The sequence below is a fragment of the Prinia subflava genome, chromosome 4 (genome assembly GCF_021018805.1).
Source record: "Prinia subflava isolate CZ2003 ecotype Zambia chromosome 4, Cam_Psub_1.2, whole genome shotgun sequence".
Classification (NCBI taxonomy): Eukaryota; Metazoa; Chordata; class Aves; order Passeriformes; family Cisticolidae; genus Prinia; species Prinia subflava.
In genome coordinates, this window is record NC_086250.1 from 55,226,357 (window position 1) to 55,370,535 (window position 144,179).

Below are 144,179 nucleotides of genomic sequence, written 5' to 3' on the forward strand. Positions count from 1 at the left end.
ATTCTTCAGTTTATGTATCCAAAGACATAATCTGACATATTATAGTATTCCTTATGCTAGATCCACCACACTATACCTTATGCTAGCCATATTCATGTATTTAGTATATATGTTGAACATTTCTTTGAGTGAAAACACATTAAATAAATGGTAGTTCAGTGGCTCCTGTGTTTCTGTCATCTCTCCCTTCATTGAGGATGAAGTGTCCTGTTGGAAACACCATATTTGTTTAACCTGGATGAGTGCATAAATATACTTTTTCTACATCTTAGAAAACTACATCTTGTGTGTCTTAGGTTGCAATGCAAGATGTAACCAAAAGTATGTATTCTATTACCATCTGTTAAAACCAGCTGAGGCAATGTTCTTTATCTCTTCTATGACCCAGCCTCCCTCCAGGGGGATGTCTGCTGTTAATGGGCCATGGAGGGTCACTGCATGACTGATAAAATTACATCATCACATTGTGAGATGCTCCACCCTGTGAGAGGAGCAAAGCGTTCCTACCTGGATAAAGCCTGAGATTCAGAACAGCAGGACAGCCTGTTTGCACTGGATTCCCAGAGGAAGACTGGATCCATCTCACCACCACTGAATCTTCAGAGGAAAACCACACCCTTCTACCAGATCATTGCTTCAACAGAACCACATCTGTCCTTCCAGGGGGACTGCAGCCACCATTTTATTGGACTGCTACCAACAGCCTGACCAACAGGGTGTTAGGTTGCGTTCTCACTCTGTCAGAGTTTTCTTTTTGTTTGTTTGGGTTTTTGAACTGCTACATTTTTATTTTAATTTACCTAGTAAAGAACTGTTATTCTTATTCCCATATCTTTGCCTGAGAGTCCCTTAATTTCAAAATTGTAATAATTCAGAGAGAAGCAGTTTACACCTTTAAGGGAGGCTCCTGCCTTCCTTAGCAGACATTTATCTTTCCAAACCAAGACATGGTGGCAGTGAACAATGTCAGAAAATCAAATATTTTTGCTGTAAGCCAGAAGTAGGAGACTTTTGTTTGAATGCCTATGTCACCACTGCTATTTGCAGAACTCAAAAGCTGCTTGTGAGAATGTATAGTTTAGAGAAATGTATAGGAGAAATGTATAGAGAAATGTATAAATGTATTAGAGAAATGTTTAGAGAAATGTATTAATGCCTCGGCATAAGATCTGCCAGTATACACCTTTACTTCACAGGATTTGTCTTTTTCTGAAAGGAATATGCTTTAGAATATTTTGGTACTCATAACTTCAGGAAATTGAATTCTTTCAAAGACCCCTCATTCTCTGGAGAAAGAAATATCATCTTTTGATTCCAAGTTGTCGAGGTTTTTTTTAAAAGTGAAATTCATTACATGCAAGGCTGCTCTTAATAAAAGAAAACATTTAAGAAATCAAATTCTGTTTCAAAATTTATTAATAAAATATTCCAATGTAAACAATGATACTTATAATAGGGAAATCAGAAGAAATTATAGAAATACTTTTCCTTAAGTGGGACAATTTTCTTACTTTGTCCGTTTTATATTCTCTTTCATCCTTTTGAATTTCTTGTACAATGTTGCATTAAATGAAAAGACGATATTTCAAGATCTTTCCCTTTCTAGGCACCTCTTTTTTCTTTCAGGTTAGCACTAGGTGGGGATTTTCATTAATTTTCTTCAAGGAGGTCTGTACTTTAGGTTTGTGGGAAATTCATGTTAAATGGCTACATTTGCTCTTCAGAAGTTTTTTATGTTTAATTTTAAAAAAATCTGTTAATAATTTAACAGGCTTTTTGCTGTGATTGCTCTCAACCCTGGAGATTTCTCTCTGGAAGAACAAGGTTTATTCTTCTAGTAAATATTTACTAGAAATCTTCCATCATAGACTTGTAAAATACACCTCTTTCTTCTTTTTTTAATGAAGAACATTTTTGTGAACTATTAGCTGCAACATTTTCATTCCACTGTAAATAATGAAAATTGTTATGACTGAGATAGTCTCTGTCTTTGAAGATTTTAAAGTGTGTCTATTTTGGCATTTTCTTTTACTTTTTTTATTAGATAATTTTTATAGGCACCTTTTTCAGCTTGGTTTCTATCCAAAATGATCTTGAACTGCTGAGATTATCAAGGATTTTCTACAATGCAAACTTAACATTTCTTTAGAAGTTCCAAGAGTGTCCCGTTCAGCCCAATTTAATATTATCTAACACATTAATTTTTAATATTTTCTGAGATTTGTGATGTGTGGATAGATCTCTTACTATTGCCTTAAACGTGAAATTCTGCTATTATTCTGGTCCTCTCTTCTTTGATTACAACAATAATCAAACATGACAGTATTTCTTATTTTACTTACAGAGTTCTACTCACACTTCACTTTCTATAAGGTTTCATTATTTTTTCTACATTTAAAAAGAATTATGTAATATATTTCTGTTCCAGTGATAGTCTTTATTAAGTCTTTTCCTCTAGCTGTTTTTTGCTTTTCACTTTGTTCTGATATGACTATACAGTCCATTCCTTCAGTGCATCATATAAAATCATAAACTCTAATGGATTATAATTTGATTATAGTGCAATCTCAAATTTCTGGGATACAATTGTATAAAACTAAATTTTTATCACACAGTTTCATTATGATGCATTTATTATTATTATTACCATTTTTTAATTTTTACAGGTTGCTTTTTCCTGTTTAAGTTCTCTTTTCTTTTCCATTCTCGCATTTGTTTTAAGTCTCTTTTTAAACTGATTCACTAGTTTTTTTTCACATTTCAAAATACTCAGTTATATCTAATTCTTTTGCCTATTAAGTATATTGTAAAATGTGAATAACTTTCAACTTCTCTCACTTTCATAGCTGAAATGTACACCTTAAAATAAAAAAGAATATGCTAGGCATTGTAAATGAAACGAATGAATAAATAATATTATCTCCTCAGCAACTCCAATTTCTATTTCCTTCGCCAGCACTGTTTCTTTGAAGAGTGTAAAAAATGAAAATTTGTTTTTCCCCTTCTTTCCATGTAATAATAAATGGGAAACTATCTATGTGCTTATTTTTTCCAATCCAAGAGATTTGGGACTAAAACCTGAAGCTGTTCTGAGGAGAGATTTCTAATTAATTAGAGGAGCTCTGCACATGGTTGACTAATTTTCCACCTGGGAAGCTGTAGGATAAGTAAACATACCCATGTGGTCAAATCCAGGTGTTTCAAAAATGATTATACTTCAGACAACTTTTGCCAAAACATGTGTCTATTTCTGTCAGAATATTATCTAATTCACCCATTTTGACTGACTAGCAGCTGAGGAACTGGAATGTTCAAGACTAGTCCATTTCTGATGCATGCCCCAGGGACTCCACATCAGAAAATTTGAAACTCTAGGCAACTTGGTAGGAGCACAGAACTTTAATATCCCAAAAGTTAACCAATCTACATCTCTCAATGCCTTTGTGCACAGCTAGGAGTCTGACAGCCCTACAAACCATGCCTTGATATCTATTTATCAACATTTATGTTTTCCAATGCATGAAATATCTTAGAATGAAAGCTTTCTTTAAATGTTTGAATTTCCAGAAGAATGAAAAGTATTGAAAACCTTTTAAAAGTTTACCACTGGTATGTTACCAACACCTAGCTCTCTATAGCATTGTGTAGCATTTAGAAAGAACTGGCTAAATCATGGTGCATTCATGGACAGCATTGGGTATATCAGATTTGCTCCACATCTTGGGAGTAACTTTTAACTGTACTTATTCAAATAACTTAATTAATAGAATTTGATACATTTTTCACACAACAGCATTTAACAGCCTAATTCAAAGAACTTTGAAATCAATGATTGTAAGAGGGTAATTAAGAACCTTTAAAGTACTGTCATTTTCAACCACTTAGAATACAAATAACTGTGGCAAGTACATGACATTTTTGGTAGGTGCATACACTTATGCACTTAAAAGACATTAATGTCTTTTCTTTGTTTACTGATATTTCTTAGATCTTCCAGAGGTATTGTAGACCTAGTTGAAAAACATGAATAATAAGATGGAGATAACATAAAATCACAAACTTTGTTTAAAAAATCATTTTTAAAAGAAATATGTAGACTAATGTATGAGAAAAACATACTTTCTCAGGGTTTTTTTCCTTTTTTTTTAAATTTATTATTATTATTATTATTATTATTATTTATTTGATTTTTTTTTTGGTATTGCATTTACTAGTTTTTTACATCTATTTGTTCCTACCAGATTTTATCAATTTTCACATTTGTGATCATTTTGTCTAAATCAATATGTAAAGATGGATCCTAACACAAATGAGGATGTGAAGAGTAAGACAAATTCCAAAATGCACAGAACCACAAAAGAAGAAAACCGAAGCCCCATATTTTTAATATAGATTTTGGCTGCACTGTTCTCTAAATAACTTTTAAACTTTGTGAGGGCCTCACCGATAATTCAACCTGAGCTGAAATTTATGTACCTACCATGACTAAGCTAGGTCCACAATAGAAAGAAGGCTTTTTTTCATATAGAACATGCTGGAAGTTGGATCTGAAGCAGTTGTGTTTCCACCTCTCATAGTGATTTTGTTTTTTGCATTTCACTGGATACCAAGTAATTTATAGATGAGAGGCGTTTGAAGAAACTAGCTAACCTCTCTCCTACAGGAAACAGCTTTCTGACTGAGAAAACAGTAGCTGATCACTTAAGACCTTTTTTTGTACTTTTAAAGAATGATCAGATCAGTAAGAAAAGAAGAGGAATTCTTCACTACAATATGAGCATTGCCCACCTTTTAATGGTCAAAATTATCAATTATCATTAAAGAAAAGAAATAAGCTTGAAGTGATTTTTTTTTTTGGTACTGAACTTCAAGCATATAATACAGCAACCTCAGTTCAGGAGGAGAGATCCTCACAAAGGCTGTCTGTGGTCTCCTAGTCTCTCTGAGCTGGTTAGTAGACCAGAATAGCTCTGGCTGAAAAGTGAGTAATTCATGTCTTAGTCCAATTTTTTCAGTTGAAAATTAGTGAGCCTGAGCTCCATATTCAGGCTATTCAGGTGAACACTAACATATCCTTTTTTTTAGCTTTTTAAGTTCCCCTCTGGCTAAACCTGAGGATCTTAGATTTTTTTTCTATGGCACTCAAATTTTTTCATTCAGAATTATGGGGGCTGTAGAAAACATGTGAGCCTCATATCCTCATTGTAAATCAAATGACAATAGGACACACCAGGTGTTGCAAAATGGTTAGTGAATACCTATTAGTCAGGGAAGACAATAATGCAAGATTGCTTAAGGTGTTGCCCTGTCATGTTAACATGACAAACCAGTTGTAGAATGTTTCTGCTTGAACTGCACAAAGGTATGATGCTACATTTTTCACACAACAGTCAGTATGCAGTACTTTGTGGCCCTTGCACTGTGCCCACACACTTGAATAAATCTTAATCTTTCACATCCTTTCACTTTAAGCGCTTTTGTTCTGATGATTCATATGGAGATACTGGGGTGAAAAATATGTTTCAGAAACTACACATGATGGACAGTCTTTTGTATATTTGGATTTCATAGGTTTTAGAAGCAATATTCAGTTGATTTTGAATGGACAGATGTAGCAATTAATCATGAATCGATTCCTTAATAAAAGAGGTGTGGTTTAGCAGGTTTCTTTTAAAAATCTCAGCAAGATGTTAGACTTCCAACAGTTAGAACTGAAATATGATAATTCTGCAATCTGGTCAAAAAGAGAAACCCTTTGACTTCACCAGAAATAAAATTATAGATTAAATTTTCTGTATGGAATTTTCAGTCTTTTAATCAGAAAATGCATCATATCTCTCTTCTTCTTTTGATATTCCACATTTGTAAACTCATTTGTAACCCTGAAGTGTGTTTTCATGTGATATCATGACAGTGAGTTCTAGAAAAGGAAAACATCTCTGGTACATGAAAGCCATTTAGACCAACTGCATACAGTAGACTATTGAATCAAGAAGTGTGTTTTCAGCTTCTATCTAAATTCCTCCACTTGTGAACATTACCCAGCAATGTGATAGACTTTGAGTTGTTGTCACTGTGTGATGAAGTTGTGACTCCAGAATACCTACATAAAATTATGTAAGTAATTAGCCAAAACCTAACTAGGTCTTTGGCAAGGGACGGTAAACAAGAGTGATCATGTTAAATGAGTAATTTCCGGCAGCAGTAGACAACATGTCTTTACTAATCAAAGATGAGGCAGAAAAGAAAGCCACATCAACCATTATGTAAGGTTGCTATTAATTATAGTTTAAGATTACCAGGGATTTTATATCATGTGTATTGTTGCATTTCTCTACCTAATATCAAGTCAAAATGTAATTTCACACAGCTTGTTGGAATACTAGATTTTTTTTTTCTTCCTTTTTCAGCATTTGGAGAGAAATAGCAAGAGAATCTAATTGTTATGCTGGTGCAACTGGTTTTGAACTGTCTTTCCCTACAAAGTCATAGCCAGAACAGCATTACTTAAAACTTTAGTTAAGAGCCATTCTCAAAGGTTCTCTAGACCTCCAGAGAATATTTTCAAGGAAAACTTACCTAAATTGACACTTTAATTTAAGAGATATGATCTATAAATTAGATATAAGTGAAAGATATGATTTTTAAAGAGGTAGCCTTATTCCAACTCCTGTGAAGTGCGGCAGTGTCTGAAGCAAGTTTCTTAGAATATATTCCTGAAATTGTATGCTTTAATTAGTCAGAAAAACTGCATTAATACACAACTTTGATAATCTTGTCCACATGAGAGATATTTTTTCCTATAAATATGAATGCAATGTGGTTAAAAAAACAGGTATTTCAAGTCACAAAGTAGATATTGAACCACGTGTGGAAGATAAATCATTGGTAGATACCATTTTCCACTGTAATTGTGATAAAATATTCTAAGCTGGCCTAAGAGGAAAAAAACAGAAAAGCTTTGGCAAAAGTACAGTTACAAAGCAGACATCTACACTGATGATTTCCCTGAAAAGGGGCAATGCCAGAAGCTAGAAAAAGGTTATTCCAGTTTGTAGCCAGCTTCCATACGTGATTCCTTTGATCTGGTTCTAATCATAGTAACATATTTAACTTAGTGCTCTGAAAATATACAGAAAGTGCAATCAAAATGGTAGAGGATTTAGAGACATTCAAATTCAGTTCATTTCTGTGCAATGGAAGTCAGATTTGACTTGATTAGGAGAGAATCAAAATATTCTCACAGGAAGAAGAAGAACAAGGTTCAATTCTTCATTGAGAAAGATTTTTATCCTTGAAATAAAAGCATTTATCAGGATTGACCAGCTGATCAGAATGAAAAGGGGAAATTTTTTGCATCACACTTCTTTCTACACTATGAGAAAAGAAGTCTGAGGCAACTGTATCAAACCAACTAAAATGATCTGCACTCTTTAAAAGTAAAGTCTTTCTGGAAGGTAAACTGAAGGCTCTCACATCTCCTAAGAAAACAGCATGTCTAAAAATTAGAATGCACTAAAAAGAATAAAACATATATTTTGATTGTATTCTTAATTTATCTCTCTGGAAACTGTATGGAGCTGTGTTATATGATGCTTTGTGATTTTATCATGTACATAAGTATGTTAAACAAAGGAATTAATACTTTCCTCTTACAAAGTTACTCCTCTTGTAATTTGTTTTCTGATATTTCAGATAATTAAACAACTATTCATAACTATTTCAAATAGTTAAAAATGTTCCTGATTTGGTTTCCAGCTGACACACAACAACATTTTATATCACATTTGTTATATCTTGAATCTACAGCTTCTTAGGCCATAATTTCCTGGTATCTTTCATATTGATCACTTGACTTACAAAGAAACTGAATTAATTCTGCATGGAATTTTCCATCAGTGTGAGATTTTTACAGATCGTTCCCTCCACTATGTGCAATAGTGCCCTTAAGAGGTACTTGGAGCCAAGCTCATGCCCTAAAAATGTGCTAAATAGGGGTGGCACAGAAGAAGAAAGAAATGCTGACAGAACTTTCTCCTTTTCTATTCCTAGCATAAGGGGTGAAATCATGGGTGTAGTGATACTGTGATAGTGTATATTTCTGAAATAGTCCATGTTTCTGACATAATTAAAAAAAAAACCAACCCAGAACACATGTTTGGGTGTTGTTTTTCCTGATTGTTACTATTAAAGGTCATATCCTTCTTGCCAAGATTTCATAATAACAAATTACTACATAACTGATGAAATTGCACAGAACTACTTTCTTAAAATTTGAGGGGACAGTTGAAATAAATTATTTATGTCAAATCATACTCAGTTTGCAGACTCAGAAACTGGTCCAACAGTTATCATTCAAAAATTATCTTCTGCACAGAATCATAGCCATTGCATCAACAGACAAAGAGACAAGACTCTTTTAAAAAGAAATTTTCTCCCTAAGGGAAAACAAATGTAAATATTATGAAAAGGGGAAACTTTAAAGCTTCTGGTTCTACTGTTTCCCATAGTGAACAAAAACTCCTATGAGCTGAGCACAGAATAAACAAAAAAGAATGAGTTACTGAGTCAAAATGGTTTGAGAGAGTGTCTGTTGTGAAAAATTTGGCAAACTCAGCTCCTGTGTAAATGAATGATGCAATGAGGGAAAAAAGTAGGCATGTTCCTACATTTTACAGAATTAAAGAACAGACTACATAGAAATTGGAGTTTGCTGAAATTGTCAGGACATGTTCCAACCACCTTGCAGACTTTAGAAGAGATACAGTAGTGTAGAATTCTTGATAGTATGTCAAAAGATACTCTCAGATTAGTAATAGTAATTGTAATAACAATAATTCTGACACAATTTTTTCCTGAGAAGACAAGAACAATATATGAAAAGGTGTCATGTATTTCCTTGACTGTGGCTGAATCTGACCACAGCAACTAATGGAATAAAATCAGTAAAGATTCAAGGATGTTGGTTGTAAGCATTACCTAAGCCACAAATAGGATTCCTGGAATAGTTGCACTTGGATCCACTCACAGGTCTTCACCTTCCCTTGAGAAGTTCTCATCTTTATAAAAGAGACTTACTGAACACGTGGCAAGAGCTGAATTTTATATTTTGAAGCCTAGAATAGTAATCTGAGCTGGTAGTTGGTTTGATTTTCCTTACTATGCTAGGCTAAATACCTGCTATGTGAGCAGAAGACCAGGAGAGGCAGTGCTGGCACTAGGTGGCAGGAACTTCTGTGGCTCTTCCCAGGTTCACTGGCTCCAATACTCCAAAGCCAACTCGTCTGGCTTCACATCTCAGTGTGGTTAACAACAGTGGTCCTCCCCACACCTGTCCTCTGATTCAAAAGCAGATGAGTTTCACTGGCTAATAAGTTCCTAAAAGCAGATGATCTCAAACCTGTATATCAGAATTCAAATCTTCAGACATGAAAACTGTTTTGAGGTTTTTCTAGTGGTAGAGGAGAGATTAGCCACAAAAATTTTGATGAAGTTCAGCTGTTTAACCAACTTTTCTTCCCTGTGGGGTCAAGCAAATTATTCTTTCATCTTGATATGGTTCACCAATCCTTAAACTGATTTCTTTCTTACTAAGATCTAGAAAATTATTCTTAGTCAATAATTGCCAAATAAACTGAAACCCAGAGAGAAAGCTTATTGGCTTCTCCTTCAAAGCTAAAAATGTTGTACTTGACTTTTAAAATTGGACAAGCTGTTCAGTAACAGACGGGTTTTCCATCCTTCTGTCTATTGACCTACTGATCCAATGAGCAATCAATCAATTGATCTATCTTTAAACATATGGAGTAATACCTTGTCTATCCATGGATCTATAAGTCTGTTTCTGTCTTGTTCCACCAAAATGAAGTAATTTCTTCCTAAATGTGTTTCATATTAACATTGTTCTTTTCTTGATTTTATTGAAAGTAGTTCTGTGCCGTTTCATCAGTTATGCAGTAATTTGTTATGATAGAGTCACAAGGGCAAAAAAATCTGAAAAACATCAAGAATGTGGTACAACTGCAACACAAATTGAAAAGACATTCCTGTTCTGTAATGTATTTCCAAACTGGCACTTTATCAGAAACTTTCTCTAAAAAAAGAACCTTTCAGTTAGCAAGCCTGGAATAAACTCTTACTCAAAACCAAAAAGTCTGACCCAGCTGTTGGCATTATTCATATGAAATATTTCACTGGCATAATTAAAAAATACTTTAATGTTTTGTTTCAAGTATTGTTGAATGCAAATACTGCAGGCCAAGCTCCTTCTTTCAAAATAAATGAGCAGTTGCAGAACAATAAAAACAGTTGAGGCATTTATGTTAAGACATGAAAAGCGGGATGCCAAGGCGGGTTTCTAAACCACATTCCAAGCATTTTAAATGCCTTTTGATTGTTACCACAAATCCACTGATTGTTGTGAAAAGGGTATGTGTCATCAAGCCACAGGCAAGGCCTTGAATACATCTGGCTCAATGTTTGTAGCATTGATGTTAAAACAGCTCAGTCACAGCTATGCAGCAACTATTCCCAGTCCCTGATCACCATCCTTTTGTAGGAGCATGTCTGACTGTCTGCTAATGGCATAAATTCTTTCAAAAGATCAGGGTGAATTCATGCATTCTTCTCTACATAAAACACATTTATGATTTTAAAGCTACACCACATGGTGAAATTGCATTCTTTCGCCAGCCACTATTTGCTGTGATATCTTAAGGTTCCAAATTCCCCTAGAACTTTTCTGTCATGGAGACATGCTGTCTGTCTGCATTGTAAGATGCTTCTTATTGCCACTCTAAGTACCCGATTAAGAGCACAAGAAGTTTAAACTGAAATGCTTCCTAGATAAATTTCTGTCACTCTCTGAACCAATAATAGGGTTTCTGGGGAAGATCTCACAGGTAGGTCTTCTTTAATCAATTTTTCCCCAAATATATTTTCTTCTGTATCTCAAACTTTCTTTTGTGTTGGAAGGAAAAAATTTAGGGTTTTGGTCAGGCAGAAGTCTCGCCAGAAGAAACCCCTCAGTAAATAGATTCTACACATACGCTTTGACTTAGCAACTATCTTGCATTTGATATTCAGTGTATAAAAGCAGAGGACCTGATATTTCCTGTGTTCAACAGCCTCATTTCAGTTGATCTAGAAAGCCTATCAGTGTATGTGTTTAAAAACACATATCACTGGTCCAGTGCATTGTGGGTTCAAGACTAATACATCAAGACTAGTACTAGCATCCAGACAAATTCTGTTCAGAATTTCCTGGATCAAAATAGACAGGAAATCAGAGAAACCACAGTTAATTGTTGTAGATCTGATAAAGAGGAAAAGCCCTTGGACTTGTTGAACTTGGGGAGTTTCTCATGGGCCCACTTCTCAAAATGGTGCAGGCCCCCCTGGATGGCATCCCTCCCTTCTGTTGTGTCAATTGCACTGCTCAGCTCTGTGTCTTCTGCAAACTTTCTGAACGGGTACTTGATCTCATTGTCATTGATAAAGATATTAAAGAGCTCTAGTACCAATAAAAATCTCCGAATGACACCACTCTTCACTGGTCTCCCACTGGACAGACCACCATGGACAAAAATTCTGTGTCCCTTCCAGCCAATTCCTTATCCACTACATCCGTGTCCACCCCTCAAATCCATGTCTCACAGTGTGGAGAGAAGGAAGTTGTGTGGGACCATCAAAGGCCTTATAGAAATCCAGGCAGATGACATTGTGCAAGGTTCCCCTGTCAAATATTTCAGTCACTTCATCACAGAGGGCTACCTGATTGTTCAGAAGAACACTTGCATACAGAGATGGCATTTAATGCTTTATAAATAAAATTAAATATCATAATATTCTTTGTTTTCCAGTGTGGGAACAAAACTGGGGAAATTGAACATCAACTCTAGGAATTCACCTCTAGATAACAATATTTCTGTGATGAAGATATTGCTTTTATCCTGCAGAAAAGCTTTCTCAACATTACTTCAAAGAGATGAAATTAGACCTCAGGCAGTTGATTCCCTGTCCTCTCTACAGACACCGCTTGGCTTTAGGAAATAATAGACTAAAATCTTTAATTTAAAGTGGTGTTGGATGGACTTCAAATGATCTAGTGAGCCTTGATAGTTATCTGTTCCTCTTTGATGAAATGTCTGGAATAATTTCCTGCTTCTGCTCTGATCGAAAGTATTGAGACATTTTCCAGAGTAGTTTCATAACTTTTCACTTTTGATGTTGCTTATGACAAGGAAGAAGAGTCTTTGAAAATCAGGGGAACTCCCTCATAAAATGTTCCAGAAATTTTCTGAGCTTCCTGGAAGTTCAAAATTTGGCTCAGTCAGCATTACCAAGGTCTTGAGTCATATCGTAATTTTTTCTTACATGTCAGATCTTGCTTTTATTTTATTCACAAGTAATGAAAGAGCAAGGGCTAGAAAAAAACCTGGCTGTCCCATTATTGTCTTAGAAGTTCAGCTTTAGTCTTCTTTCAGTATCCTCACCTGACAAAACAGGAGTGTGTTATCCACAGTAGGAAAAAGTAGATGGAAGGTTATAGAGAAGAGATTATTTTTCTATCAATTTAACCCTATGCCCATGTTGTTTGGGGAATTCTTTTGCTTTGAAAATATCTGTTTAATAAAAAGTATAGCTATTCTACAGAATTTGCCAGTGTGCAATCTGAAATGACCATGGAGCTTTCACTGTCTGTATAACACTTGACACCATTCTAAACTCTGTGCATTTCATTGAGGCTGGAAACTATGTTATGAGCATAAATCATGCTTGTGCTTTCAAAATACTGCTTTTAAATTAGTATTATTTCTGTTATAACTTGTTGAATTCTCATATATTTAGGATAATAGCTGCTGTCCAATACATCCATGAGGGTTAGGACAAGATCTAGAATTATATGGACAATATTCATATAATCATTCTCAAATCCTTTGCAGAAAGTTTGCAAACTGCAGCTATTGTTGAATGGTTCAACACATCCATACAAGTAATAAACAAGCCAAGGAAAATGCAATGAGAACTAGAATCTGATTTCTCACCCAGGCAGTGTAAATGCTATCTGTATGACAGCAACAGAATGAAGCAAGTAGAATAATAACTCTAGAGAAAACAGAGTCTAGGGGACATGCAAACTTTTAAAAACTGCAGGTCAGGCGAATAAAGATATCAAGACATATGGCTGGGACTACATAATTCAAAAGAAAATATAAAACAGGGCAATTAATGTTTTTCTGAATTAATATGTTAATTACTTAATTTGAATTTTAGAATTTCTATTTTTTTTTTTAATTGAAGAGTTCACACTCAATGAGTTTGTGTTACTGGAAAGGAGAGTAAGGTTAAAGAAAGAAATGAAAACTGGATCTTAGACTAGAATGGACTGGAAAGAATAGGACAGAGGGGTCAAACACAAAATGTCTGTATCCAGCAATGGAAGCCAAGAGGACAGTTTCTGCTGAAACTTCTGTGTCTATTAAATATACTTATTCATATGGTAGCAGTCAGACTCAAAAATGCAGTTATTTCAGACATACAAAGGATGAAAGTGAACATCAGCATTTGGTCACCAAACAGAAGTTTTGTTGGATTAAAAGTGCTTTAGGATGTCTGTTTCTTTCCTAACCTGCAATATTAGACTGCCATTTCAAAACATAGCCAAGTATAATGATGGTATTTCAAAAGATTGTAAACTAAGATTAAGAAACTAAAATTATATTTTTCTGGGCTATTTGAATTAATTTCTTTTGTGCATTTCCAGGTGTTGACAGTCTTTAATGTTATCATAGTCATCATTATATTTCAACCTCATTCAGTACTCAAGATGGCTGTGGAGGTGAAGATTGCTCCACCAAGGGATCTGCAACCTCGTTCATTGAAGAAGCAGCTTTGTTCATCGTTTACTAAATAAAGAAAAATATGAATTGAGGATCTGGGACTGTCTTGAATTAAATTAGGAAGTTCCTGGGGAACCCAAGTCTCCAATAAATCCAATTCTGTACAAGCCTGTAACAGACTATGGCTAATTTGATACTTTCCATTTTTCAAGTGTCCACTATGATATCCTTGTGACAGATTTTTAGAAATACTGAGCATTAGCACCTCCCTCTTGAGTTACATTGAGTTGTATGTTGACATTTTAGAGTGCTTAACAGTGCTAATTCATCTGAAGAAACAAGGCTTAGACTGTTTAGTGTGGCACTCTACATTAGTAAAATTATTTGACCCTTATTTAATCTTGTGATATGCAAACCAATGAATTTATGCACTAGAAATAAAATCATTCTCCTCCTTTTGTTGAAACATTTCCAAGATAAAACATAGGCATATATAATCATGATAAATTATTGAAAACACAAGAAAATTAATAGTCTGCCTTTGGTACAATGTTTGAATAATGTGCAAGAAGTAGGATATTTGGGCACCCAGTGAACAATAAAACAAATTATGAAATACTTTCCCATTTAGAACAAAAACAATCTATCCTTGCACTTATAGAGACAGAGTCCCTATGAGGAGAAAATTTATACTATCACTTAATTGAAAACTGTTAAAAACAGAACTTTAATGTACCAGAAAATGCATTAAGATTTCAATCTCAGCCCTCCACTTTTCTCAACATGTGAATGCTTCCCTTTTAATAATGTTTTCCCTTTTCAGGCCTTTTTATACATAATTTTGTATTTTGGTCCAAGAAATTTTCCCACTTTAAAAGAACCACTTTTATATGTAAATTTTGTGCTTGTTAAATTTCTTTTTCTGTTCCCAGTGTCAAAATTTTTTTGACGTAAATAGCTACATCAAGATAACTTGCCAATATGTTTTCCTGCTTGCTCACTCCCAGATTATTGTAATCTGATGTTTGAACGTCCAAATGTCTCACATTGCATAAGACTGCAAAATCTTTAAAGGAATTAGGGCTTTTTGGTTTACACAAGATGGGGGTAGTAAAGGAGAAAGAATGAGAGATGTAGGAAAGAAAAGGGGTATTAATTATTTGGCCATTGAAGTCTCTATGCAGACAAAAATGTTTGTATGCACAGCTTCAGTTTTGATGCAACAAGGACATGACAGGCACTTATGAATCCATTGTTTCAGGCTGCTTGGTCAGCATCCATAAGGGTATATTCTCTTCAGTGCTCCTTTGCAACCTGAAGGTAATACTGTTTATTGAAAGAACATAGACTTAGTAATCCAAGAGTCAAAATAGTTCAAAATGCCTGGTGTCTTGCAGAGCCTTCACAGTAAAGAAATTGGTGACCTTGTCTGGAGAGTTCCTTTTGAAAATGTGTAGGTAACAAAGCCATGGACAGCCATTGTGTGAAGCCTTCTCAACAACACGAGTTCCATGTGTGCAAGCATAAAAGGTAAGTGAAAAATTAAAGTCAGCACTTTGACACAATTAGGAAGGTGAAACAGCTGGAATGCAAAGGGCATTCAAACCTTCCTGCAAAAGGTCAGGGCCACACTGAGAACTGGGTCATGAAATATGTAGCTAAGGCAGCTACACACACCTTAGCCAGATCATTCACTCCTTCTAAGCTCTTTAAGAGGCATTTACAAGCTTAGCAGAGGACAGTATCAACTGATAGGGTTCCTACTGGTGAGGCAAATTCAGCTAGTGAGCTGCTTCACTTATTTTTAACAGTGATGAATTTTCATGAAGAAACAGCTGTTTTTGAACCTCAGTAAAAGCCTCCTCATATGTGTCAGCCTGGTTCCTAGCAGTGTAGGGTATCAGAGCAGCAGAATTGCAGGAAGCCATTTCTCAGGCAGCAGCAGCAGGGTCAGGAGCCAGCAGTGTGTGCATTTCTAATTCTAGTCACCACTAAAGATCAGAGTGCTATGTGTGTTGCGTTAAACTTTCCTCTGCAATTTACAGTGAGCTAACCAGATAACCATTTTAAAGTTCAAACAGGGAAGGAAATGTTTTCAGCAGATAACACTTTTTTATAGCTATTCTCATGGCCAAACAATGCAAACTCTGGAATTCTTCCAGCTCAGAGGAATGTGAATGACTTCTGAAGATATCTCCAGCAATTATGATGGCTATCATAAAAGCATTAGAGTCATTGTGATAAGTTATATGTTAAGAAAAGTGACTACACCGGCAATTAAAATCCACTCACGACAAAACAAACCAAAGATTGAACTGTGTCATCCTCTGGAAATGAAGAAAGCTTTGACAAGCAGATTTGCATTTAAATTTTAACCTCTTTGCTTCTGTCTAATGGTGGTTGCATGATTTAAGACAGACCAGCAGAGTGCAGTTAGCAGTTTATAGTAAACACAGACTCTTCAGACAACTCACCCTATTGCAGCCTGATGATTGCACCACAAACCCCTCCCTAGTGTTATGTTTATTTCTCTAACAAAAAAAAAAAAAAAAGCTGTATTCCAACCCAGACTGTAAGTACTAGCTGAACAGAATACTACATAGCATAATGTTTGTGGTGAGCTCTATAATCACCTTGTAGGTGCAACTACAGAATGGAATAGAATAAAGTATATTTTTACCTGAATTATTGTCAAAACCTGCTGATTTTCAGTTCAAAATTTATGCTCAGAAGGAATGCAAAGCCATTAAATTCAAGAAGCCAGGTCTGAATTCTCCTCCAGTTTGTATCACATATAAAAGCTGATGTAAGGTATGTGTGTGAAAAGTCATAAGTAGTAATAATTAGTTACATAACTTATGAAGCAAGACATGCTGTTTTGTTTTCATAGCTTTCAAAAGAATTCCATTCTACATTATCTCAGCACTCTTTGGAAGGTACTGATGTCAGCCTGAGCTATCTCTACACCATTAAAGTACTCTCTGATAGCAAGGGGCTTGCCAAAGGGCACTTGAGGCCATTAAAAGAAACAAGTTTGGTTTTTGCATTCCAGACAATTTTCCAGAACTGTTAAGACCTAGTAAAGTTACTTTGACAATACCTCTCAAACATTTCATAGCTCTCACTATCCAAATTCTGGCCTATGATTTTTCAGGATATTGCAAAAGAGCAGTCACACATATAGAGGTATTGTGGCATTAGTCATTATCAGTTATGTGAGGTGTGAAGCTATAAGTGTGTTTAAAACCAAAATTAATATTACACTGGGAATACTTCAGAATGAAAATTCTGAATGACTTTTGTCTGCTAGGAGTTCATATTATACTCTGTAAACCAGCTGTACATATGTACAACTTTTATTCTGTTTTGTCCAGAGTGTCTTAGGTCATGTTCTACACTTCTATCCTGCTCACAGTATTTCTGGAACACACCAGAAACAATTTGAAATTGTAAAGGGATCTACTCCTGGAAGGAATTCCTGTGTACAATCTTGACACTGTTCAGACTGCTTCCACTGAAATTATACAGCTGCACAGGTATGCAGCAGAGACAGATGTCTTAGCAATAAAGACATAATTTTACATTTATTTGCTAACAGTGAATGAATAAATATTTCTTGCAAAGAATATGAGTACGTGTGCCAGGAGAAATTTTCTCATTCCCTGTTTATAGTTCTGAGGAAGTGTTTTGTTTAAATAAGACAACAAGTGATCATACTTTCATGTTCTAAAAAAGTTATCAGATCTTGAAGTAAAAATGAGTCCTGTGAAAGGCCCTGTTTGAAATATTTTTTATGTGTCTCCAGGTGTACAGATGTGAGGTACCTTCTCCCACCTTATGCTCTGCAGGTTGCTCCCATCTCTCACGGGTTGTCTTGCTTTCTTTATAGTCCTTACTTTTCAAGGGCCGAGTTTAGAACCTTTTTCCCCTGTCCAAGGTCTGTTGCAATGTCTCCAGCTCCCTCTTTCCCTGGGAGCTAAGCTGGCAAAGCCCAGGGAGGGACAAGCTTGGATACACAAGAAGGAACAAGTACCTACCAGCAGAAGGTGGGGAAAGACAGGGAGAGAAATCATTTGGGAGTGCCTTAGGAAGATAGTTGCCCAATAATGAACCTTATCCCAATTATCTTTGTAATTATATGCTTGAGGTCAGCTCAAGTTAACTGAGTATGTGAATAAAACTTTTGCCACATTTTTAATAGTATTTGCATCTGTGACTGGGGGAACTGTGGAACATGGAAAGAGTTGAACTGGTAGGTGGTTACAAAGTTAAGTTCGATTTAGCTTTTTGCAGAATTCAGCCTGAATTTAGAACTGACTCATGGAGGCAGAGCATCAGTATTTAAGTTCTAATGTTTTGGTATTCATTACAACAAGTGTGGCACCATATATTTTCTTGTAAATATTTAAATTTGCTAGTTCTTGCACTGTTTAGTCAGATAAATTTTGCACTTGCATAAGCAAAATGGCTTAAGTTGACCCAAGTAACTTATCAATAGGTTCCAAGGTAGTATATTTTAAAGGTCATGTATCACCTGTTACTGATCATTATCAGTTCAGTTATTTTCTGAAATAACCTGAAACCAATGCCATATACCAGTGTCAAGAATTTCTTAATCTGCTCCTAGAACACTGGTAGATACATTTTTTTCAGAGATGAAAAAGTTTTGAAGTATTTTATTATTAACGAAACAGACTTAGTCTTAAGCCTGGATGATTACCTCATTTCAAAATGCAGACTAGAATTTACATGTATTATATATTTTGTTTTATGCATTATCATTGTCAACACAGCACATTCAAATCTAAGAAACTTCTATATTAATATTATATCATGGTCCTTCCAGAGACTTTGAATTTTAGGTTATATCAGCAGCCCAGTATCAAATTTCACTAGTATGCAATTATATTTACATAATAAACAAACTATTAATACACATTGGAAAGTGACAATAATCTGTTCTTATCCTTGTCGAGTTATTTGTGGTTAATGAGACCTAAATTAAAGAACAAATACAGCTCTCACCAGCACAGTTCCGAGTAATCCCATTGAGAATAAATTTGCATGATGACAGGCATTGATGTGAAACTGTAGAAAATAAGGATGAGCATTCATTCAGCAGAAATCATTTGCATACAAGTGTACTGGGAAAACACAGGGATTTTTTTTCTTATGACAGAACAGGTTTTGCATAAGGACAAATATAAAATAATAGCAAAATGATACACATTTTCTGGAAAACTTACAATCTTGTCCAGCTTGACATCAGTAAATTAATGGTATAAATGGTAGACTATGTGTGGCAACTTAGCAGCATGTAGTCTGCTTTCTAATACTGAACTAACACATTTTATTCTGGTCAATTAATTCTCAATTTTGTTGACAAACTCAATAAAATGATCTGACTTATTGCTAAATTATCAAACAGGATCCTTCATCACAAATTTTCTGAGCTCTTCTGTATTTCTTCCTCCAGTTGTTGATCAGCCAAATGGAAAGCAAGGATTTCTCTCATCTACTGAAAAACTCTCTATGAATCACCTCTTTAAAAGAAAAAGTTATTCACTTAAAGCCCTCAAGCCATGGTTATACGTAAGGAAAGAGAAAGATTCGGAGGTGCTCTGTACTTTTGCATACAGCTCATTGCTAAGAAAAAGGATTTAGGAGAAAGTGAAGAAAAGTGAGATAATGTTGAATTCAGAGGTTTTGTGCTTCCTGTTCCCAAAGCATCACTACTTCATATAGTGACATAAATTGTCCCTCTGATATATGATTATCCTGTACACCATAGTAAGATGAGTCAGTTTGGTTTCAGCAAATCTTGAACTTCTTTATGCTATGCTTCAAGGAAAGGAGAGGAATGCTTCAATTATATGATCATGACTTGACATTATTATTGTAACTATTATTCTGCTAAAGAAAACAATATGCTAAAAATTTATACAGTGACAATATTGCTGATGGATCCAAGTGTCTAAGCATTCTAGGACCCATGATTTCCTATGATGATGGTTAGTAAATACCTAACAGCTGGCTTTTTTTTCCTTGAGGGCAGAAGTTGTGTGTGTTTGCTAGTTTGCATGTGTGTGTCTGTATATTTTAAAAATTGCTATTTATTTTGACTTCCCATTCACTGATAAACAGCTATGTTTCCTTACCCCAGGCTCAGAGGAACACCTTAAAACCTCAGGAAAGGATGTTCAGACACACACTTGTCTGTGACTTCCGTTTTTGAGACTGCAGGAAAGTTGGTGTTTGTTTCCATTTTGTAAATGTAGCCTCTGAAGTGTAAGATGAGATGCCCAAAGGTTTGTGAGACATTCATGTGTTACGAATTTTGATGAAGGACCTACAAGTGACTCATGATCTTCTGCAGGTGCAGCCATAGGGCAGAGAGGGTACCCTAGAGAATCTCAGAACTCAAAACCCTCTCTTGGTAATGATATCTAAACTCATATTCAGTCAGTGGAGTTTAGTTGATACAGTGGCATCCATAGAGCCATTTGAAGTACTCTTCAGTAAATGCAAATTTAGTGAACTGATGTTTAAATTAACTAAAGTAGGTTTCAATAGCTGTATCAATTTCATAAATTTCTATTGCCTATAAAGAAAGTCTAGACTCTAATGACACTGTAAAGTCTGTAAAGTAGGCATAAATATTTAAGCACCTTGATCTGTAAGCTGAATCCTGTATGACAGTCTCCACAAATGTTTGAGTGCCTTGTGCCTCCTGTGTCTTATCTGAAACCCCCAGGTAAACTTGCTGGACCGGCAGGGACATCTTATAGAGTCATTGGCTGTCTCTGCAGGTGAATGAATTAGACCCAGATGTCTTAGGTGAGGTACATCTCTACCTGACCATCTAAAATTTATCAGAATTATTTACTTGGGACTTATTCTCATACTTTGGTATTAATGAAGAATTAGAGTCATTTTAATAAATTAAATTTTGTGCAATAAAATCAAGTAGTATGTAACCAGTAAGAAAAAGGCAGACTAAAACTTCCAGGATGTGATAAAACCCATTAAACTACAATTCTAATTTTGAATGCATCTTTTAGTAGCTGATTTTCCAAATAGAAGTAACTGACATAATTGAGATATGAATAAATCAATGATAAGTGCTTAGCACCTAGCTTTATGTTCTAAATAAAAGCATTGTAAAGAGGCTGTCATTCCTCCTCATGTCCATCAAGATAGTTATTTTGATGTAAATTTCAGAAAGAGAAAATGAATGCAGTTTCTATCTTAAAGCAAAACCTTGTGGCTCTGGGATATGCTAGGGATATAACTGATTTATCTCAAATTCATAAATCATGTTTGTGTTGATTATGCATATCCAGTTCTTCAAAAAAACACTTTAAAGCACTGTGCTCAGATAGTTTCTTGTTATTTAAAAAGTACTTCACAAGCAGGACTTTGCTCCAGTCCCCAACTAGCCCCAGCTATGACAAGAACAGTGATAAACTGCTGACATGCAACGCTAAAACCAAATCCAGAATACAGGTCTCTGCACCAAGTTCCACCTAATATGGCATAAAGACATAAGCTTAATTCTTCCTTTAATGAAATATAAGCCAAAATTTAGGCACTTAGTTGCTTATATCTCCTCAAGTGCTCTGCAGAAAGGGAATTCCCCCAGAGAGATTTGAAGAAAGGTCTTCACTGGGTGTGCAAGGACACGGAGGCATGATAAGCTCGATACAGGTTCCAAACTTACTTCCAGTAGTCTACATAAAATGCAGTATATAGTGCTTTATTTGTTACTATTTGCAGTAAATTTTGACCTAATGATCACTGCAAAGAGATGAAGAGCAGGTATGCACTTCCCTCCTCCGTGCCCCTTGGGAGTTATTGTCCAAATGACCCAAGACAAAAAGATGAAAGACTTTTTGAGTAACTTTACTCCACCAAACAGACAGATGAAGCTTTTGAAAATTTAGCTGTGAACACAGGCAGTCGAGGACATCATGATCCATACTGAAACATAGAATAAAGTGGTGTTAGAAAAGTCAGAGACATTTCATCACTCAGTCTTCTGATGAAAGTGCGTGTAACACATGCATGTTTAGAGACTTGTATTTTCAATGACATCTGTTCTGTTTAACACTCCTGTCTCCATGCATGGTCCACAGATGGACTGGCACAAAACTAATCATGACCTCCCATAGACAATTTATTTTTGATATATTATTATGATATATAGGGAAGGTACACACATTTCTGGAAAACATCAATTGCTACAAAAAAGGTGATTTTACATGTCTCAGATGACTCTCTCCCTGTCAATCTACAACAAGGAGGAAGACTAGCATGATTTTGGTAGATGTGGTGGAAAAAAAGGCAGCCAAACTCTTGGACTAGGATTCATAAGAACAGGAAGCCTGGCTTTGACACAGGCAGGCTTCCTGGTAGATTTTGGCTGTGATGTCCATCAAGTTTTAGGGCTGTATCAGCAGAATGTTGTAACAGGTCTTGCACAACAAAGTTGCAAGGAACAACATCATGAGATTATTGAAGTCTGAAGAGACATATGGAAAACAGTCTTGTCCTCTCTTTCCCTGCTACACATTAACAAGTTGGGATTTATACATCGTGTGTGCAGCAGCCAACCCTTGTGGTACCCAACATAAGGCTCAAATCATTAGTATGTGTTCAGTGATCATATGCTTTTGTGATAACTGATGAAGGAACTACTTCTATGAAGAAAATGCATAATCTTTTAGCACTAGAGGAACGTTTTCTGTACTATTAAATTCTGTGGACCAGAACCCTGTTTTCCAGGCTTTTATCCTGATGAAAAAACACAGTTCATGGTGTAATGTCTTACCTCACTCACCTTCAAAATTGTTGTGAATGGTCCCTGGTGTGTGCAAAATCTACTGCTGTTCCTATGAATTATTGTGAATTAATATGAAACACGAAACACTAACAAGCAGGGCTCCTAGCAACTTAGTGCCCTGGTCCTTAAGCTACCTTCAGATTTGGTGGACTGTGAAAAAAAAATTGAACTTAAAAAAACACTACTTGCATCACAAGAAAGGAAAATATAAAATAAGCATATTTTCAGAAATTCCTCCAAAAGCATTTTGACACAATTTTCTTTCCCCGGAAATGTCAAATCTCACATTTCCAGTGGATGTCTTGGGCTTTGCCCATTAGAGGGAAGAGTCATCTTGGAAATGTCAGGTATGTCAAGGGAAGTGTTCTTGTTCAGAATAACTGGTAATAATTAATTCATGGCAGGACTTGGTTTATGGACAGAGCTTTTCAACAGTCATTTTATACATCTTATTGATTCCTCCACTTTACTTAAAAACAAATTACTGCAATTTGCTTTTACCTGTAAAATTTTGCATGTAAAATTTTTTCCTTCATCAAAATAAATTTGGGAGCTGAGGGGAAGAAACCAAACCTTGCTTTATTCATTTTTTCTTAAACAAGAAAAATCTCACAGAAGTTATTTTAGTTTAATTCAACCCATTGTTTGCAAAATTTTTTGATAAGTAGAGTCTTTTGTCTAATTACATTTACTGACCACAGCTTTTAATTAACAAAGGAGTGAAAGTGAGTTTTTGAGTGCTCTCCCTTCAGAAAGTTAATTTTTTTCTTGGTGTCTTCTTTTTCTTTACCTCTGTCTCTCCCTCTGGCTGTGAGTCCATACCACATCATTGCTGGTTTTATGCCAAACACAGATGCTTGGGGCTGTGGCTGCCTGATTCTTTGCTCCAGCATGACTTCACTGGCTCTGTGCAGTTGGTGGGATGCACTAACTCTTAGGCACACCTAGTTGCATTGAGTATTTGCATTGCTCAGCATTTTCCAAGCCATTTGATTTGAAACAGTAAATATTAAACAATGCTCTTGGAATTTGTCCAATAAATTTCCAATGAGATACTTTGAGTGCTTTTAACAGGATTGCTGTAACATACAGAGTACAAAGTGTAAAGTATATGACATTTTGAAACCCATCATGTTTTTGAGGATAGCATATATTTATGTATGTGTGTGTGTGTATCATCAACAAGCTAAAAATAATATTCAGAGTTTTTTTAACAGGATATGGTAGGTTATCAATTTCCAAGTTGTTTGCTTTTTTTTTTCAGTACTTTCTTACAAAAAATTCACAACATTTTTTCTCGATATTTTCATGATATTCACATATCAGACATTTCAGTCAACTCCAGTTTATAAATATCCATCAGCAAAATTTTTATGAAGCCATGAACCTGGATACCAAAAACACACTTGGTACTTGATACGAAAAAATCATGGAACAGAAACAGCTTAGTAACTTCTGGAGGACAGACTGAGAGCACAGTGCAATGTGAAACCTGACACAGGTTGTGTTACCAGGTGCTTCCACAAGCAAGATAAAGTGTTACTCCTCCAGTAACTAAACTTCGAGGAAACTTCTCCACTTGCCATAAAAGACCCATCAGGCTGGATATTTCGCACACAAAGGTGTTAAAAATCTTTTCAAAACTACTATGTGTACTTAGTACATTGACATGGAAGATAGTGTCAGTGCACCTCAGATACCTGAATACTTTGTCTTAAAAGCCAAAGATGTATTTTAGAGATACATGATAATTATGAAACTGTTCTAAAACTTGTAGACTATCGCTTTTCTTCCAGAAAAGAACAACATAACTATTTGTCTCGGATGACATTCACCCTGTGTTCCAGCCAAAATCATTACAGTTTAGAGGACTAAACAAATACTTCTTCAAAACATCTCACTGTATAATAATGTCTGCCAAGGCACATATACTATGCAGAAATAAATTCTCTTTCCTTAACAGTCATGGTGTGCAGTTCCAAGGGTAAATCATGACTCCTGAAATACATTTTCCCCAGTAGTCTGGTTTCTGTTGCCATATTTTAGCATTTTGGTTCAGTTTTGTAGAATTAAATATATAATTGTTTTTAGGAACAAAAGGTAGCACTTTACTTTTGCTACCATGATTAGCATTAGATTTTGGTTCTCTTTTCTTACTTGCCAGCAACACAAAGCAACACAGACCCTGGCGTTCAACATTTTCTTTGCCTATTGTATAATGAATATTTTCCATCCATTTAACCCTGGGACTGGAGTCTGGTGGTACCTTTGAATTTACTGCAAATAGAGTGAGGAATATTGCAGTAATCCATGCAGTTTTACAAAATTTGACCTCTGTCAGAGTGCAGTTTCTCCATAAATAGCACATTGCTCTGGTTCTCTCTCTGGCTATTCTGATGGGGATGAAATCATTCCCGATTCCTGGTTTTGCATGAGCAAATGCTTACACATTGGTATAATCCACATTCTATTACCTCATCACAATGCCATCTGACCATCTCACATTCACTGATGAGCTCTATCAACACAATAGTTCTGTTTCTAAAGATGAGACGTTGACATACAATGAAAGATTAGTCCAAGGCCATGTTGGGAATGTGTCTGCATTGCACACTGCAGGACAGAATGGGAGCACTCAGGGTTGTCTTATCATTCTCAGCAGCATAAGTGTTCAGCACCATTTGCTTCTGGCCCTATTTGTGTTGTTTTAGATACAGAAGTACTTTGGCTGTCCTTGGGCTTTTCTGCAAATTTATGGATTTATTCAGAAATTGCTGCTGCAGAAAAACTACTACTTAATAAACCTTTTTGGACTCAATTCTGCAGCAAAAGAAGCTAATTAACTTCAAAAACTGCTAAAATTAGCTTTTAAATCCAGTTTGTTTTGCAAGTGCATTTAAATTGCATTTATTTATTTATTTATTTAATGCTTGAAAAGAATGCACAAAGGCAGGCAAGAAAATAAGTAAATTTCAACAAAAGGAGAAAACATCTGAAAATTATCAAAGGTCTGAGGTCTCATCTCTTTTTGAATTATATTTACAGCACATGCTTTAAAGGTGTACATCCCATCAATGCATGAATTAATTATGATGTAGGGTCTGAACACTGGTAAATGCTAACAGCCCAAGGCTATACACACCTCTGCTTGTACTAGAACTTCAGATTTCTGGGTAGAAATAATAATATGTTAATGGGAGCTTCAGGACACACAGAACCAAAGTCTTGAGAAAAGTGGACATCTAGTTTTACACTACAGGAAAATTTATGGGACAAATGTGAATACTCATTGGAGGTTCAGATGATCAGATGTTTTCTTTCCGCCTTTTGATGACCTGAACAGGGACATTCAGTCTTTTCAGAATTTTTACCACTTTCCATACGTGTCAGATGTTTCTTCTATATCTGATTAAAAACACATCCATTCAATCACAGACATTTTTCAGAATGCAATACCTGGAATTCCACTGCAGAAGAGACAGCATTCTTTTATGAATTTGATTCTGTGTTACCTGACACTTATAGATGCCCTTTGACACATCAATTTGAACACAATTTGCAAAACCAAGCACTAATTTCAAAAGTTAAAATTCACAACTTTCAGAATTTAAAATTTTGGTGCTTACTGTTACACTCTAGAAAGATATTTCTAAATAGAAAAATATTTCTAAACAGTTGAAGGGTTATATGAAGGTGATATTTGGATAGTCTGAAATATTTAGCATTTTTTGTAATGTTTTGAGAGAAAAGGACCCTTTTCTCTGCTGTTATTTTCATGAAGATGCCATGTGCATGCTTGTTTGCGTATCATTGTGTGTAGTGAAAGTTGGTGTGTAGTGAAAATAACACAGCTGCTGTAAATAGCACAGCTCCACTGACTTCAGGATATACAATCTGTGGATCATTCCATAATATCCACAGTCTACATCTACAACTCTGCAGTTGTAAGTTTGAAATCAGGACAGATACTGAAGTTCTTTACAATTTTTGTATGAAAGGATTGGTAACATTTTTGCCTCTCCACATTGAACCCGGATGCTAAATAAACTCATTAAGGCGATTAAAGGAAAAAAAAAAACAAAAAACGGTGTCACCTTGTAATCAAGTTGTTTATCTTCTATCTGCTTCAGTGGAAAGAAATGTGTACATTAGCTGTGTATGAATTTATGCATATTATATAAATATACACATATTAAAGGCAGCATCTCCTTTCCTCATTAACACTTATATGTTTTGGCAGGCACTACAAAACAAACAGGTGGTCTGTTATGAACTGATAGAGTTGTCAAAATCTGAAGAGCTGAGGGAATTCAGACTGAATTTGCATTCAGCCAAACTTAGCATAATTGTTATTGGCACTTATTGCAATGAAACCTGTCAGGGGTGGAAAGAAAGATTTGTCACTGTGTCTGGCCAAATGCAGGAGGGAAGAGAACAGAAACGTTTCTAACATATTTGTATTTCAAGTTATTTCCAGTGGAAAGCCACTCTTCTTATTGTTTCATGTTTGTTTGTAAGGCTATGAATTTTAACAGAGCCTAGCCAGTTATATTGCAATGATGTATGGACACCTGATGGGAAACTACAACTACCAGTCACCACATGTTTTGTCTGGATGCTCTCTCTAGCTCTGTATCCTCCTAATATTAAATCCCAGATGCTTCAAGGAAAGATGTGTTGCCTGAATGTGTTTATTAGAATGGTTCTGTGCACAGGGAGAAAATTCCTTCCTTATTCCAGTAGTTCAAGCTGTACCCCAAAACATCCAGGTAAGTAGTATCAGTAACAGTCCAACTTCAATCACTTTTTTCCTGTTTTTCCTTATGATGTGGTGGGTTTTTTTTCTGAATAAGTTTTGAAATTTCAGAGGGAAATACTAGTCTTCATGGTAACTTATCTCAGACTTCATGTGTTAATTGCATTGTGAGTAAAATGATTACTCCTTTCATAATACTTCTCAAAAGCACACTCCTCCTCGAGACATCACACCACAGTTCAGAGTGTGCCACCTACTAACATCACAGGCAGCAGTGTATTACAGAGAGTCTGTGCACAGCCTCATTCATACCAGTGAAAATGAGGGGACAGAATGGAGTCAGTACTTGGAAAAGATTGATTTACATCTTCTCAGCATGAGAATTTATGTATTATCTCAACCAATAGCCTGGGAAGAACAAAAAATCTGAGATTTTAGACTGGATGTTACATATCTCCTTTCTTTAGCAGTGATCAAGCCTCAGTATTGAAACTGAGACCTACATTTAATTTTCCTAGAAATCACCATTCCAACACTCTTGAGAGCTGACATGTGGGGACATTTTGAACATATTCCTTCATGTGTCATACTACCACAGATTTATCCACAAAGAGTACATTTTTTTTACCCTTTCCATAAATTAACATGTTCTTATTCACAGAATATCAGGATCATGGTGGAAGCCTGACTTTCCTTTCTATACACTGCAGAGATTTGTCACGAAATTAAGAGCTGCATATTTTAACTTTGGACTGCATACTGACATTTTTCAACATATGTTTATGTCTAGCATATCCAGCGTTAGTCTGCAAAACAACATGATGGGTGCTAAATTGCCAAGAACTCCTCTTTTAACTACATGTGTATACATGCAACTCTCATATTCATATGAAGGAAGAACTCCACTCAAGCCAGTGGGTTTCATTAGGAAACCAAGACCTGCATCTAAGATAATTCATGATTTTGGTTAAAATTTCATTTAGCCATACACCACCAAAGCAAAGGGTTTCAATCTTTGTGCATATGATCATTCATTCACAGGGACAGGCCTTGCAACTAATTTCCTGACAGATTTCACAACAATAAAAAATAAAATAAATTTTCTTAAATAGACTCATAAATACTGTTACGTAGATGGTTTCACACAATCTTATCAGCTTACTAGAATACTAATTTATTAGTACATTGGAAAAAAACACTACAAATTTTAAGAAAAGAATATTTGCAGATACTGCACTATTAAACATTTCATTTCACTGAGTCTGTTTTTTTGTTATCACCTTTCTTTTTATTCTTTCCTTAAAAAGTCAGAAGAAAAAATCAAAATACGACGTGGTTGGTGTCGGACTTTTAAAAGAAATGAGAAGGGTAGAGCTGGTAAAACCAGTAGTACAAAATGCTAGAAAAAAATACTGTATTTTGTTTATAGAAAACTTATGCTTGGAGATGCTTGAAAGTGGCAACCCTTCAAGGGAGAAAAACAAACAAACTAGAAAACCTCTGTAGTTTACATAAAGTACTTCCAGGTTACATTTGTTGCTTTCTGGTTTGGCTAGCCTCTCTTGTAGGTAATGATACAAGTGAATCTGGTGACTAATGTTTTTTTCTAGTTTCTAGCCAGCCAAGAGCTTTCCCAGACTTTGTTGCTGTCCATCTCCTCCTGACAGACACATCAAAGATGGGGGAGAAGCAAAGAAGAAGAGAAAGAGGTCAAATGATGAGGGGCTTAGTTTGTAGGGGATTGCAGTTTACAGTCTATCCTTTTAGGAGTTAAAGCACAGCCTGAAGTGCCTTTGACCTTTCACTGATGATTGTGTGATCAGGGAAGTGTTCCACACAACAGCAGTCCTTGCAGAGGTGCTCTGCTCTTTGTAACACAGCTCAGAAACACACTCACACTGCCAACCCTGTTCCTCTGAAACCTGCTGGAGACAGAACAGTTAGTGTTCACAAATACACTGGCTGGTTTATGAAATACTGTATGCAACTGTAAGCTGTAATTTTGTTCTAACTTGGGCAATGTACACAAGGTAGCAATCTCTGGTACAGCCTTATGCAATGAAATATGAGGAATTGTGAAAAGGAAAAGTTCTTCATGTAAAAAATATGTATATATAATTCCAAGGTATGATCATCAACAAGGGCACTCTCGGGCCTCAGCTGAACTGCAGAGTAGCATGTCTTGTTTTTTATCAAAAAGGAAACCTGTACTCCTGGGGGTCAAAAGCCCATTTGTTAACCAAATGCCAGTTACACAGAAACACATGGGGAAAAGAAATTCTGATGAACTGGAAAGAAACTGGAAAATACGCATCATTGTGTTGAATCCCAGTGAGTTAAAGAGCTAGAAGATGGATTCTGGTTGGCATGGTTTTTCTCAAAGTTTACCTAAAATTCAGTATAAGTCTCCAAACCCAGCTATCTAGTCACTGAGGTACTGGGGTTACCTGCCTTGGCTTTGCATTTGAGGTCAGGGCTGTGCATTTAAAATGAACCTCTTAATCACCTGTGCCAAATTTTTGCTCACATTGTGAAAGGCACACTGATGAAAACAATATGGATTCTTTCAGATGAAACTATACATAAAGCCTCAGGAGTATGCCCATCACATTGCTGCCATTAAAGGGCATTTAGCAGCCAGGGCCAGGCAGCAGTCAAGCCAAAGTAAACCCCTGAAACATGTTTAACATAGTTGTGATGGCTTCAGCTACAGCTTTTCCCATACAGATCCAATGCACTGCACAAATTGCAAATGTTGACATAGGCTGAGTGAACTTCTCCTTTGTTTGAAGAAGTGTAGTGATAAAGGACTGCCTTTCACTCCTAACTCAAGGAAAAAAATTACAAAAAAATTTATAAATGGATGATTATTAAGTGGAGAGAGGCATTTCCTTGCACCTCAAGCTTAGAGACATCTTTGTAGCTGGAGGATTAAGATGCTCACTTCACTGTAGGTTAAGTTTAAGCAGCTGTGTTAGTGTCCTGAATTTTATGGTTCCCACTTTTAAGTAACCAGTTGACCACAGACATGACAGCAACAGCTACTTGAGTCAGCATTAGGAATGTCACAAAATGTTATTCACCTAAAACCTGGTATTTTAGCTAGCAGTTAGTACTTCTTAATAATAACAGCTGAACAAGGCGCACTTTAGCATGTTCAGATGGCACTCAAAGTTTCTTTTTTAAGATGAGACAGATCTTGGGACTTCATTTAAAGTGCTCAAAGAAATTAGCTGGCATGACTTGTGCTACCTTGTGTCTGCCAGAGGCTGAGTGTACATGTAAACAGTGACTATAAGTCAGCTGATACTCTCTTACCTTGTTTACTTGCTTGTCTGTCTGTATGTTTGCAGAGGTATTCAAATTAGATATCTGTGGTTGCAACGTTTTGCTGCCCAGTATCAGTGGTTTCTTTGTTGCAGGAGTCATTAGTGAAAAAAATGGCAGCTGGGACAAGAATCATAAAAGCTGAAGACTAACACAAGCCCTTGCATTTGCTACTGGATAAATACCCAGCAAATAACTGCATGGTTGAAGTGTAAGGAGCAGTGAGTCTGATTAGGACCCAAAGCCATGGTCCCATAAACACTCAGAGTTGGAGCAGGTAAATTTGATGTGCATCAATCCATGAAATAATCACCCAAAAGCCCTTTCCACAGAGGGAGGGTAATTTAAAACCAAGATAATTTTTCTCCACTTCATTTAAGGAGTTGAAGTGGAAAATCAGGTGAAAGACAAAATGGAATAGTCTTGTTTCCTCATGTGTCTGTCTCCTGAGAACCAGAGCAGGTACTAGATAGACAGCACAGAGGTTCACATTCAGTGAGGTCTCACTAGAATGGCAAGCTGGGGCAAAAATCCTTCTCTGGCCTGAAAACCCTCTCCAAGCTGGAATCCTCTAACTTGCTGACAGCATTGTGCTGATGCCATCTCACCAGAATTTGAAGAATCTGAGCACTGCTACCCTGGACACTTCTCCTAAGGCTGCCACATGACAAGTAAACACCCTGGAAACCCTGGGTATATCCCTAGCAGCAGCTACAAGTGGGACACTGATAAAAGTGAACGCTAGCAAATTGCAGTTTCTCTTCCTGCTGTTAAGAATTATTCTAGAACATGTACAGGCACCCCACGGAGCATTGCTGCCCTGTTAGATCACCTACTGCTCTGACAAAGATGATTTAGGGGTGATTCCAGACAGACAGAGGAAGGTTTATTTAGAGGTCAGACTGTGCTGTCAGCAAGAGAGGCCAGAACTGAAATTTGAAGGGCTGAATGTATGTTTAGGAATGCCATGCTTCTCTGACTTTATTATTTTGTAGACTTAGTTGTTGAAATTTATCATACAGAGACCAGAAAGTGAGCATCATATCAAATGATTGCAGAATCTTCCTTTATAATGTGATGGATTTTGCTCATTTTTGTATGCTGACTTTAAGAATCCAAACAAACCCTGACTTTTCTTCTTTATTTTCTTTTGTTGTGTGCTGTTTTTGAAGTCAGATACTCAAAATCAACATCAGTTATATAAAGATACACACAGGCACAAAAGGAAAAAAAAAAAAAAGAGAAAAGAACTAGGCAGTGGAGTCTGGAATGTCTTCAACCAAGCTATAAACTTACATTGTTAAGAGGAGCCAAACCACAGTCACTGCTGATTTAAGGGAACTCTTGTACTTAGTGATCATCTTCATGAAGCGGAATGCATGGAAAACAAACATTAAGGTTTATAAACAGAAAGTGAATAAATGGTGCCCAGTGTTGGTCAGCACAAATTCATTTATAGACTGCTCCTCTCAAACCATCTGCCATTAGAACAAAAAGGCAAGGAAGTACTTTGAAATTTCAACTTTTATTACAGAGTATGAAAATATCCCAGACAAGCTCAAATTGAACCCCCTTGTCTCGGTGTATATGTGTGCATACACATGTGCTTTGTTGTTGACATGTATTTTTATAGAGATGAGCTTCCTACAGACACTGGACTCCTCTCTTACACCAGCTATTTTGAGAACTAGAATAAACCAAGCAATTTTGCAGGCATCAATAGTCTGATCCTCACACAGAAGGTCACAATGAACCTCCAGTCATCTAAAGAGCACTGGAATTTTGCCAGGTGCATAAGAATGTGCCTGCCTTTAACAGTCCACTCTTGCTCTTGTGGATTCTCTTTAGTTCTGAAAGCAATTCCCAAAGAATTGTCTAAAAAACAATGAAAACAGCAATCACATTGGGTGACTGTGATCCTGGTAGGAGCATGGGTTTAGAAGGTGTCATTTAGTAGAGATAATATTTTTCACTGATTCTATATATTTTCCTATCTAGAATAGAATGGGATGTAATTCATTATCAATCCAGTCAAAAATGTATAATATTTCATAGTTCCTCTATTTTTAATGAACAATAGAGGGAAAAAAAGTGCACAAGTATTAAAGATATGATCAGGAAATGTATATTCCAAACCTGTTTGAATTTAGTTGAGCCTCCTGCAGCAGGCCTTCAATTAGACATGCTAAAGGAATGTCCATTGACTTCAGAATGGAGGTAGCCAAGCTTCCATTCCCAGTAGATTTGGCCAAACTATGAATCTTGGAAGAAGTTTTTAAATACATTTTTTAAATTACCCTTATAATTTTAAGTTTATAATTTGTGAATAATTAAAATGTGTTTTATTCCTCATATAATACCTGTATGCAGTTCAAACATTTAGAAGCAAGAATTGTCATGTCAATAATAACATGACATTAGGGTGGTAAAATGGTGTCCTAGAGAAGATTCTTTTTTAGAAAAATTTATTACTTAGCTGGTGGTCCTCAGTGTTTAATGGTGCAGGTTGTTCTGAATTTTCTGTTTGCAGCTAAACTGCTGCTTGGTTCCCTGCAAAGAATGGGCTGTGGAACCCAATGGATCTCACCAGAGTTCTCTTCCTGACCATGATACCAAATATCTACAGAAAACTGAGGCATGTAGAGGGATGGGACATACCCATATCTTCGTCCTGAAAGATGCTGTGACTTCACAGGGGTTATCACAGAGCCCTGGGCATCTGGATGAGCTGCACAGTCAAGCTGGGTTTAGGAAAGGCCAGTCTTGCAAGCTATGGATGTTTGGTGAGTTGAAATTTCCTTTTTACGGTGGCAGTCACTTCAGTCTGTAACAGAAACACAAGTGTTGCTTTCCCACAGAACCTGAAGTATGGAATAACACCACTGAAGTGGGGATTGTGCCCAGATAAAGAACATCTGCTAGATTCACCTGAAAAAAGTAGTCATTCTGAATTTGTGTTACTCTATCCATTGCTGAGTTAGAATTTGATAAAATAATAATAAAAAACCCCACCACATAGAACTCTGCCCTAATTTGTGCCTCCAGTGAGATCCAGTCTTTGTCTGGTAGGTAGAAAACCACAGGAATATTTGACTGCATATTTGTGATAGTTGCAGCCTATTAGGAAGACGCTGAAGGTTGCTGACTTGCTGGAACAGGTGAGATCCACCCTGCATAAAAGAGATATAACAGCAGCCACAGGGAGAGGAAGGAAGAGGAAGTCAGTATCTGGAACAGATCCTGTGGGAAAAAGCCTGTTGAGGCATCTTTCAGTACAGTCACAGTGTTATGAATTATTCTTCCTTCTGGTAAAAACAAATTCCAAACACCATGACTTATCTAACTGTAATGGGTGTCACAGTGGAGATTCACCCTATTCTTTTAATATGAACATATCCAGCTGGGAGTGGAGGAAGAAATATAAACCTAAAAGAAAAAAAAAAAAAAGAAAATACTCTGTTGGTAGTATTTCTACCATAGACTTAAGCTAGAAAATACTGCAAGATTTATAGAAAATATTGTTTTCATGAGATCTTTAGCATAATTTCCATGATTCTGAATTCTAATGCATTTGAATACTATTCCAAATCAGGTCTGCAAACCTAGTCAAATATCTCTGTAACTATAAGTCTGGTCAGAGTGCTACACCTGACCCTTACACCTGGCCCTTAAATACTGATTGCTACAAGTCAGTAATTGTATGTTACATGAAAGAAACAAATGGATAGTAGCCAAAATGATGAGTTGTTATATTCCTGTCCAGTAATTAGAAGCAGCCTAGGAAGATGTGGATTTTTCTGCAAAACCTGACACCAGCTCAGAACAGAAATTTGTTTCAGAAAGATTTCTGAAAACATTCTCCTTCAAATCAGATTTTCCCTCTTCCTTAGAAACTTTGCCACTTGTCCTGTAGTTATCTCACCACTAAAAATATCTGAGAAAAAACGGATTAACCTCTTTCCTCCTGTGATATTGTTCTGGAGCAACAATATGAAGTCTTAATAAACAATTGTTCTTGTTCTGATCATTGCCCGGAGTTAGTCAGAAGTCATGGAAAGAGGAGTTCAAGTTACTGGACTGTGAAATAGCTTGGTGAAAGGAATGTATGCATTTAAAAGCTGGCTCAATAAATACCTCCTAGGGTGGGAAAGAAAATCAAATTAAGATCCATTAATCTGTCCCAGGGCAGAAGATAGCACTATCCCAAATCCTAAATTACTTCTGGCAAGCCATCAGAACAAGAATCCAATCTGTGTAGAAACTGCTAGATAGTCTGGGGACTTCCAAAAGGCATTTGGCCCCCAAAAATACATCCATTATACATCTGGTGTGACAGGAGCATTGAATTACAGTAGTCCAAACCAAACCATACAGAAAATCTCATAATTTTTTCACTGTTTTTTAGGTAAGTTTTCAGATAAAACCCAGAGTTCTGTCTTAGGGCACACAGATTTTTATGCAGTACCTAGGTGTGGTCTGTTCTTAAACATTATGGTTATTTTACTCTACTGTAAATAGCAACAGACACAAGTGTTTACAAATGAGACTTTGTTCCCATATCCCTGTCCGTGCCTTGCCAGCTTCCTGGAGGGAAACTCAGTGATGCAGAACTTTATTCACTGGAAACTTTATGTGTTTATTTGCAAACAAAACCTTTGCATGTGATCTGAAGCCTATGATTTGCCTACAGTATGTTGTCATCCCAACTGTGTTTGTTAACACCAGACTGAACAAATTGGAGGGAGTACAAATGTCAAAAGCTCAATTGCAGATTGAAAACCTGGGTGTGGCTAAAGAGTTCACTATTGTTTGTCAACAGAGTCACATATTATAGCTTGGCATCCTTTGTGCCTATACAGCAAATGAAGATGGAAAGTAAATAGTAGTAACTTTTCTTATACACAGTGGGCTTACAGTCATTGTAGGGCTAATCACTGCTTTATTTTCCTCTGTAATAAGAGAAGCTTTTGAAATAGCTTTTCTGATTTATTTGAATGCATGTTTTCCACCAATTATAATTTATATGGTGGGCTCACTCCTTTTTAAGGATTTAAGATTTTCTTCTCTTTCATCCTGTGAAAAACTGGCAGCATCACATTGCCTGAAGTGTCTTATGGATAAAAGCATTAGTTGGCTAAGCCACTTTACCTACCTGCTTCTTTTGTTTAATTCTTATAAATGTCACCCTTCCCTCAAAGTCCATGTTTAATCCAGATCATGCATTTTACAAGTGCTGTTTTTCAGCAATCACGTGCTGTTGCCATTCTGTACTAACATGAACTCTCCTACCGAGCAGTTCAGAAGATCCTTTCTTGCAAATAAACAGCCATGGAAAAGGACTGTCAAAAACAGAGCTCACTTTTTTGTGGAAAAAACCACGTAAAGGACATTGATCCCATTCTGGCATGGAGATCTTGTAGCATAACTCTTATCAACCTTGCTCCTCTTGCTGGCATGGACAAATCACTGGTGATCAAGGATACATACCATCATCTTCACAGTACCTTAGTGTTCCTGGCAACTGTCTAACTGAGAGCCATTTACTGCTGTGAAAACTTCTGTCAGTCAGGTTCTAATTCAGGGTCAGTAGACTGGATCCAGGCACTGATGATGCTCCCACACGGATTGCAGGTAGGACACTTAACTCTGGTTAACACCTAACAAGGGCTCCAGATTTCTCTGTTGAAGGACCTCATCAACCTGCCAACAGAAGATGTTGACTACAGCTGGATTTCAGACAGGATCTGTGAAGGAAGGAGTTTAACCCACAGATGGAAATACAGCTGTGTCAAGGGAACAGCCTAAAAACCTTTTCCCAGTTACTTAGCTGTTGTAAGAAAATCTATGCAGCACACCACTGCACTAACAAAACCATGCTGCTCCTGGGATCCTCTGCAGAGCGCTGTATTGTGTCATAAAGATGAGGCAGCTACTTTAAAGCAGCTCAGGTACCTCTCATGAGCTTATTCCTTCTGAGACATAGAGATTCCCATGCTGCAGACACAGTGGATGATCCATGCCACAGTGGGATTTCTGAAGTAAGCAGATAAAGTCATTTAGAACTCTGCAGTAAAGGAAACTCCTCAAAATGATCTTTGAAGTCTGAAATGTGTCAAAAGCTTCTGCTCAGTTGCACATATATATGCTGTGATTTGGGAAACACCTTGTTTCTCTTACTATATTTAGTCCAAAAGTGGTAGTGATAAATTAAATATCAGGACGTCACATGTTCTGTGGACTTTGAATTTTCTTCCCTTAACAATCTTTTGCTGAAGCATCATACTGCAGTATAGAAAACTGTATCTAACCATTTTACCAGAGAAAATAGGAAGAAAGGATGAACCTAAGAGAAACCTGTCTCCCCAAACCTCCTGATCTGTAACATCCCAGGTATCAGATTTAACCTAACTAATCCTAACTAGAGGAATGAATTTGACAGATGAGTTCCACAAGAAATGTTTCTATGTGAGTTACTGTATTACTTAAACTCACATGTTGCATTGCTTCAGTGGAGAATAGAGAGCATTGACTTCCTTCTTTGTTCATATAGTAAGGCAAAGGTTTTGATTTTATCTTTAGACACAGCTGAGTCATAAAGGATAATTTTAGAAGTCTTCAGAAAAAAAATAAGGATAAATACAAAGAAAAAAATCTGGAAAACCAGGAATGTACTATCACCTGTATCTTAGGAAAAGATTCTCCTTCTGCAGATAGCCAAAAGAAAAGGGACTCCAAAGGTGTCACCCCACCACCCCACCAGGAATAACAAAGGAATACAGGACAGCCCTTTTGAACTTGAAAGCCTGTTTCACCATTCTGTCCTTGGAACTTTTACCGTATTATGCTTAATCTACATCTTCAGTATTCCCTTCAAGTTATTTCTACTAATATGCTTTTGTATTATTCCTGTTTCTTGCTCTTTGTTTCCTGATCACCCTTTTTCTCCCACCTTCTTCATTAAGTTTTCTACTGATAGAAGGATTTTTAGGCCTTGCAGCCTGGAAGAAGTTCCTGAGGGCTTGAAAAGATCCCCCTGCAAGTATGCTAGTCAACGAAACTATAGAGACACACATGTGAAGAAGTGCTAGATCCTCTTTTATCCTCTTAGCCAAGAAGTAATTTTGTATAGGTCAGTTAAATCCTTTAGTAAATTATTGCTATGCTACATTTCTAAATAAAAGTAAATTTCATCCTGTATATTCTGACATATATCCTTCTTTCAGGACCTACTTTTATCTAGAATTCTTATTTTAAAGCAATTATAATTTCAAGCCTCAATATACATTTCTTATAAACTTATTATTCTTAGCATTTTCAGAATGAAAAATATATCTGTTTCCACTTCTGTACTTGCCTGCATTTCAGATTCAGATCAAATCAAAGGCAAGTCTAAGAATGGACTGAGAAACATCTACATGTGGTTTTTGTTTGGATGAAATATGTAAGAAATTCTCATGAAGTCTATGTTTGCTTCCACTGCTAGAGCCACTGAGCAAAATAATAGAAGGGAGACAAATGGGTGCATAGTTTTTATTTTTTCAGTTTATATATCTACTTACATTAAAGCTAGAGATATAACTAAATACTGCTATAAGCATTTGACAGGTTTGGATAAAGCTGTAGTCTGAAGAAGAAACTCCTGCATTAATAGAGATCTAGCAAAGCAGGTAAGCCACTGACATCTTGTCAGCATTGGGCTACTGCAGCTGTCCAACAACAGCCTAAAGCCCTCAAAGCATGCAGAGGTTGTATCCAGAACACATAATTTTTGTTGTTATTGTTATTTTTTCTTATTTGCAATAGAGTACACATGAAGGGAAACTAAATGGTAAGCAGTAGTAAATAGATGCTGAGTTTAAGCTACCTAATCAGGAATGTGTCCGTGTTCCTTTGGGTAGGTTGTTGGTCAGACTCCTTTTCCACAAAAAAAAAGGTATGGTCATATGGGATATTGTGTGCTTGTTCCTGTGCATGGGCTTCATGCAGTGGATACTGGAAATTACAATCTACTCTAATAGTTCCTGCTTTTCAATCATTAAATCTCTAATTAACTTACTTGATGAAAGTCATTACAGCCTAATTGGGACTTCTCAGTTTCTTTGCTGCTTTTAACTTTTTTTTTCATGTCATTGAGTTTCCTTGTTGAATTACTTTTAGTAATGCGCCCTGTGAATAATGATGATATGCTCAGGCCATTGTAGATGGGATATTTTTTTCAGAGAACTCTGATGACACCAAATGTCACATAGATTTGTCTTTTGATCTGCTACAACACAAATGGTGTCAACAGGACCCCACCTGCACAAGCAGAAAAGCAAGAACTATATCCTGAACTCTTATTCAATTGACTGAAGTTGATTACAGACTTATGGTTTTAATATTGGTGAGTAAAGGATTAAAAAGACCTATTTTTTTTTGGTACATGTTGAACATTCACCAAAATTTAAGTCTAATGAAGAATAACTAACCTCTTCACAGTTTCAGTAGCCCATTTTCTTTTAACTCTGGATTCGGCAGTTTTAGCCCACAGAGGTGAAAGACATCGACAATGTAAAGGGAAACATAACTTTCAATTTGATTAAATGTTTATTATCTTATGTTTACTCTTGATGTATCAAAGCTAACTCCTCTTAGAAAGGTACATTTTTAACAAAATACTGCCACAAGTCAATGTCTGTTACACAAGAAAAAGCACCGTGAGAATGTGTTACAGAAGACAATTTTTGTAGAGATTAGTTTTACAGATAACAAACTCACCTGATGGAAAAGTAAATAAAAATAAAATAGTGTTGATGTATGAACTGTAATATTACTGACATATTAAAAAAATCTTTTAATTGAAAAATACACACTTCAGGTGACTAAAAGCATGCATTACTCTAGAGTAATTATTCATCTGGAACTCAATCTCTTTCTTATCTTTCTCTAATGCATCATATATCAACATGGAAATCTCTCTCACTTATTATTCTCATTTCTTCCTTAATAAGACCATCTTCCATTCTAAACCTAACATTTGAAGCAGTGGATAGAGGCGATTAAAGAGTGAAAATAATTACAGGAGGAGGAAAGGTTACTGCACATGCTACTAAACATAGAGAAACTATGGTAAGACATCCTTGCAACAATGCAGAGGTGAATGCATTTTGAAAACAGCCACCCAAATACTTCTCACTCTTTGACCCAGTTTAATTACCCTGAAAATGAGTACAGAATAAAAAATTTTGGTACTCAGTTTTGAAAGGCATTAATGAAAACCTATCTTCTCCCTTCCAATTGAAGTTCCATTTCCTGCCAGATGAACCATGAAGTGGTAACAGCTTGGGGCAACATTTTTGATATGAGAGCTCTCCTAGAAACAAGGCTTTGAGAGAGAGAACCAGAGACACCCAAAAAAGAGGAGTACACAATGGAATTGATATTATAAAGGACATATTTTGTTAGAAGATTTAAAAAAATATCTAAAAAGAGTTAATATATTACACAAATAAAGCTGATTGATTGCATTTGCAGTGTAGTTAAGCAATTTGAAGAGTGCCAGATCAGTATTCTTCTTCTATAATGGCCATGATAACTCATCATATTTGCTTTCCTACTTGTAATCATATTTTATTTTCTTTACCAGAATTCTACAAGTAATTGCTGGTGGCATATAGACTAAGTCACAGATGTTAGAACAAAAGACAAAACAAGTACACTGAATGTACATGTCACATTTATACCCAACAAAGGTTGTCAGCTGTTTCTTCCTTGCAGCTGCTTGAAGGTCTCACTGTCCTCTCCCACTGGAACAACTATCCATTGCACAGATTTAGAAGTTTGACTAAAGTTGTGGAAAATTAATTTTATTTATTGCCAATTAATAGCAGAGGTGGATAGTGTGAAAACAAAGACAAAAGCTAAACTACCTTTCACCATCCCCCTTTTGCTCAAGATCAACTTCAGTCCTTCATTCCCAACTCCTCTACCTTCTCCCCCTTGAGTGGTGCAGGACAGGTGGAGAATAATGGTTTGTGGTCACAGAATCATAGGATCATAGAGTGGTTTGGGTTGAAAGGGACCTTAAAGATCATCTAGGAATAACATTTCTGCCATGGGCATGGATACCTTACAGTAGATGAAGTTTCTTACTCCTATCACAGTGGAAAATTTCTTCCTAACAATTAATATAAACCTACCCTCTTTCAGTTTAAAACTATTACACCTTGTCCATGGGCAATCCCTAATAGTTGTTATGATGTGTTATGGTCAATCTATAACATTTCCTCTCTGCTGCTCCTTTCTTCTCACATGGGTCCTCTCCATGGACTGCAGTTCCTGCAGGGAATATCCTCCTGCTTAAATATGGAGTCCTCCACAGGAGGCAGGGAAATTTCACCAATTGCACATGGAGCACCTCTTCCCTCTCTTAATTTTCTGACCTTGGTGTTCCCAGGGCTGTTTCTCACATTTTTCCCTCTCACTCCCCTCCGCTGTGCAGAGGCTTGAACTTGTGTCCTTGATGGGGCACTCCCAGCCTCTCATCATAGAGGCTACCCCTGCACTCCCCACAAACAAAACTCTGCCATGAATATACAGTAAGAAACAATATTCACATTTAGGATAAACTCACTCAGTATTTAGCCTGAGGATTTGGAGAATAAACTCTTTAGAGTCCCTGTAGTGCTTGTCTTCCTCAGCAGCACAGAAGGGAATGCCAACAGGTATCAGGGAAAACTAGCCCTGTGTGGCATCAAGAGGTTATTTTATGTTTTATATATGTTATATATAAGTATATGATATCTTTTATTTTGTCTCCGAAAAAATCAACTGGAAAGATGCTCTGGGGAAAAAAACCAATGCAACTTAGTTCTTTGTGACTATTATATGGTGCCACATTTTAAACTTTACAAAGGGTAACAGTCACACACATAAGAAATAAGACTAACGGAGGAATGGAAAGAAACAATGAAAAGCTGTGTATCCTTCAGACTATTTGCCCATAAGGAGAGTCAGAGCTTGTTTCTTTATCAACTCATCTAGGACAGAGAAACACAGAATTGTTAAGGTAGGAAAAGACCTCCAAGATCATTGAGTCTAACCTCTGATGCACCACCATATCAACTAAATCACATGTGTACAGAAAAGAGCAGGTTTTGATATGATTCACATGTTTTATTAGACTACTTGAATTCTAGGGAGTTTCATTTTCTCTCACAGACTGTATTCAAAGACATGGTTGTCTAGACTGCATAAAAGACCACAAACTGTTTATGTGAACAGTGATGAAACTACTGCCTCATTCCTGCATGCGGCCTTCCCATTCTCCAGATGCCCTGACCAAGATCCTTCTGGGTGTTTGGGAAAGTACTCAGAGCTAACTTTTACCACCCATGAAGTCTCCATGGGCCTGAAATGGCAGAGGACAGGCAAAAAAAGGCAAACTATGTGCCATATTCCATCTGTCTTAGTCCAGTCTACAAATCGAGTAGAAGCAAACTGAGATCTGGACTAAAAGGTAAAGACCAAATTTTCTCCCCCTGAGATTAGAGGTACATCCAGCTGTCTGAGAATAAAACTTAAAAAGCAGTGTAAGTCCAGCTAGGAAACCATTTGAAGTCTGGTTTGGATGCTCTAGTAATGATGCAGACTGAAGAGATATCTTCCACAAACCATGTTGTTTACATGTCTGATGAACATCTGGCTGATATTTGGTGACTGTGAGGAACAACTCACATCAGAGGAGGAAAGCAACTGTGAGAATAATGTTTAAGGTGCATGGTTGCTTCATTTTTATATTTTCACCACTTGGTCAGATAACTGTAGCTCCAGTGGGGAAGTGGTTGTCATTCAGTCAAAAATAAGGTGGAACCACTGCATGACATGGGAAGGATTCAGACATCATTTACTTGAATGTTCTAATGAAAAGTGAGTATGAGGCATCAATTACCCAGTAACAGTTTTTGAAGAATCTGTATCAACTCTCTCTTTCCATTGTTCTAATTAATTGTGTACTTTCTTAGAATTAATGTATACAACTATCAAGTCACAGTGTATTTCAGTATATTTAGAAATGTATAAAAAGAGAATAAAGTCTTGAAGAACGCTTAAGAGATTAATATTTTCTTTCCTTCTTAATGCTCATGGAATATGCAATAAGGTTTATTGCAAAAAACAATCAAATCAATTCTTGTTGTTTAACACAAAGCATAATAGACTTCAATAAATAAACTAGATAAAATAATACAGCATTCAAAGTATGTGTTTGAGTTGAAATGCCAGAACTTTGTTCTTTAAAACTCAGAGAAAAAAAACTTCTCTTGGAACTGCTGGGCCCTCAATTTTCTGGCTTCTCTGACATTTACAAACTTTGTTTTGTGCCTCCATGTGGGAAAGCACTTAAGCACTTCATTTGCATTTAATTTTGGATCACTTTTAACCTGCAAAAGTCACCAAATCTAAAACAAATACAAGATAGGAGAGTACCTAAGTATTCTGTGGAAACCTGATCAGCATAATTCATACACTAAAAGGGGGAAAGCACAGAGAACCTGGACTTTCCCCTCTTTAGATCTTGACACCACAAGTGTTGGAGACCACTGGATGAAAATCTGCGCCACATGTGTGTCAGTCTCCACCTTACAAGCAGCATGGCTGTGTAACTCAATGATTGCAGCTGAGAACTGCTTTGAGAATTCTCCTTTCTCCAATACCCAAGAGTGTTTCCTTAAAGAAAAAAAGGAAGAAATGTCTCAAGAATTATTTTATATGGATTGTAAATATAAAAAGAGGATATTTTAACTGCTTTCTAAAGGAGAGCTAAATTATAGAAACAAGCCCATTGGATACCTAAATTAGAAAGATAATTTTGTTGCCAGCCTCTTTCTCCTCTATCATTTTCTGCCTCATTTATTCCAATTTTTATAGACACTGGAGTCTTGAGAAATCTTGAGAAATGCTCAGAGACAGAAATTTTTTCACCTATCCCCAAAAAGAAAAGTATCCTCCTTGTTTCTCCCTGTGTCATACTACACTCCCCACTCTCCAGGAAGACACTTGTCTTTTGAACTCAGCTGAGTGTGAGACCAGGTTGTCTATTAGGATGGAAGGATAAAATTCTTGGACATTTTTATCACAGAGTTCATGACTGGGTATTTAGTAAAGTTACAAAAACATCACTAGTGAAATGTGATGAGGAGGCTGGGGAAAGCATTCTCTGGAAAACACAATTATAGAGTCCAAAATCAGTGGTGAAATATGTATCACAGCACTTATTATAGAAATATGTACCCCAAAGTAAAACTAGAAAGACTTGAGAGATGGGAATTTCTTTTTACTTATTCTAGAAAATTGTAATGGCATTCTGGATTTCTGTTCTCTTCACATGTGGGTGTGAAAGGAGATGCAGATTTCTCCGGAACTCAGACTATTTATATTGATTGGAAAGCTCAGTCTCCAAACCACGTACACATGGTAGTGTTGTTCCTTACACCCCGAGCCTTTCTGCCAGTTATCCTGCAGACTCCCTGCTGGCCATCTCCTTGGCTGTGACTCATGGCATACAACTGCTCTCCACATCCTTCCCATCCAGCTTAGGGTGGTCACTGTCAGCAAGCTTTCTGTGCCTTCTCCAGGCAGGCTGTGAAGCCTGTTTTGAAGAATCAACCAAAAGAACATTGAAACACAATCGATTACTGCAACTGGCAATTAGTGACAGCACAAGGTCCAGAGTAAAGCTTCAGTTTCAGACAATTTCAAACCAATTGTACCTCCAAGGCCAAGAGTTCAGAAAGCAGCTGCACCCAAATTCACAGTTCACAATTAGGGAAAGAAGGAGGCTGTCCTCCTTCCTACCCCCTGTGAGCTTCTGCTTCTAACACGAAGCTCCCCTGATCACTCTTCAAACTCTAACTGAGTAACAGGCAAGGAGACATGAGCTGGCACCAGTGACCATGTACGAGTACAAGCTGGCTGAAAGGAAAGAATATGTGACTGAAAGCAGAGGCAGTAAAATGGAAGTGCAGTGGAGGATAAGGACAGAGTAAAAGGGTGGAGAATACAGGAGGTGAGGGCCTGCTGACTTTTAATACTCATGAAAACACAGGTATAGTATGATTCCTATAGTATATTTCACTGCATCTTAGGTATCTTAATTCCAGACCTGTGGCAGTTTTAGGCCACAGGTATGCTTTGATGCCAAAACATTTATCAATATTTGAAAGTATTTCCTTTATAACTTGTTTTGCACACAAAATCTAAATAGTGAATAGAATGACTTTTTACTTTGTTTCACAGTTTTCTACAAACATTTTTCCTTACATGCCTGATGATTTTTTTTTTTTTAGTACCCAGTGGCAAAGAGCCACATCGCATGCAAATTTCATCTGATGTTTGTTTTCTTAACAGCTACTTCCTCCTTAAGCTATCAGACAATTTGACTTGAGACAACATCAGAGGCCAAGGCCATCTACCCTCTCAGACCAGAGTGCCTTCAATTCTGCCTTACCTATGACCTGATATCTGCAAAAAAACAGAGAAATAAATTTTTGGGGCTGGCAAAAACCCCCTTTATATTGAATGTTCCCTGTTTTCCTTCTCCCTAACTTACATCTGCACTGCTTGCTTCTCTTCATTTTCCTTCTACTTTCTCCCCTTCTTTACATTTACAAGCATTCAACATACTGAAACATTGGCATAAAATAAAATTTGCTTAGTTCTCAGCATTTTCTTTAACCTATCTTCAACCTACATTAATATAGATGTAAACTTAATTTTTCCCTGTTGGGTCTTTGGAATCTTTTGATTTTGTTGTTTATAGGAGGTACAACCCTTTCTGTGTACAGCAAAGCTAATGAAAGCATGAAATATTCATATTGCATCCCTAATTGTATAATAAAGTGGAACATGTGCTGTTATAGTTGAAAACCTCCAGTCTAATTAGCAGTAGCCTAATAAATGCTTAAGTGAAACATAAAATGTTTAGTGCTACTCAACTTAATCTCTTTCCTCATTCAGTTGTATTAAAAATGACAATAATAAGATAATTTAAAATAATACAAAACATATGTGCAAATATATATTCTTATCATAAATATCTAAATATTAACTAATGGGTTCCTTCAGGGTTTCATAATCAAAAATTGGCTTGTTCTATTATTACTTCTACTATATATTTGTGGCTTTTAATTTTTCTTTTCTTTTTTTTTTTCAAGTGCTACTGTTTAATTTATCATCAACTAATATCATTTTTCTGTATTATGGGAACATGATATACATTTGGAAAAGTCTATTTCAGCTTTTAATTTACTCAGTAGCCCTGGAAAAATAATCCCAAATTTATCCTTTAAATTTAATCAAACAAATTTTGAACTAGAATATCTGAAACACTATTGTCTTCTCCCTTTCTTTTTCAAAAATCTCTGCTGAAAAACCATTATCTGGTGTCCAGGAAATGTTTCTTCTGTAGCAGACAGGAAGACAAGGACCAAAGTGAAAGTTTCTGTGGAAGAGCCAGCAGAGCAGAACTAAAAAAATGCTTATCCACTTTCTCAAAGGTTAGACATGGATTCAGAGATGAAGAAAAACATTTTTTACCATGCAAGGACACTCCTACATTTTAAATATCATAACTAGAAAGGTGAAGAAAAATGTTTGTATAACCAAAATATCTTCAAACAAAATAAAGAGAATACATTTATTACCCTATTGACTAATTTAAGCACTACTGGAGCAATAATTGAATAAAAATGTGCCCTTTGGCCAGGGTTTTCTACAAGTGTCTATTACAGTGATTATTTTCTCTTTCTCAAAATTTGTTGATATCAACCCCAAGACACAATTTCAATCAGAATTAATCTGATGTAACAGACAATAATATTATTTCTTCCCACTGCAATGCTTCAGTGTAAGTGCTTCATAAATACACAAGGTAATTGCCTCCTTCTCCTGTTATTAAAACCAATGATAATGTTAATATTATGACACGATAGAGGTAGAGTTTAATTTTCTGTCATTATGGGGATCATTTTTGCTACACTATTAAGGTTTTATGTGTGATTGTAACAAGTTAAATATTAGCACCCTTTGGAAGGGTTGGTGTTTCCCTTTCCTTATTTATGCAATCACAGTAAGTTGACTGACATTTAATATTGTCAATTTACTGACATTTCTTTCCAATTTATTTTCCTTTTTCATGTACTGTGGACAAGTGTATCTCGTTGAATTATTTATTCAAAATCAGATATTTGACACTGAAACACTGTACCACTTTATCTAAGTCAGCAAAGAACAGATTGATGAGGAAGTACATTTGTGTAATGAACATCTAATCTGTATCTTTGTGAAATGCTTCAGGATTTTATCTAAAAATCACAGTGACCATGACACAATTTTTTTTATTGCTTTAAAGTGTGGCTTAAATTATGCGTCACTTGCAGATTATACTGAAAAAAATATTGACTTTTCTCTCTCTAGAGTCTCCTCAAGGTGCTTTCCCTTTTTTGTCTTCGTCACACAGAACCTATACATCTATCCGATTTGAAGCTCTATGTACCATAGGTAAACACTGAATTCCACTACAGGATAAAATACTGAATTCAGTGCTCACAAAATCCTCTGGGGGACAATTGCTTTATATCAACAGAGGTCATGTTTTATGGAAGTGCCTTTTCAGTTACTTTTAGAATCAATAACAATTTGTACATGTTTCTACTCTGTTTAATATTAATTTTTGTACATTTATACAATTTTGATGTCTCATAACAAGCAAAAAAAAATTATAAAATTAATGTACTGCACAATAATCAAGTTGGAGAGTTCTACTGACAGCCAAAACTAATATATTGGTTATAATTCAAATTTATACCAACTTCAGTGTCAGGTTTAATCAGATTAATAGGTAATGAATGAATGATATGACAAAGGGCCCTTAGATGTTTAATTGTTTGAAGGATTTGTAGTCCATTTGAAATTAATGATTACTGCAAGGGAGCAGGAAGAAGATTATGAAACAAACAGTGTGAAAATGTATTTAAATTGTAGCCAGAATTTACTGTATACTTCTCTAAGTCCTATGTGCAGATCAGTCTATGGGTCTCTCAGAAGCCAGGAAAACCTCCCAGGTTTGTGTTGCCCACAAACTCGCTGAGGAGGTGCTCTAACCATCCATCCAAGGCATCGATGGATAACTCAGGAGTGTGCCCAGGATTGAACCTTGGGGGACACCACCAGTGACAGGCTCCAGCCACACCCTGTGCCACTGATTACAACCCTCTGGGACCTGCTGTTCCCCCTGTTCTCAGTCCATCTCCCTGTCCACCCACCCACTCCACCCTTCCTTAGTCTGTGTCTGTGAGATTTGCCTTTTTCCAGTCACCTCTCCTAATCGCCACAGCCGTTCAAGGATCATTAAGAGTGACCCTGCTGTGCTGTCCACCAACTCTCTTGGCATTCATGGATCCATCAGGGCCCATGGACTTGTGGATGTCATATTTGCTCCAGTATTCTCGAATCCAATCCTCCTTGAACACGGGAAAATCTTAATTTCAACATTCTTTTACCCTGGTCTCCAGAGTCAGAGATTTCTGAGAGCTAACTTTGTTACTGTGCAGCCATTAAGAACAACCTCAACAGCTTGGAGAGATGGACTACTGCTTTTCTAGTTCTAAAGCTCATCTGTTTTTCTAAAATTCACTTGTTTTTAAGTGTCTCCCAGCTTTTTGTCATGAGTAGCACACTCTTACTCTTGAATTGAGGAATTGACAGCTACAATCACATGGACTCTGCATCTATACATGTGCATGCAGGCCCATATGCTCCAAACCTATTACCAGACCACATTGTTTTGGAAAAAGACCTATCTAGAAACTGATTCCTCCAGTGAGCTGTCTCCTTTTCATTATTCACTGTAGGAAGATATATGTTTTTCTCATCAATCTAATTGTCTTTTCTTTATCTAACAGGATTCAATGAGATTGCAACTCACACTGTTTCAGGCAACATGTAACTGTTTGTTCCTTGGCTTCACAGTGGTAGCTTTTGCAATTAGTCTAGCAGTGCCTAAAGAAGCACTTAAGTAGAGAATAATCACAGCCAGATTTTCTGTCTAGCAGTGTTCTACTTATCAGTACAAATTTTGCAGCAAAATGAAACACATATAATTTAAATGATAAATATAATTTGTTAATCCCAAATACATCCATTTTTCTAAGAATGAATCAGTAGAATAGAGTGAGGCTGTGTATTTTCACGTGACATTTCCCCAGCCACTGACTGGGCATGAATTTTATTTCAAAGATAAATTTCTAAATAACTGATAAACATCTAATATGAACTTAGCATGCAGTTAATAAATTATTATTTTAAAGATATGACTAGAGAATTTGACAAATAACTTTATCATTTGTAGTCATAAACAGCAAGTGCCTATACTAAATTTTACTGTGATGTACATAATCATCCATGGCACATACCATATACACCTGTAACACACTTGAATCTTTCATTAATAATTAATGAATCTTAAATAAATTATGTATAAATTTACCTTTAGTGTGAGGTACAACCCTGAGGCTGGTGATAACCATGAAAAACTGTGTGTGAATCCTACGACAGATTTTCCTCTGTTAATCCAAATTTTCTATTAAGAAAAGGTTATTTAATTGCCAGTTAGGTAGAACAATTGTAAGCCTTTATTATTACAACAATGTCTCCTTCAGGACTGGAAGACAATAATGATATTCCCATTTGCAGCCAGCTGCTTCCCTGAGGTTGCTGTGGTAGAAAATGTGCTTCTTTATGCAAGTGAACATTTATATGCAACAATAACAGTCTGGGAACGTCATACTGAGCTTAAATAACTCTGAATATCAAAGTTTAGGAATCACAATTGCATATTTTTTCATTTATCCAGTAAATACGTAGTGAATCAGATTGTTATGACTGAAGATGCTTCATTAAAAAAGGCTTCAAAGTTCTTTATCAAAGTTGTATGGTTCTTGTTAAAAAATAAATTATGGGTGCCTTAAAGAGTATATTTCCTTCCTTCTGTGAGTGGTATCACCTGTCTTGATGAACTGACTGTTCTGCAGACTCGGTTTCTGATGCCTGATTTTTCAGGTCTACCTGCCACCCCACACCTCATCCATTTTAAGAAATTAGGCACCTTGGTGTTACCTAGCTGCTTCATATTAAATCAGGATCCAGGACCTTGTCTCTTTTCCAAAAAAGACAACTTAGAACTCATTTTTTCCAAACATTCTTGTGTACCTAAATTACAAAAATTTTCTCTGGTTCTTTTTACACTTTCCTATATCAGGGAAGAATAATGGTATTCATCCAGAATCACCCTCAAGGCTTTTACCATGGTGATGGAAACCAGCTGTTCGACTCCTGAAGTCTCTGGAGGCAAGAATACTTATTTATTTAAAAGGTATCTAGATTGCAGAAGAGTCAGAAAGGCTGTTATAGCTGATCAAATAAAGCGAAAATGATTTGTTGAATAATTTATTTGACAAATATGGACAAAATCTGGCCAATACATTGTTCATCAAATAGTGCTTGCACAACTAAATTGAAAAAAACAACCCTTAACAGCCATATGCCAACATATATAAAAAATCTATTTCTGGGTTATATTGAAAAGAATTTAAAATAATTTCTTTGAAGGGCCCAAGGGACAAGTTCACATAATTTGGGCATTTAAGTTTAGTCGTGCTGTAATAAAATTGTCTCTCAAAATCTCTAGGTAGGGAAAGTCCAGAGATATCTTATCTTTCATTACTATACCCCCTAAATAACTAGCTGCCTTCCACATTTTTCCAGAACTAATTTTTTTTTATCAGATCTAACCAGTTTTGTATATATTTCATGTTTAGCATCCACAGACAAGGTTTTCCACGCCTATTCATGTCGAGGAGCCTGTTCTTAGGACATAATTATGAATTCCTCTAGGGACAGAGTCCGAGTATCTTGAGGCCCTCTGCTTTTAGTCAAAGCTCAGGGGAAGGATATGTGGCCTCACCTACACAATAACTTATGGTTTGAGGATACAGGGGAGCATTTTTTTTCTTTCTGGGGAGTTAAAGCACTTAGAAACTAGTTTTCTAAGGAGAGGGTCTTTAACTACTCTTGACTTTGCCAGATTGAGAAAAACAAGACAATTGTTAGAATCCCTCCTTAGTTCTAGTTTTTTTCACTATGCATAGGCTGAAAAACTACCCTAAAGAAGTTCAGAGAGAAGCAGAAAGCACTGTGACATGGCTGTGATGCAGAAATGCAAGCAGTAGCCACTCATGCTTACATTTCTCTCTTCTTCTTTCCTTCAACACTGTTATCCACCCTCCCAAGTAAATCCATGACTGGTTAAGGTTGCTTCCTTGCTTCCTTGCTTCCTTGCCAAGAACAGGTAAAACCAGTCTAGGTTTTCACTGTGGTGAAATTACATAGTTTCAGTTGACAATTCATCTGGAAAGCTTAAAACTGTAGTTGAAAAACCTGTGTGCACAACGTTTGTTAACACTGAACTGGATGTCTCAGGTATCTGATGGAGGGAACATTAAAAGCTATGAGTCTTTCATCCAAAAGTCAATAAAATATTAATCCTGGTTTTACAATTCATTGCTTCAAGTAGGGAAAGCTATTCTTTCCCAGTTTGGCCATGAGAGACACTGAAAATCACAAGGAAAGACAAACTTAAGTTTCCTTCTGTGGTTCATGTGGCTTTTTCGGGGGAGCACTTTGTGGAACATAATCTTGCCTTGGATTATTCTAGGTGATACATATGGGAGTGTCAGGCAACACTGCACCTGTTTGTGTTCTCTGACTCCTTGATCTTTGGGAAGTAAAAGGTTTCTTTGGAGCTGTGGTACATAACTATGCAGTTAAGACTGAGAAAAGAAGAAGAATTAACAAACTATCCCTCTTCTACATCAATCTTATTTCAAAAGAGCGATTGACCTTTTTTCTCAAGCAGCGTGCCACCAATTAAAGTTCTTCCCTTTCTCCATGGGTTGAGATACAGGTACAACAACTTCACATGGCTCTTTCAGGACCTATGTAATGTAAATTGTTGCATGTAGAAAGAATTCAGATTAATGTCTCAGAATATTTAAAGGAATAAGTGGAGTAATGTGTTACATTCACCACAGGGCTCTTTTACTACAAGGTATGAAAGAGAGGAAGGAGCCCAGGAGGTGCCTACCTCATAGCAAACATCTGTACAATCATCAGGAGGGAGAGGCTGCCATACTTATGGACACATCTGGTAGCAGATTTTCTTATGAAGGAATATATATCAGGCAGTGACAGATCACTTGCTGAAAGTAACCTCCTGAGCAATGTTTAGCTTCTCAACAGCTGTGTTTAGTTGGGGATTCCTGCTGAAGATAGCAACATTTGCAGTCACTAGAGGCTGAAAACTGGAATTAAATGATTAATAACTTTCTTTTATTACTCAGCTAGATGATTCATATTAATTGCACTGAAGCAGATTTGCATACAGTCTAGGTTTATGTAATGATTTGATATAGGTATACTATTTATTTTAAGGGAAGATTGCAGAAAGTGTAGATGTGTATTGTCTCCTTTCTTTTCCTCTTCATATCATATTCTGTCCAGCTTTCCACACACATGCTCTCTTTTTCCTCTCTTATATACATTGAAAATACAATTTCCTCTCTTTCTAAATTTGTATGAATGCTTAGAAAAGATGCACTTCCAAAGCAAGATCCCAGAAGCTCTAGCAACTTCTGCATTTCTAATAATCATTCACTTCAATATCTAATGTGACATAGATAAGGGAAAGAGAAAGGCAGAGAAGGGGATTTTTTTAATTTTCAGTAATTAATCCAGTGAATTTGTTCAAATAAAATATTTGCGTTTCTTTCATTATGCTGCAAACTCCTAGAGCCATTAATGAAATACTAAAACGTGGAAGAACAGCAATAAAAAGTGAAACTGTGTATAAAAACTTGAAAAGACCCTATAGCTCAGTCAAAACATACAAACAAACAAACAAAACCAGGGAAGAAAGCCCAAATTAACAAAAAACCCACAAAGACACTTTTAAAGAAACACCAGAAGAAAAATCCTCATCCTACTCAGCCTTTAGTGAAACAGAGCTTTCTTCTCTGGACTCAAGACTGAAGATAACCCTATTATTTTGAGCATTGGTAAAAGCAGGGAGGGGGAGTTGTTTTTGTTTTGGTTTTTTTTTTTGAAGGGGCGGGGGGTTAGATTTTTTTGGTCCAGTGAAGAGTCACATGCTTAATTGTTGTTCATAGTTGAAGTTCTTGCTCTTCAGAATCAGGTGTTTTGTCTACAAAAGAGATAATTACATTTCAAATACCTGATCATACCAGTTAGACTACAAGCACTTCTTCACCCTACACTCTTGCTTACTTTTTGGTGTGAGACCACCACTCTGATGCACGAAAACTGAGTCCTAGGTACAGATTCTCCTGTGGTTTTGCTCTGTCTGGTATGTTTTATACCCTAGGAGATAAAAGTCTGACTAACCTTTATCCGTGTCTGTATGGTAAATTGCAGGCAGTTGAACAACACTCAATGGGACGAAGGCCACCACAGCATCCATGTATTGCTCATGCTGAAGTAATATACCCTGAGAAGAACCAGAAATACCTGCTTATGTTGCTGCAGTAAAACAGCTACATGATTTTTGGATTGATGTTACACTGTCTAGGTCCTACTGGCTCAGAAGTTGCATGAAATGAGAATCTCTCTGCCTGCAAGATGTCCCATGCAGATGTGAATTTTGACTGACTTTTTCCTTACATTAATGAGTTGAAGCTTTCAGAGTATCTTGTTGCCTTTTATTTCTAATTCTTCCAAAGTCTGATTATAGTGCCAGCTCTTCTGCCATACCAGAGACCAGATACTGTTTTATCACTTTTAATTACAACCTAAATATTATTAAAGAAATGTAGTACACTTTAGTCGTGGCACTCCTTATGTGGCATATGTAGCCTCCATATGTATCTTTAAAATGGTTTGTTTTGACTAAAATATGTGTGTTCACACAATCATTATACGCCATTTTACCTATAAAGCACAGCTCTTTAGCATGTCTACATCTTGCCATCTTTCCTCAGCCACTTATGCAAACTGTGAAAGTGATCTGGGACATGGGATAGGAAGCTGCCTCTCTCAGACTCCTCATACCTAGCAAGAGATTTTCAAATGGAGTTCTCTTTTTCCAGTAACTGAAGCACTCCAACATTATTCATTTCCTTGGGGTTTATAGTCTGTTTTCAGATTTCAAAAGTTCTCTTTTTCCTTAACCACTGCCATGTGTCTCACTTTCAGCAGACATGTATATGCAAGGCCTTTAATAAAATAGAGGGTCTCTTTAAGTGATGATATGTCATTGTCAGAGTCCAGGACATCCCTCTGGCCACCCTGGAGGGTTTGAAGACTGGACAGGGGTTCTGGAATCTGTACAAGGGGGACAGTCAGCCTCACACAGAACCCAGGAGGACACTGCCTCTGATTCCTGGCCATGGGAGAGAATACCCACATTGTACAAAGAATCACAAGCTGAGAGAATTCAAAATAAGTAGTATTTAGTTTATCATAGAATGTAAATGCAGAATCTAGGATTTTTAGCATATGGGCTTGAAGAGGCGAGATGGAGAAATTGGGGAGTGGTCCTGTTCTCCTTGTTCTTGTTCTCATCTCCCATTTTCTGCTGAGTTGTATCACAAGGATTGGTTTAGAGTAGAAATGACATGTTAACATAGGTAATAAGTATTGGTAAGATTTTGTAAATAAAAAGTACGTTGTGGATGATGGTTGGGTCAGGGAGACCGTACCTAAAGTCCAGGACCCTCTGATCTGCCCAGTCTGCTGCGTGTCCTGCTCTGCTGGGGATGTCTGGCAGAGCTGAGAAAGAACTGAGAGATAATGAAAGAATAAACAACCTTGGAAACACAGACTGGCAGACTCAGTTTGTCTTCTCTGGCTCTGGCGTTGGACCTTTTGGGCAAGAAAAGCTCAAAAACCCTACATACCTCAGGGAACAGCAACCCCGAGGAGAATCTCAAGGAAAAGCAACCTGAGATGTCATAATTTGGCTTTAGTTTGTTTCATTTCATGTTCTTGTAGCAGAGCGGAAATAAAAAGGAAAAAACTTCATCTATTACTGAATATCTTAACAAGTTGTGTGAGTTAACTTTTAATTATGCTAAGTGCTGTCTATAAGCTTATGCAATGTAATCTAGTTTATAATGGTATAAGTACTTTTCAATTTAGTCTTGATTAACAAAATCTGTGATAAAAAAATGATCAAGATATTTCAAAATAGAAAAATCTAATCAACAAAATTTGGAGATTTTGCTTGTGTTAATATGTGTAGTCCTTTATTTCAAGTTATTTAATATTTTTGGGACATGAAGGTGTTTGGACTCCATAATTTCTCCTGTAAATAAGAGATGAATGTAAAATCATTAATTTCGTAATTTATTACATATACATAAACATACATCATAAGCAGCTATACGCTAAACCACGCATAGGACAAATTAAGGACAGTAGTTGTCCTCATGGGAGAAAGGATCAGCAGGAAGAGTCCTTAAAAACAGATGACTATTTAGGAAAAATAATTTCAAGCACATCAGAGGATGGTGGGAGTTTTGTGTGTTTGTATGTGTAAAAAAGACACGTGTTTTAGAGGAAAGACAAATCTAACAGACAAAAAAAACGCAAAAGCATTCTTTTTTTTCAGGCCAGGTAACATCAGAAGGCTTTCCTGAATTGTTTTGTGTGACTTGAGGTTTTACAGAAACGGTTAGTCAGTATAGTGAGCTTAAATGAGTGCATAAAAGGACATGTGCAAAGAGCTTTTCAAATATTCCCTGCAGACAAAGTGGAGCATTGGTACAGCAAAGGAATGCTGCAAAGTAAAGGAACAAGCAAAGGAACATGGCTAAAGTAAATGAGTCTTTTTGCATAATTTTAGCACACTAATGGACATTGTAATATTTCTTGAGGGAGGGAGGTTCTTTCAGGACAATTTATCAGCATTTAGGTCCTTAGATGTACTTAGTGGCACACTTATAGAATCAATTTCTTCACTGGTAAAGCCCTTCTCTGCTCTCTCTGACACCAGGACAGTCTTGCATAAAAGAACTGCCTGGTTTTAGCTGGGATAGAGCTCATTTTCTTCTTAAATGCTGTGTTTTGGATTCAGTATGAGGATAATGTTGATAACACATTGGTGTTTTGGGAGTTGCTGAGTAGTGCTGATAACAAGTCAAGGAATCTCCCATGCCCTGTGAGTGAAGAACTACTCAGGAAGCTGGGAGGGAGCATGGCCAGGACAGGTGACCTGACCTGGCCATAGGGATGTTCCACACCACAGAACACCATGCCCAGTAGATAAACTGCAGGAACAATTGTACTGTGCATCACTCCTTTCTCTCAGGTTTTATTCCCATCTCTCTCTTTTCCACTATAATAACTATTATTACTAGCATGTATTTTAAAATTTAATTTTTAGACTGTTGTTATTTCAAGCCATACATCTACTTCCCCCCCCCCCCCCCCCCCGTTCTCTCTTTCACTGGGGAGGACAGTGAGGAGCAAGTGAGTGGCTGCATGACATTTAGTTACTGACTGTGGTTAAACCATGACGACTTTTTGGCACAGTTTGGCAAGGTAAAACTTGTATTGTTATGGATGTTTATGGGTCAAAATCATTAAACTGCTCTTCACTTTAAAACACCTGTCAAAAAAAAGCAGCAAAACGCAATTAAAATCAACCCATGTCATCCAGGTCAGTATAGAGCTGTTTAGAGTTTTCTCAGGTAATGTAGAATGATTTCTTGAAATAACCTTGCCAAGGAAGGAAACATTTTCTATAAATAATTCTTAAGAGCAAAGCTATACAAACAGCTAAGCCAATCAGAGTTTAATCAGTTTGACTCAATGTGCTTTAATTCCAGGGTGTGAGAAGAGGGATTTTTTTGTTTGGTTTTTTTTTTTCCTGTTTTCATGACAAATCCCCTCATCTTTAAGCTCCCTAGACCATATAAGAGAAGAGTAATGGACTACTGAAAGGAGAAGTGAGTATACCTGCTCTACATTTCCTATAGCCACACCCTAACTATGTCTGTGGATATCACTGATGTCTACTGGCAGTGCTGTGTGGATCTGATACCTTGTCTGTAATAAACCCTTGAACTCACTTACCTGAACAATCAATTATGGACATATCTACTCCCCATCACATCAATCACACATCCTCTAGAACATCTGAATATCAGCAATGTCATCCTTCTATAGTCTTCCTTTTAGTGAGAAAAAATATCTGAGCCCCTCTTTGTACCATTTACTTTGATGAAAAAGATGAAAATATGTCCTTCATTATTATTGATCTCATCCTATTAGTCACAGGCATCTTTCCAACCCCTCCTGAAGGATACACCACTTAAATAATTAGTATACTAGGGAATGGAGAAGGATGGTACTTTGGCAGATGATTACTAAATAAGTCAGAAAAGTGCAGTCCTCAGCTGAGAAAATGGTAAGGTGGAGCAGAGAACTTTGAAGAACTTTAGCATGCATTTTCAAAACTTTTCCATGCATTTTCTTTGTAATTACAGTAAATATCACATTGAAGTTCATTTGTGCAAAACAATGTTCCTTTTTTTTTTCCTATAGGCTGATAGAACCACCTGGAACTTGATTTGACTCTCATGCAAAACCATGATTAATTGGTGATGGAAAATGATTATATATTCTGTTTTAATGCTGGCACATCCAATTGCTTTTAGAAGAGACAGGCTTTATAGACCCCTGCCCTTGAGTCTATGTTTACAGATGATGAGAAATAAGGTTATAAGAGAATCTTACTCTTATAAGAGGGTTAAAAGTTAAAACTGGCAAAGACTTACAGGCAGCCCCAGACATTGAAGAAGATGGGAGAGAGGAAAGAAAATATACTCCAAAGGTGTGGTTTCATCCCTGGATTAAGGAACTATAAAACTGTGCTGCTGTTGCTACAAATAGTGTTCCTCCTCCCTTCCTGAGATCCTGCACTTGTACATCTACCAAGTCAGATCGGCTCTCTGACTCAGGTGAAAAACAAGGGATTAATTTATCTGCAGTCAGCTCTCTGCCGCTTTGACTCACCGGGAAACCTCACAAACCCAGTACTGATGCAAGTGATAATTGTGAAAGCTACCCTAAGGGAATATGATGGAGTTTCAGAAGATCAGAAACTCTTGACATTATTGTCAAGATTAATGCAAACTAATAGTGTGTTCCTCCTCTCAGGAAGTGACTAGCTTGTTTCTCTGAGATTTGTAGTCTCATCTAACTAATTGTAGTGATTTTAATTTCTTCTCTCCATTTGGAAAAATCTACATTGTGATTTGTTTTAATAGGTAGTTCATACACCATATTTATTATTTTAAAGCATTTTGTTATACTTTCCCACCTGCTGCTCATAATTTAACAATTCTGAATAATTGGCAAAGACACTTGATTAAAAAAATGAGATATTTATTCACACCCTCACCTTTCTTTATTAAGCCCTGGAATCTGTGGTGTACCAGAATTTGTCTCTGTTGGTGAGTGTCACTCACAGTGGCAGGCCACAGAACAATTTTGCCAGCCTAGAGCAATCATGTACAGAGAAATGTGCCATTCATGTTCCCAGGCTTGGACCTTGACAGAGCCAGCACAACACCTCTGAAAACCATTGAAACTTCCCAATGTGTCAGTGCCCATGAACTGTAACGACATGAAAATTTCTTAATAGCTAATTCTAATTTTAAAAAATAGTCTATAATTACATTAATTAAAAATTTTGACCAAGCTTCTGGCAGCTTTAATTATCTATGGATGCCAATAGGTCCAATGCGCTATTAGGGGTATCAGCACAGTTAAAGAATGTTTCATATGTTTGCCTATTTTTCCTTTTTCAGTTTGACCACCCTCTTCACTCTGCCCTGCACAAAGAATTTGTGGTGAAAAGGCTTTGATAAAAGCATTTAATATTGGCTAAATTCTCTTAATAATAAATTAGTTATGTAGGGAAATAGAATAAATCAGTCCTAAAGCCACAGGGTAATTAGAGGGGAAGTAAAATGAATAAATTTCCCAGGTAATTAGGAGTCGTAGAAGATGGGGTCTAAAGACCACCGTCGCAGCAACTGAGCAAATTCATAAAGCAGACTATGTCAAGCTACTGTCTTGAATATTCTTTATAGATTAAGATATCCAGTTTCGCTGCTGCTGTGACTTGAAAAACCAAGAGGATCAGCTTCAGAGTTGCACTCATGAGTCTGTTCTGTTGATTTGTCTGAAATTTTCTCATCTCTGAACATTTTGATCTGGTACTGTCTCAAATCTTGAGTCTCTTAGACCAGTAGGGACATTCCAAGTCTTACTGTGCTTATATAGGTACAGTCACTTCTGGCATTTCCAACTTTATCTTGGCCATAGCATACAGCAGAAACTCAAACCAATCTTAAAAACACTTAAAAGCACTTCCTTGGCCACTGTCCCTTCAGACTTTCTACTGCTTTTTTGATTTCCCCCCTAAGTGTGCCTCTGTGTTTTTTCTCTCAGTCCCAAATAACTTGTGATCTGGAAAAACTACAGAGACTTTATTTTTTAACATAAAAATGAGTTTACAAAGTAGATTTGGTTTGTCATTATGGAAACAAACAGTTCTTTAACACAGTCTAACTACAGAAGTTATTATTTTGTAGTTATCTATTTGTGACATATTCAAAAAAGAACAAGAAGCTCCAGTACAGCTTAAGAATAGCTCCAGTACAGCTCTATTCATTAGCACAGAGTGATGCCATAAAACAGGCATCTCAAGGCAGTATTATCCTTCCAAGTGCATAGCTGCACAGCAACAGTATGTAAATAATAAAAGAAAAATAAGTTTGTTTTAATTAATACCATGGGGGCTGTAAATATCATTAATTAAATGTATTTAATTTGATAATTCAAAGTTCCAGCATGACAGGAACTTATTTCAAATTCTACACCGGATTCCCAAATACCTATTACTGGGCCAGAGAGAAAAAGAAAAGCTTTTCTTTGCTTCCGGTGCAGCCATTTCAGGATAAGATTGGTGGACAGTCTGAGTGTTTTGTCCTCATGATTCACCCTTTGCATCCTGACCCCATGAAGGCCTTTGCAAGGGTTTCCCTTGCCTCAACATGTAACTATCGAAATGGGAGGTTTCTAAATAAAATATACTGATAAGAGACAACCCCTGAGTGACCACACAATGTAACATCATGCAGTGATATTTGAGGTAAATCCAGACGACCCATCATGGTTTTTGGCTCAGGGTAGGTCCAAAAGCAGCAGAGATTTTAGGATTGGAAACTGTAGTTGAGCTAAATAGCAGGGACTTTAATTTCTTTCAGCCTAGAAGTCCTCATCCAACCATAAACCCTTCAAAAGAAAAGAAAAACAAATGAGACTTGTCCAGCTGCATAAGCTCAACCTATAAGAGGAATAAATCATCTTGGGTACACAAAAATAAATGCAGCCTAGTTTGCTACTGATTTGTGTTTTACAGTTGCCAGGGATCTGATTGGAGATGTTTTCCTGTGTGTGGACAGAACCCGAGTCCCTCTTCCACCTTCATGTTCTGCCATATGTAACAAACTGAGAACTTACTCTTTTCCTCTGTATGAAGAAATCTACAGACTGGCTTTCCTTTTCTTAGCTGTCAGTTTTGTTAATATTTAGAAGCATGGCGCTGTCTTCAATATTCCTACTAATTTGTAAAATTTATTTAAGTCAGTTATCATTTAAAAGGATTTATTTTGTTTGATTTCTGGAGGCTTTTTTAGTACTGAGGAAGAGAGAGACAGCCGTTTATTTAAGGGTGTATTTGAATAAGCTGCATATTCTTAGTACTTAGGACATAGCTTCGTTTTCTAAAAAAATGTACCTGTGCTCTGAAAGTTCATGATAATGAGCATGACATCAGCACATACAAGCAAATGGGTAGTCAGCAATTCACATCAAAACATTAAGGCATATCTGAAATGCCTAATTATTATGTTAATATGTTCAAATGTATCAGTAGAGGCAAATAAGTGTAAGTAGACATGATAATATCTCTTGCTGAGCTGTTCAAAAATTATCGACCTCTAACACCAGAGAAAAAATGTTACAGACTGGCATTCACACCAGAAACAAGGAAAACCAGAAATTTATTGCCAATCAGAAATCTAATCAGAATTGAATCAAGGGGAAAAAAAAAAAAAAAAGATAAACCTTGAGTTAAATTCAGGTCTAATTTAATGTAGCAGACATTTTGATAATGCAACACAAATTAAATCCCTTGATAACTCTTAGAAGTTCTATGCTTTGGAAATAAATATGTAAAGAATAAAACATATCTGTGACATTCTGTCATCTTAATGAAGAGACAAATCAGGTCCATCTTTTTTTTTTTTTTTTTCTGCTTATACTCCAAGATAAAAAAATAGGTTAAAAACAAGATTTTGAGAAAATATTCAGTCAGGAATCCTCTGACAGTATCCTAAAAGGTGCCTGAGATTTTTTAAGGAAACCCAAGCACTACCATGAAATTTCCAAAGGCTGTGTCTAATTTTCTAAGTATGGAGAAACCCTAAACATCTTAGATTTATGAACGTGTTCAAGGATTTTCCAGAGTTTTATGGAGCCTCGGGTTAGCATTGCTGAATTCTGAGACACAAGACTTAAATATATTTATTTGTCTTGCAGTTCTTTTAGAACTTTTATCCCACTGAAAATAATGGAAATTCACCAATTTTGTTGTCTGCTTACATTTATTAATGTATATTGATTTTTTTTTAATATACTAGGATAGAATTTCTATTGCTACAGTAGAATTTCTCTTTAGATATTTATAAAATTTTTAAACACTGCAAGTGAGGCAGACATAATAATGGGAAAATAATATCATTTTCTGTTAAGTCGTAATTAGACAATGAAATTATTTACTCGGAAAAAATGAAATTTTTTTTTGCGGCATCTTCTGGCAAACCAGAAACTAAAATGTTACTGCAAAAACATTTATTTCACCTGAATCTGACAATTAAATCCTATTTGTATATTCTCTTTATAAAGTCAATATGTCTTAATTAAAAGACCAAATCCTGCACAAGAAACCATTTGCAAGAAACATAATAAATTTTAAAAATTAAGTGCTTAGTTTAAAAGATATGGAAATTAAATTACAGGTCTCCTATGGAAACATGGGTTCTCACTTTCTTAAAGTAACTGGTCGGGAGCCTTCCACAAAGATTAAAAGGAGGATTTCACGGACCTTCCTGACAGACTGGTCTGGAGAGGTTTTGAACAGCCTCAACCTACCAATGAAATTTAATGACATGTCTAAGATATATAGGACTAGATATCATCTAGCAAAGGTCCTCACCATCAGTCACTTCAGAGTGTACTAGAACCTTCTATCAGTTATTGCAGGTTTTACTTTCCCTATTAGACACTCTTTGATGTGTTTATAGGTGATAAGGGAGGAATGCAAAGAGGATAGATAGGTAGGTAGATAGATAGATAGACAGATAGATAAATAAATAGATAGATTGATTGATTATTTCTTACACTACATAGAACCACAAAGAAAAAAATGCTTCTAAGTATAAGCTGTGTCAAGGTGAATAACTGAATCTCTTCAGGTATAGAAGTTCCCAAGGCAGAGAGGTAAAGGCAGTGGCCAAGGATCTGCTTCATTATCTCTGTGCCATCTCTGCAGTCTTAGGCATGTGAATGATCACTAAATAAAATTAATTATTTAAAATTTTTGTTAATAAACTGTATGTTTGTCTAAGAAGCTCACTGAAGATGGTAGAAGTTCAATTATAGCAAGAGGACCATAACAAAACAGAATCATACATTATATTGACTATAACCCAAGACCACAGCAACTTGACATGAGCAAGGATTTTGAAAACAATTGCAAAACAAATAGCAACCACCAGAATTATCAAGTCACTGATCTGTGATTCCTGAAAACCATTAGGGAATTCCATATCCACAGAAAGCAATTTAGCACTTGCATATGAAACCAGTTATGTGACTGGTTACATCATGGTACTTTTGCTTCATTCTACAGTAAAACTTGTCAGAAACATTCTTACTTTTTCACTATATGCATTGAATGGAACTAAGGAAGCATTTCAATTATTAGTAATGATGAGTAATAAGCTACAGCTTATTTTCCCAGGTCATTTACCTCTTTTATGTGGTGATGAAGAAGAAGTTTAATTTTGTCACTGTCACTACTAAGACAACAACAACAGAAGCACAGTAAGAAACTTGTCTGTATGATCAATCTGATGTTTTAATATGCTTGGGTTGGCATGTTTGACTCCAGTGTATAACCCTGAAATAAAACCAAAGCTGTATTATACAAAACTTTGAATATCTCAGTCTGATTAGGGCTGAAGGTCTGAGATTTTTTTCATCCTAGAAAGTCTAAAATATATCCTAAAACTACATCATAAAATAGTTTTAAAGGCAACATATTTATTTAAGAAATGTTTTAATGGCTAGTAAAATTAAGCAAATTCAGAAAAGCTGTTTAGGTAGCTAGCCCTATTTTGAGAATTTAAGGCCAGACTATGGAGCCTGATGAGATTCATCCCAGAGTAGTGAGAGAGTTGGGGGAGGTTACTGAGAGACTTTTCTCAGTTAATTATCAATGATATTGGAGATCTGCAGAGAAAGCTAGCAGATGTTATTCATACTTCAAAAAGGGTAGGAGGACGTCCTACCAATTATAGGTCTGCCAGGCTTACTTTGGTTCCTGGTAAAATTACAGAGAAGATTATTCTATGAGGTATTAAAAAACTCATGAAAGACAATGCAGTCATGTGTTAAAGCTGTCATGGATATATGGAGGGAAAATCGTGCCTTACTGAGTATCCTGTTATGACAAAGTTACCTTCCTCCTGGACTGAGGCAAGATAGTGGATATGTTGTTGAATGTTGGTTGGGTTTTTTTGTTTGTTTGTTTTGGTTTTGTTTGTTTGTTTGTTTTTGTGTGTGTGTTTTGTTTGTTTGTTTGCTTGTTTTTGTTTGTTTGTTTAATTTTAACAAAGATTTTGACATTGTCTTTCACAGTATCCTTCAAGACAAAATGTCCAGCACAGACATGTGCACACTGAAATGAGTGACAACTGGCTGAAGGGTTGCACTAAATGTGGGAATATCTAGCTAGCAGCCAGTGGGATTCCACATCACTCAATTTTAGGGGCCCTTTCATTCTCTTCAATATTTTTATCAATGACCTGAACAAATGAGTTGAGTGCACATTAAGTTTGCCAACAGTACAAAATTTGGATAAGTTCTTGATTACATTTAGGAGAGATCCTGATGGACTAGAGCTTTGGGCAGGCACCAACCATATCAAATTTAACAAGGACACATGCCAGATTATGCACCTGGAAAAATGTGATCCTGGATATATGCATAGAAGGAGGGGACAAGGGTTGTAGTGTGTCTTGGGTTGAAAAATGTAACCAAAAATGTGTATTCTATTTTCATAGAATATTGAAGCGGTAGGGAGATATTGTTCTTTATCTCTTGTAACTCTAGGGCCGAGAGAGGGCAGATGCCTTCTGTAAATGGGACAACTGATAACACCAGATAAGGCAGTGCCTCCTTATCGCTTCCTCCACCCATCCTCCTCCGAGGGACATCCCCTGTGAATGGGCCATTTAAGGCCTCTCACGTGACTGATAACATCACCTCATCCCATTGGGAGATGCTCCACCCAGTGGGAGGAGCCAAAGCCTTTCCACCGGGATAAAACCAGCAATCCCAAACACCCAGGGAGCCTGTTTGCACTGGATTCCCAGAGGATGACTGGACCCTTTCTTGAGGATCATCTCTACTCCAACAGAGCCACATCTGTCACTCCAGGAGGACTTATTTTGGGCTACTTCCAACACCATGACCAACAGGGTGTCAAGTTTGCATCCTGACTCTGTCAGTGGGCCTTTGTACTATTGCATTTATCTTATTTTATTTTTACCCTTTTTGTTGTTTGTTTCTTTTCTCTCTATTAAATTGTATTTCTGACTTGGAGTCTCACTGGTTTTGCTTTCAAACCAGTACAGAGTGCAGAAAGGAACCTAGGGGTTTTGGCTGATGGAAAACTCAATATGAGTCAACAATGTATCATGGGAAACAAAAGGTCCAGTTATAACCTGGAGTGCATGAAGTACATCATAGGTAAGCAGTGGAAAGGAATGATTGTCCCACAACACAGCACTAGTGCAGGCTCAACTCACAGTCCTGACTGCAGTTTTGAGTCCCACAATATAAGAAATATATAGAAATAATAGAATGTATCCAGAGGAGAGCAACAAAGAGCATTAAATGACTAGAGGACAAGACTCAGGAGGAGTGGCTGAGGATATTTAGTTTGTTCACCTTATAAGAGACTGAGATGTGACCTCATTGCTGTCTACAACTTCACAGTGAAGCTGAGTAAAGAACAAAGTGCTGATTTTTTGTCTCTGGTATCTGCTGAAGCATGAGAGGGAATGGCTTAAAAAGCTGTATCATGGTGATACATCTATTCACAATGAATATTAGGAATATGCAATGTCCTGAGAAGGTGGGTCAATCATTAGCACAATCTTCTCAGGTAAGAGTCCATAGCCCCAAGTTGGTTGATGTTCAAGACATGTGTGTACAATACTCTTTGATATATGTTTTTACCTCTAGAGTTTTTGTGTGGAATCAGGATTTAGACTTGATCTTGTGTCCCTTCCAAGTCAGGATAATCTATGAATCTGTTATTCTAATGGGTGTCCATACACTTCAGGAATTGGTCCATAGCAATTTTTGTCTGCTTTTTCTTAGCAGATTTTGTATCCTTGGATGCTGTTGATGTGGGAAAGGCTACATAGATTTTCTGATTCCTCTAGGGAAGGAAATCTTACTGTATATATGCCAGCCTCATAAAAGAAGGATTGAGACAGAGGATTAAATACAAAATAGCAAGGTCTGTATCTGGAAAGGGAGCACATTTCTTTCCAATAGGCAGAGAGAGGAGAAAGAGCAACCTCATTGCCTGCTGAAAGCAACATCAGAAACATGGAAATAGGAAAGAGACTAATCTACTTTTCAACTCTTTCTGACAGTTTTTAGATTGATTTTTTTAACTGATCAGTTTCATTGACAGAATTATTAGTTACAAGGATTAAACTCTTCCCATATGATGCCCAACTATTTAATGGGACAAAGAAAGTTAATTAATGCATTACTGGCCCCATCACAGGAAATGATATTGCTTATGCTCTGTTATACAGTCAACTTTTTTTTAGTCAGTGACAGCAGAAATCTTGAAAGTTCTTGCTCAGTTGCAGGTAACACAAGACTCATCTAGCCCAAGTCTTCACCAGTATGGTGCCTTAAAAACTTCAGCAACATGTCCAGTCCAAATTTAAGTGTTAGAGAGATGTAACATCCCCAGCTTCTTTCTCAAGAGTCAGTTTCACACTCTGATAGTTGTCAGGGACTTGAAACATACAATTTACAGTGCAGTTCTGATATGTACTCAACTCAATACTGTAGCTTTCCAGAAATTTTCTTGCAGTTTTTACTTAAGTTGAAGGCCATTTTTCATTGCTTCTCTATGTTAAATAATCTGTATGTTGTCATGGGGTTTGGGTCCCTTAAATATGAATATACTTTTTCCATGTTTCCTCTTGATTATTATTTAAACTTGCTAAATATCTTGTCTGAATCTTCCAGTCTTTCCCCTATGTATCACTCCCTCTATCTTTTTAATCAGTTGTGTGACTTTTTTTGCCATTTCCTTCAAAATTGTCAATATCCCTCACCAGTGGAGAGACAGAACTAATTGTAATGGTTTGAGTGTATGTTCTAAGCAGTTACATATCAAAACATTATTAACTTGTTGACTGAGGTGAGATGATTTTTATCAGGAAAGGATGGCACATTGATTTAAATGCTAGCCTGGGGCATCAAAAAATTTGGATTATTTCTCAGAAAATACAGAGATATCCTCTGTAATTTTAGGCAAATCCTTTAGGGCCAAATGCCAATGAGGTCCTTAAGGCAGACCTTACTGTGCTTTGCCAGGCAAGGCAATGATCACTGAGCAGCTCATGTGGGATCTCTGCAGCAACTTACAGAGTTCCATGCTTGAGTCCTAGCTTGGGATAAGTGTGGTATTTAGGTTAATCAACCTGTTCCAGAGGAAATAGCATAACCCTCACACTGTGTTAAATTGGCAATGGTTTGGTTGATTCTTTTCCATAATGTCCAGGACCATGCTCAGTGAGCATGTTAGCCATGTATTTTCATGTTATTGCTGTCTCACTAAATCAGTCAGTGTTCATGTGGTTTCAGAAATTAAGATGAGAATCTGATCTTCAGTGAGATGTAAGGTATATGTCTATTTCTGCTACCAGCCCTGTGATCTTTACAACACAAACATGTTGTGAATAACACAAACGTGCTACAAGGTTCAGGTACTTAATGAAACCTTGTCCTCTCTTCTCTAGGCATACAGTTCACCACATTCAACTCTCTGTTGAATGGGGATGAATGTGGTGGCATAAGCTGTTATTCAAGAGGAAACCTGAAGAATGACGTATATCTGAAATCATGTTCCCTTGTACAACTGGCATTCTGTTCAGGGAATACCACCTCATTCTGTGTAAAACCCATAGTCCTGAATTCTTCTTTTTGTAGGTATCTACAAAAGTTCTCTTAAAGAAATGTCCTTTCATATTAACAGTAAAGTAGTTAGAGCACTTAGGAAAAGAGAAACACCAGAAAAGGACCTTAACAGCATTCAACTTCAGAGTTTTAAGTATGACTGAGATATGAGGTCAGTCACCTTATGCTTCCTATATAATTATTGTAAAAGGCAAGCTCCTCCAGGGGATTATTCAGAGTAGGAATTGAACTTTGAAAAACAAGTAAATTATATACCTAAACTTAGGAGGATTGAATAACCCTGAGTAACCCTGAATAGCGGATGCAATTCCTTGGTTTGAAGAGTTCCTAGCCAACAGTCTGTCAAATGTTTAATGGGAACCCAAGATTTCCTCTAGCCCCTTAAATAAAAAAGTATCATGAAGTCGAAGGTGGAAGAGTACTGGTGGAGTTCATAGAACTATGTGGCATGAGAATACTTCAAAGTCCAAGACTTGAGCTCTTAAAGGAGAATAGAAAGTAAGACAATGTGGCATAGAAGTATCTCAGTCCATAAGCATTATAGTCCAATTAACATCATCATCAAAGGCAGATATTCCAAGATGAAGAGGGAGGTCATCAAGATCTCAGTAGCTTGAACAATGAGAGTTACAGAGCTTTAGGTCAGAACTGCATTTACAGTTTTGGGACATGGTTCTTTTCCTAAGCATTCTTGATTAAAGAGGTTAAGCAGCTGTAAATATTGCTGGTTGTTAAGTTTATTTCAAACTATATTTTATTTAAATACTTAGGTAATGAAGACATTTTTCTGGACTTGAATACATTTTACATATGGTAAAATTGTTTTACCTATAGTCAAATCAAAATCCTTCTTTGTTCTCTTTTTCCTCTGTCCTTTTTTTTTTTTTTGGCTGGTAAGTTTGAACTCCCTCCTGCAGTTGTGGCAAAGATTTGTTTTTAGTACTGGCTAAAGCACTCAGCTAGGAAGTACTGTCTACACAGAGGTAATCGAAGTTCAGCTTCCTTGGCAGTGAAAATGTCCCTGCCATTAAATTAGTGAGGCCTAGAAGAGAAACAGGGTAAGAAGCAGAGCTGGTGAATTGCATTAATTCATTATATTAATTTCAAGTCAATCTGTATGTTTTTTAACACAGTAACTCCTAGGAAAGTCCTCTGTTGGTTCTAGTTACTAATCTTCCTCTATCCATAGATTGCCTGTCTATAAGACAAAAATAATAGTATACTCAAATAATTGTCTTTAAAGCATTTTCCTTGCAGGGCTGAATGTTCTTGAGATTTTGAGATACCCTTGTATTATGGAATGAGGGATAATCAAGACCCTTCAAGAACTAGTAGGAAGCCTAAAACTCCATGGTTTTATGTGCTGCTCTCTTTCAAATCAGAGTTAATTAACTTTCCACTTTTAATTAACTTTTCACACTTTCATTGGTTTTCAAAATTATTCCTTCATGTTACTCTCTCATTTTATGCATACACGCAATCTATATATGCATACAGATGAAAACTCACTTATTTTTCTCTGTGCTAAACATAATTTCCTGAACTGTTTTTTTCTTTCTAGCTTATGTTTCCATGGGATCCCATTATTTTAATATATATATCTGAAACAGATCAACAGATACTATTTTGTGAGTTTCATTAACATTACATTAATCCCCTTTTCCAGTTCATTAACAAAGTTGTTAACTACTACACTACTTAACATTGATTCCTTTCCATACTATTATTTGCTTCTTCCCATTCAATACAGTGCCATTTAACACCAATGCTCAGTAACAGACCTTCAAAACACTTCTAATGTAATCCACATGTTACATGTGTTATTTAGAATTCAATTTAGAATATTTTACTTGTTTGATTCTTTCTTTTGCAGCACTGAAACTTACCAAACATCAAAGCCTTCTACATAGGGCATTTACTCTTTCTTGTGGTATTTGTCCCCCTTAGCTAGGGTCAATTGTACAAAAGATGACTGTATCAGATCACAGAATCACAGAATGGTTGATGTTGGAAGAGACCTCTGGAGGCCCTCATGTTCAACTCCCCTGCTAAGTAAAGGCCACCTAGGACAGATTTTCCAAGAACATGTACAGATAGTTTTTTAGTATGCTCAAGGATGAAGTCTCCACAACTTCTCTAGGAAATCTCTGACAGTGCACAGTGAGTGCACAGTAAAAAAAGTTCTTCCCTATGCTCAGACAAAATCTCCATGTTTCGATTTGTGCCCATTGCCTCTTGTGCAGTCACTGGACACCACTGAAAAGAACCTGGCCCATCTACACCTCACTTCAGATATTTAGATGCCCTGACAAAATCCCTCCTGAGCCTTCTCTAATCAGGCTGAGCAGCCCCAGCCCTCTTGGCTTTTCCTCATATGAGAGACACTGCAGTCTCTTTATCATCTGAATGACCCTTCACTGACTCTGATATGTCCATGTCTTTCCTACACTGGTACCCCAGTACGGAACACAGTACTCCAGTTGCACTCTCAGCAGTATTGAATGAAAGGGAGGGATAATTCCCCTCCACTTGCTGGCATCTCCTCCTAATGTAGCTGAGGATACTGTTAATCTTCTTTGCCAGAAGGACACATCGCTAGCTCATGTTCAACTTGGTGAGCACCAAGGACTCCCAGGTCCTTCTCTGCTAAGCTCATTCCCATACTGTCAGCCTCATCTTGTCCTAGTGCAGAGGATTATTTCTCCAGCCTGGAGAGGCCCCTCTGGATGGCAATATAACCTTCTGGCTATATTGGCTACTCCTCACAGCAAATCTGCTGAGGGTGTTCCTCATTCTGACTAGGACAGCATCAATTTTTGCAGTAGCCAGAGGGGGCATGGCTAGGATAAGGAGGTTATTTTCTCCCACCTCACATCATTGCCCCTTCATCTAGTATTGGCTGGAAGACTGAAGCCGAAGCCAGGCAAATCTGAAATTAAAGCATGTGTACAGAGTGCGGTGGTGATCAGTTACTGCAACAGAGTACTGAGCATGCAAGGTCCACATTCCAGTGGGTCAGTACCTGAGGGTAGTGGTTGCCTATTTACAAAATATGTGGTATCCAGAACTAAAGGAGTGACACTGAAGACAGATGATATACTTTGGTTGAAACAAGATGCTCTGGTCCCTTCTCATGAAGATTTGAGAAAAATGAAAATGCCTGCTAGAAGAACTCAAATGACTGCATTAGTAGTTTTGACTAAATGATCTCAGAGTCATTTGAAAGAGCAATTTATAAATTTAGTAGCTAGAGTTTCTGAAGAAGGTCATTCTGCTCCTGAAAAGATGCAGGGAACTGTTCTTTTTTAAAAGGACAGTTCACTTCTAAATGCAATCTCACATCCCTACCATGTCAGGATATACCAACAGTGTCTCTCTTTTCATACAGATGTCTAGACATCTGCTAATGCTCATTGCTTTGATGATAACTTATTCCATATGTGTCCTGTCTCAAAGAAATTGCCCTGCCTGAAACTGGCATTTCTTCAGCTTTCTATGTTTCAGATATCGTGTGCGCTCTTATTTTGAACCTAAATACCTCACTCCATGCTTCTGTGAACTGTTTGAAATTCAAAAGAGCAGATGTGCTCTAACTTGTCAGATTTAGTGCTTTGATACCATTTTCCCCTACATTTTTCCTCTTGCACCTGTTTCATCTATAGGACACTGCAGACAGAGGCATCTCTCTGACTGCCCTTCCCTTCTGTCTACACTGCTTTTCTCTCTTGCCCTCCTTCACCCCTGATGTATTCCCTGCCTTCTCAGCTCTCTTTCCTTTACTTGTGGCCTCTGTGTATTAGACATCCACCATCATTTTTTGGTTTACTCCCTCCTTTGAAAGGGAGGACAAGAGGCTGGCAAGGTGTGTGTTTCAGAGCAGAGCAGCTGTGAAGCTGCAAATCCTGCTCTCATCAGCTGAGCACCAGATGTTCCCTCAGGATGAGCTGTGTGGACAGGACAGCCAGAGCACCTGATCCTCTTGCCACTTGCACTTGTTTTGCTGAGGTGCCTGGATAGCTATGAACGAACAGCTGGGGCCAAGAGGGAAAAGGATCCAGGAGGGGCAGCTCTCAGTTTGACTGGATACTCTGGGGCAGTCTGAAAACAGCAGTGTGTCTCCTGGTTACACCACTGCCCTTGCCTGCAGCTTTCTCTGTTGGCTGTATTTTCAAGCAGGGCAGGCCAAGAGTTGGTAAACCCCTGCTCTCCCCTTCACTCCCCTTCAACAAGCCAAGCAAACTTGCACACTGAGTTTGGTTATAAGTCATCCATTTTATAGAGGGATCTGTGTTTGTTTATGCAGTGCCAACAAAGACGTAAAGTGAGCCACTGTTCTAAAAAAGCTTCCATGAAAACCTCTCAGCATTGTCTGATGCCCTGGAGACAATTTTGGTGCTAACATGACTCCAGCTCTCTGAGTAACGCTTTCCTTAACAATATTGCCAAGTGTTAATTAAAAAATAAATGAGAGGTAGTTCTTTGACCTGACTGTAGCTCTGCACTAGAATTAAGTTTGCCAAGTGATTTTGAATTTTAAAGGAAAAAAAAAAGTGTATAAATCCTCTTGTGTTTTAAAATCACATTGTAATTTTATATATATTATGTATCATGCCCCCAAAAGCTCTTGAAAAGACAAAAAGAAAGAAAAGGACAGGTATAATCCTTATGCCGATTAATACTTTTCACTGGATATTAATTTATGGGCATTTACCCCTTTTAAGTGACCTTTAGACATATGATTAGACAGTGAGCTCTGCTGACCCGCACATATATAATTAGTAAATAGCAAGGTGAGGTAGAACTGGTTTAATCTCATTTCATCCCTGAGACTTTATCACCATTTGGCCTAGTTCCCTTTATCCAGAGATAACAGCTTTATTTGGCGGTGAATTAAAGAACCAAGTAGCTTTGCATTGTAATATAGGTCAAACAAAACCAGCACATTTGGTGTTGGGTTGTTTGACAAGCAAAATGCCTGGAGATTGTTGGGGGTGGGAACAAATCGGTTGCAAAGAGCTGTAGAAGATTTCAGCCTTTAAATAGCGGGGAAAAAAAAAAGTCAAAGATTTTACTTGGAGCCATTCAGCAGGTCCAGTGGCAGTTCATCGTGCCATTGAGCTGGAAATCAGAATTTAAATTCCAAACCAGCTAGCAAGGACTTGGAGCAATATGAACACCGGACAGATTTGGCCAGTGTTGGGAGATTTCCCCTCATGATAATTTAAAATAAAGTCTTCTATTTGACTCCAGAGTAAAAATTTGCATGAGAAGGAAGGTCAGCCTTGTTTCAACTCCTGTTTCCACATGAGCAGTAGCACTGGTAAGACTCGTGTGAAGAAAGAGAAAGATTATATCAGAGATCATGTCCCCCTACTCAGTTGATCTTCTCAATAAAAAAAGCCAGTTTTCTCACCTACAAAATAAACTAAGCATTAGGTTATTAGATCCTTACTGGTCATCCTGATTTGGCACTCGGCATATTCAGTAAACAGCCCAGAACTGATTGATCAACTTCTGTGAATTTAAAGGTTTTTAAAGTCATCTCTACCTGTGGGGTAAGATGGTATTAACTAATTTGATGCCACACTGCCACACACTAAATTATTTCAGCATATGCTTGCTCACACGAAACTAAAAATATCCCAGTGACTCATAAAGCACTTAGGAGGTTTTATTAGAATTTTTTGCTGTTTCATTTCTTTAAAAGTGGATGGGTGCAGGTGTTATTCATGAGCAGCAGATAAGGTACAGTGCTACAACTCCTACTCATACAAGTTTTTTCAGCTTCTATTGCAACAGTGACTGTCTGTACTCAGTAATCTGTCCCAGACAAGTGTGTTGCAAGTTTTGTTCAGGTTTTCTAAATATGACACTGTTTATGAACTGATCTGCAGAAGTGTGCCAAAAAATTAGGGAAAGAGGAACTGTAGGTAAATTATCTTTGGAGGACTTTTCCTCTTAATTTGATTGTTAGCAAAAATGAAATTACATTTCTTTCTGGTGTGGGGATAGAGAAAGGGAAATAATAGTATATTTTTGATCTGTTGCTGAGACAATCCCAAGACCATTAAAAAGAAATTTCTTTTACCCAATGGGAAGGCACTCTGTGCATCTCCTCAGAAAACTTATTGGAAAGAAATCTTGAACTTTATAAGCAATGGGTTGGTCACTGACCCAGAGCTTTGCTAGGGAGACTGGACCTAGGACATATGGCTCTTTGGGGATTAGTTCTTTAGTGACTGTTATCCAGAAAACTGACTCGTGGCCTTTGTCAGAGGGGATACAGTGGACCCTTCACAGTCTTGAACGTCACCTGAAGCTCATTTCATCGTGTGTGTGTATGGACACCAAGCATAAACGTGGGGTTAAGTTACAAGCACAAGCCACATTGGTGACTCTGTGTTCATGTGGGAAAACACTTCCCACATTTCCACATGCTCTAAAGAAAGCAGTATCAGCTCCCTAAATTTTATTTGGGCAGCTAAACACTCATAGCTCAGCTGTGTCTGCACAGGCACAATTGGTTATATGGATGGAGATTCAGGGGGGCAGGAGGTGTTCTCTAACTCCATTGAGGTAGCTCTGTAAGGGAGTAGAAAATGTTCTTCAGCTATGGAGGAGGCTTGTGGTTACATTGAAATCCCTTCAGACTAATTAAAAAAATGGGGAGGGCTTAAAGCTGCCTTCATGCATCTATGCATGTTTTCAATAGAGAACTAAGCTACAAAAACTGACAGAACAGGAACAACAGAAACAAATTTAGGATGGAACTTTAATTTGCAATCTATTGAGGATGCAAAATCAGAAAAAAATATCTGTGAAATGCACCCTAGTCAGACAGGAGTAGTAATGCCAAATTTGCAGTTCAAGGAAACAGTTATTTTGGTTTATTTTCCTATTTCAAGAAATGATGATATTTAATTTTGCCAAGTCTGATATCTTAGTGACCTCTGATATTGCAGTGTAGTCTTTGCTCCTAAAGATATTAATCAAAAATTTTTTTTAAAATACAAAGATTTTTTAAAATTATTCTGTCAGGTACAGTAATGCCAATAAAGAACATATTCTTTCAAATTCTACTTCTACTATTTTTTCTGAGAATTGGGGAGCAAATGAGTGCATATAAGGAGCTTAGTGCCTATTAGCTGCTAGGAAGATATTAATGATTTTGTCACTAGATTTCAGAATTATGTTCTTCAATCTGAATAAGCAGATAGATTTAGATAGATAGTTTTGATACCAAACACATAATCCAAGGGATTTAGGGATCTTCTTACATTACCCTGTGCAAATGCAGCATAAATACCACTCATCAAACAGCACAGGTTTAGAAAGATGACACATGCACATGGTAGTAATAGATCTTAATGTGGTTCCTTTTCCACAAAGTAGCACATTTCTGTTTTATATAAAGATGTCATGTAGACAAACTTTAGATTTTGAAATCCTTAGTGACCAAAGAGAATCAAAGAAAACTATGTCAGACTTGCCTTAAAGTGCTAGGAAATGTGTCTGATAATCTGAATTTCTACATACCTTCTCTTGAAGTCTATCATATAGTGAATGGAACTTCTACAACAGTGCAAACAAAAGTAAAGTTTGAAATATGGCTTTAGGAGGAAATATCAACACAAGACTAATGACCTAAAAATATCATCAGCATGAAAAGACTTGACCCTTCAAACCATAGCTCCAATTTTTTAAGTTAAAATCATTCTGGACAACTTTTATCTTTCCCTTTTGCTAACATTCGTATAAACAAATTACATTCTGTGAATGATTCCAAGAAAATAATATCAGGCCTACAGATTTTAGTCATAGAACAAAATACGTTTCGTGACATGAGAACTGCTGAAATTTAAGATGGGATTCACATTCCAGACTAAGACTCATAGAGCTAATCCATACACATCGTGGCTCACTTGAGATGCCTTACAGCTTCACACTGCACTTCCAATTTCTACTCCTACATGTCTTTTAAGAGCCAGATCATGAAGCTAATTCTTGAAAACTTAAAGACTCTAAAATGCAAAAGTTCTTAAGACCACTTGTATAGGAAAAGTTGAGTATTTCTGTTTATCCATTGTATATATAGGACTGGTGAGTGTACAAGCTTTAACCTCCTGTTTTGCACAGCATGAGATCAAGACACAGATGCAACACATCTACTGCTCTGAATGCAGGGTTTGGTTCTGTAAATCTGGGTGCAGATGTGGAGCTTCACACTCCAGTGCAGAATGGTCACCACTCTGCAGGGACACAGCCCCACCCTCTGAGACACTCCGGTCATGGTCTGCCTCCTGCCTCAGTTCCTTGCTCCTGAAACTTAAGCTTTGAACTGTCTCCAAAGTAGGGTTGGGTCTTATTAATCCAATTTACATCTACCTTTCTTTTTCATAGGAAGTTACGTATCCAGATTTATTTCCTATGATTTACCCTCAAAACACCATAAGTTTCTACACAATTATGCAGATGACTGAATAAAAAGCTTACTTTTATTAGGAAATAAATGACATTTTACTTCAGTCATGACATGAGAGGGAAAAGGTCAGTGATATGACATAAAAGGAGTACAGCCACGGAATGAGAAATTTTGAAATTATGCTGAAAGAAAGAAAGTGCAAAATAGGCATTGTACTGAAATGCATATTTAACTGGATAAGTTAAGGTTCATAAATTCTAGATTTTTAGAATAGGTTCTAGATTTTTAGAAATTTTGAGTGCTTTCTTTTTGGTGCTCAGCTACCAAATATTAAATTTGGCTCTGAAAAATTTTTATTTTATCAAAACTGTATGCAAAAGAATAATTACAATATTTCTTTATTTGTGTAATACCCCAAATTGTCCCTAAACACCAGGGTTTCACAGATAGCCAAACTGTGCCCATACTACTCACATATTTTGGATGCAGGATGTCACTACTGGACTTCGAGATTTCTACACATATTTCTGCAGATAGCTGAATTTAAATCTTGTCAGCGAGTTCATAACAGGACTAAAAATAAAATTTTGGTTTATTTTGTCTTCTAAGCAATCAGAAAAACATAATGAAACAAAAAGAAGCTGAGACTTTTGAATTCAGAGTCCCAGAGGAAGGAAAATGATTTTAGGTGTATCAGCATGTCAAATCTCAGATATACTGTCATTGCTGAGTGACTCTCCCTGCAAGCATTAATTTGACTCAGAACTGTGAGTGATGCTGTTGTTCATGCTACTCATGTTTATCCAGAAAAAATTAAAAAAAAGAAAAAATAAAGAATGAAAAAGGTTAAAGAATAATATGATGCGAAAAAAAGGCACTCATCTTTGTAGAATAGAAGATAATTGTTGACCTTAGTAGCCAATATTGCTCAATTTTCCAGGTAAACCTTTATCGTTTGCCATCCCTTTGATTATAAAGTTCACTGATTCCAACACCACTCATGGTTGTGCTTCATTCTGCAATATGTCACATCATTTGAAGATATTCAGCATGGATAATTAGCAGGTGACCTTTAAAGTTATCTCTAAAACTGTTCTAATGTATTTTAATAGAAAAAATGCAATAGTGCATCCAAAAAGCCATCCATGCATCAAACTCAGTCATCTAAAGTAAATTCCAGTTCACCTTTAAGTATCAAAAGATTTAAGCTTATTTACAGCTTGGATTTACTAATATTTAGAGAAAAAATATAGTTTAGCAAATCCTGTCTGAAGTTAAAAATCATACAATACAATGTTTGTCTTCTAAATGTCATATTAAAGGAAGCTTCTCTGGTGGATGAGAGCACAGTTTGATGGTTAAACTCATTTGCTTAAGAATCCTTGAGAACCAAGATAGAAAAAGTGATGCAGTAGATTCATTCTCATGTTTAAAGCACACATTTTTGTAAATGAGTGTTTGCCTTCCCTTTAACTGCAATTTTTGACATGAATAAATGTCCTGAAGAATTATTTGTTTGGATTGCACTGCACATGTTCTCTTCATTATTTAAGATCCACAACACTATGAGGAAAATAAATTTGCTTTGAGTATCTGTTTTTCAGTAAGTGTTTGATTTTATGTATTTTTCACTTCAGCAAATTGTACTAATATAATGTATAAAAGTAATGTAATAACCAGTAATTTCTGTTAAAAATTAAAAAAAACCCCAAAAACTCATTGCATTAACATTTTCTTCCTCTTTTCTTTTCATACATATTGAAATAGTCATCATACAAATATAAACACTCAAAGACATGAACTTGCTTTTATAGACCCTAAACAGCTCAGCAAACAATTACATTTATTATGCCTACATCCTAATTATTAAAGACCCAAAGCAAAAGGCTTAGGCTGAAAGACAATTTTTCATGTAAGACAGTTTAGTACTTTAGAACTAGGGAAGATACAGGATGTTGTAAATCAGCACAGTGTTTGCTAATAAAGGGTTTTTTTTATAAAGGTAGGTCTTGTGCCAGGGTAGAACAAAGAAAATTAAAATGGCCCTTCTAATGCCACCTGGATCTAATATCCTGCTTTTTTTGCACTTACCTGAATCTCAGATAAGATGAAGCAGTTCTGTATATCTGTGATGCAAAAAAGTAAAGAAATACTCTAATCTGTTCTGACTGCTACTGAAGACATTATACTTGTGTTATTTGGCCAAAAGCAGCAAGATCCTACATTACTGGGAAGGCACATCTGTTGGGTTTTGATTCCTTCAACCTTCTTCATTCTGTAAGACAGATTAAAAAGACATGATTGAAATATTATCTGTGTATGATGTGAAGCACATGCATCAAAACCACTGGAAGTCCTAAAAGCTTGTGGAAAATATGAGCATATACCCATTTATGACAACAGCCATAATTGTCTGAGATTTCTTGCAAAATGTAGATAATAAGTATAACTCTTTCTAGATGATGATGATGATTCTTTGAAATATCTTGGCCTCTGTGATATACAATAGACAGAGCCACCTATCACTATTATTTTTTATCAAGTTGTCATCCTGCCTTATTGATCTGTTTGATAGGAGACATCCAGGAAAACAAATTTCCTGGCCCTGCTAACAATTAATAATGTTCTAGTTGAATGTGCAATATAGCTAAACACTAGCAAGGTTTCTGCTGGGTTGTCTTCAACAGCTATGCCCACTCTAAACACTGGGCTTTAGTATATACTTAAGAAAAAGCAAGTATATACCTACCACTTTGCTGTCTTAGCTGGATGGCTCGATGCAATATAAGCTTGTGCAAAATAAGAAAAATTATTTAAACACAGTACTCTAAGATTTAGGTAAAGTATATTCAAATACTTCATACTTAGAACAATCCTCCCACTGTGCCAGTGATATCACCTTTAATTTCCTTTCAAAGAACCAACATTTCTGGTTCACAAAGTGCCAAAGACATTCTCCTAAACAAGTTTTAAAATACATGAGACCAATATAAACAGTAAGAATAATACCTGTAAAAACAAATGAGAAGGATTTTAATGAAAACCTCTGCATACATTTCAGCATCTAAGAGCCTTCCTAGGAATTAAATTTACAAAACAAATTCTCTATACTCAGTTTTCAAAAGAGTTAATTATCAACTTGGAGACCAATGTCTCACCACATGCAAAATGCTAGGAAAGTTAGAAAACAACATTTATGTTTTAGATTAAATATCATAGCTCATTATAATGTTGCTATATTCTGTGGAAGTAACAATTTGCAGTGCTCGTTTTCAGCTATATAAATATCATATATAAATAGTTTGATGTTTTTCTATTTAACAAAAAGAACAAATTTTATCAGAGCAATTCAGAAAGATATTTGTATTTCACTCCATGCTGTGTATTTTCAATTTAAGTCCTCAAGAACACCATTGTCAACTCAAACCTGGAGAGCTGTTCAGTATAGAGACTTGTATCTGTAAGTAAGTCTAATAATAGATACTGAATAAAAACTTTGAGTTTATTCCTTTTATACTCCAGACAGTAATGGTTTAAGAGCTTCCTAAGCTGGTGATTGCCTGCAGGCCATCATCTTTAGCTGAAACAAGTGGACCTCTAATCATGCATTTGTTTAATTTTTTTTCTCAATCCACATGTACTTTTTACCTTATCACCTTATTTTTCACCTCATCCTGTGGCAAGAAAATTCATCATTTCATTATGAATTGGATGGAAATAATTATTTTAATTGTATTAAAATTTTCAGCAGCATGGTACTTTTGGTGCACTTAGCACTGAATGGGAAATAGTGAATACATGTTTTCTATTTATATTTCCATTTTATAGTCTTGGTCATGTTTTTACTAAGTAGAAAAGCTCCAGTTTGACTTGCATTCACAGGAAAGCTTCTCAACATGTCATTTCAAAAAGAGGTTGGTTATTTTTAGTTAAGCAAATTGCTTTTCAAAATAATTTCAGCCTGACTTCCTATGAGTTTGCATTTACCTTGCTTCTTCATTCATTGCTTTTAAAATACTGACAAAACTTACAATTTCTAAAAAGCGTTCTTCTTTTTGGGATCATCTGTTAGGGTGCCAATTAACTCCAACAATCTTTGTGTTTGTTTCTTTACATTTTGGTAAAAATAGTGGGATGTTTTTGTTTGTTTCTTTTTTTCAGTCAGGGATATGCATGAACACTGAACAACTGATGTGTTAATTGTAAGCAGCCTATGTTTCAGCTGCTACTTAGAATGGCTTTGTAATTAGCATTCTCATTTTAATCTCATTGCTGTACTTGAAGGTAGACAATGCAGTGTGCATTTTTATGTCTCCTTTCATCCAACCAAGATGATGAATTTTACACTTTACACTCATGATGAAAAAATGGTTCTTTGACAGCTACGTATAGAACTGCACTGCTTAAAATAAAATCAAGGATTACTTTTGTTCTTACATATTTTTTCTCCTAGTAACCAATTTTTTTTTTCAAAAACATAGTCTGTGCGCTATGCCTCTACATTATATTTGTCTTGTTTACTTGGGTAAATGACCAGCCTAAAGAATTATGTTTACTATTGCTATTCCTTTACAGCTTCACTAATTCCCCTTGACATTTTGAAGTCATAACTACTTTATGAATCAAATTGCTGCTTTTTAAATCTCTGAACACTTCCTGTTTGGGCATGGAAGTTAAACTGATCTAAACTGGATGGTACAATTTGATAGTATAAATTTATTTACTCTAATTCAATAATCCTTTTTTTTTTTAGTATATATGGTTCACTAGAATGATGTAAAAAGAGGTGTATGTTCGTGCCAACTGACCTACAAGGTGTATGGAACTTCCCCTGTCAGAGCAGTCCCAGCCTGGATCACAGCATGCATAATTGCCTTGAGGTCATCTTTGTGATGTATCTCCAGACAAAGCTGCCTTCTGGCACTTCAGGAACCTGGAAAGAGCAGGTCTAATGCCAGGCTTCTCTGCTCAGTGAAATTCCCATGGGAGGTGGTTCAAAGGCCAGGGCAAGCAGAAGTAGCTCTTCAGCCATGGTGTCTGGGAGAATACAAACATATTGTCCTGTCTCTAAAACATCAACCACAACACACCAAGTATCCACGTGGTATAACAAGAGTTTTGGCTCTGCTCCTGTCTTTATTTAAAAAATTGTGAAATAATATAATTAGGCTATGAAAGGATCAAGTGTACACTTTTGATATTTTACACAGCTCTTTGGAAGACCTTTACATACAGGAGGTCCAAAGAGGTTCTCATTGTGCACATAGAAAAGTAAATCTCATTCTGTCTTAAAATCTATATTAAAATTTTACAAAACGCACAAGAGTATTCTCTGTTTAAAGGTTGCTTTATGGGGGAAAGAATGAGGAATTGTGTGCTCATCAGGAAAAACAGAAATTAAAGGTATAATTAATTTCTTCCTTTGAAATTTTTCAGATTCGTGGAGTAGTTCCTAACATTCTTATTCTAGCCAATAACATGTTGCAGCAAAATGTTTTAAGAAAATGAGGGTAAAGGAATCTGCTTTCTGAGTATTCTTCCTATTATTATTATTAGTAGTAGTAGTAGTAGTAGTAGTAGTAGTAGTATTTGGATTACATCTTTTACTGTCTCTTATGAGTTTCTGCATAGTCCTGGACAAACTAAAGCATATGAGCCATAGTGCATACTTAATTTTCAAACTCATTTTTTAAATTGTTTGTATAGTTTCTGTCCCAAATTGACTACATTTTGTTCATACTTTTGAAAAGCAGCAGCTGCCCAGTGTTGCAAAGGCCTAATTTTGAAGCAGAGGCATGTGGGCTGAGCACTGGAATGCTGGTGTGGCTGTCTGGTGCTTCAGCCAGAATTCTAACCATTAACTGACAGCTGACGTGACCAGGAGCCCGCCCCACATAAAAGGGGTCTTCTCATATTTCTTGGAGAAGATAATTTAGTGTGTATGTGCACACGTCTTTAATGATTCTCTTCTGAAAAAGAGAGAACTTACATTGGGTCAGACAGTGTGCAGACTGCACAAATGTATTATTTATGAGTAGTGCTCAGAATGGCTTTTGGGAAACACACAGGCAAACATGTTCCAGGCCCTTAGGAGCTTGCATGTCTAATACCAGACCTGACAAAACCAGTGGGATCTGAAAACAACAGAGGGAGAAAAGAAATAACAGACAAATGTAGCTTTCAAGATCAAAGATGAATTAGATAGTTTATCATATGGGTCCTTTCAAAATATTTCTTCATTCTGCTAAATAATCCATTCCAAGCCAGTGGCATTTCTTCCTGTTGCCAAAACCCTTGGAACTATTTTCACAAACATCTCAGGTTTTCAGTCTCTTACATGCACAAAGAGACTTCTCCCATACATGCTTTTCCCCACTACTGCCCATCCCACTCTGGACTATACAGCCCATGAAGATAAACTGTCTGTGCCTCTTGAGTTATACTAAGGGCTGTATTCCATCAGTTTAAAAAAAGGATGCCACTCTGAGGAACGTTTATACCTGATCTCAGAGAATTTGGATGTTCAAGGCCATGTCAGATGGGGCTTTGAGCCACCTGGTCTAGTTGAGGGTATCAATGCCCATGATAGCAGGGTTGGACTACACGATCTTTAAAGTCTCTTTCAACCCAAGCCATTCTATTATTAAAGATATGCCAAAAGAGTACATTACTTTTATTGCAGATTAATGAGGTTATGTCACTTAATTGCTATGATGAAAGCTCAGGAAGGATGAATCTTCAAAGCTTTAATTTTCTACTAGGATTAATAATACTTTTAATCACACCTTAAACTGAGCCTCACCATTTCAGTGGTAAAATTGTATAGATTACTGGTAAACCTCTAAAATGTGTAGGAATGATTTAGATGCACAAAAACACAGAATAAAATTTTATAGATTGCTGGTAAACCTCTAAAATGTGTAGGCATGATTGAGATGCACAAAAACACAGAATACTGTTTCATAATAAATAGTTAATATTTTATGGATAATGATGAAGCTATGTCTAATACTAACCCTAGTGATGTGTCTTCAAATATTAGTGACCACTCAGAAGGCTTACAGTATCATCAAAGCCCCATTAAGAACTTTACAATAAAAATGCAGTTCTCCTAAATTCCATAGTCCATCTGAAAATCAAGGACACTTCCCCAGTAGTTTATCCATCGCTTCAAGAACAAGCTTTAAGATACTCTAGAATTCAGCTACTGATTTCTATTAAAGGTAACTAAATAACAGTAACACCCAAAAACTGTTCTTCATCTTACCTTCACTTTAGATGCAACATAAATTATCTTTTTTTTTTTTTTTTTTTTTTTTTTTTTTTTTTTTTTTTTTTTTTTTTTTTAATTTAGGTCTCAATAGGTCTTCTTTAAACATCCCTCATATAAAATTGCATTAAATGCAGCCATCTCTGTTCTGTTTTCTGGGAAATAATGCAATGGAGAAAATGGCTATTGGTTTTGTGCTGAAAAAGTATTGATCACGCTTGTCTTGCAAATCACTGACACTCTGCATTTTCACTGAGACCATTAAAGGAACAGCCCCAAGCCCTCTGTGTCCTGTATATACTGACAACACTCTCACATTCAAATTTATGTGCATGCCACTGATGGCCACAAAGAGAAAACAAAATCTTAAAAAAGATAATTTTGAAGCAGGTGGTTTAAACAAAGGAAATTAGAAAATAATTTTAAAATGCTTAAAAATGTGCAAACTTATAACTAGACATTCAAAAAGAGAGAATAAGGTGAGTGTCCAGAATGTGCATAACATTTTTAAACAGGTAGCTTAAGACTTAAGCGAAAAAGAAACCAGTGGCACTAATGTATCTCTTTTTTATTTCATCAGAAACATCCCTATTTTCAAAATCTTTTCCTTGGATATAGGTAGGAATAGAAATAGTTGAATACAGATAGAAAGAGTTTGCAGCAGTATTGGCACTGAAGAACTGGACAGGTAGGCTGTTAAGCCCTCTCTCCTAAGGCTCAGGTCAGAAAAAACACAGAACCTGTTCTTATTTATGCTCTTGTACTCCTGCAAACCCTTGGCTGCCAGAGAGTACAGAAAGACAGTCACTGGCTGCACCTGAGGTTCTCAAGGTAAGGACACTGATATTCTGACTACAGTGTGTGCAGGTTTATGAGGGGGACTTCCTTCACTTTCTCCTCCATCTTCTCATTCAAACAACAGCTCTTAAAATTTAGCTTGTAATTCATGCTATGGAAAAATACCATCTGTCAAACTGTTGTATTGTACAAATGATGAGCTTGAGCCTTCCTTTTATGAAGCCACATTTTTAGTTCTTTATAACCTTGCCCGATTTTAACTGTTTATGCTGAACATTTCAGTGATGGGAAATTTTACCAAAACTATTCCAGTTATTTCTCACATCATTCAATAAAGAGAGTCTTGCCAGTTTCTTCTAGGCAGTAAAGAAATATCTGAGGCTTAGTTCAGGAGAGGCAGATGAGGAATTCAGGTAAAAGGAAGACAATGTAAGATAATTTTTTGTTGCTACCCTCTTGACTGATTGCTAAAGACCTACCAATACCTCTTTATTTGCAGAAAAAGAAACAATGACCTCACATATCGTAGACAGTCACTTTATACTTTTGACATCTTTTCAAGATACACTAAAAAGTACTTAACTTTGTATCTCTTGAAAGTCTCACTTCATACAACATCAGTATCTTCCTTTTACTAACAGAGCAGTCTACCTGCATGAACAAGAAGGACTAAAATGAATATGGAGAAGACTGACAGCAACCACTCTGTAGGAAGCTGTTGGTGCTTCTCCTGAGGTTTTGTTTCCTCTCTACCTTTGGTCCTTTGCCCTCCTGATCTAGAGAATCATTGTAAAAAGTGTTAGACTCAAATTAAGAAATACCAGATATGATCAAAATAAAAGGAATTATATTCAGCTACAGGTAGGGTGTTGGAGACTGATGGAGAAAGGATGATGAAGTTAAATCATTTGTGCAGAAAGCTGAGTGATGGGAACAGAACAAGAAAAACACATGGAAGGTTCAGAAGAAGATATCAGAAGGGAAACATGTGCAGAAGATGAAGTCAGAGCCAAAAGAAAAAAGACAAGGTCAGGAGAGGACTAGTCTCCTCTAGTCCTAGGAGGACTAGAAACCCCAGGGAATAAGGAAATTGTAGCAATATAGTACTACATTGTAAAATATAGAAATTATAGTTCTATAGCATCTGTAGGAGTTTGATCTCCTCCTCCAGCAAGTCACCTAGCTAACAGTGTGGGGAGGGGGTACACAGGAAAGACCTGGAAGTATGCTGGAAAATAATTTGTAGAACTGGAGGGAAACAAAATTAAGATCACTAAGAATTTTAGTTATATGAACATATTTGTTATGACTCAAGTTTAAAAACCATCTTATATTTTATGCAAGATTTTTTGCCTAATTTAATCTTCTGGGGTTTTGCATATATTTGACATGGTAACCTTATTTTATTTTCTGGGAAAGCAAATAGTATAAGTGATTCTTTTTTTCTTTCAACTATGTCCATTCCCTCCTTTGAACAGTTCCTTGTATTAACTCCTTATAAGAAGATTTTATGTGGTTCAAATTGCCTCAAACTCTTTAACAGGGGTATGTTTAAAGCTTTATGTAAACCTACACTGTTTTATAAAATTTCTTACAGACTTGGACACAACTGTTGAAATTTGTTGAATATTGGGAGTTATTTTATGGTGAAATTTTACTCTCTCATGATGTTATTAAATTAGCAACAGGCTTCAAAAGAAATTACATGATATCACATATACAAGATGACAAGCCTTGAGTAGGAATAGTTATGTAGGAGGTTTTCCTTAAAATGTGAATGTTCTAGTCTCACCCCACCAAAACTACAGAGTACTGGATATTTTTTTGTTATGTTATGTAACATTCTTTCAAACTATAGACATTTGAGAATCAGTTTTCATACACAGTTCTTAAGCAAATACTCATAACATTATTCTGCAAAGAGAAATTCTGTAAAAATTATTTAAAATCCATGTGCTATGTAAGGACATTTACCTGGAGGCATTCTTCTACATTTTATTGAAAAGAGGCTGTACAAAGGTGGTGTTAAGGTGCTCATATCCTTCATGTACTGGAAGCTTTAAGAAGGTCCAAAGCTATTTATAATTTCTAACTTTGCAGCCCTGTTTTAGAACTACTTCATTTAACTTTTGTTCTGATTCCAAGGACTTTCAGAAAGTGAGTAGACTACCTATGTGCAAGAGATTTTAGATAAGGCTGCAAATGCCTTCATTCTTTGCATTTTTTGGTCTCCTAATGTCTATTTCCTACTAATGTGATTTGAATAAGCCAATTACATTGAAATTTGGTCCATGGTCATGCAAATAAGTTCATGAGTGTGGATCTCTCTTTTCTGTGGATTTAAACAGTGAATACAACTGGTGTACATTTAGTTATATAAAGGGTCTGCACACCATACTGGGGTCATATTTTGTGCTCTTTTCTGAGGTTCCACTTGCACTATATTGAAGATTTCAGGAAAACAGGACATTCAAATAAATAAAGTAAGCCTTTTAAAAAGTACTGAAATGCTAAAAGTATAGGCTGAATTTTATTTTCGTGGTGCAGGCTGCAAACATGAAATTTAAGCATGTATTTAATATATGACATCTTTTATTAAAAATACCTGGGATATTATCTTTGACAACTTGATGAAAATATTCCCAAATGCCCTCTGTGTACAGTAAAACATTGATCAAAAGCACTACTGTAAGAATTATTTTGTTTAACTGTGAGATCTCTTTCTCTGTAATATCACGTGCACAATTCAGCTTGATTCACACCAGCCAAGAACTCCAGACAAAAATTATTTATTTTTCAAAGTCATGGAACTTCCTGATAATCTCTAAGTGCTAGTGACCTTAAGATAGAATAATTTTTTGGCAGGCACTTCTTCACACACTGGCACTGACAGCAGTTTTACCTTCTGTGTGTTGTTACACTTTCTTCACAGCTCCATAGTGATTCCAGATGAAGTCAAGCAATTGGGATTTTTTTCAGATAATTACATTCCAGGCAAAGAACAACGATCTCTGTTCTCACTGAAGGAGACATTCCTGAGACACCACAGTAGTGCTCTGTGTGCAAATGCTGAATTCCACAATTAGTCTATCAACAATAGAGATGTGGGCTAAATGGAGAGACTTGCCAAATTTGCTGAGGTGAGGGTTGCTAGAAACAAACAGGAGTAAATATAAATGCTCTGGTATGTGAACACCTACAACAACAATTATCCACTCCCTCCCAAGTTTAGCAGGTTGAGTTCCCACATTACAATGCTCTCAGTTTTGGGAGAAAGCCAGGTATCAAATTCTGCTCTAGAGAGGAAAGAAGGAGACCAAACCATTTTGTGTCTGAGGTACTGCATTAAAAATGGTACAGTGTCAGTTTATGTCAAGATACACAGCCAAATGCTGCGAAACACAAACCTGATCTCATCTGCCTTTTCTTTCAAAGGCAAAGCATACAACTGCAACTACCTACACAGACATGCAAGGTGTTGGCATGAGCAGTTTTGAGAGTAAAATCATGGCGACATTGGAAGAAGATATGAATTTTATTAAACAAACAAACAAACAAACAAAACAAAACCAACCAACAAACAAAAAACAAAAACAACAAACAAACAAAAAACCAAAAAAACACACCAAAAAAACCCCAAAACAAAACACCCTCAAAATATTTTGAGAAGAGTATAGATAATCATTATAATCATTACACTAGAAAATATTAGAAATCACATATACTCCAGGAAAATATATTTTTTAAAGCACAGTTTTTTAACATATCTAAATGACTGTAATAAAGCACTCAAAATAAGATGACAGTAACATGACCTTTATGGTGTCAGGACAAAAGCAGTTCTTCTCCCATACCCTTAAGATTAAAAAATTAGAGGAAAAAAAAAATCAGTAAACTCTTGCTACACTCAATTTTAATTGCTTAGAAATATGAACATCACTTTATTTATTTCTAAATTAAAACATATTCTTGCCTCCAATCTTGATGAAAATTCTTTTCAAATTTCCTTTTAGTAGTTATGAAGTACCCTAGAAAATGTGTGATTACAAAACAAGCGTGTTTTATATAGGAGACTTTCTGACACCATAGTGACAGCAATCACACAAACCTCAAAGTAAGTAGATCATTGTTTATTTTCTCCCTCAGTTTCCTATTTTTGTTCCTTGTGGGAAATTTATGTCATTAAAAGCAGAGCAAGGCATAAGAGGCATAGAGCACTAGTGGGAATTTTTATTGCATAGCTTTTTCAAAAAACATTAAAATTACTTTTATCTGAATTTCTTTTTGCCATAATAACTATTTTATATTTATTTTTCTATCCAGTGTCTCTTTTTTTTTTCTCCAGAATGCTAATTTTAAGTCTCTTCCACACATGTTTTGTGATAGCAAAAAATCAAGTTTTTAAGAGATCTAAACACAGTGTCTAAACTGTTACACACAGAGCCTGAAGCTCTCGGTGAGAGCTCACAGCACTTATACACAAATGCACGTCAGGAGTCCATCCAGCAAAATATCTGTCTATCCAAATAACTGTGACAAGCAACACTAGCCTTTGAATCAAGACTCTGCTTTCTGTTAAGTACATTTTTATGTGGTAAGAAAATAATCTCAAGATCTTAGGGGAAAAAAAAAGATGCTACTGTACTCAGACCTCACAAGGAGATCAAGACCCAAGAAGACAACATTTGATCTTGCACATACTTTTCTCCAGCTTCCCATGCCCTTCTGCTGCAGGAAGTACTCATATTCAAATCAGCAGGACTTCACACATGCTTAAAGACAGGCATGTGCACAATGGCTTTCTGAGCTTGGGGCCATCCTTTAAATTTTTATTAAATAAGAGAAGCTTGTAATCTGATATTAAACAGTGACCCAGACCTCAAGAACTACTCAGCTTTTACTCAGTCAATGACCTGTTTGACTGATGACGTTAGGGTTTAGCAAGTCTGATCTGTTCAAAAAAACTTCCTGTACAGTTTGTCAAAGCTGGTATGTCCTCCAGTTTCACTGAGATGATGGCCCTGAAGACAAGAGCAGTAAATCAGTTGCATATTGGAGCCAGGTTCACATATTTGACATACAAAAGCTGTTCCTAATGTAAACAGCTGGGAAAAATGCATACAGTATGGCAGAACTAAAGTTCTTCCTCAGTAACAATAACTGCAACACAAACATATCACTAATACAAGGTGGACAATACCTCCACTGTATTACAATTCAACTTTAAATACTCATAACCCATAAAATGGCTAAACAATATATCCTGTTTTCTTCCCTTCCCATTTTTGAATGGTGATATGAAAACTTTTTTTAGTAAGCAACTTGTTACTCACTTTTATGACTAAAAATATGCTTAATTAAAGTCAATGTCAAGAATAACTAATGTTCTTTAGCACTTTGGAGACCAGAAAATATAATTCTATCAGGATATGGAATATACAATTATTTGTGTATGTATTAGGTAAGATAGCTTGTGCTCCCACCCACCTTTTTCCTCTCTTCTGCAATTAGTTTCAAAATCAATTTAAAGTTCTTTCTGCACTTTTTCTGAATAAATTGTACCAGAACTGTCATTTGAGTAATGCATAGCTTCCTACTGAAACTAAAAATATTTATTTAAATCATGGCACAAAAAATACAAAAAAGGGATTTTAAGTGGGTGGAGGCTGTCCTCCAAATTGCTGCAACTAATTTCTGATATATACTTGCAGCTCTTTGGCCAATATTTTTCATTGCCAGCACCACACAGACATCTCAGCCTTCCCATGCTCCTTCTTTCTAGAGCCTTCCCACAACAGGAACACCTGCTCTGATCAGGCAGGCTCTGTTTTGAATTTGTTCTCCAGTTCACTTCTGCACAAGCAAAACAGTCCTTCACAACACCTCTTAAAGTCATATGTATTCTGTGTGCCTGTCTCCTTCATTGAAACAAATAACAAAGGTACATAACAACACACCTCACTTGCATATAGTAATTCTAAAACCTCAGGTGGGCCAGCCTGTGGAATAGAGAAGAGGGGAAAAAAAGACACAAGTATTTCATCTGTTCAGGTTAAATCTCTGAGTTCTGAGAGGAGTGTTTCCTCTTGCTCATGTGGAGGAAATGGCAGCACTTGTTAGGACAGCTTAGAGAAATCCCACAGTTTGTAGTTTCAAATTATGAATTTGGAAAAGTAATCTCAAATTCTTGTGCTAAAAAAAAATCAATTGAACAAAAAAAGACCTCCCTACATATCACACATTACTAGGTCAAATCCCTTGGATGCCCCCTTTTCTTCCCTTTCATTCCTGCTCCCCATGGGGATGCAGTGCCTGGGACCTCCCCTCTGTGGCTGATCTGGCAGGATTATACAGCAAATGGAGGAGGATATAAGAGCACCACAAACATGTGTCTTCTCTGAAAATTTGAATAGATCCTATGAGGCTTATTTCCTCATAAGTGAATTGCAATCAGATCTCAGTTTCATAATCCAAATAACAGCTTATATAACAGCCATGCAGGCTCAGGTGGTGGACTTGGGTCTTACAGTAAGAGGACATGTAATATGTTATCTTATCAAGAGATTAGCACAGAAATTCCCCCCCCCCCCCCCTTCCCCACCCTTTATTTGCAGTAAGGTCTCAAACTATCAAAACCTTTCCATTGTTTCAACTTTAAGCAACCCAATGACTTCATATTTCTTAACTAATGAACTATACCCCTCTTCTTCCTTTTCTCTCTCCCTTCTCAGACACACAATGACATCAGGAGATTATGTTTAGTTTAAACAAGTCAGGAAGATACAAACATTCCTGAAAATATATTAATTCCTTCCTGCTCAACAGATTAGTAGCATTTGATTTGACATGAGTATAAGTTTAAACACTTCAAAGCATTTTTAAGGTAGTACCTTCTATAAAATGAACAAATAAAAAAATGTTCTTGCACATTCTGCATGACTAAATGATGGATTTTTTTTTCAGTATTCACAATCTGTTTTCATGCCTTGGTGCTAACAGTCGTGAACAAAAATCAACTCCAGTATTGTAGTATTAATGGGGAACACTCTGGCCTCCACCTAACCCTGAAGATAATTATGCTAAAACAATAGTGATGAGCATTCAGCTAACTAGCTATAACAAGGAAAGACTGCTGCTGCCATTCATCAAAAAGGCCATTTGGATAATGAGGAGAGATGGCTACTGACATATTTCAGCAGGGGAGGCCATCCTGCTGGGAGTTTCTTTCAAAATGCCAAATTCTATCCATTTAAAAAGCAAACATCAGGCTCTCTTTGGTTTGTTGAGTGATCTGGGGAGCAGAGACATAAGTCATATAGAACTGTCCAAGTTGGAATAAAGAGCTGGAAGAGACACTGAAGGAGAAAAAAAAATGCCATAGTGTATGCATCATTGTAATCTTCGGTCTCCTGAAAGGACTAATCCTAATTATGAACAACCTGACTGCTGTCAGTCAGGAAGAGCAAATCCCTTGCTTTCTGTAAGAAGCTACTAATCTGATTATTGATTTACAATTCTGGTGATTAGTTAAAGAATGTGCATCTTAAGGAATCTGAATATCCTGACTGGACAGAATGTAAAAAGGGGTTTAAAAGAAGTGTTTTGCTTTAACTAAATAAAATAGCAGATAAACTATAGTTTCCAAACATATTTACTCTAGCAACCACTGTGTGAACAAAACAAAGTGAATGTTAAACAATATGTCTGGTTTTGTAAGTAGTGTCTAGTATGAAAGCCACTTCATCACAGCAGAAGTCAGAGATGATTTTCTAAAATAACAAGAAGGAAGATCAAATAGTGATGGACTTTTTAAGTCAAAATTAGTACAAAGTGTTGTACTGTCTTGTATTTCCTGTTTGAAGACAATTTCTCCCATTTAAAACTGCTATTAGCTGTGATGGTGAGGAATGTATTTTAATTTGTCTGTGAAAAATATTTTTTTTTTTTTTAAAAAGTGGTTTTCATACAAAAAAGGAAGCAAAGAAAGCACAGGTCCCATTTTTCAGTGACTTGTCTGAACAGAAGTGCTTTCCAGAATAACAAGCAAGAACTAAACCCAAAATTTCTCCAGTGCCATCCACTGCCAGCTGCTGAAGATGGTGGAAATCTCGGATAGCACAGCTTCAGCCCCTCTGCTGCTACGATGTCAGGGTCCTCTCTTTCACTGGCTCGTCACACAAAGGTGAATACACTTACTTCCTTAGAAAGTTCACTAAAAAATCCATGACTACATGGCAAAGAAGATATCAAGATAATAGAAAACACCTGGAGGAGAAGGAAATTCAGTGGGATGTTTCTAAAAGAAAATGGGAGCCCAGTGAACCTAATCTCCATGAGTTTCTTCCACAGCCTTCAGAAGGTAAGAAGCTCCTCCACTGAAGTTATTCTGAACAGGATTTTGGCAATTGTTTCTGGATGGATCTACCTTCCTCCACAGGCCGTATGAGACTTATGGAACTTGGCTTCAGCAGGCTACAATTCATCTCTTGTCATACTCTATACAAGGAGCCCACTCAAAAATGTCTGTGTTAAGGAAGCATCTATTCTCTTCCATTTCCAAAATGTCAACTTCAGGGAAACATTTTGGGATGCTAAAACTTATAGCTGAAAATTAGAAAAATCTTCTGAGGGCAAAATTGTTGTTTGGATTGTGCTGGACCATGGTGTCAAAAAGGGTTTGTATTCCTCACCTAGAATTCAAAGAAACACGTTTTTTCCAGTACTGATAAAGCAAGGCACAGAATCAAGGAATATCTTGAGTTGGAAGGGACACAGAGGGATCATCAAAATTCAGCTCCTGACTGTGCACATGACCATCCCAAGAATCACATCTTTTGAGACATTGCATTGTCAAGAAATAGAGTATGACATGTAAACATATAAGGAGCACTAATAATTCTAAAATCTAAAAAAACTTATCCTATAACTACGTTCAGTTGCATTAATTGGACTCTGTCACAGAACTGTGTGTTCCCACTGAACTTTCTCTGCTTATGCTGAAGTCATTGCAAGAGGCTGATCATAATGCACTTGGTTTCTTCAAGGTGTTTGAAGTCAGGAGAGAAAACACCACAGCTTGCTGAGTATCATCAGAAGGCAGATTAATAAGAACTGTTTATTGAAACCAGTTACAAACACACAGACTCCTTTTGGCACAGCATTGGCTTTGCTATGTACATTTCTAAGTTGATGAACTCTGCAAAAGACAAGCTATTAAAGATGTTTACACTGTGTATTCCTTATACTGATCTGTGACTTCTTACTGCTGTGTGAAAAATGAAGAAATAGAGAAGGAAAGATAATTTGCTTTTCTTTGTGCCATACATGATCATGACTAATTTGATACTAGAACTGGAATCAAAGGAGCTTAGCAAAAGGTTCCGTATCTAATTCTTTCCCACGTTCAGTCTTGCCTTGATCTCTAAAATGCTTTCATTCTCTCCTTAGAGCATGAATACTTGCTATTTACATGTCTGTATTTTTGTAGGCGGGGCAAATTAGGGCAAAAATTCTCAACAGCAAACTTCTCTTCCAGTGAAGATAGATAATTTCATATTTCTAGCCATGCTGAACTCTAAGAAAATAAAATTCACTGCAGCTGTGTGTAAGTGGTCACAGAAGTACATATTATCTCAAAGTGCAGGCATGCAGTACAGTTTTGCTTCCATAAAGTTAACTGTCTCTAATATTTGGAGTCAGTAACAGTAACTTTTCTACTGCAATCATGGCCTTTTGGAGTTCATAACATTCAAACACAAAACTAACAAACCCCCCACATTTCTCTTTGCACTAATGACAAAAGAGCAGGGTAGTGCCATGTTGGCAGCACTGCTGGATCGCACTGATCTCTGTAATTTTTGGCAAATAATGAATCAACTTGGCCCCTCTGAAAATCTCATGTGAGGTTAGAGATAGGCTATTAGTGTAGAGCTAAAAAATACTGCTGTGATGTTTACAGAAAGCCTTCACTCGGATTACTCTATTTGAAGTCAATTAGAAGACTCCTCTGATCCTACTGTCATGGGTTCTCACAGCAAACCCTTGACAGTTGTTATCACTAACACTGGAGGATGCAGCTATCCTGGGAGAATGCAAAGGCTCCTTTTAAGAGCTATTCACTATCTCTGCTGATGCTCATTGCATGTATGTCTGTTTTGCAAAGTCAGATCAAAATCATTGCCTCTAACCATTATGTAGACAAGCAAAGGTTGTCAAGTACCTGCCAGTTTTCACAGTACAGTTCACATATCTGCTGGGCATTGTGGTTCCACGCAGTGTTATTCATTTCTAGTACACCTTCTGAAACATTAACAGTGCCCAACACACCACTGCTTTGAAGAAAGCACCAACTCAAGAACAGAAAGAGAATGTAGGTCAGTATGATTTTTTTATTCATTTTTATTTTGCTTTTTCTGTTTGTTTTCATTTCTCCCACAACTTCTTTTATGAACTGTTTTCTGTCCACTTTAGTGATATTGAAAAACACCTAACTGTAAAGCTTTCACTTATACTAGTTTTCCAAACCAAAACCAGGTTGCATACACATATCTGCATCTCTCTGTCTCGCCTATATAAACATAATAAAATGTAATATGCAAAGTCACCATGTCTGGCACATGCTTGACAGACAGAAGAGTATAATAAGATCTTCCATACCAGAGTGCAGAGAAAATGTATGTGCAAGGGAAATCTGAAAATGTTCTGAGGTAGAGGTGTTATCTTCTGGTTTTCCTTGTCAATGTATTTTGTTCAATGCACTTTCTCAGTCATGTTGCTGCTGTTCAAAGCATTTCTTATCAAATGCTAAAGCCCACCTTGCCCACTCAATGGAATATCTCTAGCTACAAAGCTTCAACAGGAGATGCACACTTGATGTCACTTCCATTACTTCTGCAAGTATCATGTAACATGAGATCAGGTCTGCATTCATTTTCTCATTTTCTTTAGCAATATTATAAGCTACAGCACATTCCTTGTATGTTTATGATATTGTTTTGCTCTTCAAATCATCAGCTCTGTTGAATATGGCCTGTTCTTTCCACAGTCTTGTCTTCTGCTCCTGAACTCAGTGGGCAGCACTATCCATGTTGTGGGATCCTGCTGTCAAGGAATTTTGCAAAGCATAAAGAGCAAAATCAAAGGGATCAGAGACAGAGAAGAAAAGGATTTTCAGGTTTTGTAAGCTAGATATTGGGCTCTTACAGCTGCCAAGTTTGCATCATATATATTCTGATTTTATGAATTGAAAAACAGAAGTTGATTTCAGTCTTAAACCAGAGTTTCCCTTTGTAAGCCCAAGATTTATGTTCATGATGTTTTCTTTCTCTGACTTTTAAAGAACACTCTGTTATGTTTCTTGTACAAAACCCCCTCTTTCCTAAATTACAGTGCTCTGAGAGATCAAAGAGTATACCATATTGTACAGTTCTTTTTACACACTACCAGATATCTCTGAGGAATTACAGGCATTTGAGGCATCAGCCTGGCATTTGCACGTTAAAAGAGAAGCAATAAATTTAGTAACAAATCCCGTTAGCTATAGAGCCAAAACTTTTTCACTGATTTTTATGATCCAAAAATGCTATACAATTCAATTTGTGTCTCAAGTACATTTGCACACACATGTGTGCATCTAGAATATGCACAACTAGAATATGATTTGATACTTCAGATACAGCATTTGTAAAATAGAATTTTATCTGCTGTGATGTCAAAGTCTCAACATCTAATGTGTTTGCTGATAGATAAACAGCTTGCTTTATTGGTTCATCCTTCAATATATTGAGTGACTTTTTTAAATTTCAGAAACGTTGTGCATCTGTTTTCCAAAATTATCCCTCTGCCTTGGTTTCCTCTATCAGTGATTTCTCTGAATATAGACCAGCACAATAATTTGCATCATGAAACAAGAATGGACCTTTGAGTCAAAAATTCAAGTGGAATTTTGAAACTGATCTAACATTCCACATTTTTGACTGGGTCCATGGCAGTGGGGTGGGAAGTAGATAACCTTTAAGATGATCTGCAATTCAGGCCATTCTGTGATTCCACTCTGTGATTTTCCTATATAGCAAACATTTAAAATTTTGATTTAAATTTTAGAAGTTTTTCTGGAAACAAGGAAGACCTTCCCACTTGTAGACTGTATGGTCTACTTTCTAAAGTATCATGTTAAGACAGATGTCTGTTCATCTGGCTCTGGAGAGCTCAATGAGCAATGAGATTCTTATAATGACATTTTATTGGAAAACTAATTCAACAGGAAAACAAAATTTTTCTCTTGCAGTGGACTATTTTAACTGTTGACTAGAAATTTAAAACACTAATTTTTTAAGACTAATGAGGGGTTTGCTTTCCCATGTATTTACGCATCTGATTGCTGTTAAACTTACTATGTAATTAAGTTGAAATAGTAATGAGTAAAAAGCAAATATTTAATTTATACTTCCATTCACCATCATAAATGAAGTAGAGCTATTAGTAAAACATACCAAACATATCTTCAACAGTTTATAGCAACACAATAAAACTTATCCTCCTACCCAGAGGATATTACTGTCTTGATAGATAAAAATGTTAAACTTTACAAGACAATCCTGTGAGTTTGTAAGACAATCTGTTCAGTGTTCCTCGTCAGACTATGCATAACAGATAAACCCTCTATCCCCCAAACCAGAACTGAAAATACTCCACTTATCTACTTTTACTCTCACTCCCATCTCTTTTCTGATTTTTATGACAAATGAATATGTCTTTTGATTTCTAATCTGTAGGAAAGTATTTCATCACTTATCACTCCTTTTGCAAATTTTTCTTACATTTGGGAACAGAATTGAGGATTTAAAAAATGAATGAAAGATGAGTAAAAAGATTTACTCATTTTAATTTTTTTTTTTATGGAAAAATCGTGACTGAATAAAATAAATTTCACCAGACCACTGTCTTCCTGAGTCTGCAAGCAGACTAAAATCAAAGTTATGGGGAACTTTATTAATAGAAATAATTTTGGAGCTTTGTTAGGGTGATTTAAATGCCTCTACTGCTAATTACTTCACTAATTATCCTAGAATAAAGAAAAAAAAAGGGGGAAAGGTATTTGTTTTACAAGTCTTAACTATTTTTAATTCTTTGCTTACTGACAAGCTAGAAAGCATTTTTTGCAGTAGTTAGTTTCAAGGCTTTTATCAAGTCATTATGGCATATCTAACAGAATTTTGTTCCTGTTTGCTCTGTGTGCACTGATGCTCCCAGGTGTGTATAAAGCTTATGAATCCATCTCTGAAGCTAGAAAAGGTGCATTAGACTCCTGTGCTGGTTTTGAAAGACTTGTTCTTTCACTAATTGGACTAAGGCTTACATCAGACAAGATGTGCACGTCTATTTGGAGACAGTCTACAGTCCAGCACTCTCTAGACTAACCACACTATCAAAAATATATGTTTGCCTTTTCACTGGAAATCACATTAAATAACTCAAATATCCTGCTCTAATTTGATCCTTTTGGTTGCTTTTCTTTTCTTTTTTTTTTTTTCTTTCTCTTTATTCAGTTCAGTCAAAACAGAAAACTTCATCACAGAAACCAAGGCAGCATTTCAACCAGGGAACACACAGGGTCCCTCACACCCCACAGAGATGTCTGACTACTCCTTATTTGTGCTGATTTGTATCCAACAGAGCATATAACCAACTTACCCAGTTGATTCCTCTGCTGAGACTGTTTTCCTGAATTGCAAGGAAAATAACACATCAAGGAAGAGAGATGTAAGAAAAAAAATATTACACATAAAGAAAAAAAATGCATTGGAAAGAATATAAAAGAGTCAAAATCAAAAACAGCTTATAGAATGACAGTCTTTCTAATTGCTTAAATATTTCTTGTCTCTTTTAAATTTTTGTGGGTTCTGTTGAGAAGCTAAAAAATCCTAATTTAATTCCACCATAAATAAATGAAAATAACAAGAAAATTGACTGCAGATTGTTCTATATTTGAGGTAAACCTTTCAAAATCCCATCATGTTCCTTAGGACAGCATTTATTATTCAAATACACATAAAGAATGGCATGAGGTACACAATAATAATGGGGAAAGTTGGTACAAAACAAGTGACTCAATAATTTTCAATCTGTTTTCCTAAAGCAGGGAATATTTATTATATATTATCTATTATGTGATGATTATTATTACATATATTGGAACACAAATATCAGGACTGATACTGACTAGAAAAAAGGAACACCCCACCTCTGGTGCTGACCTGCTGCACTGAGATGGGACAGACAGCCCTTTGAGAACCATCTCCTCTGGGCTGTGTGATGTGCACAGGATGTTGGGTAACTAGTAATCAAAAGGTTTTAATGAGAGTAGTGAAGACTGAAAATTTTGTTTTATATTAGACTTCTGAATTTCAGCAATTGTTCTCAAACTCTGAAAATATTTAATTTTATTAATGTTTAATGTTTTCTTTTTGTTATGAAAATTTTAAAGTATACAGTTGTTTTTGTGCAATGTTTTGCTTCTTTAATAGAAACTTAGACTTTCCTTAAAAGAAAAAAATGAAATATTTTCTTTCAAGAAGGCTGAAATGGAAATAGTTTTAGAGCTGTGATTGTCCATGCTTAGTTTTCAATGGAGATGCATGAAAAAGATAATCCCTTATTAACCTTTAGTTTATAGTGCTGAAGTTTTGCTGCTGCAAACACAGGTAAGAATCCTACTTTAGGCAATAATCAAGATTTGCAAAGCCAGCTGAGGAATGTAGGCCTACAAACTTCATGGAAAGTCTACAAGTTTGATGGAAGTCATGCAACAAAATAGTTCAAAACAGCTCTGGGCATTTCAAGAAATGTGTACATTTAAAAGCCAGAATTTGCCCCATTGAATTTAACTAAAAAATGGGCAAGTGACCCTGAATACTGAATGAGTCTGATAAGAAAAACAAAGCAGTCAAGAATGACAGAAAAATAGGAAAGCTACTTCAGATCCTATTTTAAAATAAATGTACAAAGATTTGATTTTTCAGATCCTAATCAGTGATTTGAAGAACTTAAAGAACATTTCTAATCACTCTTAAAAGTCTGAGAAGGAAAGTAAAAATTCTTATCCTCATCCTCCAAACAGATATATTAGTAATGACCTTTTAAGAACAAATAGTAAAGTCAAAAATATGAGAAGGTCTTGAGAAAAAAAAATATATATATATAATGAAAACATCACAGAGAATGTCACTTCTATTTCCTTCTGAAAAAAAATGAGTTGGATCTTTTCTGACCTCATTTGTCTGTTTGTGGTTCTTTTTGCTAGAGTTATGCCAAATTATCTGAAGGTCTTTTTATACCGTCAGAGACCCTGAAGAGCTGTTAGTTAGAGATGCTGCAGATGTGGCTGGATATTCACTGCTACAAACGCAGCTCTCATCAAATTGTGTCATACCACTCTGGATTTTCAGTCCCCAGCAGTGCATGAAAAGCACAAAATATTAGAAAAAAAGGCTAACCACAGTATAATATACAATTTTTTGGCATGTCTGCACTCATGCCTTTAATTTTGTCCTCTGTAAATTTTAGAAAGTCACCATGTACAATGTGGCCAGCTGGTTTTTACTGTCCACATAATGGCCAAAAGAGGTGAAATTTCATTCATTATCAGAAAGACAGAGACACAACACCACTGTTTATTCATAAATCCATTAAGCTCCTATAGAGAATCCTGCTCTGAAAAATACATCTCGCAAGTGTGACTGTCTGCATGTTTGTACTCTCCCAAGTATCTCTGCCAGGTATATTACGGAATCAATACACTGAGAAACAGGAAAAGAATTTAAATAGTTCCTATCTACGCAAAAGTCTAATACGTCCTAAAGCACCTCATCAAACACTGCTAAACAAACAATCTCTGCAAAGTCTGGTGTTTGCATGGCAGGTCACTGCATTTTAGTACAATTCTCACAGCTCTGACGTGCACATCTCTGACAGGCAGTCAGAGAAAGAAGTTCCCATAAGAGATTATCACAGGAAAGAGACTCATTCATGTATGCAATTGCTTGTTATCAATAGACAACATGTACTCTAATTTATTTTGACTTGTGGGATTTGATTCACTGCTTTTGCATATGTTTGCTTTAAACTGGATAATCAAATCTGGCTGTGTATGAGCTGAACTTTCTGCCTCTCTGAAAGTGTGCATTGACCATTCAGTGGCACTTCTCCAAAGGGAAGTACACACCTTTCTCACCAATGTGACCCTTCCACCTTACTCTTCCTTTCTCAGAACAACAGGCTGAAAATTTCTTCAGAAGGCTCAGCAAGTAATGCACCCTTCTCTAGTAAGACTAGAGAAAAAGATATTTATTAGTACATTTGAAACAGAATGTATGCAGTCATGTCCAGGGTGTGTCTCCCCCTAGCTAGGTGGAAGATACAGTGATACAGTTTGGAGGGTAAAGGTCTGAAAGCAAATTAGTTTCTTTCAACTGTGAAGATAAATGACTAGGGGAGGCTAAATGGATCAGAACTGCCAAGAAATAGGCATGTTTGAGGGAAAGGCTTGGGTGCAAGATTAGCATTAAATTCAGCAAAATCTTCATAAATGTCCTAATTGAGGTGTCTGTCCCAGCTGGTAAAGCTGGTGGTCAGCACGTCAGAATTTTTGTAGGAAGCCACTCTTCATTGCTGCCATTCCTCACAGATTCCCTGTGAGCTATTGGTTTGGTAACTATTGTAGAAGTAGAGGCTTATTTGTGGATTGGAAAACTGTACCCTGGAAGGATGCTCAACATATTAGCTGCAACAGAGACAAACTTCTCCTTTTGGCATCCTGATGCAGGGAAAGTGGTGCAGAGGACACCGCCTGGTCTCTGAAAATACTGTGATTGAGGCAAAACACGGCATCTTGAATATGTTCTTTATTTTCCAAAGCTTTTTCAGGAAGTACTGAGGAAGCATCTTGCCTGCATTCCTTCTGGGACTCTGGCTGAAGGGTAGCAAGCCTGAGCATAGTCTCTATAATGGCAGGCTTAGTCACTGGGATGGAGTCAGCAGCAAAACCCTCTGAGCAGGTTCTGTAATCACATTACAGGATCTGTACAGCAGTGGCTAAACCTGCTGCATGGCAGGGAGAGACTTCCTACCTGCCTCTGTGGGTCACCTTTGTCTTGGCTTTACCTCGTCAGGCTGTGCAGTGCACAGACAACACCAATCACCAGCTGCCAGCCAGATGTCACCCAGGCAGCCTTTGATGAGAAAGTGTCACAAGACACAGCACATGCCTATGAGGAATTAAACCTGCAGGGGCAGCAGGGTGAGCTAACTGGAACCATGCAGAGAGACCATCATGGTGGCTGTTGTACCAATTCACACTCATTTTAAAAACACCTTGGCCTGCTTTCCCTTCTCTGTAAGACAGGAATAATGGTAAAGGCTTCTACATTCCTCACAGAAATATTGTTAGAAATGAATAATTTCTGATATCACAGTGCACAGAAGAATTAACATTATGAAAGAACTGGGCATAATTTTAAATGTATTTTTTGTGTTATAATCTACATACATCCACATGGCACCATTACCGAGTATGTACATCCACTTTTCAACAAACCAGTTCTACTAAATAGGGCACTACTACACTCTGGATGATGGCAGTGTTCAGAAACCCCATGGAGATGGCAATTGCATAAATTCTATCAGAAGATACTGCTGTGTTCCAAAGCATTATCAACTTCATCTGCCAAAGCTGGAAAAACATATAAAATCTAGAATTCCATGATTTTTTGTTACTACCTTTTCACTAAAAATAAGACTATTTCAATTTCTATTCCTGCAACAAATGTATATGCAACAAATAAATGGGTTTTAGTTATCATTTATGATCCTTGATTATTTATTGCAACTACTTTTAAGATTTTTTTTGTGTTGTTTAATTGTTTTTTTAACATTTTTGGTTAATCCAGAAAGGTGCTGGATTTTTTTTTGCTATCTACAGTGGTTGTTATCAAAGTAGGTGGGTGGACTGGCGATAATTAATAGCTTATACTTATGAAGCACTTTTCATCAATAGTTATTCTGATTTTTTCCAGAATTTTACCAAAATTCCTGTTGTGTCCATACTAGATATGAACTGGAATATTTTTGAGGACTAAATGTCAGAAGATAAGTAAATACTGTGTAACTTAAATATCCTGCAGAAGTGTAAGCAGATGAAAAAAAAACCACAACAATCAAGGCCACACTACATATATTGTTCACCATTTCATTGACTCAGATTTGAAGTTTGAAACTTTCAAAAGTGAGTTCCTTTGCCATGAAAGAAAATTACTGTTGTCGTTTTTTCCCTTTGATAAATTTTTGAGGGAACATCCCGGTGTCTATGACTATCAGTGGCACTACTTTGCCTTTGGACAGCCCTGGGCTCCTCAGCCCTGTTCCAGAGGCAGCTGTCCCACGTGTGCTCCTCTGCCAGGGCCCCCGTGGCTGCCCACGCCACCACTTACACAACAGGAACACCCATTCTCCAGTTTCATGGTTTTCATTAGACAACACGGCCTTGTCAGGTGGCAGTGTGTTTTGGCTCCTGCACACACAGCTGTTTTTACTACTCAGGGTATTTGAATGCTTACTCCACCCATTTGTTTAATGAGACTGTAATCAGCTTCAATTCCAATAGGTCATTAACACCTCACCCACAGCAATATGAAGCCAAAATTGGACAGGTTTGTTATGCCTGTTACAGCATGCAGTAGAGATACTTTCTGCAGATTTTAAAATGTCTTTATTATAATTCATCTTAGTAATAACTATGAGCCATCCTCCTCGCTACAGCAACAACAAAAACTAAGTCCTTTTGTCTTTTTCCTGTGTGATTATGCTTTGAAGTGTATATATTTTTCCTAACTTTTGAATTTCATTTCATAAATATATGCAAATAAAAGCACTATCGTGAATGAGTCTCAATATTTTGGTCCTTACAACAGAAAAATGCAAAAGATTAATAAATATATACGAACTACATCTGGATTAGTGTGGCTTACTAAGTGCTTACTTAGTAACCAGTGGAATAAAAGGTATCATGAGTATCTATTCTTGTAATCATCTGACACTACCCTCATTTCCGTGACAAAACACTGGGCTGGATGTAACCTGAGTAGCCTTTCTCTTGTTCTTAAAGGACAGGAAATAGTTGTTACTTAATATCTGAATTCCACCTGCTAAATGCACCTTACTACAGCATGTAGCACCAGGGAGCTGGCATTTCCAGGGTGGAGAGTGGGTATGTGAATGACACACCTTCATTCATTTCTATTGTTTTCTTTTTTCCTTTCTGGGAATAAAGATGAGGCTATATGGTATCTGCTTATGCCTGAGACAAAACGGGAGGAACACGACAGAGGCAAAAGGGCAGGATGTGGAGAAGATATAGATCCCAAAAGGTGACCTGTGCAGTAAACTCAGAAATCACGGTTTCTTTACATTGCAGAAGTTCGAGTATATTTGCATTAACTTCAACATATCTAAGTATTATGCTGTGAACTATTGCTGTTACATGCTGTTCAGTCAGAGTCTATAACCAAGGCTGTGTATTAGCAAGTGCTTTGAGTTTAAAAATGGGCAGAGAAACAGCACTGCACACTCCAAGCCCAGCCCCTTGCCCAGGACACCTCTCTCACCTGTATGTTACACCTCTGTATGTTACACCTCTGTATTTTACTGGCAGATTGTACAATACCTGTATATATCCATACTCAGAAAGTGACTGTGAGTATAGATCCATAGTGGCTAAGATCTATAAATGAGGGAAAAGAATGGGTTCTCTTTATGTGGATTTTCATCCTGATTCTATATCTATTCACTTCCATGATCTGGAATCAGAACTAGCTGAGAGAGTTGGAACCCACCAGAAAAAAATGAGCTGATTTCCAGTAAATGAACATGTGGCTCTTTTCCTCTAAGGAAAAAAAAATGTATGACATAGATTGACACATATGGTTTAAAAAGGTGTCCAACATAAGGCATTAATGTGTAAAAGTTTATTGGGTGTTTTTGTTGGTATGTAGGGTGTAGAACAGGAATATAGATATTCAGTCCAATTGCAGTTTGGCCATTGTCAGTATAACAAAATCTAGTATTAATTTTGTCCCTTCAGATACCTTAGTGGAAAGGCCAAGGACATAAAGTACATGAAGGTGGAGATCCACCTCTCATTCCCAAATATCTCCTCTCTGCCACAGCTCAGCTGATCTGCAGGGAACAAAGAGAACCCTCTGACTTTTCTGGCTGAGGCTGTAACTCACCTCAGTGCTCAGTCTCCATTGCTCTCACAGTAATTCTTTTCCCAAGTTCTAAATTTATTTCATAACAGGGACAAAGGATTATTCCTGGACGTATAAAAAGAAAAGTAGGTCAAGATATAGACTTACTTTGATGATCTCTCTTTAACACTTTTATGTAGTTGTAATTGAACTGTTCTTTTTAAAAGTGTGCCCTGTATTTTTATTTTTAAACTTCTTTTGGCAACAAGTTAGCTTGGAAAGGAAATGCACAATGTCATTCAATTTTTCTTCAGATTTGCAACTGTAATTAATTATTTTATTGCACTTCAGGTTCTTTAGATCCCATAAAAATGGTGTATCCTTGTAAATATAATAAGGAGGTAAATCGGGCAGAGTTCACTTAAGTTCTGCTACATACATCGTAAAGACTTAGATAGACTTCAAGCTAATCATATAGCTAATTTTCATCAATGAAACAAAGAATTGCCTGCCCAGCAATAGTGGACAGACTGCTCTATGCTCCTCACATACAAAAGCAAGCAAATAAATTATTAAAAACTATGGATTTGGAAGAATTGTAAGAATATGTGTCTTGGAACTCCTTCAGAATATTTTCATCTGTGGATTCTAGCAAAATGGCTTATAATTTTGACTGGGCTTTATAGACATTGTTACAGTAGAACAATTCAATCAATATAATAAAAAAACTCACAGTGGAGAATCCACATTACCTGTAGCATTCTTTGCTTTCTTCTTGTAGACCTAAGGCTGTTTAAAGGAATGTTCTTAATTAGAAAAAAACCCCAAACTATTCACCAATTTAATTTATTAATCCCATAATTAAATAAAAAGAGAACATTGTGTTTTTATATTAATCATGAGAGGTTGGATACAATTTGTTGTTTCATGACTCTAGTTCTTCCTTCAAGTTCCCAGACGGCACTTCAGAGAGAAAATTCAAGCCTTGAGTTTAGTACTTTAGCTGCCACAAAAATAAGTGTAGGTTATGTGACTCAAAAAGAAGATGTACTTTTTAAATGAGGCAGATACTTGTTGCACTGTTTGAAATGTCCTATTGGCAAGACTAGACTAGTTTAACCATACTTAGTGGCAATGGTCCAGAAATACTAATCAGCAAAGGCAGAAAATTTGCTTAATTTGGGTGCAGATGGCTTGGGTTTACATGATGCTGCCAAGCTATTTTTACCATTGTATTCTAGGTCTTGGCCAAAAGTTAGAAACAAAATCTAAGTGCATATAAACTTCAAAGGTCTTTTAGATTTGAGCTAAACCCAAACTTCGTTGACATTTCCATGTCTGAGTTCTGAAGCTATCAATTTTATGGTATTTTAAAACTGTTGCATAAGTTTGTATCTGTAAATAGCACTAGAAAAACTAAGCAAAAGTCCAGAGTGAAGTGACAGAATTTTTTTGAGCTCTTAGGATAATCTCAACAGATTTTTCCTGTTGTTATATTCCCAGCAGAAAAAAACAAACAAACAAAAAAAGGGTAACTATAAACCATTATTAAACAACGAGGTGTGGTCCTAATTTCAGTAGAAGAATTATGGTTTATTTGTAGTGAAGATCTGTCTCTTAGTTTAAAACTCCACTTAGAAATTACATTGGTAATTTCCAAGTGAAGTTTTAAACTAAGATAAATAAGGTAAATAAGTCAGGAAGTGCCTCGGTTTATTACAATGTGATGTTCAGGGTAATCTGTCGATTCACAACTGATTGATTCTGTTCAGTTTTGGTGACACTTCAATTGTATCTGTATGGAAAGTCTGAACATACAGGTATGTTTTAAGTATCAGGCTTGCCGTTTTCCTGTCATATTACTTTGAGTTCATCTTGGACTGAAAAAGTACAGGATTGGCCCCAAGACTAGTTAGAAACATAAATTTTCATGGATCTCTATGACATAAGAACCTTTGGAAAAAAAATATTCAGTGATTCTGGACCAGTTCTTTGTTTTGAGGCAGGGAGGTGTCTAAGCAATAGGACAATGACCTTGACAGCTCAGCAGGGCTGGACAATAGCTGTGCCCTGAGAGAACTCCATGCATTTTTAGCAGGTAAGGCTGTTTTGTGAGAGAAGAAATGCATTAGGAAAAAAAAAACATTTATATATGTCCTGTTAAACTCCTGGTGAGCACAAAATAATGGCAGTTGGACTAGTTGGCCAATGTAGGTCCTTCCCAACTGATATATTCTATTCTGTTCTATTGAGTAACTAAAATCTGGCTGTGATCCAAAATGTACACCCATCCTGCTCAAACTGTTAACACATGAGCATATACATCTTCCATATACATGTGATTTTGTGAATGGATAAAGTGCAACTGTTAAGAAGTTTCTGGCCATATAATAGGAAATGGCTTAAAAAGGCATGAAATTGAAAGTTGTGAAATTTTACTTCAGATGCACAAGCTAGGTCTCATGAGATGCTTATGAATATATAGTATGCAAAAATAACAGGCTAAGGTCCAGAACTTGTTCAGATGGGTTTTTATCTCCTTAATAGCATCTTATTACATAAATAGGTGCTGGAGTCACTAGGGCTACTGGAATATTTAATGGTTTTATACCGTGAAACCACTAGCATGCTTCACAGCACGACTTTCATCTTGCGTTCATTGTCTATATATATATATAGTTGTCCAGTACAAAGATATCAAAGTTTTGCCCTTTTGGCATACCCTTTTTTAAAATGATGAAACACTTCCAGAGGAAAAAGACAACTCACTTTGAATTAAGATAATAAAATATGACTTCCATTATAAGAAGACCTCTTTCATGTTGTGATCACAGGGTACAGTGATGATGACAGGAATGCACAGAGATTGCACTCATGTGGGAGAAACACAGCACTGTATGTCGAAAGACCTTCTCTAAATAGTGCTCCAGTATCTCTACAGAGAGCACAGCTCATTCAGAATGCAAATCTACATATCTATAATATCCATCAGTACTTGTCTGAGAATGGAGCAGAAGTGTTTACTTTTTTTTTTTCTCTACTTTGAGGAGTAATTTATAACAACAATATTCATTCTGTCTAAGCAGTCTCTGGCACCAGAGTATGGATATCAGCAATTGTAATATAGTCATTCACTATTGGCACTTCAGGCCAATAAACTTTATTTCACTTGGAGTGCTGACATGGCTGTCTGCAAACAAGGCTCTGAGAACTAAGACAGCTGGAATGTCATTAAAGAATATTGACTCTCTCTCTTCTTTTTTATCTGTTTTCCTTTAGTGGAACTTTAGTGCATTTAAAAATGCTAGTTGCCTCCCAAAACATGAAAGCAAAACAGGTAAAATCTATTTTTATATGTTCCTTCATGTATCTCACAAGTAACATAAAGAAGATTAAACCATGAAACAGATTTGGGGAAGAATATAATGTGCCCAGGTGGTTACACCAGAGATTTCATGAGGGCTTTTTGTGAGTTTGAAACTGGCTGTGTAGGGTGGGGCTGATTATTAATAATTTAGCACTTTGGCAGGATCAATATGACTAATTTGTTATGTCTGCAGAGCTAATTCTTATTCCTTTGTGAACTGAAGCCTTGAAAATGGAAGTAGCAATTTAAAAGGAAAAGCACTTATAGGGATTAAGGGGAACTGATTGATTCTGGTTTAGTCTTACAAAGAATTAATATCCTAAAATTAGGGTGTTCTTTTACACTTGTAGCAGGTGCAACTTGAAGAACTCTCTACTTCACTGTTCTGCTGCTAGAAGGGGCTTCTGAAAATCAAACCCCACAAATGCTGCATGTTTCAGTTGTTTAAGAAACACCCTTGCAGTAGCAATACCCCTCTGGTTTGGTTCTGGGACAGCTCATAGGAGGAGTTCCAAGCACTCCCAGAGCTTAACACAGACTGCAGGAATGTAGGAAACTGAGCTCTAGCAAAAAGGGAGGGAGTTTGAAAGAAACAGGTCTTCGTCTCCCTTTCTTTCCTGAACTACTCAAGTAATTAAACAAAGTTCATGCCATAGTAATAGTGTGTGTCCTCCACAGAGGTTTCTGTGCTGGCTCACACCCAGTAGGGAGGGCCCTGAAGAAAAAATAAGGGCAGAAAGCTGCCACAACCTCTCTCTTAGGGAGAGGCAAAGGACCAAATCTATGGCTTGGAAATACCAGACCGTGCTACCAGTGGTATTCCTATCCATCTGCTCCATCTATTCAGTCTGCTCCATCTTCTGCCTGAAGCACTCACCTCTGCTTGGCTCAGAGGCTTTGGTGAGAACCTTCCCCAGCTGGCAACCTGAGCATCAGCAGTCGTCTCTCTGGTGACAGCCACCACAGCCACAGGGCAGGACTGGTGTCCTGCTCCTTCCCATTGATCCCATTTCCATGACCTTTGAATTAGCATTTGATACCTCCAGGCATTCCCTGTGGGACAGAATGCCTGTCTCCCCGCTATTGTTGTGGATGCATTGTCTGCTACACAATAACAGGCAAACACCTCTCTGCAGCATGGATTAAAATGAAAGACAGAAATAGCATGTTTTATGGAGAATGAGAAAAAAACACAAAAGAAATTACATGGAGCAATTGGATCACATTCAAAAGGAAATTTCCAAGAGAAGTTAATGGTGAAATTAACCTCTTGTTATATTTACAGCTATTAAGTACAGAACAGAATATTATATTTGGCTCCAGGAAATAGAAAAAAATATTACACAAATGACAGTTTATAGAGTGTCCTAGAGTGGGCTCTACTTCACACAAGGGAAAACAAAGCTGAAGAATTCTTGAAAAGCCTTTAAAGAATTCCATTTAAGTAGCTATACTATACAGTGCAGGAGAATTAACACTTTAAACGGCTTGAAGAAATGCCAGTATGGACTTGCACTACTTGGAGTAAAAAACTCTATTATGCTGCCATAACTATAACACATGTGTATGCTTTAAGTCATCAGGCACTGGTAAAGGACTGTGAAGCACAAAATATTTCAGTGATAAAATGTTAACACCTGAACACTTGAAGGAAGGTGAAGACTGCACTAGGAGCAGTCTCTGTTAAAATGTTCAGCAATTTTTCTGGTTTTTTTCTAGGAGGTTTGGGTTTGGGGTGGTGTTGTTGTTCATTTTTGTTTTAATATTTGGCAGATTTGTAGAGAAGACTGGACATTTGGGCCCTTTTCTAATGTTTTATACATTTCACTTGCTTGCAAATACATCCATAGCACAAACATGTATATATATACATGTCCTTAAAAGCAAAAAAGCCTGTTACAGATCAATATCTGCTGGCTTTGGGTTATGAAGTGTGCAGAATAACACTCTGTAGATTGGGACAGTTATGTTCTTTTCCATGTAAAAGTAGTAACTAAGTGAGTTACCAGAAAAAATGGAATAACCCCTGCAAAATAAAGCTATTTTCATAGTATATGAAGTAGTTTCATTACTAATTTCTGGGACAGGGGGTTTAATTGATTTCCTAAATAAAGGAAAGGGATGAAATCTTTATAATAATGCAAAATAATCTGGTTTTATGCAAGGATAACCATGATCCTTGTATTATTAATAAGAATAAACAATACACACTTATGCAGCTAATTTACTCCTTTGAGCACATATGCTAGATGTACAAGCATTCTGCTTTTCACAAACACCTTGAAATTGTATAAAATTGTATAAACAATATCATTGTGCAAGACAATAGGGAGCCTAGGCCCTGAGTGCACAGCAGAGAACAATGACTTTGAATTTAGGATAAAGGTGAATGAGAAGGCTTTCTTTGACAGAGGTAAGGAAAAAGATGTTGATGGAGAATCCTGTTCAATGTAATCTGCTAATGAATAAATAGCAATTACCAGAAATATTAATTATAATCGAATTTTCTTTTCTTCAACATTACTTTAGAGGTTTTCTTATATAGTCCCTGAATATTCTGTGTCATTGATGGCTCATATTACATTGTTTGTTTACAATCTTAAATGATTAAATAAAGAGATTGACAGGAAAAATGTGGCAGCCTTCTAGACAGGGTTAAAATTCAGAGCTAATTTTGCTCAAGTTAATTACATTCTAGGATCACTCTTACATTTGAGACAGTTAATTCTGAAGTTGCAACACACTTTCACAATGTTTCGACTTTTTTCTTCTGTACTCCATTGCAAAAGTAAAATATAATAATTTCAACCTTCAAAAAATTTGCCTAGAATTTTTCTTACATCTGAAGCACCGAGTAGCAAATTAGGACTATGACTGTCAGGCCAACTAAAAACACAAATTCCATGCTGGGTTCTTCTCAACAGTACTCCATTAGCAATTTTTTCCTAATTAAAGGGCCTCAGCTGACCTAGTACTTCAAGAACCCCACCACGCAGATTTTAAATTTTTACACAACTTAATAACAGCAAATAAATTTACCAGCAGAAACACATTGATTACTAACAGAAGTTACCACCACCCCAAAATCCTTGTCTTCCAAACAGAGAAAACTAAAAGGCTGAAATAGGTCTACTGGTAAAATTATTTCTGGCTACTTCTAAAATAAAATGAAAATGTCATAAAAAATTCTTCAAGACTTTCCAATGGCTGCTGTTTGTCAACAGCAATAAAAAGCCCAACTGCATGATATGCCAAATTCCTGGTGAATTCAGGCTTTTGTTTGTTTTTCTATTGAATGTAAAAGAAAAACCTCTGGACTGTAACAGTTCTAGAAACTTTGCTTTGACTGATCTAGTCAACATATATAATTAGAAAAATCAAGGTGAGTCTGTGGGTTTTTTCATGCAATATACTGAAAACAGGCATAACCAAGTTACCAAAGCTGCTGAAAAATTTATATGTGCATATACTCATGAAGGGAGTAAATAATTATTTACTAGTTGTATTTTCCTTGAAAATACATTACTATTTTAGTTTGCTCAGGAGTTTTCATAAAGTTCCTTGAAAGAAAAATTACTCAATAAAGAGAGACTACAAAGGCTTGAGAAGATGAAACATGAAGTACACATTTTATAAGTGCAAGCTCTGTAGTTATTGTAGGATTTTATAAATGCAAGTTATTGTAGTTCTCTTCTGGTAGGTCATTCACATCCTTTAGATGAGTAGTAACTCCCAAGTCTGTCTATAACTCGAAGACAACCAAAGTGCTTCTCCCATGCCTACACCCCATAATATAACAGCAGTGAGTGCAGGTAGCAGTGAGAGGCTGGAAAGAGGCAGCAGATACAACTCTGTCACCCCTGGAAATAGAGCAACCACAGCTGCTGTAATCTCCTACCTGTGAACCATTTCTGCAATTCCCTTTCCTCTTGGTTGTGGATACAATCTTGTGATAGAGGCACATGAAGAATTTCCTCTGCAGCTCATAGGGCAAGTCAAGCTGCACACTCTTCTCAAAAAGAATCTCCATGTAACCCCAATTTTTTTTTAAGTTATGTTTTGTTTTACCTGTTAGGAAAGGCCAAGTTTAGACTGTTAGCCAATTTTTCTTTATACTCTGTGGTGTGAGTAATTATGTTGAGTCACCATCTATTTATCCTGGTAGAAAAAAAAAAATTAGTAATTACCAGAAAGACTTAATTGCACTTCTTTTAAATCAATATAAAATATTTAAATTATTTCTATTATCTCTACCTCACTGAATCCTTTCTCTTCTGTCTATTTTGTTAGCTTTTTCAATTAGTGTAAAAGATCAGATCAATAGATCAGTTTCCATAAATAGAATCAGCAAAGCAGGGCCTTCTAAATTACACTACTGACTGAAGAACAGCCCTTTTCAGCTCATTAGACCAATTATAGAAAATTTTATTTGATTCATGGGCTTTATAATTTTTTCTCAGATGACAGAATTTTCCTCTATCAAATTTAGCTTAATAGAAGGTTATTTAGAGATAAGTAAAGAAACAATCTTCAGCTTTCCACCAGAGACTGATAAGCTGATTTGTCTCACTTAGCTCTCAGAGTGCTGGGAATATCTTCAACTTTCTAAGGCTTTAGATTGTGCCATAAAAGCAAAGTCCTATGCTGGGTGAAACTCCAGCACTGAGCCCTGAGGGACCACAGAAAACACTCTGTAAAAGGGGACTAGAGAGTAGTTCCTCTACTCCTCGACCCTTTATGGCTTTAGATCCATTGTCTCCTGATAAGGAAGGGAGCTGATTACTATATCCAGGAACACTGGCCAATCTTTGTCCATTCATTCCTTGTCCCGTGAATCTGGGTGAGGAATGAGAAGATGCTAGTCCTACACACTGTAGTTAATTTTGCTTTTTTGCCCATTGTAGTTTTATTGCCTTAGTAACTTGCAAATCATTTCGTGTCCTACAGCTATCCCACACAGTATGGTATGTAATGCATCCACGAGAAAGTAACTTTTTTCACCATAAAATGATTGCTCTCGATAGAAATCTCCATTTGTAAAAATACCCTACTCAGGGAGGATACATAATTTGTGAAAGAAGGAAGACTTTTTCAGTAATAGAACCTTGGAAAACAGCCCCAACTCTCTCGAAGGCAGATCATTTAATCTATCCAACTGTTGCTGAAGAGCTGTAGAAAAGCAAGTATTTCTGGGTAACTTGACCAGAGGGAAAACAATTAAGCTACATTACTGAACTGTAGTAATATGTTTTCTTGGCAGTAGACCTTCCTCTGTGGTTACTGCCACATATAATGTACCCTCTTTAAGGACCAGAGGCTGGAAAAACAAACAATTTAGAAGTGTACTGCACTGAGTCCCACACACTGAATACATGTTCGAAAACTGTATTTCAGTTGTGGATTCATAAGTTTGCTTTACCTCATTTCACATGTACTCAGACCTACTGGCTCAAACACTCTATTTTATATTAACAGAGAACTAGGTTAAATTTTCAGAGCTCAGCTAAATCATTACTGAATTTGTCCTAATTGGCAAAATGATGGAAAGAGAAGCAGTGAAGAAGTGTGACAAAAAGACTAGTGAAAAAAACAGGTATTGTGGCTATACAAGACTCACAGACTTGTATCCTATAAATACTTCTTGTATGCCTAAATGCACATGAAATGTGGTTAGAACTTATATTAAGACTGAAGTATCTATTGCTCAGAATTTAGAATAAACACCTTTAAGATTACCTACTCAACTCTAATTCAATCTTTTTGTATATTTGCATTAAGACATTAATCATAATTAAATGACCGTGTGCTCTTATTTTCAAGGGAATTTTATTGCTTGATGCACATGATAGAAGATGGTTACTCATTTGGGAAAATGTCTAGAACTGTGGTTTGGGTTAACCAAATGCAGTTATCAGTGCAAAAGACCAATGGCTCAGGTTTTATCTACTTCAAAGAATCCCTATCCTACATGTAGGTAGAATAATAATTTAAAAAGGAATACTTCTTTAGCTGTTCAATACGAGAGATTAGTACTTGATCATGCAAAAAATATTAATAAATTTTCTTCTGTGACACCACTATTAACCAAGGCCATTTTAACCTCCAATTTTCAAATGCATGACAGGGTAGAGGAAAAGGGTTCAAAGGTCAGAACATCCATGGTAGTTTCAGGTACAGCTTGCAACACTTATGCAATTTCCCCAAGAAGCTGGTGTTAGACAGCTCTTCATGATTTCCAAGTTCAGGTTCCAGTTAGTTTAGTTGTAGTTCTGAGTATAGAGAAGTTCTCAATAGATCCTTATATCTCATGCTGAACACACAGAACGTGAGCACACGCAATTAGTGGTGACCTTAGAAAAGTTTGGGTTGCATGGCTTGCTTAGCATAACATAGATGGGAAGAATGAGAGAAGAAATGAAATTTCTCAGAACCATATTCAAAGATCTGAATCAGGAAACTCTCACTTTTCTGTTTGATTTCCCATTTGAGTTACAAGCAAACTCTTAAAAATAAGACCTGATTCACTCTTTAAATATGTCTCTTATGCACTAAATGCATGAGGATTCCTGGATCACGTCACTAAAGACTGTTGCATAATGCTTATCTATATGCAGGCTGAATTAATATTATCCTAACAATTTTATCTTGGCATTTTGTAACTTCTGAATACCTTAAGTTTTGGGGTTGTTTTCTTTCTTTTATGTAGCTATGTATCCATGTATATGTTTTGTGTGTGTATAAGTGACTTTGTGGCTTCCTTTCAGCAGCAACCTGAAAACAGAGGTACTCCCTCTTTGGGCATCACAGTGCCTCCCATGTGTGCTGAGCATGGATTGTTGTCTGGAGCTAAAGGAGTAACTGAAACATTGCAGTTGCAGGTTTTTAAGCTCTGTGCACAAGAAATAAGTGTAAATGTCACCCACATAAGTACTTCTACTAGCAGATGGAAGAAGAAATTTGCTAATAGAAGAAATTTGGAATTAAAATCAAGGGTCCATCCTGGACTCTAGCAGGACCTTCTGTTCACTCCAGCAGTGAGTCATCTTTTTGGCCCCCTCGAAGCATCCTATTGCCATTTCATCATCCTGATTTCTTGTTCCTTTCTGTTTTTCTCTTTACCCTTAGACTCAACATGGCTCATTTGCATCTTCCTTGAGTCTTTTGAAACTGCTAAAACAAAAACAAAAATAAAATCTCTTTTGTTTTTTCGGTTCCTGCAACCTCCTTTTCACACACTGGTTTTACAGTCAGTTCCCACAATACTTGATCTCCTTACATTCTACCTCAGTTTTCTAAGTAATCCTTCTTCCAGCCTGCTGTATCATGTGGCAGTTTTATTCTTAACTCAGAAAGATTTCTCATCATTCTTTTTCAGCAAACCAGATACCATTTTCTCCACTGTTTCCTTGATTCATGCTATTCTTTTTCTTGTCAGACCAACCTAGACTTTGTCTCCTCACCAGCTTTTGGATGCAATCGCCCACTCACCAGACTCCAGTCTCATTCTTCACTGCAAACCCCATGTAGTTTTGTTTCCCTTAGGCATCCAGTCTCATGCTTGAATAGTCCAATTTTCTGTTTTCCAACTGCTGATCATTTTTCTCCTCCTCCCCAATCCTATTGTTGCTTGTACTTATTCATTAATGCAATCTTATTCCTCCCTCATTCTTCCGCCTTGCGTTTTCCTTTATACTCCTTGGAGAGGAGCCTGAGAGAGGGCCAGGGGCAGATAAATCAGACTACACAGGCTGGGCAGGTTCTGTGCTGTGGTTGTGGTGGTAGGCTCAGTATTCCTGCTAAGACATTCACGTAGGTGTGATCACACACAAGTATTCTGGAGAATAAGTCAAAACAGGCCCTACAGAACACAGATGCAGGAGGCAGGAGTGCTGTCCACACATAAATGTGCTTGCATGGTGAAGAGCCTGGTACAAGGTGAACAGTCCTGTAAAATAAGAAAAGAGGTTAAAAAAAAAAGGTTATAAAAGGGGGAGAAAAAGGCAACAAATTTAGGAATCATTGTCTCTTCCTGTGCTGTATGACAGATTAAGTATGAAGAAGTCCAGATGAGGATGCAAGTACAATGTAACATGTAAGCATCTTGACCTCTATAAAAAATGGGATAAAAAAGCTTGCAGGTCTCAGAAGTGCTTAGTGATGCTGTGCCAATACATGGCAAGAGCATGCAAGAGTTAGCACCTGTCTGTCAGAGTTCAAGTGTGTCAGAGCTCTACCCTGGATTCTGGGCTTAGTCCATGGTCATTCTCTGAAAGGAAATTGTGCTGGAGTTCCTGAAGAGCAGATCTGCCAGCACCAAGGTTCCTGGGATTACAACAGTGACACAAGGACCAATCTGGCAAATGCTAGACAAACAGGTTCAAGCTCAGATAAAAGCAACTATTTATGGCTTTCCTGAGTTTTCACATTTGACCTATTAAGTCCAGACAGATTTAAAACTTAGACAAATCTGTGCAGTCTTTCCTGAGGGTGGCAAAAGGAACATCCCTGATAGAAAGACCTTTTCCTTTTCCTTCAAATAACTTCTACTTTATTTCAAAGGAAATATTTATTTTATTTAATATGAACAAAGAAATATATTTTCTCAAGCTTCATTTTAAGAAATATCCAAATCGTTCTGACTTAAATTAAAATATATGTAAAAATAATGTAATTTGGCCTAAGAAAGGCAATCACCTTTTGAAATGTCAGCTCAATTATTTAAAACACTACAAAATTATAGGTTACAGAGTGCAACAACTTATAATGGGAATCTTAATAAAAGACTGTTACCGCTTCCACCTCTAACACTGAAACTAATTTAGTGTGTTCTTTTCCTAGAGGGAGTTTTACCTATTTTGCAATTGTTTCTACCTTTGTTTGGTTTTCTAGCTTTTATCACCCATGAAGAAAAAAAAACAATAAACAACAAATAGAAGCAACTCACTGTTTACATTCAGGTTACAGTTTCAAACAGGCCCATAATTACTGAAAGTTGGGCTGTAAAAATATTAAATAAAAAGTTGCCCATCTGCATGGTTATATAAAGGATTACCCTTTACAGAACAGATTGGTCTTGGGACTCTTTTAGTGAATCAAACCACACAGAAATTCAACAGTAGCAAGAATCTGTAACATCAGCAAATTCACACATTTTTTTCCATATAGGAAATTTTGGGGGATAGAGGGGGTAGAAAATATTTCAATTTCTTTTTTGCTCTTCTAAAATACTTTAAAATAATTTTAAATTCTTCTGAAATCTCTTTCAATAATCTGCTTTCGAAGGTTTGTCTACAAAGGACTGGCACAGCTTTAGCCTTTTCATAGCTTACCAAAAATTACCCCCATAGTGCCTCACCCCAGCACAGCTTATGTTTCAGCAAAACCACAGTTGTAAATCTCCTGTAAACCTTTTCAAAATACTGTCTTGCCTGCATGCTGTTTCCATTATCATGCTCCTGTCCAAACCTTGGCCTGGGTTGTGGGACCTGGTCAAACTCTAACAGCTGGATGTAAAACAGCTCAGCAGAGAGTGGAAAATCAAACAGTAGGAAAGATCTGAAGAACTCTGGGAAGATACAGGTGGCAGAGCTCTCACAAGCTGATAACCTTGGAAGGTTCCTTACTCTCTCTCTGTCTAAAACCTCTTTTATCAGTTTTGCTCAGGGATTAAATACATTGTTTTAGAAAAATTAAGTCAAAATGAGATGGAAAATAAACCAATGACATTTGGAAGATTAGGACAGATTTAAATGCTAGACTTTTTGTCTGCCTAATTTAAATACCTTCTTTCCCTCTCAAAATATATGTGTGTGTATACACATGAACATATATGCATGTGTATATGTGTATGAGTGTACTATTTTGTTTATGTAAACCCTCATTTGCACACTGATAGCATAGTCAATTATTTCCAGTGAAAAGTGTTTGGATTTTTTTTTCACTCAATTGTACCTATTTGCATGTGATATCAAACTTCACAATATTTAATTTAGTTCTCCTCAAAATACTCCCTAAAGTGTGGGATTGCTCCTGTGGCTGGAGAACTAAAGAACAGAATGCCACAGTCTAAGTGATTACAAGAAAGTCTCCAACACAATAGGAACTGAAATAAGATGAACAAGTGCTTCAAACAGTTCCTGGGTTTTGATATTAAAATGAAGGTACAATGAAATGTCTCTTTTAACTTAAATATGAGTAGATGCATCTTGAAACGAATATTCCAGAAGTTAAAATCCTATGATTCAAAGTGATTCCTAAGGCTTCACTTTTGAAAGATTTAAATCATTATAAATAGGTAGACATGTTTGCAAAACCCTTTGAAAAATATACATATCTTTTAAAGAATCTTTTTGTTCTTTTGAAGACAGAATTTGGACAGATTTTTTTTCCCAGTTATATCCCCAGATTCTTAAACACCTTCCAAATTCTGCTCCTCTTAAGTGAAAGTTCATTATTTTAAGACTGGATCTAATTGTCATTGTGCAAGTCCATATGACACTGTTCAAATTGTAATTTTTTTTTTGATTCTGAAAGCATCAGATAAAAAAATTAAACCTTGTTATTTCTGAAAAGGGCAAACAGCCATAGGAAACAGAAGGAACAAAAATGACATGAGGATGATAGGGAGTTTAAAAATAACTTCCCACCTGTATGCCTGAAATATATATTCTTTCCTGTAATGTCCAAAGGTTTCAATCACCTTACAAAAGAGATTACAGATGTTGTCCGCTGTTACCTTTTTAAAAACTCCAGAAGCTTATAGGTCTCTTGAGAGATGAGTTTTGTACTACTAACAGGTACCTATGGGCTTCCTTCTGTTCTGTCATAAGGACTCTGGTCAAACCTGCTACATCTGAGAACATTGTCAAAGCTCTTTTTGGGGGTGTCTGAAAGCTCTTTAGCCAGACTTCAAGCTTTTTGTTTTGCTTTTTCACCAGAGGGCAAGAGGAGTATAGAGAGTTGACAAGAACAGCAGCATCCTTAGAGACTGGGGCCTCAATGCCCCAGAGAGGGACTAGCCTGAAAATTAAATATTGTTTTGCTAACAGATGGTCTTTCATGTGATAGATGAAACAAATGGATAAAGGAAGATGGTGAAGTTAAAAAAAAGATTCCCTCTGTTAATTTCCAAGGCATGTAGAACATTTCTCTTTACACTGATCTCAAACATATTTAAACACTCATGGAAATACATTAAAAAAAAAAAAAAAAAAAAAAAAAAAAAAAAAAAAAAAAAAAAGGAAAAAATGCCACTCTAAATTTGTTTTGTTTTTCTTTGGCTTTTTTTCTGTCAGAATCCAATTTACTTGCACTGTACAAAAGTACATTATTATGTCTATGCATATTTTTGGCACTCTTCTCCCAACATAAGACCTCTACTCAGTGTTTATTGAATTACTTCTATTTACTCTGTTCTGAATGAGGTAGTTCAGAAGTCCTAGTCTTTCATCCTACATGATCAGACTGGTTAGTCTCAGCCAGCTTTTCAATAAAAGCCCTAAGTGAGGTTTTCCATCCTATGTGAAGTTATGCAGATATCTCTGCTGTCACCTGTCTTGTTCAGGGTGTACATGAGGTTGGCTGGGTAATTAGAATGAAAATCTGTACAGCACTGACACAGATCAATGTTCCTTCCTCAGCAGAACAGCAAACCCAGATGGCACAATGTCTTTGCCTTCACAGTGTCTGGGTGCGATTGGAACTTGGCACTCAGTTCAGATAAAAGAGAGATAATTGATAGGGACAGGAGGGTAGGAGGTGAGCAGCAAAAAGGAATGGCAGGAGTTGGGTTTTCTCCTACAGTCACAACTATAGCTCATCTTTATCTAATAAGTTCATAGTTCAGACCTCTGCCATTTAACTTATTGTAATTAGTTCTTCCAGTAGTTATGTGTTGGGGACTTCCATCTCTGGCCAAAAGTATTCATAAAATGTAGTTTTTTTGCAAGACAGAAAGAAACCCCAACCAAACAGCAAACAAATGCAGGTTATTTTCATAAGTGCTTCAGTGTGCGGCATGCTGATTCAAACCTGGACATATTTGGGATGAGTCAAATCAAGAGACAACCCTTCAGTGCAGGTGTTAGGGCAGCAGTTCATTTTAAATGTATCACAAGAGCAGTGCCCACACAGCAGACAAACAGGTGCTTGGTTTGGAAACCATGGGAGGTGCTACACCCATGTCCCATCACATCTCAAGGGTTGAGGTGATAGATGTCACCAGAAAATGTGTGTTCCTCCTTTAATATTGTTCAGTATGAATTTCCCAATTTTCAGTGGAAAATTTTATACAGTGCAAGCAATGGAGACGTAAGAAGCAACCTCATCTCATATGGTTTTAGAGAAGCACAATACCTTAAAAAATGTTGACCTCATTCCTCGGGCCATTCTGAAGTGGTAAAACTCAGAGAACTACAGTTATCAAGTCAAGGCTTTTGACCCATTAGTCTTTCTTTCCAGCAGCACTCACTCATTCAGACTCAGCACTGTGGTAATGCCAGCACACAGCTTGTATCCTGGTGTCTTGGGACTGTCATGAGCAGACAGACTCCTGTCTGCTCAAACTGGAATGTTTATAAGGACCCTGAGTGAACCATTAGCCTGTGATACAGCCCATATTGTCCTCATGCCTATGAATCAGTGAACAGTTTTCATATGTATCTCAGAATAAAAGGTCCTTCGGAAGGGAATCTGAAACAAGGATTTTCTGAAAAATTCAGCTGACTTCACAAAAGCACTTTCTCCCACACAAATTATGAACCAACTTTGAATTTCACCAATTTATGCAGCTGATATTTACATAGAAAAATAAGTGCAAAAATACAATAAATGTGTTAATCCTCTATCATTCTGCTTTGAAATAGTTAAAAAAAGTGTATAATAAACTAAAGCAGAGGGGCAAAATTAAAACATACCAGTAAAAAGCCCATTCTTTTATACCTACATGCTACTATGCTTTTTTTCTACACCCTTTTTCAAGTTAATTATCTCTCTCCTAGACCATTAATAAACAAAAAGGAATAAACATCTACATCAGCAATATTTTTTCTGCTTTCTATGACTTTTAGCTAAATGTGTGTTTATTATGTAGAAGCAGTAGAGCATGTTAATTTCTCTTGAACAAAATGACAATCAGCAAAGAAGAAGAAAACATGGATAATGATGTGCATGTATCTGCTTATTAATGCTCTGCATGGAAGCATGCACAAGCAGCATTTCTGGTAGCCCTGTGTGAAAGTTACTGTTGGTGCACACAAATCGGAGGCACAGAGCACTTCCAATTTCAATAATTGACTACAAGGTCTACTTCTGCAGTCCCTCCTGGGAGCTCATGAGGACATGCATCTGGCACAATGTTAATCATATTTGTTCTGACACACAGCAGTACACTATTTCCCCTGGCAGATTACTTTCTATTACCCAATATAAAAATGGCTGACATCTTCAAAATGCTAATGAGAGATACATCCATTTTTTTAAGAGCTTGGATGGCTTCCAAGTATTTTTAAATATACTCAACAGATTGTGAAATACATTCAGTATATGGTTATAAATGCAATATGTTAACTTTCTTTGTTGCTGTATGCCTTGTAATCTACACTGGCAGAGATTAAATATGACTGGATGAGCAAGTGCCTCTGAAATATTGGTTTATTCTTTTGCTTAATTGCTTGTTTTTCTTCAACTATTTCTTATGTTCTAATTGAACAAAATATAATAACATCTTTACAGTTGCTACATCAGCTTGCATCACAAAGAAGTCTGGCCCATTGCATCTTGAGCCAGAAAATGAAATTATGATTGGATTACAGAAATAAAACTCTAAACCAATTGGAGTGTGGAACACTCTTATTACACTGTGATGAAAATGTTCTAAATTTATGCCTCTACCTATTCTCTTTTAAACATTTTCCTACCAGGATATCATCCAATTCAGGGGTAATCTGGTTTTACTGCAATCTTTACCGTAACTGGGACACCAATGGCCTCAGCTGAGTGTAATGAGGCACACTCATGGACAGACTGACCTTCCAAGATGTAGATTTGGGATTAGAGCTGTGATATACTACTCCTTGAACAAAACTATGCACAGACACATGCAAAAAAAAAAAATGCAGCTGTAGATTTCTTGTCTACACATTCTAACTGAAGTTAAAGAAATGAGGAAAATGAAGCAAAGTGGGGAAGGAAGGAAGGAAGGAAGGAAGGAAGGAAGGAAGGAAGGAAGGGAGGAAGGAAGGAAGGAAGGAAGGAAGGAAGGAAGGAAGGAAGGAAGGAAGGAAGGAAGGAAGGAAGGAAGGAAGGAAGGAAGGAAGGAAGGAAGGAAGGAAGGAAGGAAGGAAGGAAGGAAGGAAGGAAGGAAGGAAGGAAGGAAGGAAGGAAGGAAGGAAGGAAGGAAGGAAGGAAGGAAGGAAGGAAGGAAGGAAGGAAGGAAGGAAGGAAGGAAGGAAGGAAGGAAGGAAGGAAGGAAGGAAGGAAGGAAGGAAGGAAGGAAGGAAGGAAGACTGTAAAATGATCAAAACCATGGTTTATCCTGTTTTGCAGAGGATCTGCAAGACATTGATTTTGCAACACAGCCAAAAATTTGATGGGATATTTCTTGTGACATCAGTTCTAGTAAGCAGTGGAACACTGGAGCAAATTCAGTCCTAAGAGCTGCAATATTGCCTTTTCTAAGTCTGATGTTATGAACAAAGTATAAAGTATAAATTTAATAAAAATAGTCTTTTGTTAGACAGAGATAATTACATGATTTTCAAGATAATGAATATGTTGAGAAAGTGTGCGTTTCCAGAATAAGCTTTAATTATTACATACAACTCCAGGAAATGGTTTTGGGTGTTTGTTCGTTTGGGGTTTTTTTGGTTGGTTGGGGTTTTGTTGTTGTTATTTTTAATAATCTCAACAGTAATATTGAAAGCATCACAAAGAGTAGAAAAAAATGCATACATAGCAGAAGAAACATTTTAGCATAACAAGTGAAAAATAACTGCTAAAAGAAACCACTTAATGCTTAGCCATGGTAATAATTTTGAGGTAATAACTGTCAGTTCTTTAGTAAACTAAAGAACTGGCTCCTGGAATTATCCTGTTCTTGACAGAACATAATAAATAGTTAAATAAGTTTCCTATTGTAACCATAATGCAATAACAGTTTTTTGGAGTGGTGTAAATGAAGACTATATCATACAATTTCTTAGACTGTATGCATTCATTCTGACAAAGGACCAGATACAGGCAAAAATATTTTGCTTTATTTCTAAAGGCTCAGCTGTGCATCTCAAGACCCTGACATACAAACATTGCTACATTTAGGAACAGATTTGTGGTGTTTATAGCCTAAGCCTTTTCTAGTGGTCTCCCAGGGGCTTCTGCATCAGGAACATCCTCAGAGGACAGAAATTAATGTCAGCACTTCAGCCACCACAGTTTATAACCCAGCATACAAGCTCAAACTTACCTTCACTAACAGCTTCAGCCCTGGCTTCTGGCTGCACTCTGGCCCTGCTGCAGTGTGGACATGTTTTATTGATTCTGCTGTAGGGACAGGGACTCAGGGGTGGAAAAAGCTTCCCTCGTATTGGTAGGAGCTAGCAAAACTCCCATCAGCACACCAATCTTTCAAATCTGTTGATTGGTGTAGACTAAAATAACAGTTTTCTGAAGCAACCCCTTCCTAGCTTGGCCACAGATGCTTCAGCAGTTTTATGAAGCCTTATTTTAAGAAACAAAGCCCTGAGAATATGTTTTTCCAGAGCTAAGGAGATGAGGAAGGGCATCTGCTTTAGGTCTCAGTAGCACAAGAGCATGAAGGAAACTACAGCTGTCCCCCTGAGAACAATCTCTTTGTCCCTGTGATACTGGGACACAGAAATCACGTTGCGGCATGAAGACAAACACTATGAACGGCCTAAAAATAGATTTTGATAAGCAAAAATATTATAAGATCTATAACTAGATATTGATAAGCTTGGTAACACAAAACATACAAGATGACTTGAATATGTAAAGTTAAGAACAGGATGATAGTGACACATACCAAATGAACAGACTTCTCTTGGAAATACATGAAATTTCTGCTATGCCCATAGTATAAGTTAGTCAGGGATGTTCCAAACAGTTTGTTAGAAACCTCAGTTTAGATCTGTTGTCCAGAAAACTTGAAGCTGAATCCAGACATTAATGGGCTGCTCTGTCTCCAGAAAAAGAACAATATATTCCCATATTTGAGAAAGACTGATAAAAATACATAGATTTACAGTAGGCAAAGGCAAAGTCTGTCACAAAGAATTTTTGATGTGCTCACATGAAGAATAAATAACCATAGAAATAACCCGAGATTCCAGTTCACTGAGAAGTCTTGTGACAGACATTTTGCTCTTCTTTCCAATAATATCTGCTTTTTAGGCAAATATTTATATCCAGCCACTGAAGAATTTTTAAAATATCATGTACAACACCAATTTCTGTGAAAAGCTGAAGCAGTCTGAAGCTAAATCATACAAAATGCTCTAGAAGAAGGGCATCTATTTTACTTCAGAAAGTGTGTTCCTGATTCTGATAAGCACCTTTATGCTATTATAATAGGGGATAAGTAACACTAATAAAAATGAGATATTACCTTATATAACAATAAAAAAAGAATTTGGTTTAGTAACAGGATTATAACTGATTCTATCTATTAAGTTTCACTAATACAGATCTGGCGTTTACTGTACAAATAATTTTTAGATTCAGTTTTATTTATTTTTCTTTTCTTGGGCATGTTAGGCCAGGTACACAAACCATTATAAAACATTTATGACAAATATCACTTTGGCATTGCATTGTACAGTTGTGACCATTGAAGCTTGTCATGGTTTGATCCCAGCCATCAACTCAGGACCACAGAATGATTCATTCATTTCCTTGCTGGTGGGATGGGAAAGAGAGTCAGAGAAGTGAAAATAAGGACACTCATGGTTTGAGATAAAGACATTTTGATAGGTAAAGCAAAAGCTATGTGTTCCAGAAAAGCAAAACAAGGCATTAATTAATTTGCCATGGGCAGGCAGGTGTTCAGCCCCATCACATCCTTGTTCCCCCCGTTCTATATACTGAGCATGAAGCCATATGGTCTGGAACATCCCTTGGGTCAGCTGGGGTCATCTGTCCCCACCCAACCCCTTGTACACCTCCAGTCCCCGTGATGGTGGGTGGTGTGACAAACAGAAGAGACACTGGCACTCTGCAAGAGCTGCACATCAACAACTAAAACACCCCTGTGTTACCAACACTGTTTCCAGCACAAATCCAAAGCACAGTCCCATACTAACTACTGTGAAGAACGTTTCCTCTGCTCCGCTCAAAAGCAGCACATGGCAGTAGCACACTTGGTAGAACTATGCCAGGAGAAGAGCAAATATAAAGTATTGGAAAAGTAACAGTTAGCTGTTGACCCTCTGGCTAAGTTCAACTAATTTGCTGATAACTTGTTCTTAAACTCTGTACCTGCTGAATATAAACCATTGCCTTACTACAGCTGTGAGATAAACAAATTGCTGCAGAAAACAAATAAAGTCTGATAAGGGAACTCAGTTGAACCCGTGGCCAGCTGATTACCTGTGATATGACCTCTTCCAGTTCATAGAAGTTTTGGCACATGGATAAAGTACTGAAGCATGAAAAATTGTTATCCTACAAGCTGGGTGGATATTTTTGCTGTAGATACATTATTTAGTGAAAGTCATCTTCTCTGCATAGAATAAATTATTTAAAATAACTTGCTTTATATACAAATGTACTGAATCAAATACTTTTCATTAAGTAATGTATTTGAAAAGTAGTAGCAAACATTATTAGGACAATTTGCTAAGGTTCATTTTTTGCAGATATTTAAGCAATTTTGGCTCTGGTCATGCAAAAACTGCTCTCTAATGGTAGCACCTATAATGTAGATTCCAACTCAAAGGAATAAGGCTGAGATTATATCTATATTACTGTAGTAAAATACAATTCCATCTCTTCTCTTTCACCAATGTAATTACAAATGAAATGGTCAAGTTTAGTACTACCAAACACACTAGGCTCTATGACAAGAAAATCACATACAAACTACTATAGTCTGGTAGAGCTCTGCTGCTTCATTCATTTGGTCAAGCATGATTTGGACAAGGAAGAACTGCAATATTGCATACATGTTCTATATAATGTATGTATTAATAACAGTGAATTCCATGTGTAGATCATATTTTTATCATATTTTTGAGTCACTGTTAGGATATAGAACTTTAAGCTGTCAGTAGAAATACATGCTGCTGGAGACAAGCAGTGATATCAAAGCAGTGTCTTTAGTCCTTTGAGTGTGAGGCATCCTAAGCTTGTGGGGTTCAGAGCACTCCTTGCTCTCTCATCAAGGCCTCCAAGGAGAAGGAAACTGTGGAAGAATGTTTATAGCTGTGTGGATGAGTACGTGACACGATGGGAAATGAAGCAGTGGAACAAAACATGAGTAATCAGTGCTTCTTGAATGGGCTTTACTCTTGCTTTTGTGCCTGGGGGTCCCTCCTGGACAACACTAAATAAATAAAAAGGATGTAAAGTTAAGGAAAAGCTTAAACTATAAGGCTGGGCAGAAGAAAGTGTTTATTTACCTGGTTTTTATTTTGTTGTCCTCATCTTCAAAGACTTGATATTTTGTGGGGGATATATTTGACCATTGGACAGAAGTGTGGCATACAGTTAATATGACAGAAACTTGAGTGCAGGACACTTAAAGTTGGTAGACCTTCAGTATGTTAATAAAAAGATCCAAAAAATAGAGTATTAATTCAGTGACTCCAACACACTCTAGAAAGGAGGCTGAAAATAATATCTCAGTTTTACAAATTGAGAAAATGAAACAAAATATGAGTCAAAAATATGAGTCAAAAATATGACCATCTTATGCTATCTGCCATTACAACATCAGATAAAGATTCAATTTCAATATTCCTAACCTGTGATTTTATCAATATTTTTTAAAAGAAAATATTGTAATACAAATATTGTGGAAATCAGATTTTGGAGAGCAAAGCTCAGATCTCATCTTTGCTTGACCCTTTGCTTGAGAGAAATGAAAAAAATTCACTTTGCAAAGTGAGTGACCATTTAAAAAAAATTCAGGATATTCTCATTTGCCAAATTTCTCCTCTTTGGGTTTCTCCATTCTCCACAGATAGTTGAAGTCTTCAGGAAAATCTTCTACTCACTGGAATTTCTGTGTCCATTGGAAGAGTTTAAAGAAAGTTCATGTCAGAAGGTTTTTGACACTCTTAGTTATAATAGATTTCAGGCAGGAACTTCTGGTTCAGTGCCCAGTTCAGATCAAACAGACTTCATATTTGAATCTGAATCTCTCATCCGCCAGGTGCATACAAACTTTAATAACTCTGCTTTTTAAAAGGGTAGTGTCCTTTCATGGTATGGAAACCATTAAAAAGATCACAGAAGAGTGACTTTAACATGCTTATTTTAAACAGGAAAGGCACTGAGTTTTCCTTCTAAAAAAAAAAAAAAAAAAAAAAAAAAAAAAAAAAAAATCAAATTTCACAGAGTTAAAAATTTGTTTCAGAATAAAGGAAAAGTATCTTCATTCTGCCAATCATATAGGAAAAATATCAAAATTCACTAGATGTTTGTTCCTATTGAAAATACCTTTACCCACATAAAGGACAATTTGTTTGACAGTACTGATTTCCTACCCAAAGCCTATAGATTTTCTAGATTTATCTACATTTGAAAGTAAAAATAGTGACACCTGTTATCCTGAACTGTGGTAAAAGCCACAGAGGAAAACAAATTTGGTGAGTATCCTTCACATAGATTAATTGCTTCATTTTTAAAAAATTATTTATTTTGTTCTCATCTATTAAGATAGAGACATTAAAATCACCACCAAATTTAGGTAATACTTGAGAAGGAAGAAAACAAGACTATCTCAAACTTCTCAACTGACCTGCAGCAGCTTTTGCTGTTATTCCACAATGCCTTTGATAGCGTGACTCACTGGGAGCCCCGACGGATCACTCAATTAACATTTCTTGTTCTTGCAGCTGTACTAGACAGTCCCAGATGTTCCATGAATAAAATAATTGTAGTGTCCCTGAGAGTGTCAATTTTTATTTGTCACTTCTCTTCCTGAATCTGGTACAGCTCATCCCAGCTCTTTTAAAGCTGGTCTGTCCATCTTTTTGCCTGTGGTTTCTGTCCTGTAGGAGACCCAAAAACAGAGGGTACAACCATTCAAAGATTTGTTTATTTCAGGGTCATGCCAATGTAAGAACAGATTCGCAGCCAAGAGACTATTTGCACTTCACATTTGAAGAGTGGTCAAAGCCTAAAAATTGTTAAGTACTTGATCCCATTAGTTACTCCCTCATTCATTTGAGGATTTAGACCTCTGTACCTGAAGAATGTAGGGTAGCCCAAATAAATGCACAAACTGCCCTCAAGGGTCCTGAGTCTGAGCTGTAGATTTTTTTCTGTTTTTCTCTGTTTTACTCAATATTCTCCCTTTTGTAACAGAAAAACTTGAAATAAATTCAATGCAATCCCAGCTACAATATCCTGAAGAAGACTGGCACTAGGTCTTAAACTGTGTTGTTCCAAATAAAACATACTCATCCGAAGACATTCATGTCCTGCCATTAATTAATGTAATTACTTTTACATTTATAAGAATTTTTGTCAGATTTCTATGTCTGGCTTGCTGTGAATTCTACAGAGAACTGTTATATCATATTATTTAGCCATTCCTGATAGGATGCCATAGTTTTTATTTGGCTTGTTATTTTCTCTTTCCAAAAAATTTGCAAGAATCAAAACAATGTAAGACAGCAAAAACTAGGAATCATTTTACTGAATAATAAAAAAGTCTAAGTGGGACAGAACACAGACATTCAGAATATATGAAACATAAGTAGTCAGGATAACCATGAGAAGGAAAGAATATTGAAAAATGTCTTAATATTTAAAATAGAAAGCTATTCTTTTATCAGAAGTTTAGAAGAAATATTAATGTGACCATTTATATAAGGAAGACTTGTCACTTATGGTGTGAAAATGTCCTGACTGGAAAAAATTTAAATGCCTATATGATAAGCCTGTAAGATAAGCTTGAATGTTGCTGTATTTGAGGAAGGGTGGAAAGTGTTAGGAAAAGCTTTCCACTTGCAGGACTGTTTATTCTCAACTTTGGTTCACTAATTTAAATGTCAGTTGAAGGTTTTTATCTCTACCTGTGTGAAAAGTGCAGGCAGGCATTTCACTTAATCTTCATCTTGTTTCTGTGCAATGATTAACCTGGGTAAAACTTTAAATAGCTATTGATCATTCCATTACCTAAGCACCTAATAGAGCAGAGGTTAAGTTTATGGAAAAGTAACAAAGTTTTGCCTGGTTTTATCCTCTAGATTATGTTCTCTGAATACTTGGTCTCAGATCTATAAATGTGTATGAACTTGGGTGTAAATCGTGTCCCTGAAGTCAAGGATATTATTTGCTTACTTAACATCAGATATATATTTAAGAGTTGGGATAGATGAAGGCCATATTTAATATAGCACAATCAAGCTTAAATGAAGGTAGTGTTAAACTTTGTATTAATTTATAATTCCTACAGTTAAAAATTTATAATTCCTACAGAGGAAATTAACTTTCACATGTCAATAGAGATTTTTTTTTCAGTATTTCTTGTTAGATTGTCTCATTTTAGCTTCTCTGTTTTGATCAGATATGTGTTTTATTGAGGCAGAGGATGTTTGAAGAGAAAAAGTGTACAGGGAACATAAACCTAAAACTTACATTGGAAAAACTGAAATGCTTCTTGTCCGTCATGAAACTGTGAGGTTCACGGTTATAGTGTGAGTGTTCAGAGTGTGAGGATATTCCTATTGCTGTAATAGTATTTATTATTCCTAAGCATGCTACTGGGAACTCCTAGTTTCCTTTATATTTAGTGAATAAGACCAAGTTTTATAAGCAGACATCTAAGAATATCTGGAAAATACTAATTTCTTTTCACTAGAAAGAAATCAAGACAGAATGACTTGTTTAATCAACTTTATCACAGATGTAAAACGAAACAGGATGAGTTCAATCCAGAACATCCATCCCATCATCTTTCTACAGTGATCATTTACTTAATTACAGGTAACAGTGAAAGAGATAAAGCAGTCCTCAGTGCCCCTGACTGCAGAAGACTGTACCTTCTTGCTGGTATATTTGAGCTAGTATAATTCAGTTCTTATACTAGCTCAAATAACAAATGGGTCACTTCATTGCTGAAGAAGAGACCCAGATCATACTAAGATTTAATGTGTGATATGTTTTTCCCTAAGAGAAGAGATGCTAACATGATAACCCTTTTCAGTGAAAATTGAGAAATTACAGTCTAGTTAAATAGCATTGGTTTTTCCACTCCTTTTTATAATCAGCATATACAAAACAATTTCTAAGCTAATATTCTTAACGTTGTTGTACTGTAATCATGTTTTACATAGGAATAGATATAGCAGTAGATATTAAGGTCCTCTCTCTAGGACCTCTCTCTAGAAATTCCTATTCTGTAAAACCTGCTTCATTGAGTAAAGATAAAACAGCAGGGTACTGGGTTTTCATCCTAATTTTAGTAATGACTTTTACACTACAGAAATAAAATCCACAACACACAAGCAGTGGTTTAGATGGGCAGGTTTCAGTTTAATGCCTCCTCTTACAAAGTGAGCTTGGGAACATCTTAAAATCCAAGCCTTTTATAGTAATATCAACATATATTGCCACAAATACCCTATATTTTATTTAGTGTAAGAATGGAGGAATTGACTTAAAGAGATCCAAATCATGTTCTATCCAAGAACTTTATTAAAGTTTAATAACACAAAAAACCCGTGTATCATTGCATGTATCATTACTTCTACCTTCCATCGTTCTATCTCTCTGCATTCTTGTCAAGCCAGGACATCACTGGAAATACAGAGTTGGTAAGACTGATTTCTGTCTGTGACACATTCCTAAAGGGATTACCAATCATTGATTTAAAAGAAATAAAAATGTTTTCTAACAAGATTTCATTTAAATCAGTAGTGAGAATTCAGGAATGAATTCAGATCAGCATTCAGATTATTCACAATATTGGGAAGGTGTTGGAGGGGTGTATTGGAGGGAAGAGAAGAAACCCTCACAATAGTATTCTAGAATATGAAATGTGTGTATTCCAACCTGTAGAATATCTGCCATTGTTTTTAATCTATATGGATCTTAAGTTATAGTTCATCTGCTACTGAAGTCATTGTTATCAATAGACATTCTATTAATATTAGTATTCTATTCATTTGGATTAATCCATTCCTCATTGTTTAATTGACTTGCAAGTTTTGAAAAATGTGGCAAATGAAATGTAATTGCGCTTTCATAAGTGCAATGTGAGCTATACCAGCATGAAGATATGGCAATGTTACAGTTAAAATTACCACTGCTTTTAGATTTGAACATTTATGTGTTAAAATACTGAAAATACATTTATCTTTTGATTTTAACTTGATATGAAGAAAAATACTATACTTACTAAGGATAAATTATGAGAAACAAACAAACCTAACTGTTACTTGTTGCTGGGTTTGGGGATTTGAGTTGTCTTTGGAGTATTTTTTTAATGTAATCCACTTATAAATCATATTATGATTATCCTAAGTATCCTAAATACAAGAAAAAATATATAACTATTCAAATAGCTCCTCTATACTAAAAACTCAGGTTTGTTTTCTCCTGCCTGCTGGCTTCATATGCCAGTTATGTCTTGTCTCTCAGGCAGTAAACTCCTCGGGGCAGTCTTGTCCTCCCCTTTAAGGGCCCTACACAAGGCAAAACCTCCTTGGCTCGGCCTCCATGTGCTCCTGCAGTATATATGGTTTGGAGTAATGCTCAGCTGTAAGAAACTGGTGATTAAGGTAGTTTTATTTTACACATGTCTTTGGGAAAGACATGAAATGACACAATTTGTGACAGCACAGCATTTAGGCGACATTTATTTCTCATTTTAAGAAAGGCATTGATACACAAAGTGTTAGGGATTTTTGACAGGATGAAGCAAAATATGTGTGCCAGACAGTCTGGCTACTGATCATGTGAAGGTTATAATGCTGGTACCACCTCAGCAGCCCCAGCTCCAAAATTTGCTCTTGTAAGTACCTGCTGAGCTCTAGATCTATAAAGTGATCTTAGCTTGGTCTTTCTTGCACTACACGGTTCTTAGCTTCTAAAAGTCTTCTCCTTTCCTGATATAGGAAAACGATTTCGATTTTCCCCTTCTTTATGGACTTGCATTTTATCAAGAGAGTTTTGCTTCTTCCATTGTGTTATGGAATGGTCGTTTTACTCAGTTCTCATCAATGTGGGAAACCTTTATCAATGAACAGGGTTTCATGTTTCAGTAAGACAACTCATTACCCTGAAGGACTGAAATTTATTGCAGAATGAAGCCACTAGCTATGAAATTATTTTTTTTCCTTCATCTTTTTGAACTACAAAAGCTGAACTTTTTTACTACAACAATTCATGCTGCAGTAAGTAACATGAATTCTTTCAGCTATCAAATCTCTGAAGATTTTCTTATATGAACCATTTCCACATACTTGTTTCACCTGAAGTATCACTAGACCTGAATGCACTAAATCTTTTGGCATGTGTCATACATTTACAATAAATTTGCAAAAGATGTACCATTATCTGTGCATACAGAGAGACTTTTGAAAGAGTATAACAATATTTTCAATCCTGTGGATTCAGCCAAGAATTAACTTCATGTCCATGAGTGATGCTATTAACTGATCAACTTGTAGGTATTTATGATCAGATTTCTCTAGAATATTAATTTGCCACAGCTCATCCTAATGGAAGTTATAAAATTTACCATGAACACTCAAGAATTTTGAATGCATACAGAAATTATTTTGGAATTAAAACAAACAGCAAGATTTGCATTTCCGTATTTGGTCACACCCATAGAACTAACAATCATTCCTCAAAGCCATCAGCAGAATACCCAAACCAAGGAAAAAATCTGTATCACTTTTGACATTGGTTGTCTTATTTTTGGCAAGTCAGCACATGACTGCTCATTCAACTCAGAACAAAGTCTAAGACAGATGTAATTCTTGGCTTACAGAAAACAGTGAAAGTATTCATTATTGAATATACATGCAAAGGTAATGATGCAAGAAGCCACACATAATCTTGATGATTTGTCTGCTAGATGCAAAGAAACTATGTTCTATGATTCTATATTGAACATTTTTCTTTTCTTAAAGTAACATAAAACTGCTTCCTCTTCATGGTAAGTCTCTCAAAGGCAAAGGAAAAGGAGAGATGGTAGCCTCCATTTACAAAAGGCAGCATTGAACTGCAAGCTGTGGATCATAGGGTCAGGATGATTTGAGTGGGAAAGGAACTTTAAGATCACCTCCATCCAGCCCTCCAGTCCTGGGCAGGGACACCTTTCACTAGACCAGGCTGCTCAAACCTCATCCAGCCTGGCCTTGAACACCAGCAGAGATGTAGAGCACACAAGTTCTCTGGGCAACCAGTTCCAATGCCTCACCACCCTCACAGTGAAGAGTTTAGCCCTGATTTCTAATCTAAACCTCCCCTCTTTCAGTGAAACTATTACCCCATGCCCTATCACTACACGCCCTTGTAAAATGTCCTTTTTCAACTTTCTTGATGACTCTTTAGATACTGGAAGACTATTATTTCTATTATCAATCTGCATGGATGCTTGTGGCAATTAAACAGAAGGAAGAGGAAAGCTGGATATGCTCTCCCTCTGTCTCATTCCTTCCTACAACACCTACCAGATCACCTGACCAGAGTAATGAATTAGATGGAGTATACTCCTATCAGGTTTGTGGCTGGCAGCAGATTGAGAGGAACTGCCAATATGCTTGAGGTCATGGCTGCCATCCAGAGGGCCCTTCTGGAGGAATGGGCTCACAGCAGCCTCATGAATTAAAGGACAAGCACAAATCCTTGTACCTTTTTTTGCTAGGAAGAGGCCCTTGGAACAGTACAGACAAGGATGGGGGACAGTTCTGTAGAGCAGCCCCTGGAGATCCTGGCAGACATTAAGCTGAGCATGAGACAAGACAGTCTGCTCTGGCAATGGAGACAGCCAACATCATCCCAGACTTTTGTGACACAGCCTGTCAATTAGGGAAGTGATTATCTCCATGTACACAGCCCTTGCTGGGCTGTCTGAAGCACTGGGCTCCTGCCCAGTTTGGGCCTTCCAATAAGAGAGACACAAATATACTGGACTGAGTTTGGCACATATTATTTGCAGGGCAACATTTGCCTTGTCAGGAGAGGCTGAGGGAAAGTGAACTTCTTCCTCCTGGAGCAGAGATGACTTCAGGAGGAGAAGGCAGCAGCCCCCAGCACCTACAGGTAGGGCATCAAGAAGGTGAAGGGCAAAGGGGCAGGACAAGAGACAACAGGCTCTGTCTGAAATAACAAACATATGGCCAGATGCAAGAAAAAAAACCTGTTCCATGGTGAGGACATGTCTAAGGAGGATATACAGCTTCCATGGTTACTGATTTCCAAGGCCAAATTGACTCAGCCCTGAGTAATCTGTCTGGCCTTGCAGCTCATTCTCTGAGCAGGAGGCTGAACAAGACATCTCCTGAGGTCTCTTTGACCTGACCTCTCCTACAAACAGCCTGAACCAACAGGGCTTACACTACTGAGAATGATTTTTCACTAAGGAAAGGCTTTGTGGTCTTTGGGAGAAATTGCAGTGTATAGTTTTGTTGTTGTTTATGGGTTTGTTTTCTGTTTTGTTTTGGGTTTGTTTTTTGGTTATTTTGTCCCCACAAATCAAACATTTGTGTCTCTTTTCTATGGGAAATAGAAGTTTTCTGAGATAAAGGGGAATACTGTGTCCCAGAGTTTCGGCCCCAGCATGGGGATGACAAGTATCCACTCAAGTCTCTGAACTCAACAGCTGGAAAGTACTCCCCAGTCAAAAAGTTCATACAACCATTTAGGAAATAGAAAGGTATGGAAAACAAATTTGTAATTTTGGCTGATGATCTTGGTGCAGTGGGGCACAGTAGCTGCAATTTGAACAATTTTCAAGATCAGAAGAGAGACCTGCAAGCTGCACATACTGGATTTTGGGAGTCCTATTGATATATATTAAATTGCATTCCTATCATAAACATATTTTTTTTTAATTCTGAGCCATAATTGAACTTCCAGTGTGTTCTCTGAATGTATATAACTTTATTCTTAGTTGTAATATCACAGAATTTTGAACAATTCCTTATCTGTCATATGATTTCGGCCTTGAAAAAGAAATTTCATTCCCTCTCTTTCTTTCTCTTGTGGGGCACAGAGGTGGCAACAGGCAAGTGACTGCTTTGTCAACAAAATTACTGTGGAAACATGTTTTTTATTATAACACTTAGTTTAGCTGCTTTTTATAGGGAAAGCTAATCCACTAAGCTATGCTGGGCTATTTGTGTGCAACGTGGGCACACAAGCCTAAAGTAAATTTATTTCTTAGTTTGATTTCATGGGAAATTTAGTATGTATCACCTCTGCGCAGGGAATCACTTAGCTCACAGAATTGGCAGGACATATTTTCAATAAACAAAGACGTCAAGTTGTTTATTAAGAATGATATTGTATCTACCTGAAAAATACAAAGCAAATCTCTGGAAAGCTGGAAGTGAAGACTACTTGGGTTCTTTTTCTTTGGTTGGTTTTTTGCAAGTGCAGCAGCACTGAATCACAAAGAGAAACTGACTTGCATACATAGAGAAGGTAATCAGACGGGTGTATCCTCAAATGCCATCAGCATTGGGTTGTGCATCATAAGTGGGATGATTAAATGATGGCCGTAAGTAAATGAAGCAATATGTAATAGGTTAGCAAAAACATTATAATGACTGACCTAACAACACTGGTTTGGACATGAAGGTAAGTCAGGATGCATTTAGAGGTGGCATGCCACGTGATGCTATTACCAACAGGCATTTATGAGCTTTATTAGTCTTTTTTTCCAGAAGCTACTTTTGAGCTTAAACAAAAATTTGAGTCTGATGCAGAAATTTCTGGGCAAATGTATCATCTGTATTACACAAGTGTTATTTAGTTACAAAGGTCCCTTCTGGCCTGAAAATCTGCAGCTTGACAAATGTATTGTAATTAACCTAATGTCTTTCTTGAGGTGTATATGGTAGTAGAAAGCCAGGCTACGTGTAAGAATGCAGATAGGTGATGACCATAATGGTGGGTTACCTTCACAGAGGACTGAGTCTGGAAATCACTCTGTTGTGGCATAATGACAAATGGCAGTTTTTGAGCTGTGAGGCAGGTGTTTCTAATCCATTCAGGTTGTTATCATTTGAACCTAAAGTTGTGGTGGTCATCCACAACTTCTAATGAAATTGGGAGATGTGGATACTTTGCACATATGAAAATCATGCTCATAAAAATTGGTAGGTATCAATTTCCAGAGATAAGGTTCAATGATAATCTCATAATTAAATTAAGAATCCTATCCAGTGTAGGTCTGGTTTATGGTACATATAAAATTTAATGGAACATTAAGCAATGCACCCATTTTATTTAGTTCTGCTAGTATCTTACACAAAGAATTTGTGATTTTGGAGGCATTTATGGCCAAGCAAACAGCACGTAGACAGCATGCAGACCTTAGCTACTAGATATTCCAATGGCCTTGTGCAGTGGGTTAAAAAGTCAAACATATTTCGTTGCAGTTTGTTCACAGGTAAGTTGATCAGTTGTTTGTTTCATTTCATATCATATTTTCATTTCAAATAGAAATACTCTCTATGGTCTTAATTACTGAAGTAAACTGTACTGATGGCAAATCAGTACAGGCCAAATCAGGCCAACTTAAAGTTGCTTCCTCAGGCCTTTTAGAAAACTTCTGATATCTTGTGAAATATTTAAACATCTTAATTAAATAAAACACACATTTGACTGTGTTAAAATTGGAGCATCCTTTCTTTAAGGAGTTTTTTGCAAAGGATGTTAGAATCATCATTTTATTTTATGTAATTTTATTTTAATATTTGAAATAGGCTTTTTGAAACGTGGTTTCACATTTTTTACAGATTGAACAGTGTTAAAAGTGTTGTTTGCATCAGAACTTATGTGATGTAAACATGTCTCAAGAAGCAATGAACATATTTATTTTTTGCTAGTTTATGGTGTTTTCACTGTACTGAGACTTATACAATCCTAATGGTTTTTACTGGTAAACTGTACTATCTATTATTTATTGCAGTTAGTAAAGCATTTCCTTATTCTTATCACCCTGTTCTTCAATTTGACGGTGGGTTGAAGTTTTCCTAGTTGTAGAACAGGGTTGTACGTGTCTGATGCTTTCCAGACAGTTGATGTGGGCATGGGGGCAGAAGGTAAGAAGGAAAAGGTTCTGACTGAGCAGAACATTTAAGTAGTTGCTTGAAGTTAATTCCCATTTTAAGTGGCTTATCCAGAAGCTGTTAGCTTAAGTATATGATTCAAGATAAGCTTTTACATGTGTGATGAACTGAATCAGTGTTTTGAAGACTTGGAACTGAATTTGTCAATACACCAAAGAGATTTGAAATGTGTTTTTTGCAAAATACATTCAATAAATGAGATTAGCTGAATTGTAAGTAAATGGTATTCTATATTTTCATGTCAAATGTGAAAAGATAGAGCCATAAATAAGTCACAGAGCAATATAATATTCCTGAAAGAGACTGAATTTTATGATGTGCTTCTTGGCTCTCCATTTTGGAAAGCAACTCAATTTCCCATTAAAAAGTAGTTAATTTTCAAGGTAGGAAAAGTACCTGGTAGGTACCCAGGTAGGTGGGACAAATATCATCCCTAAAGGAAATAATTTTAAGCATAATATTACAATCTGATCTATAGTTATGAAGTCCCTTTGGCATTAACATTTTGGGAACTGAAGAATAGTTCTGAAAAGTCATGATTGAGTAACAATGATTAAAGTCTTGATTGTTTTTTAACTAGTAGTCATAATGCAAAACAAGAGGTAGTTCTATCCTTTAGACTCGATTCTCATACTGTGACAGGTTCATGAGGTGTTGCTCTAATGAAGTCAAGGATTTATTCTCCATTTACACAATGAGAGAAGAATTAAGTCCTATGGCATAGAACATACCTTTGGTATCCTAAATTTAAAGTTTTCTTTTTACTTCTGAATGCTTACATGTATTACCACTTAATTCTTGTTCCTCCTCAACACATAATTCCTGTAAGCATAACGGAAATGTTCTTCCCTCAGGATTCCATCAGAAAGACTATCATAGCAGGAGAGTTATGCAAGCATGGAGGATATGAATGAGTAGATAAACATTTTATACTTTCAAATAAGATTAAATGTGTACCCCTGTTTCACAGGTTGCTAATATCATGCTACAGTCTCAATCAGAAAGGCATGAGAAGCACTTATTGATTTTTTCTGCAGGACTGTAATTACTGCTAGTCTGCTTTTTGTATCCTATAGGATGTTGTGGTAATGATTTCGTTGCACACAGCCCATTCAATTCTAATGACTTCTTCATTTGAGATTAGAACCTTTTCCACTACATTCTTTCTTTTTTTACCTAGTCATAGAATAATATGCAACATAAAGCAAATAGAATATATATTTCCACCCATTATTTTTCTATTTCCACTACCTTGCTAGGTGGGAGCAATCATATAATATTTTCTTACAAAAAAAAAAAAAAAAAAAAAAAAAAAAAAAAAAAAAAAAAAAAAAAAAAAAAATCAGCACTCACCTCTGCAGATCTGAAGATCTGACACAATCTCATATTTATTTCAGACTGGATGACTGAAAGTGATTTTACATGGGGCGCTAATCTTCTGCTACATAATGGTATGTGAAAATGTGCTCCAGACTGTGAACTTGTGTCTCCCTTAACATATGCCCCACTGAATTCTGTCACATTTAGTATCTCAAGGACATATTGTCAGCTTTTCTCAGGGAAAATAATATCCTGCTCCGTGAGCTGTCCTCTTGATATCTGTACAACTGCTATTGAATAAACTATTAGGTGAATATAGTAGTGAGAATGCTTTATGTCCAATGAGCATAATTTGTTTCTGCACCAAGAATTTTAAAAATAACATAAGGCCTGGGTTTTTTTCTTTTTTTTTTTTTTCTTTTTTTTTCTTTTTTTTTTTTTTTTACCCCAGATGTTATAGTGCATCTGCATTCCAAACCAAAAGATGTTAGTATAACCATCACACTTGTGTTCTCTTCTTTCTAGTTTTGTGTAGTCTATTCTACTACATTCTATTCTAATTATGTTTATTTTATATAGCATATATATAAATATAATTATTGTATATATTTTTACATATAAATACTTAGAACCATACATTACATAGTTACTTATATTCTTATGTATTGCAATATACACACACACCTCCTCCTAACATATATTTTGGGTTAGATGTTCCAGCCTTTGAGAAGATTTCTGTAGAATTAGATTTCAATTTCCTAATTTCACCCCTCCTTCCACTGAGAATTTGTTACAGAAGAATGGAGAGGTAGAAAAACACTGTGACTTCAAAATGAAAGGCATCTTTTTCTGCTTATTATCACGTCATATAGCACAGGAAACTTTATTAACAGAAAATATATACTATATATTGCCTTAAAGGAGGTTAAGTCTTTGGTGGATAAGGAAGAAAAACAGAAATTATATCATATGTATGAAATGCACGACTCCTTTTAAGCTGCATGTATTAAGATCAGATGAGAAAGTAGAAGGCAGCATCCAACAGAGAAATGAGTTAGGGAAAGATAAAGTGAAATTACTATATTGCAATAAACAAAGAACAGAGTCAGGAAGCGAATGAAGCATCAATGAAGATAGTGCTAAGGTAAATGGATGCCCCATTACTGAGGATGCTTACAGATGTAATTTCTCAAAATGACATTCTCCAGAGATATCTTGCCTCCAGTAATAACAGCCAAGCAGTTCTTAGCAGAACTGTTTGGATAAGAACCCTCTTCTTTGTCAAAGCCTTAGAGTTTTCTGAGTTTTCCAGTGGTAAAGCAGTTGTGGAAAGCACATATGATAGACAGACCCCTTTCTATGTCCAGGAAACAAGGTATTAAGGAGATCTGTGTGTTTTGAGGCTGACATACACAAAGGGAAGACATATAAAAGTGTAAGGAAGATGTTGTCAAATGTTCAAGCAGTAGGAGTGTTCCTTATTTCAGTGTAAGAGCAATGGGCCAGGCAAAGAAAATGGAAAAAGTTATGCCAAATTATTAGTTGGCTAGAGAGACAGCTGTTAAGTACTTAAGGTAGTCCAAAAACACAAAGTCTGAAATTTCTGGAGAATGTGTTAGCCTGAACGGTTGTTTGTGAACAACCTCTTTTACTGGAGTGGTCTTATATGTACTTTGTAAGTAAACATACTCCCTGAAAAATGAGTCTTGGCAACACAACAGGCAATACACCAAGACATTAATTCTTGGCATGTTTGGACCATCAGGCTGTAAATGCTGAGAAAATGGATCTAGAGTATTCTTAACTGTAACTGCCAAGTTGGCCCTCAAAGGCTATCTCTTACAAATATGATTGAAAGAATCAATACAACAACAAAAACCTTGTTGTCATTATAAATGAACACTATGTTGCATTATCTTTTGAAGTATTTCTCTTTTGTTTCTTACATAAAGCACAGACTGAAAATCATGTCCTAATATTCAATTAATCCAGTGTTTCTTTAGGCAGGAATTGAAGGGTTGCAAAAGGAAAGAAAATATTTTTAAAGGAAGTAAACCTCAAATTCTGAGCAATAACTCCAACAAAGATTTCTTTTCCCTAGTTTTAATTCTTCCTCAGGAAAATTACTAGAGAATTTCTTAGTTGTTTAATTAAGAAATATAATAAAGAGGCAAATGACCCAGTATACTTTCTTAACTTAAAAGTTGTTTTTAAAGTATTTCTATTTCTAAAGTTCTATGTTGGAAGAAGAGAAAAAACATCATGTCTGGGTTTTAGATATGACATCCCGTGTTTCTAGACTTTAATTTATATTTTATAGGTCAATCTCAAAGCCAAGTTATGCTGTTATTCTACTTCAAGGAAATGTGTATTTTTTTCAAATGATGTGATTTCTTCAGCTCCAGACTCACAAACTGGTCTAACAACAGTAATGATCTCTGGAAAGCAGAAGGTTGTTGCTATGGGCTTCTTGAAAATTTCATACATCTTCAGGCTTTGGCTTGAAGTTAAGCCCTTGGGTGAGACACAATCACCAACAATCACTTCTTTTTCCTACAACCTTCCTGGTCAAACCCATGTTTCAGTGTGGTGTTTATCAATTTATGCATCTGATTGGCAAGAAACAGATCTATATTTTTAATGAGATTCAAAAATTATTCTGCTCTCAGATGTGAACTTTGAACTCTGGATGTGAACTTCAGTCTTACAAATACTCATACAAATGATCTTCATGCATGAGGGGTCCTGTGGAACTGGACAGGGACCACTTGGATGAGTAATGCTAATCACATGCATAAGAGGTTTTAGAACTGAACTAATTGCTTCTAAGGGCAAGTACTTGTTGGTAAACCTTCCACATACAAAACCAGAAATTTTAACATTCCCTTACAGTTTCAAGATATTAACAAGGCAGCAGAACTTAACTCTGCATTACAGTGCCTAGTGCTTCTGGGACTGCTTGGAAAATATTTACCTGGCATATTACGGATATAACAAGGGATACCCACAGTGCTCTGAGCAGACTTGAACTCACATCATGTGTGTTCATGCAGACTAGTATCTATTTATCTGCTGACAGTGCGATGCTGTCACCTGTTAATGAACCCTTCTGAGAAGCAGAACTCAAGACTGGTGTTGTTTGAATGTGGCTTTTGAACCAGGGCCAGCCTGGTTGGAGACCAAGCATAAAGACTCATTTTTAAACATGGCCCTAAAGGTACTATGGAGCATCTCCAGGCATTTTGCCAACTCTCTATACCAGTGGCAGGAGCAACAGACCACCAGGACTTCCCTTATCCTTGCAGACCTGTTGTGTCTCCTCCCCACCCATCCCTAGTTCACTGGTACTCTAGGCAGGAATGTGGAGGCAAAGATTGAAAAGATATACTCACAAAGGGAATTCCCCTTAACCAGGAAGCTTCTTTCCATAAGTACCTCTCTATGATGGGTGTTCTACAATGAAGGTCAAGCAGACGTTTGGCACATAGTTCAGAGATTTCCTGAACTCAGGGATTTGTGGAGAAAGGAGAACTAAGATGTTCAACTATTCTGCTTAATTAGAAAGGAAATTGTTGGCATGTATCAGCAATTCAGTATATTTAAAGTATTGCATACTGTTCCTGCTACCATTCAATCAAAACTAACCAAAACTCAGTTGGCACTAACCACCTAAGTATGGAAATTCAACATCCAAGCTCCTCACAGAAGTTCCCTTTTACAACAACAGGATACAAATAAGCTCCTCCACAGTGGAATGACTAATCTCAAAATATGCAACTATGATATATGTAGATTCTCCATTGAGAAGTCTCTACTCTGCAGTGTCAATATTATTAAATAGATTAATATTGAGTTATACAGCTAGCTGTTAAAAACTGAATTATGGCAGATGCACTGGTGTTGGCTCCAACATGAACAGTGTGAAGAGGAGGGAAAGGATCCCAGCCTTGAGACTTCTGGAGCAGACCTTCTCAGCTGAGCTGTCTGCATGGTGTCAGCCCCATGACAACACAACAAAAGTCAGGATGAGATCAGAGTAAAGTTGCAGAGCCTGACATTGGAAACCTGCACAGTGGGAAGTGTTTTAGTCTCTGCAAAGGAATGTAGGAGCCTGAATTTTTTCCTTCAGGTGTTGTTGAGTCAGAACAGTCTTGCATCAAAGTAGTGAAGATGTGAAGAAAGTCTGGGCTTGAATCAGGATTCAACCTTTTCTGTGTAGCTTTTTTTGGAGCAGCTAAAGCTGTCTATATTCCCATAAATCATTTCTGATGTATTCCCTTCCTAAACATGAAACATTTAACAGCTGCTGCCACTATTGATGATATCCTTAAAATAATGCTAAGCAACAATATTAGCATTATGATGTTCTATATATTTTCCTGTTCTAATACTGTATTGTTGCCACATAGGAAAAGACCAGGGATTAAAATTATTTTCTTTACTATAAGGAAATCTGGAAAAAAAAATTATTTCATATTAAAATTTAACTATTTTCTAATAAACACTTTTTCTTAGTTTTAATGATAACTTAACTGTCTGCAAGTTATCAGTCTCTGCACTTTTTCTTTTTTTTAATATTTTCATGGTTTATTTAACTTAACAAATATTTATCTTCTATTAACCACTACAGGTTGAGTCCTTGACAAAACGAGGCACTTCAACAACAATCTTGACCCCCTCGTGAAACGAGGTTTCTCTCAGTGTGACGCAAATCTTGGCCTCTTCATCAGCACTTGTAAAACAGTTGACTCATACACCTGACTCTTCCCATACCTGTTCCTCATAAAATCACAAGTTTCATTCTCCCAAATAAAGGTCAAGGTAAAACAAAAACAAAACACAGGTCCTAACACTCCAGAAAAAGACAGTGCTAAAAGCAGTGTGCAGCCTTAAACTTCTCTGGTTTCTCTGCACTCCTGATGTACTCCACTTTCATTCAGTTTACATCACAGAATTAGAGAATATTCAGAGTTCAGAGGAACCAGACCTATAGACATCATCACATACAACTTCTAAGTGAATGGCCCATACAGAAACCAAACCCATATTTTGGCTGCACTGTTCTAACCAGCTGAGCTAACCTTGAAGATGTGTTTCAGATTGGTTGCTTTGTGGAAGTATTGCTAACATGAATTCTGCCAGAGAGAACCTAAGTTTTTGGTGAAAATATTTCTGCCACCAATTCTTGACCTCCCACAGGTATACAACGTGCTCTGGAGTGCATTCAGATTGCCTACATGAGGCCAAAACTGTGGCTGTTTAGTAGCCTTTCTTATAAAGAGAAAGATAATGTCAAAAAGTGATATCACTTTACAAAGGCACCTGGGAAATCCACCTACATTCAAGGTAATTCCTTATTTTTTTTCCCAATTGTTTTCACTGTTCAGACTAGCAGAATTCCCTCATGTAACCTCAGGTTAATTTCAATATTTTCTTTTCAGGGTGGAGCACTACCATGACTATTTTCGGTAAACTGCTGTAGAGTGAGATTGTGAAAGAGAGGGTGAGAGTACTCAGCTGTGTAATTCTGGCACAATGAGCAGTTTCAAGGGATCACAATCTTTGCTATGATTTAGGGTGAGTCACTTTGGGAACCATCCCAATTTACATAGAAATCTTCCTTTCCCCCTCTGCCTTTATTCATTTTCTAAGCACTGGATACAGCCCGCTGAAGTTCAGGGTGACCTGTAGGTCACATGGGAAGGCAGGTCAAGAAGCAGGGTCCTGCTTGTAACACTTGCTCTTGAAAACAAGAAATATTAATTCCCCCTTACTTCCAAGATATTTGAGATGGTATAA

At 36.5% G+C, this 144,179-nt stretch overlaps 1 long non-coding RNA gene across 2 annotated transcripts; it reads right to left on the reverse strand.

Moving 5' to 3' along the window:
* Nucleotides 1-11,884: 11,884 nt before the first annotated feature.
* Nucleotides 11,885-88,517, reverse strand: LOC134550277 (uncharacterized). 2 transcript variants are annotated; one of them, XR_010080299.1, is made up of 7 exons: nucleotides 86,861-88,517; nucleotides 77,982-78,165; nucleotides 33,425-33,590; nucleotides 32,063-32,127; nucleotides 18,867-21,821; nucleotides 17,676-17,874; nucleotides 11,885-12,494 (listed from the first exon to the last, which is right to left on the reverse strand). It is a non-coding gene; the product is annotated as an uncharacterized LOC134550277 (long non-coding RNA). The 2 variants fall into 2 exon arrangements; XR_010080300.1 differs by having other exon boundaries at nucleotides 11,891-12,494; nucleotides 18,867-18,929.
* Nucleotides 88,518-144,179: the final 55,662 nt, after the last annotated feature.